The following is a 140,579-nucleotide window of genomic DNA, read 5'->3' as shown; positions in this document are numbered from 1 at the left end:
TTTTCAACTTCCCCAGAGGTTTCTTGACCACTGAATATTCAGCTCCCGTGTCAACAAGAAAATCCATGGGGATCCCCTCCACTCTCAGGGTTACCCTAGGCTCGGGGAGGGGGACCAAGCCTCGACCCCCCTAATCTTCATTTTCACCAAGGGCCAGAACCTTGGGTCCCTTCTTCTTAGGACACTCTCTGGCCCAATGACCTTTTTCCTTGCAATAGGCACACTGGTCTTTGTCTAGGGTGTGGCTAGCTCTTCTGGGTCTCCTTGGCTCCTGCCTCCGGTATTCGCCCAGGTTCCCTACCTGTCTAGTTCCTCTAGTTCCCTGGAGCCTGCCCTCATCTACAACTGCGGCCAGAATCCTAGTCAAATTCTTTTCCTGCCTTCTCTGTCTTTTATCTTCTTCCTTACTCCTTTCTTTCTTCTCTCTCTCTCTCTGCCTTTTCTTCTTCAGTCTCCCTCTTATGGTATACTTTCTCTGCTTCTTTAATCACGTCCCTAATTGTATAATCCTGTAATCCTTCAATGCGTTGTAACTTCTTCCTAATACCTGGAGCAGATTGTCCAATGAAGGACATAATAACGGAAGCCTTCTGTCCCTCTGAGGCGGGGTCGAAGGGAGTGTATCTACGATATGCCTCAATGAGGCGCTCTAAGAAGACTGAAGGGGCTTCCGTGGGTCCCTGCATAACCTCTCTTACCTTGGCCAAATTGGTGGGGCGTCTCGCTGCTCCCCCAGAGGCCCGCCACAAGAGCCCGGTGGTAGATGGACAGTCACTCCCTACCTGAGGCCGAGTTATGGTCCCATTGGGGTCGGTTGAGGGGAAAGGCTTCATCGATCTCTGCTGGAGTCTGCAAGAGTTGACCCGCGGCATTCCGAATATTTTTCCAGGCCTCTAGGGAAATTCTCTCTCCCTCCTCTGTTGTGAAGAGGGTTTGGAGGAGCTGCTGGCAATAATCCCAGGTGGGCTGGTGTGAGTACATCACAGACTCCACCAGCCCAGTCAGGGACGCGGGGTTCTCTGAAAAAGAAGGGTGGTTAATTTTCCACTTATATAGATCAGAGGAAGAAAAAGGCCAATATTGTAGGAACTGCACTGCATTCGGTTCAGTGGGAGCCGGCCCGTAGCTCGGAGAGGCAAGGAAACGGTGGAATCCATATTTCAGGGCTTAGACCTCTCCAACTCTGAGTGCCGGCTGCCGGTTCCCCTTCTCCTGCTCCCTGAGGTTCCAAGCTCGGAGCCAGTGCCGGGGGAGCCTGTGGTGAAGGTGGTCGGTGGTAGGGGGGTAGGAGCGGGTTTGCCCACTCAGGTGGCTCCTCAATCTCAGGATAGACCTTAGGCGGAGCCAAGGGTTTGGTTTCTAGGGCCGTTTTTGGTTTCAGTTTGGGCCCTGTACTGAGAGCCAGGACTCGGGAGCCTGGCTTCTCTTTTATCCATGGTTTCACCCAAAGAGGGGGGTTTTTGACCAGGTCCTGCCAAACCACGATGTATGGCTGTTGATCGGGATGCACCACGGTCCTTACTGGAAAATAATAGCCTTAACGGCAAAGATAGTAGACAGATCAAAAGTCCCCTCAGGTGGCCATCCCACATCAAAGGTAGGCCATTCTGAGGTAAAGAAAGTCTGCCATGGTCCCTTCTTGATGTTAACTGATAGCTCATGACCTCTGTCCTTCACTTCTGCCCAATGATTTAATGTCAGGCTTAAGGGAGTTACCACAGACTGAGTCTGCCCCATTGCAACAAATAACACGAAACACAGACAAAAGAAGCACACACAAAGACTAACAAGAATCCGTCTCAAACGTGAAAGCCAACACCAGTTCAGAAAGACAGACGGCCGGGAGGTCTCTTGTGCCCTTTCCTCTAAAAGGACCAACGTGTCCTCCCCAGCCTCCAGACAGCCACCAACAACTTAGAAGCCAAACAACTTAGACAAACCTAGACAAAACGGCACACGGGAAATCAGATGATTTAGACAACCCAGCACAAGAAAAACCAGGCAATTTAGACAAAAGGTCACACAACAACCAGACAGAGAACTACTTTTCTCAGACTTTTCTGTTGAGGAATAAAAATTTTTGTAGATCCTGGGCGAGACTGTAGTAATGGAGTCCCCTCACAAGGAGGTGAATCTGGTGCCTCTTTGGGCACCTAAGGCCCTTCTTCTTTCATCTGCTAATGTTTCTTTAAGCACATTCCAAATAGCAAATGCTGTAAGGGGCATACCTTTTCCTCCATTCTCTGAAAACCAGTTTTTAATATCTAAACCTACCTTCTCCCATGTATCCACATCTAGACTTTCCCTTTCTAGGAACCAGGGACTGACTGTACAAGCTAAAGAAAGTCAGTCAGCTGACTAGTGCTAACCTTAATGCCCTTTTTCTTAAGAGTATGTTAAATAACATCTGTAAAGAACTCTCTGTCTGTAGACTCACTTTGTCCCATCCTGAAAGATACCCACAAAACTCATACAACCCAGAATCAATGGCTCCTGACCTAAGATGGGTGCTGATAGCTTCTAACAAAACAGCTAGGCATTGATGCCACCTACTATCCGCCTCTTCTGATGGCAGTAGGCAATTTAAAGCCAGAGCTGATGGCTCCTGGCCTAATCCAGGTACTGATGGTACCCGACCAGGTGCTGATGGCACCTACTGATGGCACCTACTATCCACCTCTGCTGATGACAGTAGGCAATTTAAAGCCAGAGCTGATGGCTCCTGGCCTAATCCAGGTACTGATGGTACCCGACCAGGTGCTGATGGCACCTACTGATGGCACCTACTATCCACCTCTGCTGATGACAGTAGGCAATTTAAAGCCAGAGCTGATGGCTCCTGGCCTAATCCAGGTACTGATGGTACCCAACCAGGTGCTGATGGCACCTACTGATGGCACCGCCTCTGCTGATGGCAGTAGGCAATTAAACTATTTCTCCCCCTCCATAACCATGCGCTGTTGGCCAAGGTGTATGCAAGACCCGGTTGTGAGTCCTATCTGTGTCCATTTACCTTTTTCAAAGTCTCGGTTCAGAGGCACCAAAAATGCTGGGGGCCAGCCCAGGCTTGGGTGTGAGGGAGAGATGCAGCTGCTTCTTCTTTCTTCTCCTCCTCCATCTGTTTCTTCTCCAGGCAGCCCCTATGCTACTGTAGCTGACCTACAGTCAGCATCCTGGCCCTAAGACCAGCAAGGGGTCAAGTAAATAGCCTTGTATTATCCTCAAATTTTCTTCTGAGGGTAAGAGACTGCAGGCTAGGGTGATTAACACCTGTAGCCTAACAGCAGAGGATTAGGCAACATGGCCTTGGTTCTATCTCAGCAGGAACTGCTGGAATCTAACCTGCAGGCTGGGTCACAGGAAGAAAAGACACTTAGAAAAGTTGCTATAGAGCTTATTAAGTGTAAAAAGTATCCTATGGAAGCTATCTGAGGGGAAAGGCTTGGAAAGGTCCTGAGTGGGGAAGAAGAAAAGATTCTAACAAAGTAAAAATTCTAAGGGAGAAAAATTCTAGGCAGAGGGAAAGGAAAGGGCGACAGGGTCTTAACTAACTAACTGATCCACTCACTCACTAACTAACGAATGAACTAACTGATGAACTCTATTCTAACTAACTCTATTCTAACTAACTCCTTTGTCTTTGTCTTCAGTATTTATACACCATTCAGAGTACATGATCACATGTTACAAAGTTCATCACAAGTTCACACCAAAATTCAAATCATAAATTGAAATAGAAGTTTACAACACAGAATGTTTACATGAATATCCATTAGGAGTAATTATCTAGCTAGACATTCATCACCTGTCTAGCTCCACAGGTTCGCAGAAGGTTTGAAACTATAACTTAAGAAATTAGTGAAGTTTTGTATAGATAAACCCAGGCAATATTTTCTCTTCTGTCCTGGTACCTATAATAAATCGTGGATTTCCTTTAATGACCTAGGTTAATTTTATTATGACCTCTTGGAATGTGCTTTAAGCAGGAGAAGCTCTTGTTACTATCTTTCTCAGGGCAATTAACTGATAACACTAGGGAGACTGGCAGAGTTTTCATTGCAGTTCCCACTATGCCTGAGGGACTTAATAGCAGTCCTGTTATAAAAGAGCTTAGGGGGCTGGAGAGATGGCTCAGCAGCTAAGAGCACTGCTTGTTCTTCCAGAGGTCCTGAGTTCAATTCCCAGCAACCACATGGTGGCTCACAACCATCTGTAATGGGATCTGGCGCCCTCTTCTGGTGTGTCTGAAGACAGCTACAGTGTATTCATCATATATATAAAATAAATAAATAAAATGTTTAAAAAAAAAGAGCTTAGGAATCATTGATATAATTTTAGGGATTCTTATAGGATCATCATTAAGACTTAAGAAGTCATATATTTGTCTATATAGTATCACGACAAGACAGTACATCTTCGTGTATCTGCAGAGATCTGCTACAAAGGGGTGTGCTATTGATTAGTGATAGTTGCATATGTGTAATAATAATAACAACAGGAAAAGCATATTAATAGCAGGAATCTTTCCTAAGATCACGACCACCACAGCCTTGCTAATGGGACACACTCATGGCAGATTATATAATAATCCGAGGCAAGCATTTCAGGATGATCATCTGCCAATTATTAGCTTGTCCCATTATGGCTCCTGACAAGTGAGACCAAGATTGGCCTCCAGAGTTACTAGCAGAGGGGGAAATGAAGAATCCAAGTCAAATGGCTAGTACCAGCCTCAGCGCTTCCCCCATAGCCCCAGCTCACACAGAAGCCCCCCATTCCTTCCCGCCACCTGCCTATCCCAAAAGACACAGCTGAAGCCAAAGTTCCACAAATCCTCCTTCCAATAGCACTCCCATCCTGGGAATGATGGTATCAGCCTGAGAACAGATAAACAAATGCAGCCTTCAGTGTCCATGCCAACTGTGAAAGGTCCAGGTCTCCCCAGAAGGGGAGTCCACTCAAGTCACAGAATAGGATGCACCCAAAGGACACACGAGAGACCATCTTGATGTAAGCACATGAGGTGGTTTATTAAATCAGAGCTCTGGGCCAGTCCATATCTCCATATCTTACATAGGGGATAGAGGGACTGACACCCTCCCTGCCTCAGGGGTCTATCGCTTATATATGGGCGGGGTGGGGAAAAAGTGAACTTTTGCACGGGTGCACACAATTGGTTGTTTTACTTTTTGGAACACTAACAGGCTGTACCATGGGGGCAGGGTGTAGTTCCTCCCTTGGCCAATCAGTTTGGGATGTTCTTAACAGGCCTTTGTCTTGTAACTCCACGTCCTCTGTAACTAATTAACTGGGCCCAAACCTGCTGACAGGCACTTTTAACTATTTAGGTTAGGGAAAAGGAATGGAATCAGGGCCCTGTTATTTTTATTAGTTTGGGACTATTTCAAAATTCTCTTTCACATGAAGCTGGCACCCTCTCTGATGGATGGTCAAACACTCCCCAACACAGGTGGCTTATGGCCTTGGGAAAAACAAAATCCATACATCCTTAGAGAGAAATTATGCCAATTAAGTTTTCTCAGGCAGCTGTAACTGGTTTGGAAAAACATTATACCTTCCCTCATCTGCCACTTCCCTGCCCCACGTAATCTGCTTGTATATATTCTCTACACTCCTAGACATGGGTTGCAACTTTGCTCCGTGAAATATGCTGTCCAAACTTGGGTTTGAAATAAAAGGCTCTTGTGTTTCTCTACAATGGGTATGGCAACTATTTGAGATCTCTTGGAGACCCCAAGACCTGGGCATAATAGCTCCAGAAATGGTGTTAGCCATGGGAATGGACAGAGATCGGGAAGAGGGAATGGGTAGCAGATGTCTCCCAGACACTCATCAGCATTCAGAGGAAGGGATGGATAAGGTGAGGAGGAAGGACAGCCTAGGAGAGATTTTTAGCCTGGCCAGGACCATGACTCCATCCTAAGAATCTACCTTCCTTTTCTATAATACCAAAAGCTGTGTGTGTGTGTGTGTGTGTGTGTGTGTGGTTGACTTGTGGATAGAAGAGCCATTCCCAAGCACAACTCCAAAGTGCTGAGGTCACTTTAGGGGAGAAATAGCTGAACACATGGAGTGGTATTAACAGAAAGGCAAACTGGGACCACACATTAGACCTAGAGAGGAGTTTAAATGTCAGGTGCTGTGTCTTAAACAAAAGCAGCTGTATCCCTTGATTCCTAGAAGTTCCCAACCACTAAAGGGCCCTAATTTCATCTGCCTTGCAGGGTCTCTAGAAAAGGAAAATTAAACATCATTTTCAGGATTTCACAGTGGCCATCCATGAATGTCTTCTCTTAATGTGTCCCCTCATTCCACCCATACTCCCAATGACCTCTTGCATGGAAAACTTCTCAGAGCCTCTGCAAGTTCTTATGAAACACAATCTGTTCTCTGCACCTCTTTAAGTCTCAGGATCAAAGAGGAGTTCCTGAGAGGTCCCTTCAACTCCTTTCCCATCCACAAAACATAGACATCACACAAGTTTGCATCAAACAAAAAGCTTTATTAGGCTATGACCATGAGAGGGTAGGGGAGACAGATGGGGACCAGGCAAAGAAATCAGGGTTCTGCCACAAGCCTCCAGGGTAAGAGGCCCTGTGGGTCAGGAAACTCTGGGAAAAAAAGATTAGTTTCTGGAACTCTTGCTTTGGCTCTGGCTGAAGCTGCTTGAGCCTTGCTCCTTCAGGATGGACCTGGGCTGGCGGGAGGATGAGGAGAAGACTGAAAAAGAGAAAGAAAAAGGTGAGGTGGATTCTGGCAGCTAAGCAACCTGCCAAGTAGGAGAAGGGAGTTCCAGGACTCTGGGAAGAGGGCCTTAGCCCTGACTCTACAGAGTCAAGCTATTGGTCCCAGGAGCCTTACCTTCTCAAGAAGAAGAGGACTGCCCAGAGGAGTGATGTGAGGAGGAGCTTCTGGGATTGGGGGAGAAGACACAGGAGCATTAGATGTGCAGGGAGCAGCAGAGGTAGAAGTACTGGGAGCAGGGACTAAGGGCCAACTCACTGGAAACCCTCGCCATCCAGCAGACATCGGTAAGTGGCGATCTCCTGCTCCAGCCTTGTCTTCACATCCAACAAGATGTTGTACTCCTGGCTCTGCTGCTCCATCTCACAGCGCAGCTGAGCCAGCTGCTCCTCCACGCTGCTGATCAAACCCTGGATCTGGGACAGCTGCATGCAGTATCTGCCTTTGGTCTCTTCTAGGCTGTTCTCCAAGGATGCTTTCTGTGAAGGAACAGAAGAATGGTGAAGAACAATGGTGATGGTCACCACTGTCTCTGAAGACACCTGGGAATATTACTGAGATAGGTACATGGGTCTTGTCCCCAGATGGACCAGCAATTAGAAGAGACATATAGGAAACATGTTTCCCCAACATTCTGCCTTTAATTTCTCAGTCTCTAGAAAGGACACCACCAGGGGTTCCAGTCTCATTCCCTGGTGGCCCCTGAGTGATGGGGACTACTGGACAGCACTAGGGCCAGATGCTTCATACCATGCTGAGCTGGGACTGCAGTTCGATCTCCAGGCCCTGGAACACCCTGCGGAGCTCAGACACCTCACTGCGGCCACTCTGTAATAGCTCACTGTTAGAAGCCACCTCTTTGTTCAGCTCCTCAGTCTGAGACAGAAGAGAGGAAAAAGTGTGAGACTCTCCAAAGCCTCCCTGGCTAGGAGTCATGGAGGACTAGGGAGGAAGCAGGTCACAACCTTGCTCAGGAACCAAGCCTCCACATCTCTGCGGTTCTTCTCTGCCATCTGCTCATACTGGTCCCTCATCTCATTCAGAATGCGACTCAGGTCCACACCAGGGGCCGCGTCCATCTCCACGTTGACGTCCCCACCAGTCTGGCCCCTCAAGGCAATCATCTCCTAGGAAAGATCACAAGGGAGTGGTCACCTCTCTTGGGAACCTCACCACACCTTCCTTCCATCCCCAAACTCTTCAGCAGCTCCACCTCCTCGTGGTTCCTCATAAGGGAGGCCAGGTCCTCCATGAGGTTCTGAATCACCATCTCCAGGTCATCTCTGGACAGGCCCAGGTCATCGAGCACCTTGCTCAAGTTTTGGATATCTGACTCCACGGACTGCCGCAGGAACAACTCATTATCAAACCTGGGAGGAAAGAGGTCAAAGATGAAAATAGAAAAACCTACTCTATTGTCCCTGCTCTCTCCCCTCTCCCCTCTCCCCTCTCCCCTCTCCCCTCTCCCCTCTCCCCTCTCCCCTCTCCCCTCTTCCCTCTCCCCTCTCACGTCTGCCCTCTGCCCTCTGCCCTCTGCCCTCTGCCCTCTGCCCTCTGCCCTCTGCCCTCTGCCCTCTGCCCTCTGCCCTCTGCCCTCTGTCAAGCATACTGGCTGCTCACTTGAGCCTGAACTCATCAGCTGTCAGCCTGGCATTGTCGATCTGCAGACTGGTCTGTGCATTCTCCTGTGTGCCAGCAACAATCTAGACGTGAAATGAAAAGATATTAAGTCTGATCACCCAGAGACCCTACTACTCAAGGGAGATGCACAGAGAGGATAAAAAGGAGCCACCCCAGGCCCGGTGGTCACCTGACTAGCAGGTAAGCTCCTTCAGCTTCTGACAACTGATTACTTAGTTATCTAAACACACATGTTATATGGGGGTGAACTTATGTCTACCAACAACCCGTTCCTAGGCCCAGACTTAAGGAGCTGAGCATGCAGCATAATATAACCTCAAGGGGATTAAGAGTCAGGTCCCAGTTCTATCTGAGGCATGGATGTTCTAAATGGACCCTCAACCACTCCTCTGGATAACCGTGACCATTAACCTCCAAAGGTTAACCTCTTTAGTCTTCTTGCCTATGTATTAGACTCTCTAGAAGTGTGTTTCCTAAAGGCCACTGCAGTTCTGACCTCTTTTCCAACAGAGCCACCCACCTGGCTATTCAGGTCCTCGATGGTCTTTAAGTAGGGGGAGTAGTCTTTGATCTCCGTGGGCCACTGCCTCTCATACCAGTCACGGATCTTCACCTCTAGGTCACTGTTGGCCTCTTCCAGGGCACGCACCTTGTCCAGGTAGGTGGCCAATCGGTCGTTGAGGTTCTGCATGGTCACTTTCTCACTGACCACCAGGAGGTCATCACCAAGGCCGCCAGCAAATCCACCACCAACTCCTCCACCAAAACTGCTGCTGCTGAAGCCACCGCCATAGCCACCTCCGATCCCACAGGCTCCCCCAGAGGAGAAGCGAGAGGAGGAAACCGACATGCCCCCATAGGTGCTGGGAACCCGGCAGGATCCTCCAGCTAGAATGGAGGAGATGCGGCTAGAGCCACCACCGATGCCACAGGAGCCCTTCATGGAGCTGGAAGAGGAGAACTGCCGGCTGCAGGAGGTCATGCTGAGGAACATGAGAGTGTGGGCAAGTGAGCAGGGAGAAGACAGAACTGCACACTGGAGGCTGAAGATGCTGAGGGTGCCTCAGACACCAGGTTCTTTTATATGCACCAGGGAAGGCAGGGCCCTCCAACTGCTGACTCAAGAGTTCACTGTAAATTTAGTCAGTCAATCCCTACTCTAGTTTGTTCAGCACAGGGTGTTCTCTCTCTCTCTCTCTCTCTCTCTCTCTCTCTCTCTCTCTCTCTCTCTCTCTCTTTTCCACTGCTGGCTGAGAGTTCCTGCCCAGCTCTGGTTGTGTGGCCAGAACTGACTCAGGTTGTGTGGCCAGAAATGAGCTTCTCAACCTGGAGCCTGAAGGGACAGCAACAGGGACACCTAGGTGCAGACAACCTTATGGCAGGCATGTCCACAGGCAGTAAATCCAACAGTCCCTGCCCCACAGTGAGAACCCTAGGCAGCAGGAGTAAGTGCACTAATGCCGTGCCAAAGTGTCTTGCAATACTGTTCCATAAGTCCTTCATACACATTGTAGAACGACGTTCACCATTGATCATGACGCCCTTCACCTCCCCTATCTGTACCTGTTCTCCCTCCACAGGGAGGAGTCTGGGCTGGGTAGCTGCAGTCCTTTCTAGTTCTAAAATATTAAAGGATTTCCATTCCAATGCATTATTATTTGGATTTGGAAGCTGCCTTTCAGACACCAGGATGTCCACAGTGGTACACCCAAGCATCCACACCCTATGACAACACAGGCCCACCCTGCCTCTCACTCATGGCCCAGTACAGAAGGATCTTGTCATTTCTCTGGGCCTCAGTTCTTTCTTGACATGTAAGAGTCACAAGAAGCATGCCTGGAGACCCTAACCCTGTGGTCAGCCTCTTCATCCTCCCTCTGCAGCCTTGCTGCCTTTCTCACACACCTCCATATCCTGACCCCTAACATGAGATCTCCACACTTAGAGAGCATCCACCCACGGCTCCTCCATGCCACCTCCTGCTCAGGGGCACCCCTGGAAGCCCAGGCATGGAGAATACTGCTGGGGTCAAGGCCAGAGGAGAATGTCAACCACAGCAGAGTATTTTAACATCTAGTTGGGTGGCCAACTGGCCAGAATGATACCTGGTAGCAATAAACAAACTTTCCTCCTCCAGAATAACTGAGGCAAGACTCTTTGGGCTCCTGTCACATCAAGAGAAGAATCTAAAGTCAAGAACAGAGTCCAGTACCATGAGCCTTGCCCATGGTATCAAGACACTGTGTTAGGGCCCAGTCTCCATCCTTCCTCTCAGGCCAATGCTATGTATGGACAGGTTTTCAATGTTATTCAAATAGTAAATAGCTAAGAGTCATCAAGCTTTAGCAGTTCAGATATACTATATAAAAATAGTCTTCAAAAGCATCAGAGATCCACAGAATATGATACTTAAAAGCATTTCATTATTAATAGATCTTTTGACTAGGATCCATGTCTGCTTCTGACAGTACCTCCTTCACACTTCAAAGAAAAGTTTTAAAATCATTACCTCCATATGAAGTGTCTTTAACTGTAGCAAGGTAGCCACTGGGCAAGAATTTCCGTAATGCATTTGCAGACAAAATATACCGTACAAGAAAGGACACAAAATGCATAATAGTCAACAGCTTAGCTCTGCCAGGCAAGGTAAGCTAGTCCTTCACATTTCCTGCTTCACTTAAGGTCTGTCAGATGCTTCTGAGCCAGAAGGCTGAAGACAGATGTTCCAACAATGTTATGAGGAATATAGGGGACTGTCTAAGCAATCAGATGTCTCTACAAATTGTTTAAATTTTGGAAGCTACATTTTTGTGCTTCTTATATATTCAAGTAATGTTTAATTCCTTATTTGGATCTCTGACAGGTTTGAAGACTAGTTATATTCTTTTTTTTTTTTTTTTTTTGGTTTTTCGAGACAGGGTTTCTCTGTTTAGTCCTGGCTGTCCTGGAACTCACTCTGTAGACCAGGCTGGCCTCGAATTCAGAAATCCGCCTGTCTCTGCCTCCCAAGTGCTGGGATTAAAGGCGTGCGCCACCACCGCCCGGCCAAGTTATATTCTCATAACCAAACAAATTGTTCAGCATTAAGGAAGATGCTTTAGATTTAAACAGATGGTTTTCAGAGGGTAATGCAAGTTAAAATCAAAACATAATTCATAAATAGAATTGAAATCTCTTTAAGTTAGGATAGATGATAGACTAATTTATCTAAACTGGCAAATATGATAGACTAGATGTTATAAGTGTACATCATACCTTATAATTTGCTAATAGTTATAATTTTTTAAAGATTTATTCATTTATTTATTTATTTATTTATTTATTTATTATGAGTACACTGTAGCTGTCTTCAGACACACCAGAGGAGGGCATCAGATCTCATTACAGATGGTTGTGAGCCACCATGTGGTTGCTGTGATTTGAACTCAGGACCTCTGGAAGTGCAGTCAGTGCTCTTAACCACTATGCCATCTCTCCAGCCCGCTAATCGTTATAATTGTGCCCAATTTATATGTGAAAGTAAAGAGTCTTTGTAACTGGACAAAAAGGAAAAATGTGGTGTCTTCGGTCAAATGCTGCTTGTATTATTTTAATTTGGGTACCCAAAACTTCATGAGGACCCACACATCTACATATAAGACACTGAGGGTCCCTGCCCCCAGTTGGTTTTGATTAGTAAATAAAGTTGCAGCAGCCAATGGTTGGCAGGCAGAGAGAGGCAGGAATTTTAGACTTCCTGAGCAATAAACTGAAGAAGGAAGAAAAAAGAAAGAAATCTGACATGCAGGGAGTAGGTGAGGAAAGCCAACATGTCTGAGAAGGTATGGGAGAGACAACATAGCCACCATGTAGAAGCCAGGAGATTGTGGCCCAAGAGGGCGCCTGACTGGATCCCGGGACACAAAGAGGGAATATAGATTTTAGTAAGTAATAACTTGGGAATATGAGAGGGAGGTGGATTAGCCATGTGAAGGTGAGGAAGTAACTCAGCCATTGACCTGTTCAAGGCTTTATATCAAAATATAAAGGCTGTGTGTATTTCATTCAGGAACCCAGAATATTGAGGCAGGTAGAAAGCCCCTGCTGCTGCTGCTGCTGCTGCTGCTGCTGCTGGGATCAATTTGAGCAATTAATTAGGTCCTGCTACTTGGAACCAGTCTGTTGATGTATGGATGGGTCTGGAATTCATGTCCAAACACAGATCCATCACCCAGAGGATTGGAAATGGTCATCCTGATCACCAAAAGCCACCAAACCCCAACTACAGAAAGTGAAAGGTTTTCCCAAGATTGAACAGCATGAAAGGAAACAGAGACTAAAACCCAGCTCCAATTGGCAAATTAAGGTTCATATCAACAAAAATGCACATACACACACACACACATATGCACACAGATACAAACACATCATCATCATACACAAACACAGGCACACATACACACATGCAAACCAACACATACACACACCATCTCATAACAAAACATACCATATACACACTCATAATGATACACACAAAAAGACACACACACACATTACACTACTATATTTACATAACCCTTTTTACCTTTTAAATTCTGGAAGGAGACCAGGAAAGAGGAACAGAGCCTGAGAGGTGTGGACCATGCAATTAGGCAAGAAGAGTTGACTCATGGGAGCAGCATAGAGAAAGGCCAAGTGGGAAATGAAAAGAGAACCGTCACAGGCCCACAAATATGGGGTTGCTGATCTACATTTCTCTTACTTTGACCATCCTCTTGTGACAAGGGTCATCTGGTAGAAACTGGGAATGGGAGAGACAGATGGAAAGAGATATGTGTACACCGATTCAGGTAAGGAAAATAAAGGCTCTGAAGATGCCAAGCCAAGCAACTAGCACAGGCCTCAGCACTTTCCCAGAAGCCTAGGGGCTGGTGCTCACCTCAGCACTTCCCCCTCAGCCCCAACTCACACAGAAGCCCCCCATTCCTTCCCACCACCTGACTCTCCCAAAAGACACAGCTGGCACCAAAGGCCCAAAAATCCTCATTCCAATAGCACTCCCATGCTGGGAATGATGGTATCAGCCTGAGAACAGGTAAACAAAGGCAGTCTTCAGTCTCCATGCCACCTGAAGCTGGCACCCTCTCTGATGGATGGCCAAACATTCCCCAACACAGGTGGCTTATAGCCTTGGGAAAAACAAAAACCATACATCCTTAGAGAGAAATCGAGCCAATTGAGCGTTCCCAGGCAGCTGTGACTGGTTTGGAAAAACATTATAACTTCCCTCACCCGCCGCCCCGCCCCCATGTAATCTGCTTGTATATATACTCTCCTCCCCTATACCCGGGGCTGCATCTTTGCTCTGTGCAATGTGCAGTTCAAACTTGGGTTTGAAATAAAAGGCTCTTATGTTTCTCTACAGTGGATATGGCAATTCTTTGAGATCTCTTGGAAACCCCGAGACCTGGGCACAACATTTGAGGGGCTCGTCCCATCTGGGATTCTCCAATAGACCTCTAGAATCTGCAGTCAGAAGAGTCTACTGCCAGCAAGTGGTTGGTCTTCTGTTATACAGGACTGTGATGGACACAATGGGACAGGTTGACTCACAAACCATTCCTTCTCATCCACTTAAAGTCATTCTAGCTCATTTTAAGGAAGTGAGGGCCAGAGCCACAATCTCTAGGTCGATGTAAACAAGAAAAAGATGCACACATACTGCAACTCAGAGTGGCCCACCTTCGGGGTTGGGTGGCCATTGGAAGGAAGTTTTCATCTCCCCACGGAGCTGGCGGTGGAAGACAAAGTGTTTCAAAAGGCACAAGGACACCCGGAACAGGTCCCACATATTGTGGTTTGGAAAGATCTGGTTGCCAATCCTCCTCCATGGGTAGAGTCTTTTCTTCCACTGCCCCCAACTAACACTTCTTCATCTGCAGGAACAATGCCTGCCCTAGGAGAAAAACGAAGGCGAGAGCAAGAAGCCTCCAAACCTCCAAAATCCCCTTATCCCATTTTACAAGATAGTGCTCCAGAAGAAGTCATATTCCCACCACCTTATGTTCAGACGCAGACTGAGATGGCAACCCCGGCTTTAGTTGGGACACTGCCTGCAACTACCTCTCAGCTCTTACCTCCTGAGTCTACACCTGCCCTTTCTTTCAGGGGACCAGCGCACGTACCCCCTCTATGGGTTCTGCCTGCAGGACCTGCAACCCCATTTGGGGAATCTATCCATGCACATGGGGCACCAGGACAACCACACATGCTCCCACCTGAGCAGGTTCTGCCTGGAGGACGAGCGTTTCTGGTGGTAGAGCCTGGGCACAAATATCCACCAGCACATGCATTGGCCCCCATGCCTCCATTCGGAAATCCACCTCTGGGAGCAGCCCTTCCGCCCGCATTTACAGGACCTATGCCCATGCTCCCACCCGGATTCCCCTGGCAGAGCTGGTGGTTCCAACACCCACTCCATCCCCACCATCAGACCCAATGGGAAGGGGCCCCCAGAGTCTAATAGTGTCATCTTCAGAGATGGAGGGGTGCCCTGCACATGGGACTTGAAGTAGGCATGCAGCAGTGGCACCCCAAGCTGTAAAACCAGAGGCAGACTTCATTATTTTACTCCTGAGGGCAGCCAGGCCAGTGGATGAGCAGGGAAACCAACCCCACCATTTCTGGCCTTTCGCTACTGCTGATCTTTACAATTGGAGAAAAGACCATGCTAGATATTCTGATAACCCTAAAGAACTCAGTGGTCTCTTAGATACCATCCTTTTTACCCATAAGCCCACTTGGGATGATTGTCAGCAGTTGTTACAGAATCTTTTCACAACAGAAGAGGGAGAACTCATCATCCTAGTGGCCCGGAAGAAGGTCCTGGGGGCCAATGGAACCCCAACCCAGGACCCAGCGGACATAGATGAGAGATTCCCTTTTAGGAGACCAGCTTGGGATTATAACACGGGTAAAGAAGGGAGAACCTCCAGATTTATCGCCGGAGTCTAATGTTGGGTCTCAGGGCAGCTACAAAAGGGCCCACGAATCAGGCTAAGGTTTATGAAGTCAGGCAGAGAGATGAGAGCCCAGCAGAGCTCCTGGAGTGGATCATGGATGTTTTCCATCTCTATACACACTTAAATCCTGAGGACAGGGAGAATTCCAACACAGTGGCACTGGCATTTATAAGTCAGTCAGCACCAGACATTAAGAGGAAGTTACAGAAGTTAGAAAGACTAGGAGATACTGCTGGGGAATTTGAGAGCAGGGAGGCAGAAATGGGAGGATGGTAGGAGCACACCCTAATAGAAACTCCTAGAATTATATGGATTAGACATGACAGAGGCAGGCTGTCAGAAGATAGATTCCAGAATTCAAACAAAAAATTATCTTGATACTAAAATTTGTTTTGAGAATTGCTCCAACGTTTTGTAGTATATGGACTGTCCGGGTGTTCAGCAGTCTCTATAAATTGGCTAAGTTTTAGAAGTTATGCTTTGTGCTTCCCATAATTTCAGTTAACTCAGTCATTCTTGATTTCTGATGGGTTGAAGACTTATAGTCTCATAGCCAATCCTGGCTATTTACTTTGAGAGAAAAGATTTGAGAGGATGGTTTTCAGCTGACATTCATTCTAAAGCCAAGAAAAAAGCCAGGTTCAGAACTAAGTGTTTTCGTTAGGAGAGATGATAGAGGTTCTGGTTAGTCAACAAAATGATGGACTTGTACCTTACTAACACAAATTGGTATAGTTATGCTCTAATTGAACTTTAAGAGAAAAGAGGGGGTTTTGGGGGTTTTTTTTGGGGGGGGGTTGAGACAGGGTTTCTCTGTGTAGCCCTGGCTGTCCTGGAACTCACTCTGTAGACCAGGCTGGCCTCAAACACAGAAATCCACCTGCCTCTGCCTCCCAAGTGCTGGGATTAAAGGCATGCACCACCACCGCCTAGCCGAGAGAAAAGTTTTATTTGAAGAGAAAAGGTGATATGTAGAAGGAGCTAACTTGGGAGGAATGTGGAGAGGAAGAGGAGAAGGAGAGGGGACCTAGGTGACTAGAGAAAGAAAGAGGGGGGGGGGGAACATGGAGGCAGATGTTCAAGTGTCTCTGCCAGTTAGAGATAGTTGATATATCTAGGTTAGGTATTGGGTTACACTTCTGAATGTATGGGCATCTTGATATTGAGCATTACCAAACTTATAAAGCCTTTGATTAATATTTTAAAAAATTGTATAAAAGCAAAAAAAGAGAAGGGGGCATGGGATACGGATTTTCTGGGGAGGGGAAGTGGGGCAAGGGAATGGCATCTGAAATGTAAATAATATATACAATAAAAAATAAATAAATAAAACAACAAAAAAAACAAACAAACAAAAAGACTTGCAGAAAAGTCATTGAGAGATTTAATAGAGGTTGTGGAGAAAGTGTTCCATAACAGAGAAACTAAAGATGAAAAAGGATTAAAACAAGAAAGATATAAACAGGGATCTGGCCAAGGCCCTGCTAGCCAATGGTAACCCAGACGAGAAAGAGAGAAAGCAGCAACTCTGGAACATTGCAGAAGGGAAGGAGCCCAGAGAAGGGCATTGGCTGTAGCCGTCTAGGCCACAGATGAACTGGATTCACCTAAAAGGGGGGATAAAATGAAGAGAGGGGATGGAGAGGTGAGAAAAGAATGAAGCTAAGACAATGTTTAATACTCAGCTCTTCTAATTTAAAGGAAGAGCCCCACCAAACCCATTCTTCTTTCAGCCAGAGATGGGTATGGGAACCCATCTTTTGTCACAGCCAAAGATTTCTCAAGACAAGCTAAGCAGACAGTTATTCTTCTATGTTCCTATAGCAGGTTGTATGTGCAGCCAAGGTGAGTAACTCGACCTAGTTCCTATTATTTCGTCTCTTGTGGTAAACAGGATCTTTCAGGCCTGCTCAAGGCTGGGAGTAGGGCACAATTCGCCCTTATTAGTTTTCTAAAAATGAGCAGTGCCAACAGCTGGACGGGGCACAAGATTTCATCCTGACTAGGGTAAAGAGTATCCAGGAGACCATGCCTGCCTTAGGTTGGTGTCTATATTGCTCCTTATTGCACGTCATGGAGAACATACATAGCACTATTGATATATGCCTCTGTCTTAGGTCTATAGTAGTTCAAGAACACTCTTACCTGTCTTTGACTACCAGCCATCTATGGCACCCTCTTTCCCATACAGACCAAAGTCACATTCAGACCAAAGGACCTGTGAACATGCACTCAATGCAATTCTTCATAGTGATGGATAACTGCCATAGTGAATAGCTGAGCTTGCTGAGAGCGATCCTGTGTGAAGGCAACCAATCTGTTTGAGATACAAGGTTCAAAGGTTAAAAGCAACAGGATTATCCAAGCAGTGTAGGAAATAAAGTTATAAGCGGGACTGTTCCAGTTATCTAATCCAGCTGCTAATTGGCAGAAATCAGACACAAAGTCTGGCTGTTGAGGCCTGAGCTGCCCAACATTTGGGGGCCAAATGTTTTTGGACCGCTCTATCAGTGTTGGAACCTGCACTGCCAAAAGCCTTGAGGCTAAATTGTTAGAGCCCCCACTGCCCCAAGCTGCTCTGGTCCACAGGTCGGGGTTCAGCAAGAGAATGAGTGATGACAGACTCAAGGAATGCAGACCAGACAGAGTATGATTCAATCTCGTTTATTCTTCAGTCTCTCTTCTTCTCTCCAAGTCCCTAGTTCCTAGTACTAAATCTTAGGTCCTAATCCTAATTCCAGTTGCTAGTCTCTTTCCCAGTTCCAAGTTCTCTTCCAAGTGCTAAGTGCCTAACTCTCTGTTGCTTTCTTCTGTCTGCCTTTCGCCTTTTATATGTCTCACTTCTAAGCCATGCTTCTAAGTCATGCCCTTAGGTCTTATCTCTAAATCATACCTTTAAGTCTCACACATCCAAGGAAGATCCTAAGTATCTGAAACAAGATGTTATCATGTTGGGAGCTGCAGTGATTTGCCATTCCAAGATGGCATGGACATCCTGTCCTCCCACTTGTAAACAACTGACTGCGCAGTTGCAAAAGGCAAAAGGCACGCCAAAGTCACTGGCCAATCCCGAGGCATAATATTGGGTGGTGAGCGAACAGCCAATCAGAAGTGAATACGTCACTCTAGCCTGTATTTAAGCTAGGCCCCTTCCGCGTCTCAGCCTTTCCGTGTCTTTCCACTTTATCGTGACAAGAAGTAAAGTTCTCGTTTGCAGTATACCCGATTATTGCCTCTGTGTCCTGATTCGCGGGCGAAAAGGGATTTGGGAGGTGCGCGGAACATTATCAGAGTGTGCTCAGCTGTTATAGGCTGTTGTAAGCAAGTCTCTTGACAGGGTATATAGCTAAAGGTGGCTGCATAGATGTTAACCGCCTTCTGTCGGCTCCCCACATCTGGCCACCAGGTATATAGTGGGTGGTTTTAAGCAATGATAATAAACACTTACTCTCCAGTAAGAGTGGAGACTATATGCCAGGTTAACTCAACTGGTTGATAGGGATTCTGAGCCATCTTCATCATTAGAATCATAATCATTAGGCTCAGGGCCTGTGTCCACTTGATGGACAAATCTTTCAGGCAGCCATTGGCTCCATTTTCTTTTTGTGAAAAAACACAGTCCAAACCACAACCTCAAATTAAAACAGGGTCAGGAACATTCTATGTATTGGTTAGGGGATCTCTCCATTTGACCCTAACAAATGAGCTAGAAGTGACTGGATGCCACTGGCAATCTGCTGCAGACTGACATTTAGCATCAGTTTGCAAAAAAATTTAAAACATATAAGACAAAAACAAGGTGTGCTTTTGGTGACCTTGGAGGCTATAATTACCATCTTTAGTTTTTAAAAGCCAATTTTTCAGACTGCAGTGCACACATTCAACAATCCCTTGTCCCATTGGGTTATAAGGAATTCCAGTTTATGTGCAATACCAAATTTATTACAAAATAATGTAAAGTTATTTCCAGTATAAGCTGGCCCATTGTCTGTCTTCATGACTTTAGGTAATCCCATAGCATTAAAGGCTTGTAACCAATGATCAATTACATTTCTAGAGGTTTCTCCCATACGTAGAGAGGCAAAAAGGAACCCTGAGAAAGTGTCAATACAGACATGTATGTATTTCAATTTTCCAAATTCTGCATAATGAGTTACATCCATTTGAAAAAATATGACTGGGCATAAGGCTTCTTGGATTAATACCTAAATGAGGGACTGAAGATAAATTAAGACAGTTAGGGCATTGTTTTACAATCATTCTAGACTGTTCCTTAGAGATCTTATGTCGGAGCCTTAAAGTGTGACTAGAGAAATAAAATTTATTATGATCACCATATGCAACAGGATCCAAAATTAAGGCTTCTATTAAAGCTCTGTCAATGCATTCATTGCCTGCAGCTAAAATGGCTACTGGAGATGGAAGCCCAGGTTGTAAATCTCCCATAGCTACCATGGTTTCATTAACCTTTCTTACATCTTGTAACAATCATCATTTCCCAGATTTTATTCTAATAACAAATATTGGATGGTTCCAAGGTGACTGAGATTCTACTATGTGCCCTGCCTCTAATTGATCCTGCACAAGCGATGAGGCAGCTTCTATTCTTTCTTTAGATAAAGACCACTGATCAACCCACACTGGGACATTATAAGGCCATTGAATTTTATCAGCATGGGATGCAGGCAAGACAGTAGCCATTATAGAAAATACTGCAAACCTCTAGTGTTAAAATGAGGCTTGGGCCTTTCAAAAGTTGTAATACCTTGTCCTTCTTTTCCCAGTCCTTGGCCAGGCAAAAAATCCTTTTCTTAGCATCTGTTTAATCACTACTTCATTAGGGCTGCACATCATAGGACCCATCTGTGACAAGAGATCTCTTCCCCGGAGGGTTGTAGGCAAATGTGGCATGACATAAGGTTGAATTTGTTCTGAATTGCCCTCTTTGTCTCTCCAAGTTAGAAGTTTACAACTCTGTTTCAGGGTATTGGCATAACCAGTCCCCTGAAGGTGAGTGAGAGTATCAGATCAAGCTCAAGCTGAAGGCCAATCTTGTCTTCTAATAATTGTTACATCAGCCTCAGTTTCTATTTATCCTTCAAAATATTTTCCTTCAGTTATTAAGATTTCCTTCAATTGGCTTAGATTAGGTCTCTTGCTAGTAATAGATTGAACCCAGTACACATCAGAGGAACCAAAGCCATCTTGTCCTCTCTCATTCTTAACAAATTTGGAAGGAAGCAGATGCAAAGGAACTAAAACCAATTGAGCAATTCTTTTGCCAGCAGGTACAGTTATAATGCCATGGGTGGAAGCAGCCATAATTTTAATTTCTCCCTCATAATTATTATAACACCAGGAGAGATTAATAATCCTTTTACAATACTGCTGCTTTGGCCCAGAAGTAATCCCCATATCCCTGGAGGCAAAAGCCCAAAAACTCCTGTAGGCAGCATTTGAACTCCCATTTCTGAGGTCAGTACCATGTAGGTGGAGGAACTGAGGTCCAGTCCTGTACTTCCTGGGGTTGTTGGGATAAGTTCAGAAATAAAATTCCCTGACTTGGCAACAGCTTCATGGCCCCATAAGCTGTTGGATGTGAAGTCCTAGGGGCCTGAGGCTGACCCCTCCACTCATTTACTAACAAGGAGCGGCCCTGATTATCTGTTTTAGATTTGCATTCCCTGGCCCAAGGATAACTCCTCTTGCAACGAGGGAAAAGTTCTGACATGATTCCTGATTGTTTCATTGTGCCTTTATTTCTGGAACACTCATTTTTAAAATGACCTAAATCTCCACATTTAAAACATCTTTTATCTTCAAAGTTCTGTAAAATCATTGCTTGCACAGTGGTCCCTTGTAAGGGAAGGGACCTCATTGTATGAGGGCCGAGTTTCAGTGCAAAGATGAATGTATCCATGCAAGTCTGTCTTTGCTTTGTATGGCTGGATAGCTGCCAGGCGGGCCACATTAGCATTCTCATAAGTAAATTGTGTAACAAAAGGAACTCCTGCTTGGAGATCTCCAAAAATTCTACCTGCTGCTTTCAGCAGCTTGTTCACAAATTCCTGAAACGATTCATCAGGGCCTTGTTTAATACCAGGTAAAGTCCCACTGAGATACCCTTTAGTAGGTAATTGACTCCAAGCATGGCGGGCATCCATTGAAATCTGTGCATGCACTCCTGAAAGTAGCCTGACATGATTAGCATTACCTTTATATTGACCTTCTACCAGAAGCATGTTGATATCCAAATCTGCATTGCCAGCCTGCACATTCATCATGGTGGTTCTCTTACTTGTATCACAACATTCCGAGCTCCAAAGAAAGTAATCTCCTCCTGACAAAGTAGCCTTACATATAGTTTTTCAATCTTGGGGGGTTAAACTTGCTTCTATCACAGCATCCAATAAAGCTTGTGTAAAGGGGACAGTAGGCCCATATTGTGCCACAGCTGTTTTTAATTCTTTTATCACTTTAAACTCCAATGCCTGATATTGTCTGACACTTTTGTTCTGCTGGAAGGGCATTGGGAAAAAGAATGCCAATGTAAAAATTACACAAAGAAGACTATGGTCACTGAGGAAGAAGACTGCTTAGGAAGTCTGGGCTCATATCCCATCCCCAAGCCCAGGGTAACCCTTAGAGGGGGGAAGCCCTTAGATTTCCTGGTAGATACAGGAGCTCACCATTCAGTGCTTTTGAAGGCTGAAGGACCACTGTCTAGTAAAAAAAATTCCTGTATTCAAGCTGCCACTGATGCCAAACAATATTCATGGACCTCTCGAAGGACAGTGGATTAGGGAATGGGAAACGTAGCCCATTCATTCATTGTCATTACTGAATGCCCTTACTCCTTACTAGAGAGAGACTTGCTAGCCAAGATGAGAACTCAGATTCATTTTAATCCTGGGGAAATCCAGCTGGCAGAACAGAATAGTAACCCAATACAAGTGCTAACAATTGACCTAGCCTCTGAGACTGAATATAGACTATACGAGCCACCAGCAACCCATGAACAAGATCTGGAGGTTTGGCTCGCAAAGTTTCTCCAGGTGTAGGCAGAAACAGGAGGTATGGGGCTGACAAAACATCAACCCCCTGTGTTTGTAGAACTCAATCCAGGAGCAGACCCTGTAAGAGTCTGCTAATACCGCATATCACAGGAGGCACTGGAGATTACTCCACAGATCTGGAAATTACTGGCCTTGAGAGTCCTTAGGCCATGCCAGTCAACCTGGAACACCCTATTATTACCCATGAAAAAGCCAAAGTCAAATGACTACTGTCTTGTTCAGGACCTATGGGAGGTCAACTACAGAGTGATGGACATACACACTACAGTGCCTAATCCTTATACTCTATTAAGCTCTCTGTCCCCAGATCAGAAATGGTATTATGTCATAGACCTGAAAGATGCTTTCTTCAGCTTACCTCTGGCCCCCAAAAGCCAAAAGTACTTTGCCTTTGAATGACATGATCCTGAGAAAGACATTCATGGACAACTCACATGGACCCATCTGCCTCAAGACTACAAAAATTCCCCCACTATCTTTGATGGAGCTCTAGAGGAAGACTTGGGTGAGTACAGAGTTAATAACCCAGGCATAACTCTGGTACAGTACATAGACGACCTTCTGGTTGCAGCAGAAATGAAAGAGGGGTGCCAGAAAGAGACCCAGAATCTCTTACAGGACCTCGGGGGGGGGGTCACATGGGGTATCGGGCATCTGCCAAGAAAGCCTATCTTTCCATGACTGAAGTCACCTATCTCAGCCATATCTTGAAGGAAGGCCAACAGTAGCTGTCCACTCCAAGAAAAGAGATGGTTCTCAACATCCCCACCTCCTAGAGCTCACGACGGGTAAGAGAACGTCTGGGGCCCACAGGCTTTTGCAGACTATGGATTCCAGGCTTCGCTGAAATAGCCAAACCTTTATATGAAGCCACCAGAGAAACCATGGACTTTGTTTGGACTCAAGATCATCAGAGGGCTTTTGAGTAAATAAACCAGGCCCTGCTGTCAGCTCCTGCTGTGGGGTGCCAGATATCAGCAAGCCATTTCACTTACACATAGATGAATGTAAGGGAATAGCCAAAGGGGTCCTGACTCAAAATTGGGGCCATGGAAATGGCCTGTGGCTTACCTGTCAAAGAAATTGGACCCAGTGGTGTAGCGCACAGCCTCGCCGATAAGGAGAACGCCACACTCAGGATTCTTCTGACAGCAGTTATTGAACAGCTCTTCAAGATGGTGAGGTGAAGGGAAGGACGACGAGCTCAGAAAGCCCGCTGCTTAAATAGAGCTTTGGGAGACGTGCAGATCCCTTATTGGCTCAAATCTTTCATCCAATTGTCATACTCGGTTTTCGCGCCATGCGCAGGCGCATTCTCAAGTAAAGCTTCCGTGAAGAACCAGGAAGCAGAAGCCTGCGCCATCTTTTAATGGCGAATGCGGCTCCTCACATCTCCCCCTTCCTTATTAAACTGCAACAACAATTAAGGGCTGTTAGATTGCCGATCTAGCCCACCGTTCTACCGATAGGCGTTCAAGGCAGTTAAACAGTACAAGACCCTCCACACCTTTTATCCCGTGCAATGGGAACCTGAGCCCCAGGAAGTGTGGAGGACCACCACTAGGATACCTGGTGCAATGGGAACACGAGCCCTCAGGATATCCTGTTAAGTGATGGTGTCTCATTGTTTAAGCAGATTCAACCAGGCTTGAGGGGATGTTCCCTGCTCCACAGCAAGCAATGCTTGCATCATCACCACCTTATCCTTTTGATGTTGATGTTTGAATTTGTAGAGCAACCAGAGGGTAAGCAGCACTCCCCCAAAGATCATGCAGCCAAATAACCCTACCCCCACCCATTCCTTAAAGTAAGAAAAGACCAAAGAGATCCATGAGGAGAGTCCCTGGGTCAAGGAGAAATCCAAGCGAGTAGAATTGATCTGGACGATAGCAACCCGCAATCGTTACAGATAAAGACAGCCTAATATTAACCACCTCAGTCCCCAAGTCCAGGGAATTGGGGTGCCGACTTCTCATTAACTTCTTCAGGCTGAACATGGGCATTGACTTTTAGAAGAGGAATGAGGGGAAGGGTAAATTGATAAGCATCTGAAGTCTGTCTTAACTGCATCCAGCTGGAAGTCCAGGGCATCAGTGAACATGCAGGTGATAAGATTCATTCTCCAAAGCTGTGTATTCTGCAATATACAAATCTCAAAACAAGTTTTAGTATCTAGATAATTATTTTGTTTGACTCTCTGGAATCTAGTGTTCTGGAGGCCTACCTCTGTCATGTCTGATCCATATAATTCTGGAAGACATAACTACTACCTTAATGACCTCATCAGAAAACACATAGAAAAACTTTTTCCAAATCAGCCTTTCCTTAAGCCAGTAACCAGAAAAACCTTTACATTGAGTTTTTATCCAGAAAAATATAATTATATAACTCAGAATCACACCCATTTTGAAAGTTAAATCAATTAACATTATCATTCTGCTTAGCTCTCTGTCTAGAGCAGCCTTCTATTTATTCCTCGCATCTTTAAAGCCTTTTTCATCTGTTTTTACTCACTTATTTCTTGCCCCATTTTTGTTACTATACAATCACCTTTGTTTCACTTCCGAATTCAGCCAGCTCCTTCAGTTGACTAGTTCTCCAGCGCAGGAGTGAGGATGACCGCTTCCAATTCCCGTGGTGTCCTTCACTGTATCCCGCTTACTGGAGCTCTAACGTTGAGACTCTGTCAGTTCACTGGTTCTCCAGCGCAGGGTGTCTTCCACTGTATCCCGCTTACTGGAGTCCCTTGCAAAAAATCGTCTAGACTCTCCGTGCCATCAGTTCTGAATCCTCTGCGAGCCAACAGGGTCCTTCGTGACTGGTCAAAACCCCGAGATGTTCGGCTTCCTCCAGGATTTCGGTTCCACTTGCAACGCGCTACCTCGCCGATAAGGAGCACGCCACACTCAGGATTCTTCTGACAGCATTTATTGAACAGCTCTTCAAGATGGAGAAAAGGGGAAGGACACCGAGCTCAGAAAGCCCACTGCTTAAATAGAGCTTTGGGAAACGTGCAGATCCCTCATTGGCTCAAATCTTTCATCCAATTGTCATACTCGGTTTTCATGCCATGCGCAGGCGCATTCTCAAGTAAAGCTTCCGTGAAGAACCAGGAAGCAGAAGCCTGCGCCATCTTTTAATGGCGAATGCGGCTCCTCACACAGTGGCAGCGAGATGGCCACCTTGCTTGTGTATTATTGTAGCCACAACATTACTGGTCAAAGATGCAGACAAACTAACTTTAGGAGAAAATTTAGCTATGACTATCCCCCATGTAATCAAGGGAGTACTCAAACAACCGCCTGACTGATGGCTCAGTAATGCCAGCATGACACATTATCAGACTTTACTAATTAACCCTGGCCAAGTTACTTTCCAGCCGCCTACTTCCTTAAATCCTGCAACCCTCCTATCTGACCCTGATCACCCACTTCACCAATGCAGTCAAATTCTGGCTTGGGTGTGAGGGGGAGATGCAGCTGCTTCTTCTTTCTTCTCCTCCTCCATCCAGTTCTCCATCCAGGCAGCCCCTATGCTACTGTAGCTGACCTGCAGTCAGCATCCTGGCCCTAAGACCAGCAAGAGGTCAAGTAAATAGCCTTGTATTATCCTAAAAACTTCTTGTAGATGTGCCTGTATCTGTTCCCAGGACATTTCTGACCCATTGTAGGGCAGAGGAGTGACACAAATCCACTTAAAATTGGCATGACACGAGGTAGTTAAACGTGTTTTAATATTCTGAACCTGAGTTCCTATGTAAAGGATGGCTTCCTCTAAAGCATTGACTCTATCTGTTAAACCTCTATCAATCCTATCCTGGGTAATCAGTGCTAAAGAAATATTTTTGGTCAAGGAGTTAACATGATTAGCAGTGTGTACCTGTTTGACAAGGGAGACAGCAGAAGCTGCAACTGACCCTAAGATAGCAATTAGGGTGGTAATGCCTAAGATTGCTTCAGTTATAAATCTCTTAGGTAATGAAGGAAAATTAACAGGCAAACAAGGCAAATAAAGCATTACACCAAGGCTGTGAGAAGGTAATAGATGGCAAAACATGAGTTAGCTAGTATACAATGAGAAAAACCTTGTGACACATGGTGAAGTTATACAATTGGTCAAATAGCATTTTGGTAGGAAAATGACATATATAGATTTATATTTAACAATTTTATATCCCTATGTTTTCTGGGTATAGAATTAAAAGTCCAATCAGATTCAATCGGGAACCATGTCTTCAGTATCTTCTTTTGCTGAGGTCTCTGGCACGGGTGGAAAGTCTGCAGATGATGATGGCTGAAGCGGGCTTGAAGGAAGTGGCAGGTGTGGAAGTCTCTCCATAGAAGGGGCCTGGTACAATCAGCTGGTCTGGCATCTCTAGCATCCTGTAAATATATAAACAGAGCTTCTCCCGGAAAAACATCCACTCTTTTATTATCCAGTTGGTAGGCCTTTAATTTAGTAGAGGCTTGAAATGTATAGAAATGGACTTTTTCTTTTTATAAAGTATGGTAAGGAGATGAATAATTATGATTTCATTTTGTAATTTAGATGTCTATATTTTATAAGGTCTGATGAGTTCATTCCACAATTGCATGTCCCTGTGAACTATAGAGAGTGTCAGTGGAATATGAGAAACTAAGAGTCAAACACCAATTTTTAAATGCTTCTTGAATTTAAGCAAGGGCATTGTCTGATTTTAAGCCCTTGGTATTATAAACTAATGAAACAAATACAGTATCATATCTTTGAAAGTTTTTCTCAAGTTAGAAAAATACATACATAACAATGAGAATTCAGAGTCCATACATATAGGAATAAAGGCTACCTTTTCAAAGACAGGACATGTGTAACATTTCTGTTTTAAATCACAAGGACCCAGGGTAATCAGGGGTTAATTCCCAAGCTGAGCTAACAGCTCTGCAGGAATGCAGGAGCAGTTTCCCTGAGAGCAATGATGATTTGCAGTGTAAGATTTTGCTAAGTTACCTTTGTAGGAAAAACAACAGGCTTTTGTTAAGAAATTAAATTAATTTTTACCTAAGATTTAGGTAAGGCATAGGACCAGAAGGCATAGAATGAACTTGAGCATGTCCAATAAAGAAAATGCAATTTCTAAATTGAAGCAAGGCTTGTGATTCTGAAAGTTGGTGCTAAAATTGTAAAAACAGCTGTAAAACAGTTACAGTTTTTTTTAAAGAGGGCTTGTCCTTAGTATTTAAAAGACAATGGCTGTTTTCACAAGGTCCGTTGGTATGCAAAAGTTTCTTGTGGGGGTAAAATTTCTTTTAAGATCTTAATAATTAAGGTAACCTGTTTGAGAAGAAGTCATAAGTGAATGTTTTTGGGGAGGCTTTCAGTCCTGTGCTACCTGTGTATAGTTCTTTGACAAATGTGTTGGTCACCTGAGGCTGTTGTATTACCTCTAATGTTTGAGGGGCCTGAGGTAGCCCCTCACCCAGTTTCCCTGCTTAGATAAGATTCCAGTATTGTTAGGGACTACAATGGCACCAGGTAAGGGAGTGCCAGTCTTATGAAATCAAGGTCTACATTCATTTTTCCAATGAAAGCTTTTCTGACAATGGGGACACACTGGAAAACATCTGTTTAGGTTTCTGTTCTAAGCAGAGTTAGGAGCATGGAAATTAATAGCACCTCCTGCTCTATTAGAACATTGAGAAAATGTCCAGGCTGATCACAAGAATAACATTTTTGGGCTATGCCTGTCTGGTTAGGTTTTCCTTTTCCTTGATTATTTAGAAATTGAGTAGTAGTCTGACCCTGTAAAGCTGCTGCAATGGCCACACCTTGAAGATATGAGGGAGTAACTTCAGTACAGGCTTTAATAAAGTCAGAAATATTCCCAGATTTTTCAATGGTTTTTAGAAGAGATTGACAAGTAGGTGTAGCATTCTCAAAAACCAGCTGTTTTAAAACAGTATCTTAAGCCTCAGAGCTAAGGACCATCCTCTCTACTGCCTCTGTTAGCCAGGCTACAAATTCCTCAAAAGGTTCCTCTGGTTTTTGCTTTATATTAGCAAGTCCTTGGGTATTTGCACTTCCTACTGGCAAATGCTTCCATGCCCCCATTGCTGCAGTTGTTACTTTAGATAAAGCTTGCCTGGTCATTTTTAACTGGGCTGATGTCTCTACCCATTCCCCCAAACCCATGAGCGTATCACATGTCAGTGTTTCTCTTCTCTTTCTTCCAGATGTCTGAGATATCTGTGATAATTCTTTACGAACTAACTCCTCATATTCGACTTTCCACAGCAAAAAATGTCCTCCACCTAAACAGGCCTTGGCCACTTGGAACCAATCCTAAGGGGTCATCCACTGCAAGGTTAGCCTTTCCACAAGAGTAAGAGTGTATGGGGAAGTAGGCCCATATGTGGATGTAGCCTGTTTCATTTCTTTGATTAATTTAAATGGCAGAGGCATCCATACAAGATTCTCACCATCTCCATCATCCTGCATGATCACTGGGAAACAGCTCAGAGGCTCTCCCTGCCTCTGAGCTTCACTTGCTGCTGCAGCAAACCCCACAGGCCCCTTTGCTTTCTTTTTAGGCTTTCCAGGGGGTCTTGTGGAATGACTTATGTTTAAATGCTGCCGGGTAGGCCACTTATGTTTGTAATATTTTGTTACTTTCTTTTTAAAGTCAGATTCCTCCTCTGAGGTTGGTCTTTCCTCTTCTGATTCACCACTACTCTCTCCTGAACTACTTTTCTCAGACTTTTCTGTCGAGGAATAAAATTTTTTCTTAGATCCTGGGCAAGACTGTAGTAATGGAGTCCCCTCACAAGGAGGTGAATCTGGTGCCTCTGGGCACCTAAGGCCCTTCTTTCATCTGCTAATGTTTCTTTAAGCACATTCCAAATAGCAAATGCTGTAAGGGGCATACCTTTTCCTCCATTCTCTGAAAACCAGTTTTTAATATCTAAACCTACCTTCTCCCATGTATCCACATCTAGACTTCCCCTTTCTAGGAACCAGGGACTGACTGTACAAGCTGAAGAAAGTCAGTCAGCTGGCTAGTGCTAACCTTAATGCCCTTTTTCTTAAGAGTATGTTAAATAACATCTGTAAAGAACTCTGTCTGTAGACTCACTTTGTCCCATCCTGAAAGATACCCACAAAACTCATACAACCCAGAACCGATGGCTCCTAACCTAAGATGGGTGCTGATAGCTTCTAACAAAACAGCTAGGCATTGATGGCACCTAGTATCTGCCTCTGCTGATGGCAGTAGGCAATTTAAAGCCAGAGCTGATGGCTCCTGGCTTAATCACAGGTACTGATGGTACCCAACCAGGTGCTGATGGCACCTACTATTCACCTCTGCTGATGGCAGTAGGCAATTAAACTATTTCTCCCCCTCCATAACCATGCGCTCTTGGCCAAGGGGTATGCAAGACCCGGTTGTGAGTCCGATCTGTGTCCACTTACTTTTTTCAAAGTCCCTGTTCAGAGGCGCCAGAAATGCTGGGGGCCAGCCCTGTCTTAGGTGTGAGGGGGAGATGCAGCTGCTTCTTCTTTCTTCTCCTCCTCCATCTGGTTCTTCTCCAGGCAGCCCCTATGCTACTGTAGCTGACCTACAGTCAGCATCCTGGCCCTAAGACCAGCAAGGGGTCAAGTAAATAGCCTTGTATTATCCTAAAAACTTCTGAAGGTAAGACACTGCAGGCTAGGGTGATTAACACTTGTAGCCTAACAGCAGAGGATTAGGCAACATGGCCTTTTTTCTATCTCAGCAGGAACTGCTGGAATCTAACCTGCAGGCTGGGTCACAGGAAGACACTTAGAAAAGTTGCTATAGAGCTTATTAAGTGTAAAAAGTATCCTATGGAAGCTATCTGAGAGGAAAGGCTTGGAAAGGTCCTGAGTGGGGAGGAAGAAAAGATTCTAACAAAGTAAAAATTCTAAGGGAGAAAAATTCTAGGCAGAGGGAAAAGAAAGGGCAACAGGGTCTTAACTAACTGATTCATTCACTCACTAACTAACTAACGAACTAACTAACTAACTGACTAACCCTATTCTAACTAACTCCTTTGTCTTTGTCTTCAGTATTTATACACCATTCAGAGTACATGATCACATGTTACAAAGTTCATCACAAGTTCACACCAAAATTCAAATCATAAATTGAAATAGAAGTTTACAACACAGAATGTTTACATGAATACCCACTAGGAGTAATTATCTAGCTAGACATTCATCACCTGTCTAGCTCCACAGGTTCGCAGAAAGTTTGAAACTATAACTTAAGAAATTAGTGAAGTTTTGTATAGATAAACCCAGGCAATATTTTCTCTTCTGTCCTGGTACCTATAATAAATCGTGGATTTCCTTTAGTGACCTAGGTTAATCGTATTATGACCTCTTGGAATGTGCTCTAAGCAGGAGAAGCTCTTGTTACTATCTTTCTCAGGGCAATTAACTGATAACACTCGGGAGACTGGCAGAGTTCTCATTGCAGTTCCCACTATGCCTGAGGGACTTAATAGCAGTCCTGTTATAAAAGAGCTTAGGAATCATTGATATAATTTTAGGGATTCTTATAGGATCATCATTAAGACTTAAGAAGTCATCTATTTGTCTATATAGTATCACCACAAGACAGTACATCTTCGTGTATCTGCAGAGATCTGCTACAAAGGGGTGTGCTATTGATTAGTGATAGTTGCATATGTGTAATAATAATAACAACAGGAAAAGCATATTAATAGCAGGAATCTTTCCTAAGATCAGGACCACCACAGCCTTGCTAATGGGACACACTCATGGCAGATTATATAATAATCCGAGGCAAGCATTTCAGGATGATCACCTGCCAATTATTAGCTTGTCCCATTATGGCTCCTGACAAGTGAGACCAAGATTGGCCTCCAGAGTTACTAGCAGAGGGGGAAGTGAAGAATCCAAGCCTAGTGGCTAGCACCGGCCTCAGCACTTCCCCCTCAGCCCCAGCTCACACAGAAGCCCCCCATTCCTTCCCACCACCTGACTCTCCCAAAAGACACAGCTGGCACCAAAGACCCACAAATCCTCCTTCCAATAGCACTCCCATCCTGGGAATGATGGCATCAGCCTGAAAACAGATAAACAAATGCAGCCTTCAGTCTCCATGCCACCTGAAGCTGGCACCCTCTCTGATGGATGGCCAAACACTCCCCAACACAGGTGGCTTATGGCCTTGGGAAAAACAAAAAAACATACATCCTTAGAGATAAATTATGCCAATTAAGCATTCCCAGGCAGCTGTGAATGGTTTGGAAAAACATTATAGCTTCCCTCATCTGCCACTTCCCTGCGCCCATGTAATCTGCTTGTATATATTCTCTACACTCCTAGACATGGGTGGCAACTTTGCTCCGTGCAATGTGCGGACCAAACTTGGATTTGAAATAAAAGGCTCTTATGTTTTTCTACAGTGGATATGGCAACTATTTGTGATCTCTTGGAGAATCCCAAGACCTGGGCATAATAGCTCCAGAAATGGTGTTAGCCATGGGAATGGACAGAGATCGGGAAGAGGGAATGGGTAGCAGATGTCTCCCAGGCACTCATCAGCATTCAGAGGAAGGAATGAGTAAGGTGAGGAGGAAGGACAGCCTAGGAGAGATTTTTAGCCTGGCCAGGACCATGACTCCATCCTAAGAATCTACCTTCCTTTTCTATAATACCAAAAGCTGTGTGTGTGTGTGTGTGTGTGTGTGTGTGTGTGTGTGTGTGTGTGTGTGATGTTGACTTATGGATAGAAGAGCCATTCCCAAGCACAACTCCAAAGTGCTGAGGACAAACGTAGGAGTCCTTAGGGGAGAAATATCTGAATGCATAGAAAGGCATTAACAGAAAGGCAAACTGGAACCACACAGTAGACCTAGAGAAGAGTTTCAAATCTCAGGTGCTGTGTCTTAAACAAAAGCACCTTTATCCCTTGATTCCTAGAAGTTCCCAACCACTAAAGGGCCCTAATTTCATCTGCCTTGCAGGGTCTCTAGAAAAGGAAAGAAACATCGTTTTTAGGATTTCACACTGGCCATCCACACACATGAATGTCTTCTCTTAATGTGTCCCCTCATTCCACCCATACTCCCAATGACCTCTTGCATGGAAAACTTCTCAAAGCCTCTGCAAGCTCCTCTGAAACAGAGTCAGTTCTCTGCACCTCTTTAAGTCTCAGAATCCAGAGGAGTTCCTGGGAGGTCCCTTCAACTCCTCTCACGTCCCCTACACATAGACATCACACAAGTTTGCATCAACCAGAAAGCTTTATTAGCCTACAACCATGAGAGTTAGGGGAGACAGATGGGGACCACACTAAGAAAAGAGGGTTCTGTCCCAAGCCTCAAGGATGAGAGGCCCTGTGGGTCAGGAAGCTCAGCGCAAAACAGATTAGTTCCTGGAACGCTCACTTTGGCTCTGGCTGAAGCTGCTTGAGCCTTGCTCCTTCAGGATGGACCTGGGCTGGCGGGAGGATGAGGAGAAGACTGAAAAAGAGAAAGAAAAAAGGTGAGGTGGATTCTGGCAGCTAAGCAAGCTGCCAAGCAGGAGAAGGGAGTTCCAGGACTCTGGGAAGAGGGCCTTAGCCCTGACTCTACAGAGTCAAGCTATTGGTCCCAGGAGCCTTACCTTCTCGAGAAGAAGAGGACTGCCCAGAGGAGTGATGTGAGGAGGAGCTTCTGGGATTGGGGGAGAAGACACAGGAGCATTAGATGTGCAGGGAGCAGCAGAGGTAGAAGTACTGTGAGCAGGGACTAAGGGCCAACTCACTGGAAACCCTCGCCATCCAGCAGACGTCGGTAAGTGGCAATCTCCTGCTCCAGCCTTGTCTTCACATCCAACAAGATGTTGTACTCCTGGCTCTGCTGCTCCATCTCACAGCGCAGCTGAGCCAGCTGCTCCTCCACGCTGCTGATCAAACCCTGGATCTGGGACAGCTGCATGCAGTATCTGCCTTTGGTCTCTTCTAGGCTGTTCTCCAAGGATGCTTTCTGTGAGGGAACAGAAGAGTGATGAAGAACAATGGTGGTGGTCACCACTGTCTCTGAAGACACCTGGGAATATTACTCAGATAGGTTCATGGGTCTTGTCCCCAGATGGACCAGCAATTAGAAGAGACATATAGGAAACATATTTCCCCAACATTCTGCCTTTAATTTCTCAGTCTCTATAATGGATACCACAGTGGTTCCAGTCTCATTCCCCGGTGGCCCCTGAGTGATGGGGACTACTGGACAGCACTAGGGCCAGATGCTTCATACCATGCTGAGCTGGGACTGCAGTTCGATCTCCAGGCCCTGGAACACCCTGCGGAGCTCAGACACCTCGCTGCGGCCACTCTGTATTAGCTCACTGTTAGAAGCCACCTCTTTGTTCAGCTCCTCAGTCTGAGACAGAAGAGAGGAAAAGGTGTGAGACTCTCCAAAGCCTCCCTGGCTAGGAGTCATGGAGGACTAGGGAGGAAGCAGGTCACAACCTTGCTCAGGAACCAGGCCTCCACATCTCTGCGGTTCTTCTCTGCCATCTGCTCATACTGGTCCCTCATCTCATTCAGAATGCGACTCAGGTCCACACCAGGGGCTGCGTCCATCTCCACGTTGACGTCCCCACCAGTCTGGCCCCTCAAGGCAATCATCTCCTAGGAAAGATCACAAGGGAGTGGTCACCTCTCCTGGGAACCTCACCACACCTGCCTTTCATCCCCAAACCCTTCAGCAGCTCCACCTCCTCGTGGTTCTTCTTCAGGAAGGCCAACTCCTCCTTGAGTGTCTCAACCTGCATCTCCAGGTCGGCTCTGGTCATAGTCAGGTCATCTAGCACCCGGCGCAGGTTATTGATTTCATTCTCCACACCTTGACGCAAGGACAACTCATTCTCATACCTGGGAGGAGAGAGATCAAACTGAAGATGAACAAGGCTACTCTATTGTCCTTGCCCTCTGTCCTCTGTCCTCTGCCCTCTGCTCCCTGCCCTCAGCCCAGCATGCCAGCTGCTCACTTGACCCTGAAGTCATCAGCTGCCAGCCTGGCATTGTCAATCTGCAGAGTGGTCTGTGCATTCCCCTGCGTGGCCGCAAAGATCTAGAAGTGAAATAAAAAGATATGGACTCTGATCACCTACTTCTCAAGGGAGAAGAACAGAAAGGGGCAAAGGGAGCCACCCCAGGCCCAGTGATCGATCACATGGCTAGCAGGTGAGCTTCTACAGCTTCTGACAACTGATTACTTACTTCTTTACACAGCTCAGTTCATATGGGGGTGCACTTATGTCTACCATCAACCCTTTCCTAGGCCCAGACTTAAGGAGCTGAGCATGCAGCGTAATGTAACCTCAAGGGAATTAAGAGTCAGGTCCCAGTTCTATCCGAGGCATGGATGTTCTAAATGGACCCTCAACCACTTCTCTGGATAACCGTGACCATTAACCTCCAAAGGTTAACCTCTTTAGTCTTCTTGCCTATGTATTAGACTCTCTAGAAGTGTGTTTCCTAAAGGCCACTGCAGTTCTGACCTCTCTTCCACCAGAGCCACCCACCTGGCTCTTCAGGTCCTCGATGGTCTTGAAGTAGGGGGAATAGTCTTTGATCTCTGTGGGCCGCTGCCTCTGGTACCAGTCATGGATCTTCACCTCCAGGTCTCTGTTGGCCTCTTCCAGGGCACGTACCTTGTCCAGGTAAGTGGCCAAGCGATCATTAAGGTTCTGCATGGTCACTTTCTCACTGCCCACCAGGAGCCCATCACCAAGGCCACCAGCAAATCCACCACCAAGGCCACCACCAAATCCACCACCAAAACTGCTGCTGCTGAAGCCACCGCCATAGCCACCTCTGATCCCACAGGCTCCCCCAGAGGAGAAGCGAGAGGAGGAAACCGACATGCCCCCATAGGTGCTGGGAGCCCGGCAGGATCCTCCAGCCAGGACCGAGGAGATGCGGCTAGAGCCACCACCGATGCCACAGGAGCCCTTCATGGAGCTGGAGGAGGAGAACTGCCGGCTGCAGGAGGTCATGCTGAGGAACGTGAGAGTGTGGGCAAGTGAGCAGAGAGAAGACAGAACTGCACACTGGAGGCTGGAGATGCTGAGGGTGCCTCAGACACCAGGTTCTTTTATATGCACCAGGGAAGGCGGGGCCCTCCAACTGCTGACTCCAGGTTCCCCTGTGGATTTAGTCAGTCAGTCCTGTGCAACTCCCCACTCTGGATTGTTCAGCCCAGGGTGGACTCTCTTTCTCTTTCTCTCTCTCTCTCTCTCTCTCTCTCTCTCCTGTAGCTGGCTCAGAGTCCCTGCCCAGCTCTGTGGGTGTGGCTCCAATAGAAAAACATACAAATTCAAGTCAGTACTGACTCAGGTTGTGTAGCCTGAAATGGGCTTCTGTTCCTGGAGCCTGAGGGCAGAACAACAATGAGGCCTAGGTGCAGGCAACCTCTGGCAGGCGCGTCCTCGGGCCGTGAGTCAACCAGTCCCTGCCCCACAGTGAGAACCTTAGGTAGCAGAAGTCTCATTGATGCCATACCAAACTGTCACTGGATACTGTTGCATGATTCCACATACCACATGGTAGAGCTAGGTTGCTCCCCATAGATACTGAATCCCTCGACCTCCCCCTCTCTATGCTTGCTCTCCCTGAACAGACAGGGACAAGTCTGGGCTAGGTAGCTGCAGTCCTTTCTAGTTCTAAAATATTAAAGGATTTCCATTCCAATGCATTATCATTTGGATTTGGAAGCTACCTTTGAGACACCAGGATGTCCTGAGTGGTACACCAAATATCCACACCCTATGGCGACACAGGCCCACCCTGCCTCTCACTCATGGCCCAGTACAGAAGGATCTTGTCATTCCTCTGGGCCTCAGTTCTTTCTCGACACATAAGAGTCACAAGAAGCATGCCTGGAGACCCTAACCCTGTGGTCAGCCTCTTCATCCTCCCTCTGCAGCCTTGCTGCCTTTCTCACACACCTCCATATCCTGACCCCTAACATGAGATCTCCACACTTAGAGCATCCACCCACGGCTCCTCCATGCCACCTCCTGCCCTCACCTACTCAGGGACACCCCCTGTAGCCTGTACTGTACTAGGTAGGTGGGAATTCTATCCTGCTCCTAATACTATCTGTGTGCCACCAGCCCTACCTCCACTCTGCTACTCCACAGGCCTTAGAGTCCCCATGTGGAAACCATCTTGCCCAGGAAATGCCCAGGCTGGGCTTGGTGGCTTTGTTCATCCAGTGTGCACAGGGCTTTGCACTGGTAAGTAATACCTGCCATGCTTGCTACACAGTTCTGAGAAGCAGGCCCACGGTGGGTGTCATTCCCAACACCAATTTACAGGTGACAGGCTCAGTAGGCTCCCGGAACATCCGACTCTTCACCATCCTGAATCTCTCTCTGCCCCTCTCAATCTCACATCATTTCTTGATCTTTAATTAACCTTGTAGGTGAGAAGAACCGAGGCAGGACAAGAGAAGGCTGGGAGTCAACCGGTGCCACAAAGCTTATTGCCACAATTCCAGATCTCTCCAGGCTCAATGATGCCTTGCAGACAGGAACTAGGTAAGTCCCATTCTCACCTACCTGCCCAGACATAACATTGGCCTGAGAGAAAGGATGGAGTCTGGGCCCCAAGACAGTCTCTTGGATACCAAGGGCAAGGCTCATGGCACTGGACTCTGTTTTTGACCTATGGTTCCTCACTTGATGTGACAGGAGCCCAGAGAGTCTTGCCTGAGTTATTCTGGGGCAGAAAAGTTTGTTTATTGCTACCATACGTCATTCTGGCCAGTTGACCATTCAATTAGATGTTAAAATACTCTGCTGTGGTCTCCATTCTCCTCTGGCCTTGACCCCAGCAGTAGTCTCCAGGTCTGGGCTTCTGGAAAAGAAGACTTCAGATGGCATGTGTTAGTTGATCAAGCACTGGGTGGTTTAGTTAGAACAAGCAAGGAAGCAGGAGGAGGGTGCTGAGCTCAACAACAGAGGCCTCTACCCTGACAGGCATGGGGTTAAATTCTCTCCTCCCCATGTCATCTGTCATTTGCCTCTCTCAGTTTACACACTTCTAGAGAAGGGGTGTGCTTTTCTTAGAAGCCCACTTTGCTCAGAATTTGGTCTTTTACAAGTCAATATACAAGACAAAAGAATGTGCTGAACATGTACGCACTCCTAAGGTGCTTCAGACTTATGAAGGAAAAGTACAACAGACTGGGCCTCAGCACATGTTCTCTTGAAAGCTAAGTCTTTCTGTTTGGTTTTGGTGTTTCTGTTTGGTTTTGCCTTTTTTCATTTCATTTCATTTCAACTCATTTCATTTTTTGAGACAGCATTTCTCTATGTAGCCCTGGCTGTCCTGAAACTCACTCTGTAGACCAGGCTAGCCTCCAACTCAGAGAACCATCTACCTCTGCCTCCTGGGTGCTGGGATTAAAGTCATGCACCATTACTACCCATCCTGCAAACTATTTTTAAAATGCTTTGATATGATCTAAATAGCAGGGCCCACTATCACTCATTGTCTCTTATATCTGTTTTGGGAGACGTGAGCTAACTCATCTGCAGTCAACCACCACCAGTATCTTTATATTCTTTCAGGGCCTTGAGCTGGCCCACATATGTTCCTTCTGTGCCAGCAGCCAATGGCTCGGCAGGCAGACAGAGGTAGGACTTTTAGACTAAAGAAGGAGGAGAGAAGGAGATCCGCCACGCTGGGGCAGAGGAGGAAAGACAGCATACCTGAGAAGGTGTGGCACAGAGAGCATAACTGCCATGTAGAAGCAGAGAGATCGTGTCCCAAGAGGGCTGCCTGACTAGGTCCTGGGCCGCAAAGATGGAATGTAGATTTTAGTACGTAATAACTTGCGAATATCAGAGGAAGGTGGATTAGTCACATGGAGGTTAGTAAGTAGCCCAGCCATTGAGCTGTTTAAGGCTTTATATGCAAATATAAAGGCTGTGTATGTGTATTTCATTCAGGAACCCAGAATACTGGGGCAGGTAGTGAGCTGCTGCTGTTGCCGCTGCCGCCGCCACCGCTGCTGCCGGGATTGATCTGGGTAATTAATTGGGTCCTGCTACATGGAACCAGTCTGTTGATGTATGGATGGGCCTGGAATTCATGTCCAAACACAGATCCATCTCCCCTAGGGTTGGAAATGGTCATCCTGATCACCAAAGGCCACCAAACCCCAACTACCAGAAGTGAAATGTTTGCCCAAAGTTTAACAGCATGAAAGGAGACAGAGACTCAAACCCAGCTCCAATTGCCAGGCTAAGGTTCATAGCAACACACACACACACCACATGTGTCCATTCTGGAGGTCTAAAGACAATACCAAGGCCTAGCACAGAAGATCTTAGAGTCTGCTTAGACTGAGCAGTACTCAACCAACACACACACACACACACACACACACACACACACACACACACACACTGTTCCCAACTCTCAGAGGTTAGGGAATATGAAACAATCAGTCTTTTGACCCTAGAGAAAAGCCCACAGTCAGGAACACAGGCACTCTGGTGGTATGAAGTCCTGTGATGTTTGATTCCCCATACCCACCACCGGAGACACCTGAAGAAGTGTGACCTCCCCTGGGACCCAACTATAAAGGAGAAGGCTGACCCTCTGAAGGATCCTGGCAGGGCAAGGTTGTGTCTGGGCCTCAGATGGTCCAAGAGAGCAGAGAAGTGGGGGACACTTCCTGTGTGCTAGCAATGCATATTTATCCCAAAGTTGTCAGAACCATTAAGCTACAGGGCACAGGCACTGAGTCCAGTCAAGCTGGCAGACTTCCAGGCAATAAACTCCTCCCCCATCTCTGCCCTTCGCCCCACCCCTTCTCGAGTATGAAGTCATGTCTCTGTCACGTTTGAATTGGTCAATGCCACACCTCAACTGACAGCAGTTCCCAAATCCGACAGGATCATCAGAATCTACACAGACTCCTTGCCTGCCCCAACCCCTGCTTCAGCATTATCTAGGGCAAGCCTGGTCTTGGGGATCTTTTACAAGCTCCCCAGGGGATTCCCAGACTGGAGAAGTGGGAGGCAGCTCTGGGAGCTGTGAGATGAGGGGGATTCAGAGAGGCCCCTGGTGGCCATGACAGAGCAACCTGGAGTCAAGCAGGGGTGAGCTGTTCAATATCCGGGAACCTGTTTTCTTCTCTGGGTTGTGGGACTAATACTGCTGTCTCACGGGCACGTGGGAGTAAAGACTAAATAAAGCAAGTGCCTGGTAGACCACTAAACATCACTGCAGTTATTCAAGGGGGTCTAGAAAGAACCCACTATGTGCCAGACCCTGAGTCAAAGAACAAGAACGAGAAGTCCTCCAAAATGTACAGTGAGAGAATTCTGTAAGGACAATTCCAGTGCTGTGTGTTTGGGTCTTGGTAGAATACAACCCTGTGAGGAGACAGAGCAAAGTTCTCAGGGATGAACAAATATCCATTCCAGACCCTGTTCTGTGACTAGTCCTGAGTCAGTAGAAATCCGCATAGGTCAGGCCCTTCCTATGTATCTATGTATATACACAGTCCTCTCCTTCCTGCATGTCTGATGTCCTCCACTGAGATCAAGGCTGCCACAGGCCCTCACACCGGTCTCAAACAAGGAGCTCTCTCTAGCTGGCATATGGCCTTGTCCAGTGCCTAGAGGCAGAAGCACACTGGTTCTGGTACCTCTGTTCCCCTCAACTCCCCAAGAGGCCCACACTGCATGAGGGTTGAAGTATATTGGCCCACGGCTCCCTTGAAGTCCCCTGAGTCCTTGCAGGCCACTGTCCCTTATTCCCCTAGATTCAGTGCTGAGCTGGGCATATGTGTATGTCAGACAGTGCTGTTCACCACAGTCATCTCTCTGAAGAAACCTACCAGGAGCTAGTGTGATGGAAGAAGAGTCTCAGGCCCGGCTATTGGTGGCATGGGGCTGTGTCTGTCACAAGAAAGGGGAACCTGGAGCAGTCACATGCCTGTAGCTTCTACCAGACTGATGGGAGTTGGTGGTGTAGGCAGACTGTGTATAGATGAACAGTGAACCCTCCACAGTCTCAACATGCTGCTCCAAAACAGGCTTATGCCCAGTAGCTAAGATGTCCTGGGACAAATCCAATAAAGTTCTCTACACAGTCTCCTAGGGAACTACTCAATGTGCCTGTCTGACCTCATGCCGTGGACCCTTCCACGGGGGTCCCCCACAGAACACACCAAACACATACCACCTACTCACTCAGGAGAAGTCCAAACCAGAAGCGTCTCCCCCACCCCACCCCACCCCAGCCAACACTGACAGTAATGGCAGTAAGAGTAAATCCCCATAGTCTCCAGAATGGAAGAAGCCCTTCCTGCCTAACAGCTGAGGAGAGGTAAGAGGTGGAGCTATGGCCTCTTCCCAGAAGAGAGTAGGGCTTCACTCCCACCTTCCCCTGCTCCACCCCAACCTGATATGTCAGGCTTTGGGAGAATAGCTGAGTCATGGCTTGTCAGAGCCTCGGTGTCCCCATCCACTCAATGGAGCACCTCTCCCCAGATTTTCCCTGCTTCCTAAGACTGTGGTTCAGACAAATGAGCTCATGTCCCCAGAGTGAGACATCCTGGCCCAGGCTGGTTCTTCTGGTTATGGCCTGATGCACATCAGGGGCTCGGGGAGCAAGCTTCTCTCCTGCCCCCATCCAAGATGTACCCGCTGAGAGGCACCAGCTTGATGATGCAGAGCTGGTGCAGCTTTGGGTCTCTTGGATGCTGCTGCAGCCCAAGGAAGAACTCACATCCCCACATCAGCATCTCCGCTGCTCTCTCTCTCTCTCTCTCTCTCTCTCTCTCTCTCTCTCTCTCTCTCTCGGAAAATTCTGTCCTCCAAGATCTAGGAAGAACCTGTGACCCACCCAAAGTCCTCACACTCCAGTGGCTGGGGCTCATCCCTCTGCCCTGAGCTGGTCTATGTCAGCCTCCCCTGATCTCAAGCTCCCACTGCATCAGGCCTCTGGGGTTCTGACTCCTCCCGTGCCTTTGCACTTAGATTCCACTCTCGCTGTCTGGCACTGAGAGAGAGAGATGGTATCTCTAGGTACTGGCTCAAGATTACCCCTCATTCCCAAATCCCTGCATTGAATTTAGACAGAGAACCCCTTCTTAACTTCTGCCCAGCCCCCCACCCCCACCCCCACCCCAGTCCTCGGATAAACCCAGGAAGGCAGCTGCCTTTCCCAGTGGCTTCCAGATGTTACTCAAACTAGGTGCCCTTCACTCTGTCCTTCACAGCTGCTATCAGAGTGAGTCTGGCATTCAGAGGGCCCTAGGTACAGCTGGAGCAGGAACTAACTGTTCCTCCTCTGTTTACTCAGGACTCAGTTTCCCTCCCTCACCTTTCCTGTCCGTGAGGAATCAAGAGAACCAGCCATCAGGGAGAAGGTCCCTGCTCCCTGTCATGGCCCTACATGGGGCCCCAGATCACCCCTGTCCTTAGCTGACTGATCACGTGAGGAGATCCGGAAAGAAAGATTCCATTCTTCCTCCCATCCCCAGTAGGAACCTGTCTTTTCCAAGAAGCACAGGCCTCCCAGTCATTGCCAAACTATGACCATGAAAGCCCTTCTTGTGGGTTCAAGAGACTCCCATAGGAACCTCGACCCACCCACTTTACTGCAGGCCAATCCCCATCCTGGTCCACCTCCTCTCTCAGGGAGGATTCAGAGATTGGATGAGTCACCCCTGGAGAATCAGGCTTCTGCACCTGAGATCTTCCCATCCATTTATGGGTGACAAATGAAATTGCTCGGAAGGAAGAGCCTGTGACTGCCTGAGGTCATGGGGCTGCATACAGGACAAGAAAAGGCTACCTAGGGCCACCCCTGATGCTCTGATTCTACTCCAAGAGTGGTTTGGCCTGAACTACCCATCCCCATCAGGGGGAGATGTCTTCTGGGGATCCAAAGCAGGCTAAGCTCTCTTTACCTAAGCTAACCCATTATCTTCATCTACAAGAATAATGGCGGGTATCCACAGAACGCTTCCCCTGTACCCTACACACACACACACACACACACACACACACACACCAGTCCACCTTATTGTCACCATTGTCATTTATCTCAGTGTTCAGAACAAAGGACACAGTTCACTTCAGATCAGCAAGCTTTAATGTCATTAAGCAGGGGGATGCCGGGAAGACGCTGAAGCAGGAGACTGTTGCTGTGGAGGCTACAGGCTACTATGCCAAGAGGGAAGCTGCCTCTCTGCAGCCTCGGGGAACTGGCCAGAAGGAGCTGAGTTTTTAGCGGGTGGTCTGGTGGACCTGCTCCCGGGATGAGATGACCTTGCCATCCTGAACCTCTTCCACAATGGTGCGCACTTGGCGGGTGGTCACAGCTGCAAGAGAAACAGACACTCGGGCTGTGGGCAGGTGAAAAAGCCACTCTCAGCCCAAGCCAGCCTGCCCTGACCCTGGTCCTCTCCTGATGGATGCTACAAAGTCTTCGCTCACCTCTCAACACCACACTGTGTGTATATCTCTCTCTTCGCCTGCCTTCTTTCCACCCTGCATGCTGCTGCAACCTTTGTGTGAACTGTGGTCCCCTGGACAGGCTACTTGGTTCTAACCCACTTTGTCCTTCCGTGTAGACTGAGTGCTGAATGAAATAAGTCTTATATCCACTCCTTTGCAGTCTGCAGGACTTGGACTGTTTCTATCTCCTCTACCACATGGAGATACCCAAGACAAAACTCTAGATTCTCATCATCTCTGTTCAACTAGAAGCCCCAAAATTAAGACCATGTAACCTCCAGCTCCACAAAGACTGAGATCTAGAGGCCAGGGACCATGACCCTACCTCCCACTAGGCTCAAATCCCCAGAGACAAAACTGCTCTGACCCATCCATAGGGAACTGGGAACAAAGGCTCTCCGGATCAGATGAGGGCTACTCCTTGCACCATCATCTCCATGGTAACCAGCCCTCTCCCCATGCCTCATCAGACCAGTCTTTCTCCTTTGACCTTTCCTCTGGGCACCAATTCTGAACCCTAACAGGTCCATTCCTCCTATGCTTACTGAAGATTAGCCAACATACCCTGAATCTCCTTAGGGACCCTCGCCCAGCAATCTGCTAGGCGATTCCTGCCTCACGCATCCCTCTACCCAGCCCTCAGTTACCAAGATCCTTACGTTCTTTTGGCTTGTACTGAGTCAGGCTGAAAAAAAAAATATTGGAGAGATTAGATGAGGTCTGAGAGTGCCTTCCTCGCCCCCTAATTCCCTAATCCCTGTGGGCCTCTACTCACTGGGCATCCTCGCCCTCCAGCAGACGGCGGTAAGTGGCGATCTCCTGCTCCAGCCGTGTCTTCACATCCAACAGGATCTTGTACTCCTGATTCTGCTGCTCCATCTCGCACCGCAGCTGAGCCAGCTGCTCCTCCACGCTGCCAATCAAACCCTGGATCTGGGACAGCTGCACACAGTAGCGGTTCTCTGTCTCGGCCAGGCTGCCCTCCAGGGATGCTTTCTGTGGGAGAGCAGGTGGTAGTCAGTGAGAGTGGCAGAGCTGCCTCCCAGGTGCTGGACCCATCCCTGTGTGCATAGCAGCATCCCTACCAGGCTGAGCTGGGACTGCAGCTCGATCTCCAGGGCCTGCATGGTGCGCCGGAGCTCAGAGATCTCGCTCTTGCCGCTCTGCACCAGCTCGCTGTTGGTGGCCACCTCGCGGTTCAGCTCCTCGGTCTACAAACAGGACACAGGATGGGAAGCGTGAGCCTGGACCCAAAGTCAGATGCTCCATGGCTCCCATGACCCAGAGCTCAGACAGGTACCTTGGATCTATGCATACCCTATCCCTTTGCTGTAACCACCTTACTGACCTCCCCTGAGCCTCGATCAGACTTGTCCCCAAGCTCCCTACTTCCCAAGCCCTGAAACATACTCATCTAAATGTTATAGTTAATCTCTACAAGTAGCAGGCAATAGAACAGAAACTTTAAGAACCAGCCAGGACATGTAGCCCAGCCTCTGATGCTGATTCCTGGCTTCTTAAAGAAAGGTGGAAATTCCCAGGGTTTTTACCCACAGTGTTGATTCCACAGAGCACCTCCCACTCATCCCCCAGATGACTGACTGGCCAACACCAGCTCCATTGACACAATGAGCAATCCTGACTCTATAGAGTCCACTTGGACAAGGTAGAGCATCACTGAGATGACAGGTTTCTGTCAGGGCTTAGGACCCTGAGGCCTGTCTGGACTGCAGCTGCTCTCACCTTGCTGAAGAACCAATCTTCCGCATCCTTGCGGTTCTTCTCGGCCATCTTCTCATACTGATCGCGCATCTCTGACAGGATGCGGCTCAGGTCCACACCGGGAGCTGCGTCCATCTCCACATTGATTTCACCGCCCACCTGGCCTCGCAGGGCATTCATCTCCTGTGAGAAGAGGGAATGAAGATGTGACCTTCTGGGCCAGTGCTGGCCCTACAGACCCAAGACTTCCCTAGCCTACATTTAGGTCTAATCCTCTTCCTAAAGACCTTTTGATCTACCCAGCCTCTTCCCTCTGACCCTCCTATGGAGTTTGTCTGCCTGTTTGTTTGTTTGTTTGTTCTGTATGGACTCAGTGCCCACCTTCACACTGTGCCTCCCTCATTAGTCAGGAGGGTTCTCCAGAGACATCTGATACTAGGTCTTTGCCCCTAAAACTTTTCCTTCCAATCTCCAAATGCCTTTGGGGATTTCAGGTTTAAGAGTTGGAACTAAAACAAGCGTTTGAGCATCTCCCTCCTCCTCTGACACTGTGTGAAGCAGGGAAAGGAGAGAAGGCCTCTATGAGGCCCAGCAGGTTCCTAAGATGCAGGGATGCAGGGATGCAGGGATGCAGGGATGCATGGAAGCTCTGGACCACAGGAACGAAGACTCTACAGAAAGGGCAGCCCTATAGGATGACTAAACTCAACAAGCCCTCTCTCCCACGCCCTCAAGTGCAGCCCAACCCCAGGGCTCTGCCACCTACTCCTCATCTCCTTTGACCTGCTGACCCTGCCCCCTTACCTCCTCGTGGTTCTTTTTCAGGTAGGCCAGCTCCTCCTTGAGGTTCTCAATCTGCATCTCCAGGTCAGCTCTGGACAGGGTCAGCTCATCCAGCACCCGGCGCAGGCCATTGATGTCAGCCTCCACGCTCATGCGCAGGGCCTGCTCCGTCTCAAACCTGCAATGAAAACCAGAGACCTCAGGCCACTATGCTCTAACACATAGGTCTCTGTCCTGGTGTCATCTCTGCCCTCCCTTTGCCAAAGCCAGAACAACTGAGAGAGAATCAGAGGGTGGAGTGGAAGCTGCAATCCTGAGCCCAGGAACAACCACAAGGCAAGACCCCATGCCTGCTGGCTTCCGAACTTGATCCTCTGCTTCCTCCCCCCTTAACTAGCTTCAAAGGTAGCTGTTTTTGCTCATCCAACTAAGGACTCAGCTCGTAACTCCCAGGCCCTCTCTCTCTCCTGTCTTCTGGGAAGTCATAAGGTGAGGAAAGTTGCCCCAGGATGTCCCCTCAGCTTGTAACCCTCTGGGACTCACTTGGTACGGAAGTCGTCAGCTGCCAGACGGGCATTGTCAATCTGGAGCAGGATGCTGGCATTGTCCACAGTGGCCACAAGGATCTGGAGAGATGACAAGTCAATAGGTCATTGAGTTTAGGGTGGCTCAACCCAGGCCCATGTTCTGAGCCAGGCTTCCTGGCTGGAGGCTGGGATTCACTGCTTTCAGAGAAAACCCTTCTTCCTGCCAGCCATTCCCTCTGCAACGTTGCCCTTGTTGGCAGAGATGGGCAAATGGGGAGTCCAATGAGATGAAACTTAGCACTGCCTGCTCATGTAAACCCTCCTCATGCCAGTCTCAGCCTCAGGCTGGGAGGCAGAAGGAGTTAGATCATGTTGGAATATCCTTAGGGACAAAAGAAAAGCCAAGGAAGCCAGAAAAGAAAAATCCCCTAAAACATTCCCATGGGAGTCTGCTGCCCTACCCTCTCCTGCTTCCTCTATTAGGATGCTATGGAGCACACTCTCAGAGCCCCTCACCCAAACCCCTTCTTCCAAATTCAGCTCCACTCTATGGAACCAGCCCTCCTCCCAGACCATGATGTCTAATGGTCTAGACATCAATGACATGAACACTGCTCCAGGAGGAAACAGCACTGGAAGGAGCCTCCCAATGCCCAAGCTTGTTCCTGGCCCAGCCAGTTGCCCCCTCAAAGGGAGATGGGTCAAACTAGAGCCTAGATACCCTGTGGCAGCCCCTGTTGACTCCAGGCCTTGATGAGGGCAGGTGGTGGGTGGTTTATGCCCCTCCCGCCAGCAATCCTACCTTGTTCTTCAAATCCTCAATGGTATGGTAGTAAGCGCTGTAGTCACGGGCTGGCCCGGGGGCCTGCTTCTGGTACCAGTCTCGGATCTTCACCTCCAGCTCTGTGTTGGCCTCCTCCAGGGCACGCACTTTGTCCAGGTAGGAGGCCAGCCGGTCGTTGAGGTTCTGCATGGTGGCCTTCTCTCCTCCAGCCAGCAGCCCATCAACACTCCCAAAGTTGCCTCCATAACCACTGCCAGTACCAAAGCTGTAGCAGCTGGAGTAACTATTGCTCCCAAGAGCACTGCCCAGGCCACTAGCTGACCCCAGCCTGCAGGAGCCTGAACCCAGGCTGCCAGACAGTCGGCAGGAGGTTCGAGATGAGCCGCCACCCAGGCCAGAGGAGCCCTTGATGGAGCTGGAGGAGGTGAACTGGCGGATGGTGGTGGTCATGGTGGCAGCCGGCAACGGATGTGGAGCTGGAGGGCTTGGGAGGTAGAGAGGCGCCAAGGTGCGTGCTGCGCCAGGGCTCGCCCGTTTCCTTTATAGGGCAGCCAGTGGGCGTAGCGATTACAACAGGCTCTCTGCTGTTTCCATTCCCCTGGGCTTTCATCACCACTGGACACCCGCCAGCTCCCAGGTGGCTATGGGCCCCCTCCCCTCCCACCTCTGGGGCTCTGCCTCATTTCACCAAACCCTGCACTGGGTGTCATGATGGTGTGTGTGTGTGTGTGTGTGTGTGTGTGTGTGTGTGTGTGTGTGCATCTGTCTGTCTGTCTCTGGTCTCTGGCCTGTCACCTGTGATTCAGGCAGGCCCTCCAGCTACGCTTTCCCATGACCTAATACGGACAAGAGGAGCTGGCGACGTCACCTCCACCCAGTCCTCTCAGGCAGTTACCTCCCCAGCTTGATGGGAAATGAGGTGGGGAGTTAGGCACCCCACACACCTGAGGTGGCTTTCCTTCTCATCATGCCACTCCCCGCGTGTGAAAAGCCTGCATCTGGGGACTGGGGAATCAGAAAGACCGTGTACACACCCTGACTGGAGAGCTAGGCCCACCACCCAACACAGAAACTACCTCAAAGCCTCCAGTTGCCAACCTAGGCAGGAAATCAGAGCTTAGCAACGAATGTGATGTCCAAACAGGCCCAGTTCACTCAAGCCATGGGCTGGCATAGTACACCCTTACACGTCACTCAGCTACAACATCCCTGACCCAGGAGTCACCCCTCCCCTCTGAGCAGTCCCAACACCCAGGCACACATCCTGGGATGAGGCTCCTCATCCAGTTTTCTGAAACTGCCCCCAACCCTTAGGAAGCCCAGACTTCCCTTCTAGATGTTTCCCTACTTCCTTCCGACAGTACAGCTTCCAGGGCCAGGTGGGCAGGCACGAGCTCAGCTAAAGCTCAGAGGGAAAGAGAGCTACATTTAGGAGGGGTGCCTTATGAAAGGAAGTCTGTGGGGACCATGAACGGGTTGTCTCTTTTCACATCCCTTACCCTTTTCTGCATCCTGATAGACCTAAGAGAACAGAACAGCTCAGGTCCCAACCAGGAAAAAAACTAAACGATATCCCTTAACACTCTTACCCCACCCCACTCATGCCAGATTCCCCAAGACAAAGACCACAGCATGGTTCCCCAGGGTGGGCCACAGGCCCCACCCCCTGGCTCCACCTAGCCCCACCCACCATCCTAAGCCCAGCCCTAGGTCCCAGGGTCCTGGGAGGCCTGCTGGGTGGAATTTGGTCGTGTTTCAGACTGCCAGTGGGTTCCTCCTCCCAGACAGGTCTAGACAGCCCCCATCGGCAGCTGGGAGAGGTTTCCCCAATAGCCCAGGAGCTGCCAAGCCACCAAAGCAAACAGGACGCCCCCCACACTCACAAACACGGCCGCCCCACCCCACACACACCCCCGGGGAGCCAGGTAGAGCCGGTCTGGCTTCTTGGGCTGAGACTGCCAGGCTGCCACCCCCTCATCCATCAAGGTCCTAGACCACTCCAAGTTGTCATTCCCAGCCAGACCCCTGTGCCTTTGTTTTAATACAGTTGTTCTCTAACAGGTGTGGTACCCAGAAAGCTTGCAGGCCACCCAGGGACCAGCACCAGAAGCCAGCCCCAGAGGCAGATTCTTAGAAAACAGGATGTTCCATACCTCCACCCTCAATCCTTCCATCTCCTTCCCTCTTGACTTCCAAGACAACCCCAGCCTGGATGGAGTGGGCAGAACAAGTGGGCAGGTGACAAGCGATACCAGACGCTTAGGTGAACACTCCCCAGCCGCTCAGCCTACGCTGCCTGAACCGATGACCAGACAAATGATGAATTCAAGGACCAGACTTCTTCAAAGCTTTATTAGCGATTTCTGGGGTCAACCCAAGGGGCCTCTCTGTAAGGGGCAGCACAAACCAAACACAGAAGGCAACAGCTAGCTCATGGGAATTCAGGCATGGCAGTAGATGCAGGGACCAGCAGCGTAAGCCCCTGTGCCAGGGCTATTGTATGCAGAAAAGGACCTCAGTGGGTGGAACGGTGCACCTGCTCTCTGGAAGAGACCACCTTGCCATCCTGGACTTCTTCCACAATGGTGCGAACCTGGCGGCTGGTCACCGTGCCTACAGATAGCAGAGAAGGGGTCATAGGAAGGTTCAAGCAGGAGCCCCTACCCAACCTGCCAGCTAGGTTGTAGCACCGCTAATCTCCCCCTCCCCACCATGTCCCATACACAGGACAGGATAAGACTCTTACCTTCTCGGGAGGGCTGCGAAGCCAGGGATGAGGAGTACTGAGTAGCCAGGCTGCAGGGAGAGAGGGACCTGTCATCCCAGAGGTGTCACAAGCAAAGAGCCCCAGGGAGCACTTCTGGGAAGGATGGGCAGCTGAGGAGACCCCAAAAGAGTAAGAGAGATCCCACAAATTGGGAAATCACAGCTAAGAGTTCACAGAAAACAGCGTAAACCAAAACTCAAATCCTATAGGCTCCTCAAAACAGGAGGGAGAAAAGAAATAGCCAAGGGCATTTGTGGCTATGTTGTGGGCTACTAAACCAGGATTTACAAGGAGACACTGCACAAATGGATTTCCATATCCTGAAGGGCCCAATAAGACTCCTTTCTTTAAAGCAAGAGACACTGGTTAGACTGTAGACAAAATTCACCATTTTATAAAGCAAAGTCTAGAATTGTGGCTAAGCGTGGAGACCCCAGGACACTATTGACTTCCTATGGAGACCCCAGGACACTCTTGGCTCCCCATGGAAACTTTTATCAACATTCCCAACTCCAAATCAAAGTATCACTTGCCAGGCACCTTACCTTGTCCAGGCTAATGATGTCACTGGTCACACTAGACCAGTCATCCAAACCAGAAACCCAGGGTCATTGTTACCCACTCCTTCTCAGATTCCCTCAGCATTTATTGCATAGCAACTGTAAGCCATGTTCTCTCTCTTCTCTCCCTCCCTCCCTCCCTCTCTTCTCCCTCTCTCTCTCTTCCTCCCTCCCTCCCTCTCTTCTCCTTCCCTCTCTCTCTTTTCCTCCCTCCCTCCCTCTCTTCTCCTTCCCTCTCTCTCTCTTTTCCTCCCTCCCTCCCTCTCTTCTCCTTCCCTCTCTCTCTTTTCCTCCCTCCCTCCCTCCCTCTCTTCTCCCTCTCTCTCTTCCTCCCTCCCTCCCTCTCTTCTCCTTCCCTCTCTCTCTTTTCCTCCCTCCCTCCCTCCCTCTCTCTCTTCTCCTTCTCTCTCTCTCTCTCTCTCTCTCTCTCTCTCTCTCTCTCTCTGTCACACACACACACACACACACACACACACACACACACGCATGAATCCTGTCCTGCTGTTTTTAGGGAGACCTTTCTTCTGTCTACACAACCCCCCTCTGGAGATTCTGTCAGCTGACCAGACTCCCTGTTCCACAGCCTCCTGAAGCCACTCCTCTGCCCATCCACTTCCACTCAGGCCCATGTTTCCCTCAGTAGCCAAAGCAAATATTCCCAAAGACCCAGATGCCTGTCATTCTGCTCCATGTCACTCCATAGCTCCCCATGGCCCACAAGATCTAGTCTACATGCTTTCAGATGGTACTCATGACAACCTTCATGAGTCAGACCTGTGCCTTTTCTATCACTTCACCCCTGCACACCTCCACATTCACATGGAACTGTTGACATTTCTTGGACAAGGTAGTATCCAGCCCAACCTGGTAGGTGCCTAGACCACCACCCCCCCCCCCAACTCACTGGGCATCCTCTCCCTCCAGCAGGCGGCGGTAAGTGGCGATCTCCTGCTCCAGCCTGGTCTTTACATCCAGCAGCACCTGGTACTCATGATTCTGCCTTTCCATGTCACACCGCAGCTCACACAGCTGCTGTTCCACGCTGCTAATGAGGCCCTGAAGCTGCGCCAGCTGTGCCCCATAGCGCGCCTCTGTCTCTGCCAGGCTGTTCTCCAGGGATGCTTTCTGTGGCCCAAGGGACAGATTGACAGTGAGACAAGAGCTGGGCCCTTCCCCAGAGATGACACCCACCTGGGAGGGAGCGTAGTCCCAGCTGAGTGACATATAAACTGTAACTGGGGCAGAGAGAGACCCAGTGGGGTGGGCTAAACAGGTTGCTTCTGGTTCTCCAAGTGGGGGTTCTGTGTGTCAGAGCTCAACAAGAGTGACAAGCACCAGGCAGAACAGGGACAGGGACCCACCATGCTGAGCTGGGACTGCAGCTCGATCTCCAGGTTCTGCACAGAGCGACGGAGCTCTGTGATCTCCGTCCGGCTGCTCTGCAGGGCCTCCGTGTTGGTGGCCACTTCTCGGTTCAGCTCCTCTGTCTGGAAGGCAGGGTAACATTGAGACTAAAGGAGGCTTTCAGAGGGAACAGAGGATGGGGGCTGTCCCTAAGCCCTATCCTTCCAGAACTACCCCTCTCCAGCCTCAGAGAAGCTCATAGGCACCTGCATCCAGAGCCCCTCTGTGCCCACAGGGAACACATTCAATGTATCTAGAACTTGCAAGGGACCCTTGTTGAACTACAACACCTCAAAGCAGGCACTGGAGATTATTGGTGTGCTAGTGACTGCCCCCAAGCCCCACAAATGTTCGTTCAGTAGGTGTTTATCCACCACTACATATCCAAACACATGCAGTGAACACCTGTGGTGGGTGGAGCCAGGTTGGGTGGCCTGGATCAGTTCCCCAGGCCACAGCCATAGCTACAAGGGAAAGTCATGTGTGTCTGAGCTTCTCCGGGCCTCACAGTTACTTTAAAACCTGAGCACTGGTCTGAGTGCTTTCCAATGTGTCTGAGAGTGACCCCGGCCATGCCAGCGGGTAACACGCACAACCACACGTGAGCACACTTGCCGCCCACGGCCACCCACCTTAGTGAAGAACCATTCTTCCGCATCCTTGCGGTTCTTCTCTGCCATCTTCTCGTACTGGTCTCGCATCTCATTCAGGATACGGCTCAGGTCCACTCCGGGGGCTGCGTCCATCTCCACGTTGACATCCCCGCCCACCTGGCCACGAAGGGCATTCATTTCCTAGGCAGAGAGGACACCAGGAGATCACCCAAAGCCATTCTGGGAGGAATCCCTGGTCCTTGGGGAAGCAGGCAGACAGCCAGGCCATCAATTCCCATGTAAAGCTGCCACAAGGGTGGCAGACCTTGTACTCAGCAGGATGTGGCTTCCATCAGTCTCCCCCTAACAAACACCCTGACACACTCGTGCCTAGCACCTACATTCGAATTTGTGTAAAGTAAGAGAAAGCTGATAGTTCTCCAGTGAGGGGAAAGAGAAGAGAAGACAACCTCACCCTACTTCCTGACCCCTAGCCTTGTCCCTTAGCCATCAACCCTAGAGCATAAGCATGGGGTTAGTCACCCGATGGTGGCATCGGTCCAAGCCAGACCACAGTTATGCACTCAGCCTCAAAGTTAAGGGAAGCACCTTCTGGGTGTCCTGCACATGGGAATCAAGCTCCTGCAGCCCAGGACAGGCTGTGCTGAGCTGGGAAGGAAGCCACCAAGGCACGCTGCTTGGATCCTAAGCAGGGTCTTAGACCTCCATCCTTGGACTGCACTCCGAGTACATAAAACTCAAGTCTCTAAAAAAGGGAATCAGGGGATGGGGAGTTGCAGAGAGGTGGAGTCAGACCCTCATGTGGATGGATACAAGTCAGACAGGCACGAGGTCAAGTCACCGTGCAGCACTAGGTATGTCTCTAGCCCTCTCTGAGCCTCTATTTCTTTGCTTCCAAGAGAGAAGGGCAAGAGCCATTGTCAGTTATCAGTGGAAGTAACTGTCGTGAATCAGTTGTAAGGTTGGGCAAATGCACCTTATTACAATTAATTATAATAATTAGTACTGTGTGTTAGCCTGATTCACTCATTAGTGAGTTAACTGTTCCTGCACGGTCAGCCAAGCCTGCAGGGATGGGTGGAAGGAGGTCTCTGGAGGAACATCCCCTACATCCCTCGCCCCCTCCCAACCACCCCTCGCACCCCCTCCCACTTCACTCAAGGTTCACTGAGGGTCAGCACCAGGCCAGAAACCCACTAGTGATGAGGACTGGACCTAGTACATAAACCCAGCCTAACCCAGCCTGCAGATGTTCTGCGGACCCAGCTCCACAGAGGGCTTCTCCAGTGTCTCCTATGCTGGCCTCACCTCCTCATGGTTCTTTTTCAGGTAGGCCAGCTCCTCCTTGAGGCTCTCAATCTGCATCTCCAGGTCAGCTCTGGACAGGGTCAGCTCATCCAGCACCCGGCGCAGGCCATTGATGTCAGCCTCCACGCTCATACGCAGGTTCAACTCTGTCTCGTACCTGCAGGGTTGGAGGTAGAGAGCACGGTCACACCTCGTGTTTGTGCTGTGTGCAGCTCCACCAGCAGCTCCCCGGGGCAGCCCACAGGGATAGACTCACTTGGTGCGGAAGTCATCGGCTGCCAGGCGAGCATTGTCAATCTGTAGCACGATGCTGGCATTGTCAATTGTGGCTGCCAGGATCTGTGGGTGATGGTGAACTCCGTGAGCAAGTACCCACCACAGAGCCCCAGAAGGCTCTGCTGTACCTTGCTTGCATGCAGCCTTGCATAGGAGGGGTGACAGGCATCCCTTTGGTCTCATCCTCTAAACACCCAGCTGTGGTTTCAGGAACTGCCGAGCCCCCAAGGACTCACAGAGTGATGGGACATGACACCATGACATAGAGAAACAGGCTGTGTCATCTGTCATCTGTCATCTGTCATCATGGGGTCTAAGCTGCCTGAGCCTTATCCCCAACTAAATTCCCCTCCAGGCTCACCCCTACCTACTCCAGAAAGCTCTACCAATCCCCCACTCCCCCACCCCCCCGCATGCTGCTGCATCTCCCTCCCCCCCTCATCTCCCTGCTGTCTCCCTGGTAGCCCATGACCATCTCTGGGACAATCTTATCTCAGTTTCTTATCTCATCATTTTATCTCAGTTTCTACTACATGTGTGGTTATTTGGTTAGTTGCTGCTCCCCCACCCCCACCCCCTGGACTCAGAACAACATGGGAATGGAACGAGGCCATACCTGTCTGGTTCTCTTTGGACTCTCCAGACCTGGGCAAAGTGCCTAGCCCACAGTCAGCCCCCAGGGTGTATTTATCTAATTATGTGACCAATTAATTGATTAATGAGGTTATGACCGGCCCCTGCTCAAAGCCAGGGCAGAGCTCAAGAAGATACAAGAAGTCCATATTGTTGGAAATGCCCAAGGCTGGTCCCAAGCAAGAGTGTTAATGGGATTGGGGGAAGGGAGGAGTACTCACCCGGTGGCAGGAGCTCGGTGGAAATTGTTATGGTTTAAGGCTGACCCAGGAGGAAAATAGGAACCATCCTATGTCTAGGGCCTCCTCAACCCTCTCCAAGACCCTACTCCAGGCCCTAAGTTCCATGCAGTGACCTGGTCAGGCTGAGCCTAAGGGCTTCCCTTCTTCTTTACATCTGTAGCCTACAGAGACCTGGAAATTTCTGTGTACCCAGGTACTCGGTATACAGTGTGCCAGGAAGCCTAACCAGAATATTGAGGGTAGGGTATGAGAATCCAGGGAAGGGGGTGAACTTTGCTCTGAGAATGATGGCGAAGTATTGGCCAACCCCAAAATGCAGAGCACTGACTCACCAGGACTCCCCTGGGTTCCCCGCTGCCCCAACAAAGTCTGGTATCTGATCTGGCACAGCTAGGATCTCTGCTTCCAAGGAGATTGCAGGACTCCCCTGCCAGGTGGAGGACCCAGGCAGGAGCAGACAAAGCCCCTCACTAGACTGCCGTAGGGCTGGATCTCTGCCCCAAAGCCTGGGTCGACCTCACAGCTGCCTGGGACCAGTCTGTGGCTAGCCTGTCTCTCAATGATCCTCAACCTCTGCTTCCCATTGGGCTCAGTGCCCAGACCCTCCCAGAGTAGGTTTGTGCTAAGACCTGGATGGCCACATTTACAAATGCCAAAGCCATTTTCTTAGCGATCAAGAAAGTATGTAAGGGGCAGAGAGAGGGTCCTCCTCAGTCAGGCTAGCTTCCAGTCTGAGTTGAAAAACAGACCCCAAAAGAGTCATTGTAGAGGGAGGGAGACCCACAATTAACACAGCCTTGAGAGCATACAGACTCTGAAGTCAGCACAAGAAACAGAGCATAGGCTGACCATCAAAGTGTTGAAGGAATACCAGGATTCTGGGATAAAAGACAAGTGTCCTCCATCAAGGAAGGCTACCTGGAGAAGGGTGAGGCTACAGGGGGAAAAAAACGACCATACCTAGCCTGGTGTCGCACACAGCATCCATACGAGACACTGCCCACCTCCCACACCCTTTATCAGGCAATCCTCCATAGCCACAATGCTATAGCTTCAATGTCCTGAAGCTGTCCCATCCTTCCTCTATCACCCACCGCAGATAAGCTCCATGGGAAGAGATAAGTTCTCCTCCATCTTCTTGGGGAGTTCCCAAAGACCACACAGCCCAGGATACCCCCACAGACTCATTCCAGAGAATAACCACAGGGTTATTCCAGAGATGTGAGAGGGGGAGGGGTGAATGGCCAAATGGTGGTCTACGGTGGGGACGTCTTCCGCTCTGGGGATGGACCGTGGGCAGACAGCAGAAGGTAGGTAAGAAGCTCCCACCTTGTTCCTCAGGTCCTCTATGGTCTTGAAGTAGGGGCTGTAGTCACGAGCAGGTCCAGGGCCCTGCTTCTTGTACCACTCACGGATCTTCACCTCCAGGTCAGTGTTGGCCTCCTCCAGGGCACGCACCCTGTCTAAGTAGGTGGCCAGCCGGTCATTGAGGTTCTGCATGGTCTCCTTCTCACTGCCCCCTAGGAGGGCATCCGACACACCGAAACTGGAGCCAAAGCCCCCGCCCAGGCTGCAAGCGTAGCCACTACCATAGCCGCCTCCTAAGCCTGCGGAGAATCGGGAGGATGTGACCGACATATTGCCACAACTTCCACCTCCCAAGAGGCTGGGAGCCCGGCAGGCACCCCCAACACGGACAGAGGACATCCGGGAGAACCCCATGCCAGGAGCGCAAAGGCCCTTAACAGAGCTGGAGGTTGAAAACTGGCGGATGCTGGTAGTAGAAGCCATGTTATCCTCAGGTCAAGCAACAGGGTCTGGACTAGATGGAGACCCTGGGCTATCCTTTATAGCCAGACTGAAGGGAGACTGACCAAGCCCCTGATCCTTGAAGTCCAAGCCAAAACCCCAACCTTGTAATTTGCCTCTGTTACAGCCAGCCACCAGGCCTGAGGCTTGGGCTGGACTTGTGTAATTCATCCCTGTATCCTGAGGCCCCCTCCTGTGTCTGCCCAGCCTGGGCATGGGTGACCTCTTAGTGGTCCATTGTTCTGTTCCAAAAAACAAAGGTGGTATTGGAGCTGTAGCCCCGGGGCATGGTGATCTCTCATCCTCAGCCACAATTAGGCAGCTGAGCTCATTCTTGGGGGGGAGTCCGAAGAATTTAGCCCAGGAGCAGGGAAGGGCCTCAAACAAGGCTCCACAGGCCCAGGAAGCAGACCTGGTCCCTCCCTGGCATTCCAGGGTCTCAGGGAGAAAGACGTGGATATTCGCCCCTGGTACATGATGGTCTTGGTAGAGCCCCTCCATCTAAGTTGGGGGAGCCCTCAGCTCTCTTAGAACTATTCCAAGCTTTCAAGGTAAGATACAGCCTTAGACTTGTGGGTCCCTAACTAAGAAAGAAGAAATATGGCCATTAGCAAAAAGGGAGCTTTAGGTTCTCAAGAAGCCAATGAGTATGTATCTGTTTCTTCATCTATAAAAGGAAATCAGGGTAGACAAGATGGCCCCGCGGGTAAAGCACTTTCTGGACAAGCTTGATGACTTGAGTTTCATCCCCAGAACTCATGGTAAAGGCAGGAAGAACTGACTCCACAAAGTTGTCTTCTGACCTCCACGTACACACCACAGCATGCTACACACACACACACACTCACACACTAATAATAATTATTAAATAAAAGAGAAACCCACTGATATCTCTCAAGTCTTTTGATTCAGGCAAAGCTATGACAAGGTAGAAAGTGGGTGTGGAGGACGGAGACCGAGCCTGAGACCAGAGAAAAAGTGTGGCCCCTGCTCACTTGCCTCACAACTGAGGAAAGCAGACCCGGAGGGTTCCCAGAGATAGCACCAGGGGAGGGCGAGCCACAGAAAAGCAGGACTATTACCAGGGTTACCCCGAGTAGGAGTCAGGCCCCAAGGAAAAGCCACATCCCAGTCCTGGGAGTCAGCAGCCACCCCTGCAGGGGAGCGGTGAGATCCCACAGCCTGGCACCCGCTCCACCCAACAAGGAGATTAGCCGCCTAATCTCTGCGGCACTAATGATTTAGGTGCTGCCAGGACACTGGCGTCTGAGCAGAGCCTGTCTGAATGTGGAGCCTCCAGGGGTGGCCAGGGCCCGGGGCCCAGGCAGAAATGGGAGGCACACACGGGTGGCCTGGGCTTCTTGCCCACATTCAGGGACAGGGAAGCAGCTGGGTTTCCCATGTAGCCCAGAACTCCTAGGTTGCTGCATAGACCTCTTGCTTAGAAGCTTAGAAGTGGTGGCTCTCACGGGAAGCTGCTTCTCACCTGAGGCACGAGAGTAAGATCTGTGAGTAAGAACTCTCTGAGAGAGAAGGAAAGGGCACTGGCTTCAACCTATTTCCACCTGGCCTGTGATAAGGGAACCTCAGAGCCAAGATGAAAGAGAAATGTCCAGTGGCCACCACAAGCTTAGATATCAAGAAGGACTTTCTGCCAATCTAGACTGTCTTGGGGGTTGAAAAGGAAACCGGCAGAACCTGCATTCACCCGAGTGGACCAGAAACAAGTTCTACCCCAGCTACCCTCCCAGGGAAAGGCCTACTATGGAGGCCTACGCTCCTCATGCTGCCAGAGCTTCACTCCTAAGAAGCCCCTCTCCTCTAAGAGCTGACTGTCTTCTCTATACCAGCTGGTCTCTGGATTGCCCATCAGACCACTCCCTGCAGCCCCTCCCCCAGTCTCCCTGCTCCTCTGCTCTCCTCAACTGTGGGCCAGTGGGTAGAAGGTCACCCTATCCCTCTGACCTAGACTCCAGTCCCAAGCAAACCCTGCCTCCAGCTTTCTCAAAGCCTGGCTAAGGTTGTCATCTTTCCACATTCCCTCATGGGTAGGAATTATCCCTGGTGTCTACCTATAGTGACCCCAGACCTCAGCTTCCAGGGTCCAGTTAGAAATGCAGAGTCTGCTAGGCCTCTGTTTACTTCCAAAAGCCCCAGTAAATGTCTTACCACCACCACCACCACTACCACCACCACCACCCCAACTGCCATCTGGCCCCACAGCATTTCTTATCCCTGACAGCAAGCTTCAGGCCACTCTTTTCTAGGCCACCATATCTGTTTCTTGGTTTCTGTTCTAATACCACAGACCGTAGAGGCCTCACCCAATAAAGGACTGGCTAGCTAGCCTTCCTTACCCAGCCAAAAGGCAAACTCTAGACAGCACAAGCCAATGTGGAACACCAGACTGTGAGAAGCAAAGGCAGGAAAGAAACAAATGCATGGCCTACCCTAGGCTACAGGGTAAACAAGGTCAGTCTGGGTGACTTAGTGAGACTGTCTCAAAACAAAAAATAAAAAACAGAGGGCAAGAAAGATGGTTCTGTGGGTAGAGGCCTTTACCACCAAGCATAACGGCCTGGGTTCAGTTCCAAGGACCCACAAGGTAGGAGAGAGATGGCTCCTACTAGTTATCCTCTGACCTCCAGGCTCTGGAATAGGCTTGAAACACACACATAGACACACTCATACACACCCACATTCACACACATATACACATACACACTCCTTCACACACACAAATACATATACTCACACTTACACACAGCTACATTCACACATACACACAAACTCACATTCACACACACTCATACACACTCACAGTAACACACTAACACATACATATACTCACACATACACTCACACACACTAAAACTCACACACACATAAATCCACACACACACACATACACTCACACACAGAGATTATGCTCTTGGTGTTTTTGAGGGGGTTAGTTTTAGATTTTGCCTCTGTTTGTTGTTTCTGTGTGCAGGTTGTTTTTGTTTTGGGGGGTTCTTGTTGTTGTTGTTGCTGTTATCTTTGCCTTGCTTTGCTTTGCTTTGTTTGTTGGGACAGGGTTTCTCTGTGTAGCCCAGGCTGTCCTATAACTCACTATATAGACCAGGCTGGCCTCAAACTCACATAGATCCAACTGCCTCTGCCTCCCAAGTGTTGAGATTTAAAGGCTTGTACAGCATAGACGTAAGTTTTAAGAAATAAAAGGCTAGAAAGATGGCTCAGCAGTTTAAAGAACTTGTTGCTTTTGCAGGGGGCCCAAGTTCAATTCCCAGCACCTACACAATGGCTCAGGCCATCTGCGACTCTAGTCCCAGGGGATCCAATCCCTCTTTTGACCTCTGCAGGACACAGCCCAGCCTCACACATGATACACAGACATATAATCAAGGAAAATACTCACACAGATTTTTTTTAAATCTAAAAATTAAAAACTAAAATAAAAACTTGGTGGCTGTGGCACTCAGGGGGAGCAAAGGCAGGTGGAGCTCTGTGAGTTCAAGGCCAGCCTGTTCTACAGAGCGAGTTTCCAGGCAGCCAAGGCTACACAAAGAAACCCTGTCTCAAAAAATCAAAAATAAAATAAAGTAAAATTCAGTGGGGTCTGGCATGTGGCTCAGAAGAATAGCACTTGTCTAGCACGAATCAGGGCCTAGGTCCCATCCATATGGAGAAACAAAGACATAACACAGGATGGCTCTGGGTCCCAGGAAGTTCTCCACAGTCCTCTGCAATGCATGGCTGTCCCTGGCCAGGGGTAAGAAGACCTAGGCCTTCTTCCTCAGATCCTCACAACACTATGGGGAAACTGAAGTAGCAGAGTGGATCCATCAGGTCAGCCTGGCGAGAACATCAGCAGTTCAGCTTTCCCTGCTAGGGCAGGAGGCCCGTCCAGGCAACTGAGGGCCATAGAAGCCTTGTGGCCCAGCGAGTCTCCTGCCTGGGCTTGCCCTCCACCCAAACAGGGAGAGGCCCCTGCTACCCCCGCAGCTGTCAACAGCTGGGCCCACACTGAAACTGAGCAGGAAGGAGGATGAACTCCAAGGGTTCCTCCACACTAGAACCATGATCACTGGAACCAAACCCAGGTGAAAACAGAGGCAAGAGGAAGTCCTATGGGGAAATGGGACAGGGGGAGGGGGGGCATTTCTGGATGTTCTCCAGAAGAACCCTCCAAGCTAACTACCCTTCCCACCACCCCGCCAGGACTCCCAGCCTCATTCCAAAGATTGCTGAAAAGCCAGCAGGCTCCAGAGTGAACTGTAGCCAGGCCTGTCTGAGACCTGAGCAGAACAGGAGTCTGGGGAAGGCTGGCTCCTTACACTGGGCCTACCCACCTTCACTTCATTAATGAGGAGCTCTGGATACAGCTGGCATTTAACAAATGCATACTGATGTTGGCAGAAGTCATGCCACATCTGCCCAGCTGCTCCGCTCCTATGACCCCAAGGTTGGTCCTTGGAATGAGGCCTATCTTAAAGCAGATGAGTAAGTAGTAGTTACTGCTTCTAGGATTGTTAGGGTGACTGGGGTAGAGGGAACCTCCCAGCCAAGGATAAAGGTTAGAATTGAGTGATTGGAAGTAGAAAAAAGTTCTGTCTGGTTTGTCTCCTACTGGAACCTGACTTAGAAGACAAAAAAAAAAAAAAAAATACCCCAAAAGCTATCACTATCACTCCCAGGTCCTTGTACTAACACCCCCCCGCTCTTCCCAATGCAGCCCAGACACTGAGACCCTATCACCCGGAGGCACCTTGCCAGGGGTCAGATGAGCAGGGCCAGCCAGGTTCCCCACCCTCACCCACCCCAGATCAGGCATCCCTTAGAATACATCCTTCCAGCCAGCCAGCCACAACTGCCAGCCCCGCCCTCAAGCGGAATCCTCCTCTTCCTCCATTCTGTTTCCCAGCTCGGTGCGGAGGCCCAGCCCCACCCAGATCCACCCACTAATGATTTGTCTCCTGCTCCAGAGGCAACCGCACCCTCCACCTCCTTAGGGCCTACAACACCCCATGTGCCACGTGTCTCCTCCCAGTTAGGAGAGGCAGGGATGGTGAATACCCTAATTCCTCTGACCTTTCCAGAGAAACTGGGGGATCCCTCTGGGGGTCTGGGGGAGCTGGGGAATACCTCTGGAGGTTGAGGGCAGCCAACTCTGCCCCACCCCATCACCATCTCCTCTAATCAGTTTCCAGGTATTACCTTGAGTGGTCCAGATTTACCCAGATGACCCAGGGCCCCATATGTCCTTTTATTTTTTTGAGATTACAATATAGTTAGAGCCCTTTCCTTCCTCCAATTTCTCCCATTTATCCTCATTTCTCTCTTTTAAATTCATAGAGTCTACTTTTCATTAACTGGTGTTACACACACACACACACACACACACACTCACATATATTTCTTTTTTTTTTTTTTTTTTTTTTTTTTTTTTTTTTTTTTTTTTGATTTTTCGAGACAGGGTTTCTCTATGTAGTCCTGGCTGTCCTGGAACTCACTCTGTAGACCAGGCTGGCCTCGAACTCAGAAATCCACCTGCCTCTGCCTCCCAAGTGCTGGGATTAAAGGCGTGCGCCACCACTGCCCGGCCACACATATATTTCTAAATACATAAATACAACCTATTTGGTCTGTATGTCATTGCCTGTATGTATGTTTTTATGCCTAACCATTTGGTATTGGATAACCAATTGACGTGCTCTTCCAGGGGAAGACTATGCCTCCCACTCTTAGCATTCATGAGTTGCCTGTAACTGTAGTTCTTTGTGTAGGACTGAGGCTTCTTGGGCTCCCTCCCTGCACACACACACACACACACACACACACACACACACACACACATACATCAGCTCCCCATCAACACCAGCATTTCTATTGTTCAGCTCATGCTTAGGCAGCAACGTTAGTGAGCCATGTTTCTGGGTGTAGTTTCTGACATTCCTAGGAAACACAATCTTGTAGCAAGCTCCTTGTCTCTCTGGATCGTATAATACAGTTTTTCTGTCCCCTCTTCCACAATGTTCCCTGAGCCTTGGGTACGTAAGTTATGTGGTAGATGTGTCCGTTGGGACCGCACCCCGCAACTCTGCATTTTAATTGATTGTGGTTTCAGTAATGGTCTTCATCTGTGGCAAAGAGAAGCTTCCTTGATGATGGGTGAGCTTATTGGCTCTTTGGCCTCACGGTCAGGTTTCATCCAGGGCTGGTGTGTCGGGTGCTTCTCCCCCCAAGTGGATCCTGACTCAGGGTAGCAGCCGTTGGTCCACAGCTGACTCCCCAGCCCTCCTCACTGTGACTCGACGGCCTTACTGACAGGGAAAGCAGGCAAGGAGGGCTGGACTGATGCAAAGGACCCAGGAAGGGCATGAGGGGAAGACCTGGGAACAGAAGACAGAGAACCAAGGAAGACGGATCAGGAAAAGCACAGGACAGGCAAGTTGTAAACCCTGGTAGCACTGGCGTGAGGGGTATGAGGACGACTAGGGGAGAAAGCCATCCTGTTTGACTTAGGCCAGTGTGTCCAACAGTGGAGGTCAGCAAGCAGCTATATGCCAACGCTCTGCTGGTGGTGACTTGGGAACCAAATAGATATAGACAGTGAGAGCCCAAAGTTAGACTTTAGTCAGCACCTGCTCATTGCTCTCAGTGTGTGTCAGCTTCAGAGAAAGAGCAAGAAAGCCCAATGGGCCCACAGAAAACACACTTAGGCTTCGGCCAGTCTCCAAAAGAAAACATAGAAAAGGAGAAAAAAAAAGGAAAAGTCACATCTTTCTGAAGTAGTGCTCAGAGCTGCCTAGCCATATGGCCCACACGCCATTGCCTCATCATCCATTCTTCTAAAGATGGTGGCAAAGACAAGACATCCTTTTGCAGCATCCTTGGTTCACGTAAAACACTGCCTCCCTCACCCCCCTCCCCCAAGCCCCGCCCTTCAAGCCTTGAAGCCCTGCTGCCTTCCGGGGTTCTTCAGCTCAAAGCTCAGGGTCATCAGTGTGTCACAGGCATGTGTTTTCTGTAGCAAGGTTCTAAGGGACAGCAGCTGCCTCATGCCCCCAAGACCAGATATCGCCTGACCTATAACCCTGACTGCGTTCTGCGTGGAATAGGCTCAGAACCCCAAGTTGGAGATCCTAATGTCCAATCTGGGCTCAGTGTGACCTCCAGTAAGTCACTCTTCCCATTTCGGTCCCCCTCCTGTGCAGAACCAGAGAGCTAGGCTTATCTGGCCCGTTACGAGTAAGAACTTGACGAGCGTGTAAGAGTAGGCACTACATCGATCAGTTATCAGTGGCCCGAGAGCAACGAAAGGCAAGCATCCGTGTCTGCGAACCACAAACATGTACCTGCCCTGATCCTGGGGGCCTGGGGAGCTATACCTCATAAAGCAAAGGGGCCTCTGCAAATGGTACTCTAGATCATTGCTAGGGTCCTGGAGTTGGAGGCAGCGTCAGGCAGCGCAAATGCAGAAGCAGTTGTCAATGATTCAAGAGACTTGAGTGAAGAACCCCAGCAGCCCACTGCGGGGGTCCCCAGATGAAGACAGCCATCATGACAACTCAATTTGGGCTTCTATCTTCCAGTCATGAAAAGGGGTGTGTGTGTGTGTGTGTGTGTGTGTGTGTGTGTGTGTGTGTTTAAGCCCCTGGGGTAATCATTTGTTTTAGCAGCAAAAAGAAACTAATCCACTCCTCTAGCCCACTAGACCTTCTCACTTGTTCTAGATTTGTTAGGGAGATAAGTTCCTCTTCTTCTACACTGGCAATCCTTTACAGCCAAAACATGGCTTCTGGTCCCACTGTCTAGCACAGCACTCTGCACACGGTATGTGCTCTACCTGTCAACTGAATAGATACAGACAGTGAGAGCCCAAGGTTAGACTTCAGTCAGCACTCATTCCTTGTGCTCAGTGTGTGGCAGACACTGGGCTGGGCTGGCTCAGAAACGTGGTCCTGAGTCAGCCCAGCCCTGCCCTTCACGAGAGCCAGCCGTGAGCAAAAGACAGACATGCGTTTCATGCGAATACAATAGCACTGTGCCCTGACAAAGGAATGTGTGGACAAGCACCTTGGCAGGGTGAGGAAGGAGCCAGTCACTCATACTGAGGCACTGAGCAGTTTCAGAGGGAGGGACTGAGAGGCTGGGTTTCAAAGCCAGGGAGGAAGCAATGAGCCAGGCAGAAGTGAATATATGCCAGGTGTGTTTGGGGAATACCTGAAGGCCGGAAGCTGGGTCAGCATCTTAGAATGATGCAATCAGTGTGCTGGGGAAAGGAGCCTGTTGGGAGATGCAGCTTCTCTTCTATTGGCTAAGTGTACACTCTGTGCTGGGTGCTGTCCCTGACAGTGGAAATAGGGTGGTGACGTAAGAGCCGGCTTTTCTACCCTAATGGAGCAATCCGTCTGCTGGAAAGGTTGGGTGAGATCAACAAATCAGAGAATAATGTGTTCTCCAAGTCTAGGGAGGTCCTCATCTACAGCTAAGGGGAGCTGAGGAAGGAACCAGCCACACACAAGGAAGATAACTACAGGTGCTCAGGCCCTTGGGCTGAGCTGCTCTTCAGAGAGCGGAAAGACAGGCTAAGGTTGGGGAGAGCGAGGCTGAGCCACCAGACAGAGGCTGAAACCCCTGATGTCCTAGAGTAGCAACTCTCAACCGTCCTGACACTGTGACCCTTTAACACCTCATGTTGTGGTGACCTCTCCCCGCAACCATAGAATTATTTCGTTGCTACTTCATAATTTTGTTACTGTTATGAATCATAATGTAAGTATTGGAAACGTAGGATAGCTGAAGTGTGACACACATCCAAAAAGGGGGTCATGACCCACAGGCCGCCCTAGAGCTTTCAGGGTGGAGCCTATGGGATGTCAGGCCTGAGAACAAGGATCTGCAGGCTCCTGGACCAGGCAGAATCTGCTGACAGCTTCAGCGTGCTTCTTCCACAGATGTCTACAGGACAAAGTGTTTCCCAGCCTCACTAGGACACAGACTGCTTCCAAGGAGAGCTTTGTGGAGAGAGAGCTTCCTGGAACCCCTTTGGGGAAATGTCTGGGCTTGCAGATTGTGTGGGACGGGACTGGAACAAAGGCTGAGAAGAAACCTGCAAGGAAGGGATACTGAGGGGTTCAGATTTTATTCAGGATTGCTGTGCTTGGATTTGTTCATTTGTCCCCTAACTTGCCTGCTTGTTGCTTGTTGTGTTGGAGACCAAAGCCAGGGCCTGGTACATGCTAAGCATAGATTCCCCTCCTTAACCACATCCCCAACCTTTTCGTATTCTTAATGTGTCTACATGTATAGATGTTTTAAGAAAGGCAGGTTCTGGGCTGGAGAGATGGCTGAGCAGTTAAGACACTGACTATTCTTCCAGAGGTCCTGATTTCAATTCCCAGCAACCACATGGTGGCTCACAACCATCTGTCATGGGATCTGATGCCCTCTTCTGGTGTGTCTGAAGACAATAACTACAATGTACTCATATACATAAAATAAAATAAATAATTCTTTAAAAAGAAAGAAAGAAAGGCAAGGTCTCATATAGCCCGGGATGGCTTCAAACTTTCTATGTATAGAAGGACAGCCTTGAACTCCTGTCCTTCTGCCTCCCCAGTGCTGAGATTTCAGCCACTGGCTTATATGGGAGTCAAACCTGGATCATTGTCCAGGCTAGATAAGCACTCTACCAATTGTAATACATCCCTAGACTTTATAGATTTTTAATTGCACAGAAGGAAACCCTATCCATCTCTCAAGGCCTGTCTCCCAGGCAACAGTATCTCTGAAACAGTAGACTCTTTCCATCCACTCCTTCACTGCCAAGCATCTGGACTCCAATGTTTTTTGTTTACACAAAATAACATCGTATACATCCCTGAACATACAGTGATATGAACTTTGCCAACACAATCTTAGGGGAAATTTTGGTAATGGGATTACTGGGTTAATAGGTAATGTTTGATTTTTGGTTGAGACAGTGTCCTGCTGTGCTGCCAAGGCTAGCCTTGAACTCCTGGGCTTACACGACCCACCTGCCCCCAAGGAATATAGACATTCACCTGGCTGGCTAATACTTTTTTACTTTTTTTCTCATTTTTTTATTTATTTTAATTATTATGTATGTATGCATGCAAGTGCATGCAAGAGATATGTATGTATGCATACATGTGTGTACATGTCCCCACCAAGGCCAGAGGGTATCAGATCCTCTGGAACTGGAGTTACTGGTGGGTGTAAGCCACTCAGCCTGGGTGATGGAAGCAAACGTGGGTCCTCTGCAAGAGCAACAAGTGCTCTTAACCACGGAGCCATCTCTCCAGCCCTTTAGACTGTTTTGTTTTTGAGACGGGTTATCATTGTTGCAGCCCTGGCTGTCCTCCTGTTCTCACTCCCCAGCCATGAATGAGAACAAGCTTCTCCACTAACTTGTAGCAGCCCTGGAAACCAGTGAGATCTAGCTGATCCGGGTGCTTCGGGGTCTACGGTTACCTTTCCCAATGTAAAGAGGCTCCTCGGTCACTCAGTTTTCACTCCTGACTCCTGGGTGACACGAAGCATCCTTCCTGGGTTTGTTAGGATTTTCATTGTTATGATGGAATACCATGACCAAAGCAATCTGGGAGAGAAGGGTTTATTCGGCTTTCACTTCCACAGAACTGTTCACCACTGAAGGCAGTCAGGACAGGAACTCGCAGGGCCGGAACCCGGAGGCAGGAGCTGATGCAGAGGCCGTGGAGGAGAGTTACTTACCAGCTTACTCCTCATGGCTTACTCCTCATGGCTTGCCCAGCCTACTTTCTTACAGAACGCAGGACCACCAGCCCAAGAACAGCACCACCTACAACGGCCTGAGCTCTCCCTCATCAATTACTAGTTAAGAAAATTTTTTACAGTTGGATCCAATGGAAACATTTTCTCCATTGAGGTCCCCTCCTTTCGGATAACTGTAGCTCATATCAAGTTGACATAAAACCATCCAGAATCTCTTCTTGGGTTTCTACTGACCCCTATAAGCTGGCCTCTCCTGACCTCTGCCTGTCTTCTCCTTGCCAGCTGGTGAAGCGCCTCACAAACTCGGCTCAGCCTCCGCACATGTGCTGTGTGAGTGGTTTCCCCAGGTTGTCTGTGGGTCTTTTCCATATGGACAGTCCCTTCGGGTCACATTCATTCATTGTTTCTTTGTTGCAACCCCATCTCCTCCCAGCTCCCAGAGTTTGAGAAAAAGACCTTACTTACTGGGAGGGAATGTAACACCAGGAAGTGGCCAGAACCCACCTCAGGCTGAGGTGACAGCCTGGGAACAGATATGAAGACAGACACAGGGCTGGGTGGTCAGTGGGACACAGGCCAGGGCAAGTTGAAAGCTGGGGGATGGCTTTCTGGGTTGAACAGGTGAGCAGGGATGCCGGTAGCTCTGTATTGCAGACATAATCCAGGAGAAGGGAAGCTGAGGAACAGCTCCCACAACACAGCCCTCCTGAGGATCCTCACCTGTTTCCTGGCGAGGGGACCCTGCCACCTCCATCTCTGTCCCCAAAAATGGACAAGCCAAATGATGCTTGTCAAATAAATGATCAAATGAGTGGCGGAGTCACCAGAGTTGGGAATTGAAGAGCCTTCCTCCATAACCTCCATCCCCCCTCAGCCGTTGAGGAACAGCCCCCGAGCCTCAAGCTCAGCTAGGAAGAGAGCTGTGCCCACCAACCAGCCCCATGGAAGCCTCTAGACCTTTGTGGCAGGAGCAAGAACTCTGTCTGGTCCTAAGAACTCCAGCTTCCGACAGACAAGGAATCTCTCCTCCTACAGGCCTTCCAGGGAAGTAAGAGAGTCGGGTGGAACCCTGGATTATAACACCCAGGAGCTTTCTAAAATGACTGGCTGATTCTCAACAGACTCTAGAGCCTAGAAGAAAACCTCCAGGGCAGACCAGAGGGGTCTTCACGTTTCTGGAGGTTGTTTCAAAGTCACCACGAGACCCGAGAGAATAGAAGCTGAAAAGACAAGTATCTGACCAGGAAGCTGAGGGGACACTGTAGAGTCCCACCCCACCTCAGTGTGGTTCTCTTCTCCCAAGGTCCTCTTGCCCTAAAAGAGAAGCCATGTGGTCTCAGTGTAAGGGTTCTAGGCTCCAGCTTCTTTCTATTCTTGGAAAGAACTCGCTGCAGAGCGTAACCTCAGCTTCAATCCTGTGGGTAGAGCACCCTCTGCTGGTCACTTAGGGTCCTGCATCCTTGCACACAGAGAGGACACTGGAGGAGAAATTCAGGAGGATGCTGGACCACCGACCTGCCAACTGACTCTTCAGACCCCTTCCCTGGAGTCTGGTCTGCTCACCTACCTTAGTATACCTTAGTATACTACTCTCTAGTATGCCCCCCACTCTCCCACTACACCAAGCCCCGATGTGTCTGTTGCCCCACACATATCACTCCTTCCTTCCTTACCCCTTAGGTCCCTCCGTGAAACTGCGCACCCCAAGGCCAGCTTCTTCCCCTGCCATGAGTTTGGGGGTCCCTGGGTCAGTCCCTATTCTTCAGGAGGAATACCCTCTTCTTGCTGAGAATTCTTTAACAACAGCAGCTGCTATCGGTGCGCATCCTACACAGGGTATGACCCCCCCGACTGCGAACCGGATACAAACCAATGGAAGAAGCGGCTGTGTGCACACCTATTTGAATACCCTACATGCAAATCCAAGCATGTTCTGCATGTGTGGGTGAACAGCAAGAGGGTCTCACCGAGTGAGCCAGATAGGCTCCTCCCAGGCTGGAGCTGAGAGGCACGAAACCCTGACCCTGCGCCTGCAGAGGGCAGCACTGAGCTGCTCTGGGCTACCTGAACAGACATTGCAGTTGTTTTGCCTGTAGACTTGGGAATGGCTCTGGAAGTCCGACTCCTGGGAATCCAACACGTCTAGCCTCTGTGGGCACTTGTATTCACGTGCACATTCCCACACAAAGACAGACAGACAGACACACACACACATTCATATAATTTCAAATTAAATTAATTTTTTTAAGTTGAGTGTCTAATATCACATAGTAGATTCTATATCTTTAGTCTTTACTGGGGATATGAGACTATAAGGTATGTGTCTGTGTGTCATATGTAAGGTATGCACATACATTTCAGAATATGTGCTAGTACAAGGTCATATGATTCTCTCTTAAATCCTTCACACATTTTGTCAGTGTTATTTTGACTCTCTTCCAAGTTACTTTTTTAAAAAGAAAGAAACCATGAGTGAAAGGCCTCCAGGTTCTCACTAGAATGTGGAAACAACCCTTGCGGGTGAGGGTGAGCCTGCAGTTCCCTGGAATTTCCCAGAATTCATAGAAAGACTCTGGGTTTCACATACGTTGACTGTGGCCTTAGGGGATGGAGGGCCTGAGTTCAAGTTCAGCACTTCCCCAATGCAAATTCACACGCGTACACACAACTCACACAACTCACATTCACAGAGCTTACACACATTTGCACACCTACACAGCTCACACATACATTTGCACACAGTTCCCATGTGGACTCACACATTCAACTTCACTTAAGTATAATTGCATGCCCTTGCACTAGCGCGTATTCAGAAATATCCATGCACACCACACATGTGACACACAGACACATACTTCACTGTCCCACATCCTGTGGTCCACACACAGCCACACTCAATAGCTTAGAGGCAGGTACTCATACACTCACATGTGATCACACTAACACACACACAGCCACACTCAATAGCTTAGAGACAGGTACTCATATGCCCACACGTGATTGTACATGCACGCACAGCTCCACACTGACACACACAGTCACACTAGTCTCACACGTGCACACTTTTGCACTGCACACTGGCCCGTGTTTTCAGTCCTACAGCCTTTTGTCACATTACACACTCGTTCACACTCACACAAAGCTGCCAATGCCACTATAGTCAAAAAAAAAAAAAAAAAAAAAAAAAAAAAAAAAAACACCTTACAGTCTCATAGGGCTACCCTTGTACAAGCCTGAACTGTCCACGATCCCAGGAGAGATTTCTAGAATCTTCCCAGGAGATACCAAACCCAAGGTAGAATGATGTCCCCCACATTCACAGTCTAGAGTGAGCAGAATCAGGACCAGGAGTGTTGACACCACATACAAGTCACCAGGCCCTGGAGGGACCCTTCGTCCTTCAGTTCTCTTTCAGTTAAGTCATCTTTGAACTGTTGGAAGTGAAGCCTAGGCAGGAAACCTAACAGGGGCACTTGGGTGCTATAACTATGGGGAGACACTTACCCATATGAGGCACACCAAAGGCCTGAGCAGGTTAAACTATGGTGGCATCTAAGCACCCTGGGCCAGCCAAGAGGCAGGACAGGTACAGAGACTCAGCACAAACAGGAGTCACAGTAGACACTGCCTGTCACACAGGTAAGGCTGTCATATGTAAAGGCCAGTGGCACACAAGGACCTCACACTCTCTGGGAAGAGTGTGAGACAAGCCCGAGGAGGAGATACGGAGACGGATGCTGAGCCTAGAGAGGCAGGTGGAGGCCAGCCTGCCAGAGACCCTAGTAGGGAAAGCGGCCTGGGTTCTAAAACTTATAGGTACAAGATAGGGAAAAGCATGCTTCCCTCACAGAGGTTGGCAAACAGCGACCCAAAATCTACAGGGCTGACCATGGTCCTCAACAGCCACCTGGGGAGCGGGGCTGACCTAGAAATCCACCCACTAGTCCTCCCACAGGCCGTGTCCTTCTCTAACTCCTCAGAATGAGGTCCCCCGTGAGTGACAAAAGCTTTGTCTGTACAAAGGACTAATGGTTTCCCAGCATCAAGACTCTGAGAAGCTTCTAAAGGTTCCAGAAAGGTCTTCCCCAAAGCCTTTCCTAGATGGATCAATTGGTTATAGCCCAACAAAAAGCAAGGGGGTATAGAGTGCCTTCTAGGAGCAAGCAGGAAGGGGTGCTTGATGGCAGAGCTGGGGACAGCTAGAGGAAGGACTAAGTGCTGGCTTTACCAAGAGGGCCCAACCCTGATTGAGGGAGGGTGGAGTGAACCAGGCCTGCACATTCCAGTAGCTGCCACTCCCTTCCAGCCTGTCTTCTCCTGTTCCCACAATTTCCCAGACTGCCCTGGACCTGGCTCTCAAGGACAGTCCCCAGAATCCTTTGCAGTCCAGACCCAAACTATGGAGATCACAGTCTGAATGCACAGTAGCCCTCCTGCCCTCCCCCCACCCCCACTGCACACACACTCACATGAATATACACATGCAGGCATGCTCACACACATGCTCAACCAGCCTCAGCATCAGGACATCAGGACAGGACGCTGAACACGAGGCTGTCAGAGCTGTGGCACTCCAGGACAGATGATCTTCCTCCCTCCACCCCAGCTAGGCACAGGACAAGAGAGAGGGAAGGAAGCCAGTCCCTAGAGTTGTCCCAGGACCAAGGCCACTCTAGAATGCCACTTGAAGTTCGACCAAAGAAACTCTGGGGAAGGAATGTTGTCCTTCAAAGTTGCTGAGGGCTGTGTGCAGATTGGGGCATCTCAGGCTAGTCCTGTTCCCAAGCCCAGCAATGGACTGGGTGGGCCCAGGAGTAGTACCTACTCTGCTTCCCCACCCCGACCCAGGCCCAGCCAGGCAGCCTACAAGTCCTTACAACAAAGGCTGTGCCAGACCTCAGAGGCCCAATGTCCCCTTGCGCCATCCCACCTCTCTCCCCACCCCATACCCTACAGTCACCTTTCCTGACCTCTAGTGCAGGACAGAATTCCCACGCCCACCCTTGGCCCAGGGCCAGCCCTGTCAGTTCCCACCAAGACCTGAGAAGTGTTTTTCTGTAGCCCAAGTTATCCTGGGCCTGACCAGGGCCCACGGGGTTCCCAAGAAATGGCTCGAATGAGTCTAATGGAGGGATCCAGCACAGATCAAACAAGTTGTGACCCAAACTGCTGAGGCCTAGGAAAGGGATGTCAGCAAAGTGAGGGGGACGTCCTACGGCCAGAAACAGACTGAAATGTGGGCTCCAGCAAAGTCATCAAGTTTCCTGCCCAGTCCCACTTGGGAGTCTGGGTGAGGTGGTCTCAGTACATCCCATCAGGTCCCAAACACACCTTTGGTTAAAGATCACATTCTGGGCTGGGAATGTCATTCAATAGCACACTCGCCTAAGACTAGATAGGCCCTGGGTTCTGTTCATAGCATCATGGGAAATGGGGGGGTGGGGTGGGAATCACATTCTACCCAATGACATTAGCAAGGTAAAGGGCTCCTATACTCATTCTATACGAAAGGAAATAAGACCCAGAAAGAAGAAGTGGATTGTGGGAGACTCTACCATCAATGAGAGCCAACTTGACCTATGCCCTATGCAGACCCCTTCCCAGTCCCAGCTGGAGGAGCAGGGCCAGGGTGGTGGATGTTGGTAACAATCCCCAGAACTGGGTATCTACAAGGGAAAAGGATCCCACTCCAGCTCTCTGCCCCAGGACCCCACCTGGCACCCCGAGCTGCCAGCTGATTCAAACAAAGAGTTCCAAATAGTAGGACAGCAAGCATAATGTGACTCCCTGCTGCTTCCCAGCCTCTGCAGGGCCCACCACTATACCACTACACCACTATCACAGGACACCCAGCCTTCTGCCCCCACTGCCTCAGCCACCAGCAAGGGCAAAGCCCCCAACCATGCTGTGTTGACCCTCAAACTCCACGCCTCCAACTGCAGAGACAAAAGGGGTGGGCAGGGACTGAAATCTCACCCCCACCCCTCTGCCATTGTCCTGGCTACTGTGGGAACTGGGGCTCCAGCACCCCACCCAACAAGGACATGCAAGGCAAGCAGTTCCCACACCCAGTTCTAGGCAGCTGCCAGGTGAGTCCCTAACAAAGCCTGAGCGCTGAGCTGGCTCAGGTGCGGGTGGCAGGCGAGGCTGGGAGAGGCACAACACACCTGGCTCTGCCAAGCCCAGACGCTCTGCAGGGGAGGAATGCAGACTCGCCCAGGCTGGCCCTGGGAAAGCTGCCACCCCCCTGGCTCCCGCCAGCGAGCTGACTCAGCCTGGGTGGGGTGGGTCTGTAAAGCTGCAACCTCAGCAGTTCAAGTCTCTCCCACCACACCCTGCCCGAAGTTCCTCAGAGCCAGGCAGGGGACTGGGCCTGAGATTGGAGCTAAGGGCCCTCAGCACCCACCCAGCCCAAGAGCCTGGGAAAGATGCAGAGACATTGTCCAGTGTACCCTTCTGTACTGTACTGGGCTGTATATGCACACACATGCACACACACACACACACACACACACCAATGTTAGCAGACCTAAAGGCCCCGGAGAGACAGTCACTGAGCCCTTACTCCCCATCCTGAGCCTTCTCCGAGCCTAGGACCCTTGCTTTTTGGACAGGGAACTGGGAAGCATTTTTGCCCATGGTGTCTTTCATACGGAACTGAGCTATGTAACCCAGGAAGCCGAGACTTAACCTAGAATCTTTTAACAGGCAGCTGCAAACCGCAGATGAGTTTGAGTGAGCCTGGAAACTTAGAGGAGAGCCTGGGGCCCTGCCCGTCAGGAGTTCAGAAGACTGACTCTTAGCCTAGTACAAACGCTGTCATCTGTAATCCCAGATTCAGGAGGCTGAGGCAGGAGGATCACCCCAAATTTGAAGCTAGCAGGGAGCTACACAGTGAATTCCATAACAGTCATGGCAGAGAAAGAGAGAGAGAAAGAGAGAGAGAGAGAGAGACTGAGACAGAGAGAGACAGAGAGACAGACAGAGAGACAGAAAGAGACAGAGAGAGACAGAGAGAGACAGAAAGAGAGAGAAAGGATAGAAAGAAGGAAGGAAGGAAGGAAGGAAGGAAGGAGAAAAAGAATTTTAAAATCACAAAAAAGGTCCTGTCTCTCAACCCCTCCTTAAAAACTGAAATATTAGGTTGAGCTTGGTGGCGCACGCCTTTAATCCCAGCACTCAGGAGGCAGAGGCAGGCAGATCTGTGAGTTTGAAACCAGCCTGGTCTGCAAAAGCGAGTCCAGGATAGCCAGGGCTTGTTACGCAGGGAAATTCTTTCTCAAAACAAAATGGAGGTACTGGCCAAGTCCTGCAAGTCCTTCTTAACCCCCCGCTGCAGACAGGGCCCCATGAGATCCTCCGTGGCTGTCTCCAGGACAGGAGCACTTGAGAGACAACTCATCCTCACTCCCTCAGTCCAAGTACAGCCTGGAAGCCAGGACTCGTGTTCTTTCTAGAACAGAGATAGATCCTCAGGAGGGAATGCCCCATCAGCCTTTCTCTCTCCCCACAACCCCAAGCCTTAGTATGTGAAAACCACAGGCCAGCGAAGTCCAGAAACACTGCCCTCTTCTCTGCGCCACCCCAGCCCCCTCCCAAGTACCACATCCCACCACCTTGCCCACCAAGCCAACCCGCAGTTCCAGGCTAGACCAGTCCTTTCTTCCCTAGGCACCAGACAGCACAGCCCTCCAGAGCTGAAGGAGCCAAGCTCCCTTCTGTCTCCTGCCTGTGGAGAGAAAGAGACCATGGCTTCCCTCCCTGAGCCCCTGCTGTGGCTCACTGGCTAAGGGACTTCTCTCTGGCCTCTGTTCTTCTGCTATGAATCACACTTGGACCCTCCACTCAGGCCCTTCTCCCTTCAGCTCTGCCAGGGATTCAGGGCTGGAGGCTGGGGTTGGAATAGGAGCCAAGCTGTTGAGACCACAGCCAGGTATTCTAAGCTCCTAGGGAGTGTGGTGGGAGGTGAGGGTCTCCAGGCCATGGACCTGGAGCAAGTCGTCCACTGCTTCCCTATCCCACCCTTAGCTAGGCCTCTTCCCCCAGCTGATTGAACTGCAGGCCTAGGTTGGTTGGGTGTGGCGTTGGCAAGACAAACAGTCTCCAGTGTTGAGTGTGTTACCAAGGCCAGAGGGTAAGGGCCTGGCTCCCTGGCTCCCTGACTCCCTGGCTCCCTGTCATGTTTGGGCCCCAGGCAGAAGTGTGGGTGGGGAGGGAAGGCAGAAGGATTTGGGGTGTGGAGCTCACATCCCCGCTCCCTGAGCCGCGGGGCAGGGAGGGCCAGCTGGGACTCGAAGCTCCCAGGGCCGATTCAGACTTGCTCCTAGCCTTGATTGGCTCTGGGGAGAGCCTGGCTGGGTCAAGTGCTGGGGGAAGGGCAGCTCTCTGCTGCTGGGGTGGGCTGGAGGGGTCCAGAGAGATCTGGAGGGACTGGGCCTCTGAAATGTACGTCCCCACTCCAGGACTGACTGACTTCGTACCTCAGTCTAAGTTCATACCTAGGACCCAGTTCCTGGATATAGGTGAGCCCGAGACACCAGATCTGGACTGACCAGTAGTAACTTTAGGCAGATCACTGTCCCTACTTAGGCCTCAGTTTCCCCACCTGCGAAGTATCAGGAGCTGGACTAGACAGTTCTTGAGGGAATTTTCTTGCTCCGTTCTCCTGTCGTAAGCTGGACGAGTCTGTGCGAAGGGATGGCAGGATGAAGTTCCAGACATGGAACTGTGATCAGCCTTGAAGCCCCTGGCGGTAAAGGCCAGTTCCCTGTCTCTGGGCTCAGCTGGGATGAATGGGATGTGATAAAGTTGTGGGCAAGGGGCCAGGGCTATAGTCAGAAAGACTAATAGGGTATTAGAGGGGAGGGGTCTTCTACTCCACTGACCCTGAAGGCACCCTTTCTCCCCAACCCAGCGATAACCCAGAGTAGCCCACCAGGTCTCTGTCACAGCCTGAGCCATTCTAGGCAAAAGCCAACCTGCAATCACGCTGGTGCTGAGCCACAAGCCAGCTAGAGGTAGGAGTATCGAGAGAGGTTCTGTCTGGCATCTGAGCACACACAACCTGGTGCACACAAGAGGCCACTGGCCAACAGACAGCACAGAGCCACCCCCGCACTGATGGGGCAGGAATGGTCTGGGGGGTTGGGGAGAAGCCACAGTTTAAATCAAAGGGGTCAAAGGAAGTAAGGAATTCAGGTTGTGGCCAAGCAGTGCCATCGGCGTGGGCATTCTACAGGTAAGATGGACAGCCTCCTGGACCCTGCAAGCAACCTGAGACACTGTGAATGGTGGTCACCACAGCAGGGAGGGCAAGAGAGGTCCCTCCTCCAACTCAAGCATGTATCCTCCCCACCCCCCTGCACCCCATCCCCCAGGAAATACCAAGACCCAATCCTCTGCTTTGAGTAAACACATGAGCTCACTCCAGTCTGATTCAGACCTGCCCTGCCAAAGCCTCCTGTTGGCAAAACAAAAGAGAGATGAGAGGCCGGGCATGCACACCAAATGGGCTCAGAGGGCCTTACATGGGGCTGATCCTGGGCCCAAGTGCAAGCAGCCAGAAGCCAAGAGTCCCGGATAGGAACAGGGCCCAGGCTGGGGAGAGACCAGCAAGGACATACTCTAGTGCCCCTGAAGACAGAGGCCTAGAAAAAGAAATGAAGGTCCCTGGCCCTGGCAGCTAGCTGGGACTCCAGAGTTATAGGATGTGCATGCAAGAGCTAAAAGGGGGGACTTGCAGAAGCTGTTCTCTAATATTTAGAACCTTAGCCAAAAGCAATGCCCGTGCTTGCCCAACAACGTCGAGTATAGGTTCTGGTCTCCGTTTATGAGGCAGGGGGAATCTCCTAACCCAAGAGGCCCCTTTTCCAAAGTGTGAACCACTGCTGGGGAATGTAACTCAGTCCTGTGGGAAGAATTCACTGACAAGAGGGTAAACTGAGGCAAGGTGGAGCAACAGGCCTGCATCAGGTTAGAATCCAGTTGGCCAAAGCTTAGGCTCTGAGCTCTCCCCGGCCCTTCCCAGCATTTCCAGCTGCCTCCCAGGGGAACCTGGGGACAGAGCTTTAGGAGACATTGCCACCAAACACCTGTCAGCTAAAAGTGACAGCCTGCTGGTCCCCACTAACCATACCTCTCAGGCAGGCCCTAAGGTCCCCCGTGGAGACACCCCCCACCCTCCCAGCTTGTCTGGCCCCACAACTGCCTAAATTTTTCTCCTACTCACAAAACAGTGACACAGAGGCCAGAGACCAGTGCTCCAGTGACTGTAAGTCTCGGGGTCAGAGAGGGGCTCTATGCCTGTTGACAGGCCCCTGCAGCCAGGAAGCCCTGACGCTCAGGGCAAGCAGTGACAGGGATAAGTTGGGCCCAGGCAAACAAGTTCAAAACAGCCAGGCCCCTGTCTCCTCCTCCCCAGGTATGAACACAGGGCTCTCTGTAAGAAGGCAGGCTTCTGGGAAACCCACAGTCCCCAGGAAGTACCACCCTCAGTAAACAAGAAAAGGAGGCCAGGGTATCAACACAGCAAGGAGCAGCCTTCTGAGGACCTAGATATGGATACCCCCCATCCAGGCAACCCCAAGTTAGCTTTCCCTCCTCGGAATCTGTGGTCCCATCCTTTAGTTCACTTCTGGCCTTCCAAAGCTGGGTTTGGGTCCTGACCTTCAGAGGACAGGAGAGTGTGTCTTCCTCTAGGTAGGTGAAGTACCCCAGAGATGTTGCGGAGTCTCTGTGTTCAGATCCCATGCCAAAGAACACAAGGGCAACACAGTCCTTGGCCGCTTCACAATCCAGCTGGCAAAGAGAGTAGATACAGAAGAAACTCACAGGAACTCTCAAGAGTGGAGTGGCCAAGGTCAAGGGTGAGTGGGAGACAGTGGGAACTTCTAGAACACATTCCTAGCACACATGGAATGCCTGCCTGTTGAAGGTTGTTGGAGGGTTTTATTTTATACGTATGAGTGTTTTGCCTCCAGGTATGTGTAGACACCACAGGCCTGGTACCCGGGTGGCTCAGAAGAGAACATCACATCCTCTGAGACTGGAGTTACAGATGGTTGTGAGCCACCACGTGGGTGCTGGGAACGGGATCTTGGTCCCTAGTAAGAGCAGCCAGCACTCTTAACCGCTGAGCCATCTCTCCAGCTTATTCTTGTTTTATTTTAAGTGTGTGTCTGTGTTTGCCACATGTGTGAGTGTGCTCACAGAAGGCAGGAGAGGACATCAGATCTCCCAGAGTTCCTGTTGTGAGAAATCTCATGGGTTTGCTGGGAACTGAACTCAGGACCTCTGGAAAATCAGTTCCTAATTGCTGAGCCATCTCTCCAGACTCTGTAGTTTCTTAATTTTTGTGCAGAAAAATACTTACGGAACCACTGTCCAACTCAATGGACTTTCAGAATAAACCCATTCGTGTCACTAGCCAGAAGAGGACAAAGAATGTGAGTGGTCCAAGGAGCCCACTGTGCCTTATGCTAGACCCTAGCCCCGAAGGGGCCGTGACTATTTTTTAAAGATTTATTTATTTTTTATATACAAGTATAATATCGCTATCTTCAGACACACCGAAGAGGGCATCAGATCCCGTTACAGATGGGAATTGAACTCAGGACCTCTGGAAGAGCAATCGGTGATCTTAACCACTGAGCCATCTCTCCAGCCCCATGACCCTGGCTTCTAGCTGTTAGCCTAGGCTCACGGCTCCTGCTTTTGTGCTTTGTGGAAGCAGATTCATACACAGTGGGCTCTCATATCTTCGAAGTCAACATTTTGCCTCATTGTTATAGATATCCTACTGCAGGAACAGCTGTGTGTGGCATACTAATGGGGGTACAGGGGAAAGGGGGAGCCCTGAGGAACACACCTCAGCAAGAGGGACCAGCCCAGAGCCAGCCAAGCTGCCCCAGCCAGCCCTGGGCTGGGAGAGTCACCCAGAAAGGAAAGTGCTGAACACCAGCTTAGCTCCCAGGATGGAGAGCTATGGCCCAGGGCATTCCCAGTGCCCCATCCTGGGCCCTGTCAGTCTCCCCCCAGATCCAGCCTGCTCTTCTGGGTGCCTAGAGAAGAGGAGTCTTGAAGGTAATAGTAAACACATGCAAATGTATGCAAATGAGTCCAGGCTCCTAGAGTCTATTTGGGCAGAAGCCATCACAATGAATGGAGGACTAGACTCCACAAGTTTAAACCACCCGCCTCTGGCCCCTTCTTCCCACAAGCTCCTTTTTCCCTTCCCAAAAAAGCTTCGGTCTCCCATTGTTCTCCCTGCTTCTATGAATCCATCTTTGGCTCTCCTGGGGCAGAAAGATGGAGACACTAAAGAGGATACTGGAGACTTAGCTCCCGCCTTCCAGAAGCCCTCAGATCATCAGGGAAGGAGAAAGCACAGCCACCACTCAGGGAAGAGACAAGGCAAGCCAGCGCTGCTCTGCTCGCTGCTCGGTCTCTGCCTGTGGCTGAATCTGGGACTGCATTTCTGGCCAGCAAAGCAGGAGATGCTGAGGAGGCTGCAGTCTCAGTCCACATCTGGAGTGGCTGGGAGCTGAGCAAGTGTTGGGGGAAGAGACACAAGAGAACGGAGACAGGCAGAACAAGACAGGGCTGAAGCAAAGCAGCTGGAACCAGGGGCCAGGATCCAGCCCCAGAGCAGCTCTTACTTCTTTTGTCAGTTTCCATCCCACAGATGACAGAGTGCAGCCTCACCAAGTGCCCACCTGCCCCACTTCACCGAGGTCCCTAAGCAACACTGACACAGATTTGTCCAGGGCTCCCCTGGGACCGGCACACTGCACATGTTTTACCTCTGAGAGATTTTGTTTGGGTTTCATTTGTATTCTTCATCAAGACTGACGGTGTTCTCTGTCTGGGCTATAGTGACGATTCCCTGGGTGTGAACATTCATCAAAACTCATGAACTCGGCCTGGGGATGTAGCTCAGTTGGTAACCAACTGCCGGCCATCCCGAAGCCCTGGGTTGGCTCCCCAAGACCACCTAAACCATTGCATGAGGACACATCTGTCTTCACTGTACTTGGAAGGTGAAGGCAGAAGAATCAGAAGTTCAAGGTCATCCTTGGCTACATAGTAAGTTCAAGGCCAGCCTGCACTGTATGTATAGTATCTCAAAAAAAAAAAATCTAAATAAAAATCAAATACTTCACGAACTCTATAGTCAATAGTAAGTGCCTTTTGTTTTATGCATTTTTAGGAAGAGATGAGAGTGGACCTCTCTCGATGGTGAAAACAGGGGTTCCCTATGAGGGAAGAGCGGCTAAGGCAGAGCACAAGGTGTGGAGATGCAGCCAACAGTCATGGCTCTAACATTTGTAGCTTGAGTCCCACAGGTTGAGCAGAGCAGGGCCCAAAGATCTCCTGATTTTGAGAACAGCAACCTGATCACCACAGGCACAGGGGGTCGTACTGGGGGGTCTGGGACAATCAGCACTGCCTAGTTGAGTGTCTACAGTGTGGGCAGCCCTGGTTTCAGTCTTCAAGGAGCTAAGGTCACCCTACAGCTAAAAATGACTTTTGCAGAGCTAGAGAGATAGTTCAGCAGTTAAGAAAAGCACTGTCTGCTCTTCCAGAGGACCTAGGGTTCTATTCCCAGTACCTACTTAGCAGCTTACAACTGTCTATAACACCAGTTCCAGGGGATCTGACACACTCTTCTGGCCTCCAAGGGCACCAGTATACACGCAGGCAAAACATCCACACACATAAAAATAAATGAATAAAACAAAATGATTTTTTTAAAAGATTTATTTATTTTGTGTATATGAGTACACTGTCACTGTCTTCAGACACAACAGAAGAGGGCATCAGATCTCATTACAGATGGTTGTGAGCCACCACGTGGTTACTAGGAATTGAACTCAGGACCTCTGGAAGAGCAGAGGGTACTCTTAACCACTGAGCCATCTCTCCAGCCCACAAAATGATTTTTTTATATTTTAGATGGTTTATCTTTTAAAAGGGAATGGGGGTCTTTGCTGTAGTATCCAGGCTGGCCTCAAATTCAGGAGATCTTTCTGGTTCAGCTAAGCCTCTCAAGTCCTACCAGCTACAGGAAATTACCAATAAGCCCAGCTCTTCTGTTTGAGGGTTTTCTTTTGTTGTTGTTTTGAGAACAAGGCATTTTGTAGCCCTGAGCTAGCCCTGAACATCCTACCTCCTTGCTCCATCCCCTGAACACAGATACCACCTTGATACTCCAACACCAGATATGGTCATTCTCTTAAAACGTCAATGGAACAATATTTTCCGATTCGGGGACATTTGTTTCTGTTTTTGTTATGCTCAGGCCTTTCGCATGCTAGGTAAGTGATCCACCACCGAGCTACATCCTGAGCTCAAGATATTTTTATGACTTGGGAAAATTGTATGGAATTCAAATGTAGGTGCCCCTTAGCAAAGCCTTATTAGGCCACAGCCTCACAGTTCATCCCTTCACAGACGTCTTGTGAGGCCTATAAAGCAGGATTCACCACTCTCTGCGAGTAAGGGATCACCCAGCCTTCTCACCCAACTGCCTGGCAAAAGAAACTCAACCTTCCCTTGTCCTGAGTTCCTGTGAGTCCCACAGCACGTTCCCTAGGTTCTCAGCGTCTGAAAGGCAATAGCGCACCCTGCCGGCAGACAGAGCATCTGGTCTGATCGCCGACTCGGCCTCTGCTGCCTCCTGGTGGTCATTTCAGAAAGCGCCTCTAGGAGCTCAGTCCTTGGTGGAACATCCCCTTACGGGTCCACAGAAGCTGACACAGACAGGCCACTCTGATAGAGGCAACTCCTCAACTGAGGCTCTTTCTTCCCAGGTGAGTCAAGGTGGCAACTAAGATTAGCCACCCCACACCACTTGGCCTTCCAAGCACTTGGGAGAGCACTTGGGAGTCAGACTCTGGGTGTGAATCTTGCTTGCTATGAGACCTTGGGTTTACCACTTAACTTCTCTGAACCTCCATTCTCTCCCCTGTAGAGCAAAAGCGGAAAGGTGATGTGGAGCGATCACTTGAAATCCCAAAGCCGAGAAGGTCAAGATGGGTGGACCCCTCAGGTTCGATGGCCAGCCAGCCCACTCCACGAGTCACAGGCCAATGAGTAACCTTACTTCAAGAAAAAAGGCAGACATCACCTGAGAAAAAAACAGATGGGGCTGTCCTCTGACCTCCACACACACGGGCTGGCGCACATGTAAGCGTATGTGTGCACGCACACACACACAGTCAAGCAAGAGTTCTATGGATCTCGGTGCTGCGCACGGGAGAGAGACTGGGCCGGAAGTACTCAGCATTAGCAGATACTAGGAGAGGTTATACCGATGGACACTTTCCTGTCCAGCTCCTAGGAGTCTGTGTCCTGCATTTTAAAATATGAACCACCAAGAACTGAGAATTCAGTCTGGAAGAGTGAACTCCCCTTCCTCAGTTTTCCCATCTGATAAGTGGTTTCCACTGATCCAGGTGCAGTCAAATCCTACTCTCTGACCTGCTCAGGACGTATAAGATGACACCCGCCCGCGCCCACGCCCGTGCCCCTGCCCCTGCCCCGACCAAGGAGCTTTGCTCTTCATAATGGAAAGAAACTATCCTCATTTTCTCCTCTCCACTGCCCCACACTTCCCCTGACTCAGCTGGGGCTCAGAGCATCCTTTGCCTTCCTGCTGTGCTGCCCCACACCAACCCTCTCTCCCTCCGATCACCTGGACTCTGGCAGATGCCCTCAGCTCCCACCGCACTTCTGTCTAGTCTCTGCTCGGAGGGACAGGAGTGTTCCTCCTTCCCACCCAGCCCAGTGACCTTCACAGAGGGGACACGATGCCTTCCGGCACTTGGAGCTGAGCTCCTAGGACCTTGCTCATTCCAGGTCTGGTATGTACCCACCCCTTTACACACACACACACACACACACACACACACACACACTGTCTGCAGTATGTTAGTCCTAGATTCTGAGCAGTCTCCACATGCCCCACACCAGTGCCTGAGGAGAAGAGTCTTATGGATCTCTTGTTCATTTCAGCTCCCATACAGCCCCGCCACCCCAGGCTCCCCATGCCTTCCTGGTTGTCAACTTACCTTCCCCCTCCCATGAACTCTCTCAGAGCCCTGTCTAACCCCTGTCACCTGGATCTACAACCATGGAACGGGACATGCACCTGTTAACAGCTTTGTTCCCAGCGCAGTGCCTGACACTTGACAGGTGCTTAAACACTAAATGAGTGAAGGAATGACTACATGTAAACCCACAATCACCACCCAGAACACTGGCCATCGGTTGCAAACTGTGTCAACACCCACGGATGCTACCCACTACATCCCAGTCGAACCTGCAGAGATCCATTCAGGCTAAGACTGGAGAACCCAATGCCAGGTCCAGAGAGCACAGCACCCCCTGCTGGCCCTGAGGCATAACTGCTTCCCAACTTCAGGTAGGAGGTCACTCTATCAACGCTGGAGCAGTCAGGGCCTCAGAAGTAACAGCCACGAGATGCTGGCAGCTGCAGGGCCATCTGTCACTTGAGCAATGCCGGACAACCATCATCAAGTGGAGTGACTCCCTCCCTGCACAGGTGGGAAGCTGCCCCCAGAGGCACAAAATGCTTATCCTAGGTCACTCAACAAGAAATTTTCCTACATTTTCATTATAGTATGCACGTGTGTGCACGTGCATGTATGTGTGTGTGCGCGCATGCCTGTGCATGTGCATGTGCGCGTGTGCACACACCCTTGTAGAGATCAGAGGGTAGCTTACAGAAGTCATTTGTTCTTTTTCATCATGTTCGTCATCGGACTCGAACTCAGATCCACAAGCTTGATACCAAGCATCCTCACCTGCTGAGCAAGAATTGCTAAACTGAATTGTTTACTGATGAGGGAAAGGGAAAAGGGGGGCCTTAGATGGGAGCGGGGCCATCTGAGACTCGGGGCATCCTCCTGTCCCATGCTCAGCCACAGAATTTTAGAGAGGAAGAGAATGTGCGTGGATCTGGAATCATCATACATAATACACACACCCACACATACATACACACACCCACACATACATACACACGCCCACACATACATACATGGGAAAACCACAGGGAGTGGGAAAGACAGTACAAGCATTATTTGTGCATGTTTGTCTCATGTCCATGGTTGGCCCATTTCTGGTCGGTCCACAGACACACAGCCCCATACTTGAGGGCCCTGGGCCAGCCCTAAAGTCCCCAGCCTTAGAGGATTGTGTCACATTCCTCTGGAGCCCCAGTAATTATCAACTGAACACTAGGTTCAGGCATTAGGTGTCCAGTCTCCAAACCCAGTCTGTGCTGCCATCGTGTGGCCGCCTCTGGAAGTGCACCTGTTCTATGACTCCACTTAGACCCTGTTTTTTTTTTTTTTTTTTAATTTTACTTTATATATTTGAGTACACTGTTGCTCTCTTCAGACACACCAGAAGAGGGCATCAGATCTCATTACAGATGGTTGTGAGCTACCATGTGGTTGCTGGGAATTGAACTCAGGACCTCTGGAAGAGCAGTCAGTGCTCTTAACCACTGAACCATCTCTCCAGCCCCAACCCTGAACTTCTAAATGCCTCTTGGGTTGAACTAAACAGGTTACAGCTGGAGTTCCAGGGTGTACAGAAAGGAAGGGGCATAAGGGTGGCCTCCAAACTGAACTTGGAGTCAGGTTACCCCCCCAGAATAAAAGGCCATAGCAATTCAGGAGATACCAAATCTAGGTCACAAGGGAAAGTCACTTGAGAATTCAAGTGTGAGTCCTTGAGGTTTTGGCCCAGGACGTGTGACCTCAGTCCTTAGGTGAAGAGGAGAGCATGTGAGACAGGATATGAGATGGCAGGACACTCTACCACTGTCTCAGAGTCACAGCGTGTGAGGACGGTGATGTCATCAGCTGACTGGAGAGCCTGTGAGCAGGGAGACCAGGAACATGCCTGGGACAAAGTCTTTGAGACAACTAGAAGTAAGAAATGAATAAAATCTAAAATTGCTACCCACACATGGATACTGGGGTATTTATCTCATATCCTGTCTCACATGCTCTCCTCTTCACCTAAGGACTGAGGTCACACGTCCTGGGCCAAAACCTCAAGGACTCACACTTGAATTCTCAAGTGACTTTCCCTAAACAATGCTCTTTAAGTCACACGTGTGCCGGGCGGTGGTGGCGGTGGCGCACGCCTTTAATCCCAGCACCTGGGAGGCAGAGGCAGGTGAATTTCTGAGTTCGAGGCCAGCCTGGTCTACAGAGTGAGTTCCAGGACAGCCAGGGCTACACAGAGAAACCTGTCTCGAAAAACCAAAAAAAAAAAAAAAAGACTGGGGGTGGATGGCTCCCCAGATAAGTGCTTAGCTCTTTCAGGGAACCCCAGTTGGGTTCCCAGCACACAATTCAAAGTACTCACAATCAGCTGTGACTCCAGATCCAGGGAAGCTGACGAGCTCCGTCCTCTGCAGGCACCTCCACACATGGCACAGGTAAACTCAGACACAAACACATACACATAAATACAAGTAAATATTTTTTTTAAGTTCAAAGTCATTGTCTTAGTTAGGGTTTCTATTGCTGTGATAGAATGCTATGACCAAAGCACCTTAGGGAGGAAACTATTTGACATTACTCGTCCATGTCATAGTTCATCATCAAAGGAAGTCAGGACAGAAACTCAAACTGAGCAGGAACCTAGAGGCAGGAGCTGATGCAGAGGCCATGGAGGGGTGCTGCTTACTGGTTTGCTCTCCCTGGCTTGCTCAGCCTGCTTTCTTATAGAACCCGGGACCACTGGGCAGTGGTGGCACGCTCCTTTAATCCCAGCACTTGGGAAGCAGAGGCAGGTAGATCTCTGAGTTTGAGACAGCCAGGACTACAGAGAGAAATCCTGTCTCAAAAAAAAAAAAAAAAAAAAAAAAAAAAAAAATGAAGCTGTGGCCCAAGAGCCTGGATTCAACCCCCAGTACCTATATGGTGGTTTACAACCACCTGTAATTCCCAGGGCTCTGGTGCCCTCTTGTGGCCTCTGGGGGTATTGTATGTGTGTGCTGCTCAGACATACATACATACAAATAAAACACCTGTACACATAAAATAATAAAATAAAATAATAATAAAAAAAAAATAAGAACTGAGAACCATCATCCCAGGAAGGGAAGCCACAATGGTCTGGGCCTTCCCTCATCAAACACTAGATAAGAAAATGGCTTACAGTCTCACCTACAGCCCGATCTTATGAAGGCATTTTCTTAATTGAGGTTCCCTTCTCTCGGATGACTTTAGTTTCTATCAAGTTGACATAAAACTACCCAGCACAACCAACCTCAGCTACATAGAAAGGTGGAGGCCGGAGGCTGGAGAGATGGCTCTGCAGCTAGAGGCTAGGCTCGCAGCGAACAGACAAAGAAAGATCTAAGCCTACCTGAACATCAGTAACACCGTGGGAGACGCCAGAGACGGGGCAGGGGAGTGAGCACGTTGGTCAGCAGCCTAAATAAATAAGGAAATTGTGTTTGTAAGGAGAGGGAAAGGATGGGGAGACAGAGAAGGGGGTGTGGATTGACAGGGGGAGGTTTGAAAAGCAGTTAAAATTGGATGATCAGACCATGCCCGGTGGCACACAACTTTGATGCCTGAACTTGGGAGGCAGAGGCAGGTAGAACTCTCTAAGTTCTAGGCCATCCTGGTCCTATATAGTGGGCACAGTCTCATAGATAGATAGATAGATAGATAGATAGATAGATAGATAGATAGATAGACAGACAGATAGATGATTGATAGATGATATATAGGAAAGGCCTCAGTGAAAAGGTAACTTTAACTTTTTAGCCGGGCAGTGGTGGCGCACACCTTTTAATCCCAGCACTTGGGAGGCAGAGGCAGGCGGATTTCTGAGTTTGAGGCCAGCCTGGTCTACAGAGTGAGTTCCAGGACAGCCAGGGCTACACAGAGAAACCCTGTCTCGAAAAACCAAAAAAAAAAAAAAAAGAAAGAAAAGAAAAAGAAAAGGTAACTTTAAGGAAAAACCTCAAGGTTTGAGAAAGAACCAAATATCTGTTCCATCCCAGGGTGAGGATGTTGCAGGAATGTTCTGGTGCCCAGGGTATAGGGGCAGAAGATGGAAATAAGCAGAGCCCAGAGCTGATGGACTACATCAAGAAAAGATATAACGGCTGGAGAGATAGATGGCTCTGCAGTTGGGAGCACTAGCTGCTCTTCCGGAGGATCAGGCTGCAGTTCCCAGAGCCCACATGGCAACTCATGGCTGTCTGTGGCTCCAGTTCCAGGGGATCCAACACCCTCACACACACACAAGCGTGCAGACGGAACACCAATGTCCAATAAATAAATAAATAAACTTTAAAAGAAAAGACAAAGACTGAATCCACAGGTATCCCACAGAACACGGTGAGGACTTTGGTTGTTATGGGAGAGTCAGATGCTGGAGAGCAGGGCTGGGAGCAGAGGAACACAGGAGACTGGAAAACTCTCCTGTAACCCCAGTGAGAGCCAGAAAACAGCCAGCCCAGAGCATTGTACAAGGGGAGTCCAGGGTATTCTTAACCCACTGGATTTGGGGTGGGAAGTGAGGGTCGAGGGTAGTGGTTCTCCACCTGTGGGTCTCCGACCCTTTGGGAATCAAATTCATAGGGGTCGCATATCAGATATCCTAGATATCAGATATTTAAAACATTACAATTCTTTTGGAGTGTGTGGTTTTGGGTTTTGTTTTGTTTTGGTTTTGGTTTTGGTTTTTTTTTTTTTTTTTTTTTTTTTTTTATACAGGGTTTCTCTGTGTAGCCTGGGCTGTCGTAGAACTCACTCTGTAGACCAGGCTGGCCTCGAACTTAGATATCTACCTGCCTCTGCCTCCCAAGTGCTGGGATTAAAGGCTTAAAGGCATGTGCCACCACTGCCCGGCTTTTTTTTTTTTTTTTTTTTTTTTTTTTTTTTTTTTGTGTTTTTTTTTTTTTCGAGACAGGGTTTCTCTGTGTAGCCCTGGCTGTCCTGCAACTCACTCTGTAGACCAGGCTGGCCTCGAACTCAGAAATCTGCCTGCCTCTGCCTCCCAAGTGCTGGGACTAAAGGCGTGCGCCACCACCGCCCGGCAACATTACAATTCTTAACTGTAGCAAAATTACAGTTATAAAGTAGCAACAAAATAATTTTATGGTCTTAACTGTAGCAAAATTACAGTTATAAAGTAGCAACAAAATAATTTTATGGTTGGGTGGTCAAGGCAACATGAAGAACTGCACTAAAGGTTGAGAACCTCTGATCTAGGGTGTTGTCTCCAAGGTAACAGAGTTGCCATGGGTTGCAACAGTGACTCATGGGACCGGAAAGATGCTGGAGCATGTTGGATTTGAAACAAAAGTTTCACTCTGTGAGTATGTGGGCATGTATGCACTGTAAAGTACAACACAAAATTTGCCATGATAGGGCCGGAAAGATGGCTCAGCCGTTAAGAGCACTGACTGCTCTTCCAGAGGTTCTGAGTTCAGTTCCCAGCAACCACATGGTGGCTCACAACCATCTGTAATGGGTTCTGATGCCCTCTTCTGGTGTGTCTGAAGACAGCTACAGTGTACTGGTCATATATAATAAATAAATAAAATCTTTAAAAATAAATAAATAAATTGCCATGATAAAGTCTTTTAGTTTTGAACTTTGTTTATGTTTGGATTTTTTTGTTTGTTTTTTAAGGTTAATTTTTATTATTTTTAATTATAGATAGATAGATAGATAGATAGATAGAGATAGGATATTTGTGTGTGTGTGTGTGTGTGTGTGTGTGTGTGTTCCTCCACAGTGACATAGTTCTTCCTCCAAGGCCACACACTTCCTGATAGTTCCACTCCCTATGGTCAAGCATTCACATACATGAATGGGGCCATTCCTGTTCAAACCACCATACCCAAGATGGTTATGAGCCACCCAACGTGGGTACTAGGGTCCTCTGCAAAAGTGCTACATGTCCTAACTGAGATATTTCTCCAGCCCCAATGTTTTAGTTTTGGGAAAGAGGCCCACACTCTGTAACCCAGGCTAGCCTGTAACTCACTCTGCTGGTTAGCCTTGACTGTGTGGTCTTGACACAGCCTCTGGGACTCTGAAAGGAGGAATCTGTTGAGGAACTGCCTATGTCTGATTGGCCTGTAGGCATTTCAGTTGGAGCGAGGAATAGTCATGATGGTTCATTGATGTGGGATGACCCAGCCCACTATGGGCAGCACCATCCCCCTTGGCAGGTTGGCCCAGGATCTGTAAGAAAGCTAGTTAAGCATGAGCTTATAAGCAAGCCAGTAAGCAGAGTTCCTCAATAGGTAGTCCTTCAAGTTTGTGCTGGTATTTCTGCCAATCTCCCCCAGTGATGGACTGTGACCTAGAAGTGTTGGGGAAATTCTTTCCTCCCCTGACTGAGTTTTGATCATGACCTTGGTCACAGGAACAAAATAAAACAAGAATAGCCATCACATCCAAGTTATTTGGAGTTGTAGTTTTGGTGGGATTTTTTTTTTTAAGACAGGGTCTCCTGCCGAACAGTAGTGGCACACGCCTTTAATCCCAGCACTTGGGAGGCAGAGGCAGGCAGATTTCTGAGTTCGAGGCCAGCCTGGTCTACAGAGTGAGTTCCAGGACAGCCAGGGCTACACAGAGAAACCCTGTCTCGAAAAACCAAAACAAAAAACAGAAAAAGCAAAGACAGGGTCTCGCTAAGTATATTCGACTGACCTGGAACTCATAGACTTCCACCTGCCTGTCTCCCAAGAGCTGGGATTAAAGGCGTGTACCAGTATTCCCAACTTATTTTTGTCTTTTGAGACAATGGTTTTTTTTTTTTTTTTTTTGGTCCTGGCTTGAGGCTCATGGAAGTCCTCCTGCCTCAGCCTCCTGCGTGCTGGGACCATTTTTCCCCATTGTACTGGCTGGCTCTGTGTGTGTCAACTTGACAAAAGCTGGAGTTATCACAGAGAAAGGAGTCTCCCTTGAGGAAATGCTTCCATGAGACCCAGCTGTAAGGCATTTTCACTAATTAGAGATCAAGGGTGGGAGGGCCCATTGTGGGTGGTGCCATCCCTGGGCTGGTGGTCTTGGGTTCTATAAGAAAGCAAGCTGAGCCAGCCAGGGGAAGCAATCCAGTAAACAGCATCCCTCCATGGCCTCTGCATCAGCTCCTGTCTCCAGGTTCCTGCCTTGAGTTCCTGTCCTGACTTCCTTTGGTGATGAACTGCAATGTGGAAGTGTAAGCTGAATAAACCCTTTCCTCCTCAACTTGCTTCTTGGTCATGATGTTTTGTGCAGGAATAGAAACCCTGACTAAGACACTCATCATCATTACTTTCTTTTTTAGCAGCCAAACTGAACATTCTGGGTCTGGAAGACAGCACAATCAGTACAGTGCTTGCATGATACAGACCTGAGCTCAATTCTCAGAACCTATGGAAAAAGAGCTGGTGCAGGGCACATGTTTGTAATCTCACCACTTGGGATGCAGAAATGGTGGGTCCCTGGGGCTCATTGGCCAGCCAGTCTGGCCAAATAGACTAGGTTACCAAGAGATCCCTCTCAAAAAAAAAAAAAAAAAAAAAAAAAAAAAAAAAAAAAAAAAAAAAAAAAAAGGTAGGGAGACTATAGAAATGCCCTCAGTGGATAAAGGTGCTAAGTTGGACCACCAGAGTGCTTGTAAACTGTCTTCTCACACTCTATGGGGCTTTGAATGAGAATGACTCCCATTGGTTCATGTGTTTCATGCTTACTCTCCAGTTGGTGGAACTGTTTGGGAATGATTAGGGGATGTGGTCTTGTTGGAGGAGGTGTGTCACTGGGAGTCAGCTATGAGGTTTTGAAACACCAAACTCAGCCTCTCTCTCTCTCTCTCTCTCTCTCTCTCTCTGTGTGTGTGTGTGTGTGTGTGTGTGTGTGTGTGTGTGTCTCTCTCTCTCTTTCTCTCTGTGTCTCTCTGTCTCTGTCTCTGTCTCTCTGTGTGTGTGTGTGTGTGTGTCTCTCTCTCTCCTGTCCATGAATCAGAATGTAGTACTCTCAGCTACTTCCCCCAACACCATGCCTACATGCCACCACACTCCCCCAAATGATGATAATGTGCTAATCCTCAGAATCAGTGTAAGCTAGCCCCCAAGTTAATGCTTTCTTCTGAGTTGCCTTGGTCATGGTGTCTCTTTATAGCAACTGAACAGTAACACACACATGTACATCAGCATGTACATATACAGAGAGAGAGAGAAATCCTTGGCACTCTATAACCATTAAACGCTGACTCTCCCTTCCTCCCTCTCCTAGCTCTAGTAAGCATTACTTTACTTTCTCTATAGATGCACTTGACCACCCCACACACATAGATCAGTACATATCTTAGGCTTACTCTTGCTGTAGCAAAACACCATGACTAAAGCAACTTGGGCGGGAAAGGGTTTATTTGACTTACACTTCTACATCGTTGTTCATCATCAAAGGAAGTCAGGACAGGAACTCAAGCAGGGCTGGAACCTAGAGGCAGGCGCTGATGCAGAGGCCGTAGAGGGGTGCTACTCACCAGCTTACTCTTCATGGCTTGTTCAGTCTGCTTTCTTGTAGAACCCAGGACCACCGGCCCAGGGATAACACCATTCACAATGGGCTGGGCCATTCCCTGTCAATCACTAATTAAGAAAATGCCCTACAGGGTTGCATATAGCCTGATCCTATGGAGGCATTTTCTCAATTGAGCCTCCCTCCTCTCTGATGACTCCAGCTTGTGTCAAGTGACACAAAACTAGCCTGTCTTGGGGTTTTACTGCTGTGAACAGACACCATGACCAAGGCAACTCTAACAAGGACAACATGTAATTGGTGCTGGCTTAGAGGTTCAGAGGTTCTGTTCATTATTATCAAGGTGCTGGGCCAAGCATATTCAAACCACCACATTCCACTCCTTGGCCCCCATAGGCTTGTTCAAACATAGGAGTCTATGGGGACCATACCTAAACATAGCATAATGCAAAATATATTTAGTCCAACTTCCAGAGTCCCCATAGTCTATATATAGCAGTCTCAACAATGTTAAAAGTCCAAAGTTCAAAGTCTCTTCAGAGATTCATCCAACCACTTAACTGTAATCCCTGAGGCAAGACAAGAAACCAGCTGGGCAAACTCCAAACTCTGCATCTCCATTTCTGAGGTCAAAGTGTTCTTCAGATCTTTAACTCCTTTTTCATCTTTGTTGACTGCAACAAACTTTTTTTTCCTGGGCTGGTTCCACTCCCTGTTAGCAGCTTTCCTCGGCAGGTATCCCACAGATCTGGCATCTTAAACATCTTGGGGTCTCCAAGGCAACTTCAATGTTACAGCTTCTTGTTTCAATGTCTGGGATCCACACATGATCTTCTGGGCTCCTTTAAAGGGCTGGTGCCATTTCTCCAGCTCTGCCCTCAGTAGCACTCTAACCTCAAGTTGATCCACTCCACTGCTGCTGCTGTTCTTGGTGATCATCCCATGGAACTGGCATCTCCAATAGGCTGGGGTCTTTCGCTGCAACTAGACTTCACCAATAGCCTCTCTTCATGGTGCCAAACCTCCAGCCTCTTTGCATAACCCCTTCAGTCCTGGGCTGTCAACTACAACTGAGGCTGCACCTTTTCACCAATGGCCTTGCCTGGTCTCTCACAGTGTCAAGCTGCTCTCCATAATTCCTTCATACCTTCAAAACCAGTACCACCCAGGTGACTCTTACACGTTACCAAATTAAGCTGCAGCATGAGGTACAATCTTGGCCATCTCTGGAACACGGCTTCTTTGTGATCTCAGAAAAACACTGCCCAGAAGATGAGATGATTTTTTACCTCAGTAATGCTGCGCTCTCTCTCTCTCTCTCTCTCTCTCTCTCTCTCTCTCTCTCTCTCTCTCTCTTTTTCTTTTTGGTTTTTCGAGACAGGGTTTCTCTGTTTATCTCTGGCTGTCCTGGAACTCACTCTGTAGACCAGGTTGGCCTCAAACTCAGAAATCCACCTGCCTCTGTGAGAACAAAATTTGAAAGCAGCATTGTAACAATAACAAAAATTCATGGTCAGCAAAGACCACCAACAATTTGTTAAATATAGTCATAATAAAAATATTAAGCTCCTGCAGGGGCAGGGTGACAAAAAAATAAAGGCATGCAAGGGCGTGCCCAGACAAGTCCAAACAAGCCCAACTGAGTAATGGGCTATCTGGTGTTTACTTCTCTCTCCCTCCCTTTTCTGGGAGGTCCAAGTTTCTACAAGTTCTGCCAGTTCTGCAAGTTGCTGATGTTTGAAATATCCAATCATGTGTAAGCGCGCGAAAATGCCTTCCTCCCCCCACCCCATGCTATAAAAGACCCTTTAACCCACCACACGGGGCCAAAAACCCTGCTCTTGGAGCTAAAGAGCATGTCGTTTTTGACCGCCGGCTCCTCCCCTAATAAACCTCTGCTGATTGCATCCAGGTATGGTTTCTTGTGATTTTGGGGGGGTCGCGATTCCGGAGGCTTGAGGAAGGGTCTCCCGAGTATGGGGCTCTTCATTTGGGGGCTCGTCCGGGATATGCGACCACCTTAATCCAAGAACCACGCTGGGAGGTAAAGGGACACCGCGGTTTTTTTCTGTCTAGTTGTTGTGTGACCTTTTGTCCAAATCGTCTACTTTCTCGTGTGATAGGGTTGCCTAAATTGCGTGCTGTTTTGTCTAGGTTTGTTTAAGTTATTTGATTTCTAAGTTGTTTGTGCCCGTCTGTCTAGATTATTTGGTTTCTGAAAAGTGCACTTCGGTTTGGACTGGCAGCTGTTTCTGTCTCGTGAGGGGCAGTAAACCATTCGTTTCGAGAGGAGACAATGAGTAGAGTGTGTCTGAGTGCAGCGCTGCTGTCTATGTCTCTGTGTTTTGGTTTCTGTGTCTGTGGACCCGCGGACAGGCTACAACCCTAGGGGACGCCCTAGAAGAGCTGGGAGAGCCAGCTAGGTCAAGGGATTTGACCATCTGACGGTCGAGGGATTCGGCCGGGCGGTTGAGAGATTCAACTGTTGAGTTTCTGAATCTGGGAGACGGAGTCTCCATCTGGAGGAGAAGACGTGGTGTGCTTCTCCGTCTGAGGTCGCGTTTGGCCGACGTGGCCGGGTGTGTTTGTCTGTGTTTTCTGTGCCACCCGTGGCAGGGGTGCGATATCTGTGTTGTTTATGCCACCCGTGGCAGGGGTGAGCTATCTGTGTTTTCTGTGCCGCCCGTGGCAGGGGTGAGTAATCTGTGTTATTTAGTTTATATGTTCTTAGACTCTGACTGACGATCGTCGTTTCTTTTCTTTCCTTCTGGACTGAAATTACTGTATAAAACATCCTAAGTTAAAAAGAGATAGAGCAGCTGGTGAGTGCTGCTGCAGAGCAGTAAGACAAGCAGGTCCTGTCTCACAGCTTATAGCCAAGAAAAGATTCTGTTTCTCTGCTGTTAGCGGAGGCTACGGAGGAGATAGGATACAACAGCTACCTAATTGAGTGTGTGTGTGGCTATGCAGGGGACCCCAAGGTCGCTGCTGTAACAAATTGGCAGCTTTCCATCTGCTGCCTATAAAAATAGGTAGAGCCCAGATGATAAAAAAACCTGGCGGAGGAGACAGACATCTTCCTTGAGCCATGCTGGATAAAACAGCCGCAGCAAGATTATTCACCTGAAAATTATAATTGTTTTAAAAAAAAAAAAAAAAAAAAAACTGGTTAAAACTGCTTACTTAATTTTAGTTTAAAACTTACTTGTGAGACAGTCTTCTTTTACACAAAAAAACTGATAATTTGCCCTGCTTTGTGGCTAGGAGAAGGGCACCAGCAGAAAGCAGAAAAAAAAAAAAAAAAAAAAAAGAAAGGGGGGGGCAACAGTTTTTTTAGCTTCTATAATAAAAAAGTTGACAATGATTTTTTCCCAGTTTAATAAAAAAAAAAAAAAGTTTTGTTTTTTTTTCTAAAATTACAGCTTAAAAGTTACAGGCTGTCCTGAGTCAATGTATATATATATATATATATATATATATATATATATATGCTTCAGTTTTGATAAATTTTCTAGCCATTACTGTTTGAGACAAATTTCATTATTTATATGAGATTTTTATTAAGATTTGATTCAAAGATGAGAGTTTTGACAAGATAAAATTAAAAAGTGGTAAAGACTTGTGCTCTTATGTTAGACATAAAAATGTTTACTTTGTTGTTCTTATTATATATCACTTCTACCAAAGTTTCTATTTTGTTAAAAGTTAAATTCAAATAAATGTCAAATGTAACTCAAATTGCTTTTTAAAAAAAATGTTAATACTGTGTAAACCTTTAAACATCGTAATAGTCCTTACTGTGAAATGCTATAGATAAGGCTATTCGTTCTGATTTGATTTCTTTCTTAGAGCTTCAGAGGTGAGCTCACATTACACCTGTGGACAAGGTACTGTTTACAGACTAAATTAGGTTGTGGTCTCTAATATAATGTAAACAGCAGTCATGCAGCCTCACAGATACATTAGTTTGTACAGAGTCCTAAAAGACTATTTACTGCTTTTACAGGTAATTAAAATAATAAATAAGATAAGAGCCTTTCTTCCACAAGACCCTTATAGGTTCTGGCCTTCAGGAATAGAAAACAAGAGAAGACACCGAAAAAAATGTTCCCTCAGACATGGGGACCCCATCAATTGATCAGGCTGTGGTCAACAGTGGGTTACAGAAGGTAAGAGACACCCAAAGGCCCACGCCAGATTCCATTGACAGATCTTGAGAGAGCTAGAGACATTCTGTCAGTGTAGACAAGGCTTCAGAGGCTAGAGAGACTACAAAATGAGTCATTGAAAGATTTAGGAAGTATACTATACTATATCAGGGAAAAAGAAAAAGAGTAAAAGAAAAAAAAAGATAAGATAGATGGGATCATAGACAGGGTTAAAATTATTGGTGGTAATAGTAAGTCAGAGAAGGTTAAGGAGTAGAGAAAAGTTGCTGGGAAAGTCTAAAAGAAAAAAATAGAGAAGAGATTAAAAAATAAAAGGTTTACTATAAGTTGCTGTGAAAGTCTAGAGGAAAAGAGTGAAAAAGATAGTCTAGAGAAAAAAAAAAAAAAAAAAAAAAACCAGTGTGCACATTACAAGTGAAGGAGCCAGCTTCGGGTCCAAGAGTGCCCTAACAAATAAAAGCCAGGGCCAAGAAATCCCAGGCCTTAAAAAACATCCCAGATGGTGAAAATATTAGCTCTGTGTGAAGACAGCGATTAAGATAGACAGGGTCCTCCTCCAGGCCAATGGGCCAAAATATATTTATGGACTACCCGAAAATGGTGGACTAAGAGATGGGCTGGGTATCCCATTCATTTATGGTCATCCTAGACTGTTCCTACCCTCTGTTGGGTTGAGACTTACTCCCCAGGATTGGGGCCCAGACAGGCTGCAACTAACTGACAAGAACTCACGGATAGAAGAAAGGCTTCACCTACTGACTCCAGCCGGGAGCCGAGGTAACGTGTTTTACAGACGGGAGCAGTTTTCTCCATGCTGGTCAGAGGCAAGCCAGCACTACTGTGGTGGACACAAATGTCATCTGGACTGACTCCCTACCCCTGAGATCATCAGTGCAGAGAACAACCTTGGAACTTGGGGCTGACAAAAAGACCAACATCGGCATGGACAACAGGTATGCTTTTATTGCCACAGCACATGTCTGCAGGACTACATACCAAGAGAGAAAACCCTGATGAAGCCAGCAACTGTGAGTACTCGTTGCCCAGGACACCAAAAGGGAGGAGACTCAGTGGCCTGAGACAATAACTGGACAAATCAAGTGTCTTGATATGAGAGCCTGTTCCAGTTGTGGGCCTAAGAGATGGCCTCACTTAAAGCACAGAATAAGAGAAAGAACTCAGACTGCTAGCCATCCTGCCAAATACTATCTAGAGAAAAAAGAGATAATAGTGCACACAAGAAGGAAGAACTATACTCCCCAGAAAGCAAAGGATTTACCAGGCTAAATACACAGATGGACTCTTATAAATATGAGTACAACCAAGTAGCCGAGAGACTTAAAGCGTATAAGGGACCTTAGGTTCTGAGCCAGAGAAATAATAAGACTTAGAATAAACAAGAAATACCTAGGAGAAAACAGCCTAGAATAGGGACCTTCCCGAGGTTTCAAGTGTCCTAGGTAATTAAATCAGAGAGCAGTTTTAAGATAAGACAGGAATTATAGATCCACTGTTTATATTGTCTCCAAAGCTCAGGACAGGTAGAGAAAATATACAGGACCCTAAAATTAAACTACCCTTGGGAACTGGCGCTGGCTAGAGTGTCCCTTGTCCTTGCTCCATACCCAGAATGCCCATTTGTGTGAGAAATGATTTTTCAGGGTACTAAAAGACTGTTCCTGGTGCTGTGGACCATCCGACCTCCTTAAAGTTCACCATCACCACCTGTGACTGATGCCAACTGGAGAAGATCCAGATGCCTGAACAACCCCCTACTCTTTAGCTCCAGGTCTTCTGCTATTCTACAAGGCTAAAGAAGCAGCAGGCCTTGACTCCTGAGACCACCCCAGAGGCACAGGGAAAATCCTGCCTTGGAGGGTGGGACTTAGTGTGTGTACACCCAAGGTTAAATGACAGCTTGTGATTACAAGATTGAAGTTGAAATGTGAATCTAGAGTTATATAGATTTGTTCCTTTTGCAATTTCTCTTTATTATATATGTGATTTTATATATATATAGACAGCTATGTGCCACAAAATGTGAAAAAGTCAGAAGACAACTTTAAAAGTGTGTTACAAAGAAAAAAAAAAGGTGTTTTGAGACCCCTAGTCAGTAAAATAGAGCCCAAGGAGTCCTGATAACAGATACTTAGTGCCTAAAAATGATAAATGGTGAATTTACAGTCCAAGATTAACCCTTTATATATCTACTTCTGTCTTTGATGAGGTCAAAGATTATTGTGTACTTGTCTAGCTAGTCTCCTAGGTTTATTACCACCCTAAAGGCATTTTTAAATGTGAGTTTGAGATACGCCCTAGACACTTCTACAGAGAGCCTATTTCTTTGACCCTAGCTATCATACTGAGACTTGGAGTGGCCGCAGAAATGAAAACAGGTACTACTACACTAATACAGACACCCTGTTATTTCCAATAGCTAAGAGCTGCCATTGATATAGATTTGAGAGCCTTAGAACAATCAGTACTTCCCTTTCAGATATTGTTCTGCAGAACAGAAAAAGATTAGACTTGCTGTTTCTTAAAGATAGAGGACTATATGCAGCCCTCAAAGAAGATTGTTGTTTTTATGCTGATCACACTGGGGTAGTCTAAGACTCAATGCAGAGACTTAGAAAAAGATTAGACCAGAGACAGATAGAGAGACACAACAAAGTTAGTTCAATAAGTGCCCTTGAGGTTGATGACCCTACTCTCTGTTGTGGCCGGTCTCTTGATAATAATTATTTTTTTACTTTTAGATTTAGGCCCATGTGTCATAAATAGATTGCTAGCTTTTGTTAAAACTAAAATAGATACTGTTCAATTAATGATATTAAGACAAAGAGATGAGATTATAAGAGACAAGATAGAAGATACTGATCGTTAACTTTAAAATTAAAGTTATTCCAAACTAAAGGAGTAGGGAATGTGAGAACAAAATTTGAAAGCAGCATTGTAACAATAACAAAAATTCATGGTCAGCAAAGACCACCAACAATTTGTTAAATATAGTCATAATAAAAATATTAAGCTCCTGCAGGGGCAGGGTGACAAAAAAATAAAGGCATGCAAGGGCGTGCCCAGACAAGTCCAAACAAGCCCAACTGAGTAATGGGCTATCTGGTGTTTACTTCTCTCTCCCTCCCTTTTCTGGGAGGTCCGAGTTTCTACAAGTTCTGCCAGTTCTGCAAGTTGCTGATGTTTGAAATATCCAATCATGTGTAAGCGCGCGAAAATGCCTTCCTCCCCCCACCCCATGCTATAAAAGACCCTTTAACCCACCACACGGGGCCAAAAACCCTGCTCTTGGAGCTAAAGAGCATGTCGTTTTTGACCGCCGGCTCCTCCCCTAATAAACCTCTGCTGATTGCATCCAGGTATGGTTTCTTGTGATTTTGGGGGGGTCGCGATTCCGGAGGCTTGAGGAAGGGTCTCCCGAGTATGGGGTTCTTCACCTCTGCCTCCCAAGTGCTGGGATTAAAGGTGTGCGCCACCACTGCCCAGCCTGCTGGTCTCTTCTTAATCAACACTAATTTCTTAGCTCCGGCTAACCAGCATCAATCGTCCCAGTAGTCCCTTCTATTTTTGTCTCTAGAGCCAGAGCCTCATGCCTGAAGCTACTAAATTCTGCTGCTTTCTGGGGTTGAAACCTGGGCCCCTTGTTGTATTACACTATCACCAGCTTTCTGTTTTCCAAGTCGTTCAGTGCTTAAGCTTGGCTGTCCGGGAACTTGTTTTGTAGATTGACCTTGAACTCAGTGATCTGCATGGCTCTGTCTCCTAAATGCTGGGATCAAAGGCGTGAACGTAAGCTTTTCTGGACTTAAGCTTTTCTCTACTTGGAACGTGCTGAAACTTTGGTGTCCCTCTCTATAAAATGGTGGCAAGAAGCGGTTAAGTGTGAGAAACTACAGGAAACCCCCAGCAGGGATCAGAGTAAGGATCTCAGAAGCCAAGGGACAGAAGTTTGAGAAGTCACTGGAAGAGGAAAGGCTCTCGTCTCCTAAGCTGCCGGAGGGAATATGAGTCACTGTCCTACAGAATAATGTGGAAGGTACTTAAAGAAGCCTTTATCTGGGAAACCTGCTTGGAGCTATTCACCTGGAGAAAAGCCGAGGGACCCACCGGTCCCTCACACACCCTGGAGGGTAAAATCCGGAAATGGTGATAAGCATAATAAAGGGTTGAAAAAAAAAAGGCTGGCTACACTATCTCAGCATCCAGAAAAAGAAAAAAACATGTAGCCAGAAAAAAAGCAGCCACACCCTCATTGTAGGGTTATGTTGAAGAGTCTTAGGACAAATTTGTCTACCTTTGTTATCTGCACCAAAGGAGGAAGCATGGAGCTGCCATGTACTCACTCATCCCTGGATACTAACAAAGCCTAGCATGTAACATGGTGGCACACACATCCAGCCTCACAATCCCAGCCCCCAGGCTGAGGAAAGAAGAACCATGAGTTCAGGGCCAGCCTGGACTACAGAATAAGACCTCACCTTTTTAAAAAAAAAAAAAAAAAAAAAAAAAATCCTTTTAAAAAACAAGTGGAGGCCTGGAAATGGTTCAGCAGTTAAGGGGTTAAGGGCACTGGGCTGCTTTTCTAGAGGAAGCTTCCTTTCCCAGCACCCAAATGGTGGTACACAACTGTCTTTATAATTCCAGTTCTGTGTGTCTGTGTGAGTCACACACTCTTAACCACTGTTAAAAATATCTGAGAGAAACAACTGGATGTTTTTTCAGTTCAAGGTATTTCTTTTTTAGGCATGGTATTTGTTAGATTTTTATTTCTTTAGTTATGTGTCTGTGACTAGGTATGTGCACACGCATGCAGGTGCCCAAGGAGGCCAGAGGTGTGAAATCGTCGTGAAACTGGAGTCACGGCTGGTTGTGCATCCCCTGGCATGGGTACTAGGAATTAAATCCAGATCCACTAAAATGCAGAATGTGTTCTCAACCACTGAGCCACCTCTCCAGGGCCTCAGGTTGTTTATTCTTTTTCTTTTTGAGACAGGCTCCCTCTATGAAGCACTGTCTCTAAGTAGTCCTGGAACCCTGCAGACTAGGCTGGTCTCCAACTCCCAAAGATCCTCCTGCCTCTGTCACCTGAGTGCTAGGATTAAATGCCTGTATGACCAACCACAAAGCTCAGGCTTTGGGGTGGGGGTTGGTTTGGTTTTTGGGTTAGGGGACTTTTCTTGTGGGAAACAGTCTTAAAGGAGAAGAGATTTATTTTGACTGGCGATTTGAGAAAAGTCTGTTAACTGCCTCCACTGCAACGGCCTGAAGCCAGGCTCAGCCTGCGGGACCAGGAGATAGACAAAACAGCTGGCCTCAGAACAGCCAGGAACAGAGATGTGAGGACCGGATGGATAGAGGGACAGACAGACAAGGAAAGAGGAGAGAAGAGGGAGGGTGGGGAGAGAGAGAATGTAACAGAGGCACACGCCATTACCCACCGGCTCCATCCAGGACCTATCTTGTAGCTTCACCACCATTGTGCTAGGAAGTGTTTGTGAACCCCAAAAGTCCACCAAGGAGCCGTTTCCAATGCAATTGCATTAGGGTCTCCTTTAACCCAACCCTGACACAGTAGGACAGGAAGGAGGAGCAGCCTCGAACCCTCAGCAGGACAAGGTTCTATAGGAAATGGGAGCTAGTGAGGGGGTGTCTAGCCTGGCAAGCATCTAATAGAATAACTATTATAAGTCGACAGGTGGGTGTTCTGCAGCAAGACCGTGAACAATCACAAATGGTCTGAACGTACATCTGAAACAATCAGACTCATCTTTGATTAACTGTTGCCAGGAAGTAGCTAGGGAGTAACTCTGGGTTATGGGCCAAGGACAAGCCGTGGGGTCCTTCCTGGTATTTGGGTGTAGTTTGGGTTCAGCTGTAGGCTGAGTTTTCAGACTTTTTTTTCTTTTAAGACAGAGGCTGGGGGGGTGGTGGCACACACCTTTAATTCCAGCACTTGGGAGGCAGAGGCAGGCGAATTTCTTAGTTCGAGGCCAGCCTGGTCTACAGAGTGAGTTCCAGGACACCCAGGGCTACACAGAGAAACCCTGTCTCAAAAAAAAAAAAAAAAAAAAAAGAAGAAGAAGAAGACGGAGGGCGGTCTCAAGATGGAGTAGGTTTGGTCTCTCACTACCATCTCCTAAAAATGATGTCAAATTCCACCAAAATGATTATGAAGTCAGAGCTCTCAGGACCCCAACACTTCCCAAAAGCTCACTGCTGCAAACAAGTTCCCCAGTACAGGAGGGGATATGTCCTATTCAAACCATAACAATATCACTTAATCTAGCTTAGTAAACATGTTGGAGAAACTTTAGATGGTTTTAGTGTTTTACTTTTTCTTGTTTTCAGAGCTGGGAATTGAACCCAGGGCTTTGTCCATGCTGGGTAATACTCATGCTTAGTCACTAAGCTACATAACCAGACCTAGAAAACAGCTTTCAAGATTTTTTTTTCCTGAGCTGGACAGTGGTGGTGCATGCCTTTAACTCCAGCACTCAGGAGACAGAGGCAGGCTGATCTCTGAGTTCGAGGCCAGTCTAGTCTACAGAGCATGTTACCAGGTCATGTTTGTCTACTCAACATCCAAAGGCCTACAATTAGGAACTGGACACTTAAACTGGGCAGTGGTGGTGCACACCTTTAATCCCAACACTTGGGATGCAGAGGCAGGTAAATTTCTGAGTTCAAGGCCAGGCTGGTCTACAGAGTGAGTTCCAGGACAGCCAGGGCTATACAAAGAAACCCTGTCTCAGGAAAAAAAAAAAAAAAAAAGCTGAACACTTGTGGGAAGGCTATCTCATTTATTCCCAGGCTAGTCCTGAGAAGATAGATGGAGGGTGGCTATTGACCCCAGGTTCTGTCTTCAGAAACTCGGGTTTACAGCTTGGCTTTAATGGGGAGGAAAGAGAAATGTACTGGGACAGTTAGGGAGGGGATACGTGTTGAATGGGGTCTTCATCAACCAGAGGATATGTCTTTTTTTTTTTAATATTTTATTGCTGGGCTGTGGTGGCACACGCCTTTAATTCCAGCACTTGGGAGGCAGAGACAGGCAGATTTCTGAGTTTGAGGTCAGCCTGGTCTACAGAGTGAGTTCCAGGACAGCCAGGGCTATACAGAGAAACCCTGTCTTGAAAAACCAAGAGAGAGAGAGAGAGAGAGAGAGAGAGAGAGAGAGAGAGAGAGAGAGAACAGAGCTGAATTCCCATGTGAGTAGGCAGAGGTGAGTCCCTGACAAGGGCAGAGAAAGGAATACAGGGGAGAATTTATCTGGGTTGCAGGAAAGGGGAGGGAAGGAATAAATTATAGCATGCACACAAGCCCTCTCTGCCACTAGTATCCACTTGATGTTTCACCTGACTCCAGGAGAGCCTGCTACAGCCTTCAAGGTTCCCTCTGTCCCTTACCGACTCGGTTGGAAAAGTCCCAAGTGGCATTCAGCTCTTGCTGACTGGGGCGGGAATGCAGCAGGCCTGGGTTTCCCTCCTTTTCCAAGAGGCAAGAATAGCAACATTCATTCTCTGGGCCCTTCTGAGTGGGTGAGGAATGGAGGGAACTATTCCAGTCATTTATGTCCGTGGGCAGGAGGTCCCACATAAGACATTCAAGACACATTTCAGGAATTAGATTTTTCTCTAAGTCAAGTCACCTTTGCCAATGAGAAACCCAAATGTGGGTATAAAGGGGTTCCAGTCTCCTCCGGATTCTCTCAATCACGGTGGTTTCTGCAACAGTAGCAGAACTCAGGGAGGTCCCTTGGATCACATCATCCATCTTCTCTGGTTACCATGGAGATACTTATTTTCCCCAGAGAATGCTTCCCGCTTCCTGGCAGGAGACTCTGCTACTCAGGTGCTACATTTAAGGCCCTGTGGAATTTTATCAAGGCTACAGATGCCAAGGTATCCTCCCAAAAGGATCACAGTGAAGAGGAGACCACCTCAGCTCCATCCCCACGTGTGTGAGATGCTCCTGTCCCACCCTGCTCTCAGAGGCTCGCTCCCTGGGAAACTGACAGAATCTATTTAGTGATTTCAAAACTTTACATTTGTATCCTTATACTGGCATTCTACTACATTAATCCCTTCAATATGAGCCTAAAAGAAGGATGTCACTGGGACTGACAGGTACCAGACAGGCAAGAGGTGGCCTACCTAATGCTCAGATTCCTTAGTGTCTCCATGGACTCCTACCCTGCCTTCAGCTGCCCAGTAGCTATAAAGAAGCCAAGACCAAGGTCACTTTCAGAGAAATCAGTCCAGATCCATAATAATGCCACAAGTTCATAGAGCAGGGACAAGCCCAGGCCCTGGAAGGTGGACTTCAAAAGACTTTCCATGGAAATGATACTGATAGCACAGAGCTTGGACTTCAGACCTGACTACACACCACCCAGTTGTGCTACAGGGAATAGAAGCAGAGTTCAGATAAGAGAACTAGAAAGCTGGTGGAAAGTACTGAGTCTGAGGCAGAATAAGCATAAGTTTGACACAACCCTGGAATGCAAAACGACAACACATGGATAGATAGATGGATGGATAGATAGATAGATAGATAGATAGATAGATAGATAGATAGAAGAGTCAGGCAGTGGTAGCAGATGCATTTAATCCCAGAACTCAGGAGGCAGAGGCAGGCAGATCTCCATGAGTTCAAGGTCAACCTGATCTACAGAATAAGTTCCAGGACAGCCAGGGCTACACAGAGAAACTTGTCTCAAAAAGCCAAACATAGTGGTTCATACATATAATTCTATAAAACCCAAGCATAGTAGTTCATGTATATAATTCTATAATTCTAGCACTCAGGAAATACAGGCTAGAGGTTGCACATAAGTCAGCCTGAATTATGTGAGACCATATCTCAAAAACATAAAAATCAGTCTGGCTATGGTCGCACATACCTTTAATCTCAGCACTTGGGAGGCAGAGACTAGTTGGGTCTCTGTGAGTTCTAGGCTAGCCTAGTCTACAATAATTAAAAAATAAGATGAAAATAGAAAAATCGTTTCTCAAGCAGGGCATGGTTGACACATTGCCTGTAATCTCAATACTTTTAGAAGTGAAGTCCTCAGCCTCTTAGGAGTTCAAAGCCAGCCTAGGAGACTTAGGAATTTGTCAAAAACAGAGCGAGTATGATGGCATACCCTCTTTAACCCAGCACCCTCGAGGCAGAGGCAGTTGGATCTCTGTTTTAGGCTAGTGAAGGCAGCTCTATTCTCAGCTTGGCTCCGCTATGAAGAACACAGGCTTAATAGTCTAAGGGCCATCGTGCAAAGTCTGTTTCCCTGGCTGCAGTCAGTTGCCCTTCGTCTGGTGGAGGTCAAGTTGACTGTGACCTCTGACTATTACCTCTGGACTGGTTATGCAGGGCTCGACTGAGGCTATTTAGAGAGCATTTCTGCCCTTTGTTGTAAAGGATTCATCAGTCAGGCCCGGGTTCCTGGGATCCCAGATGAATGAAGAGTATTGATATTAAGAACAGCCTAGTCACAAAGGCATGTTAGGCCTTGAGGTTTAGGGCAATGGCTGGCAAATTCTCATGGCTACTCTGGGGATCTGGATTGTTGAAAATGCTAAGATGTAGCCAGATGCAACATGAAGCCAAGGATGTCAGGCTTCACACACACACACACACACACACACACACACACACCAGGTTTCTTCATGTAGCTACTTGTCTTGGCACTCACTCTGTGGATCATGCTGGCTTTGAACTCACAGAGCTTCACCTGTCTCTGCCTCCTGAATGCTGGGACTAAAGGCGTGCACCATCACCGCCTGGCCTTTTATCCGGTTTTTAATTACCCATCAGACTTCTACAGGGCCAAAGAGTTAGCGCTTTTCAGCAAAAGCAGTTTCTAACTTCCTGTCACCTGCCCTCTCACCTGTATCCCACCTAGGGCAAAGTGTATGTGTGGCAATAACTGTTTACAAGCAAGGAGGCCAGATCTGGAAGCACACACTAGCATACCAGGCGTGCACTGGCCAAGCGCCTACAACAAGAGTTGGGAAAGTGGCTGAGGGAGGGCCGACCTCCTTTCTCTGCATCAGGCCAGGCCCAGAGCTCCCTTTGAGATCCAGACCTACTGAGAGTTATTCTCCTCACTCCTGTCCTCCCAGACTCTGGGATTGACCCTGTAGCCGGGGGTTGGCCATTCCTACTGAGCGTCTACAATGAAATGGATGCCAACACATCCACTCACCGCCTTCAATACAGAGTAGAACACACAAAACTGTTCTGTTCTTTAAACTTACAGCCTAGCAGGGATACAAGGGAAGAGGCAGAGCCAGATTCGAGGGCATGTGACCTGTGTAAATTACAATACCCCTCACTCACAGGGCTCTTGATCTATGCCCTTGCTGTCCCTGTCTTGAACCTTTTAACTGCTTTTGAACCAAGGCCTTCATGTTTTCATTTTGACAGTGAGGCTAGCGAATTATGTAGCGAGTCCTAAATACAGATAAACACAATGCAGCGAGATAAGTACCATTACGCCAGGCGTGGTGAGGCATGTCTACAAGGCCAGCACTTTCAAGGTAGATGCAAGAGCATCAGGAGTTCGAGACCAGCCTAGTTTACATGAGACCCTGTCTCATAACGTTGAAATAAATAATACCAGAATGGAGGACACGCAGGCAGTCTTCTCAGAGCAAGGGCATCTCAGGTGAGCCTGGAAAACACAGAGGAGGGAGGACCGCATTCCAAGGAAGGGAGGAGCAGATGCAAACACCAGCTCTCATCTTAGATGAGCTTTCTCCAGTGAGAAGGCTGGGGAGCTTCCTGAAATGGCTGTGGTGGAGGATGAGGGTCACCAACACCCAGGAGAATTCGAAAGAACGGGACAAAAGTACGGTTCAGGGACAGGCAGGCCAAGGGAGAGGAACACACAGGTATGTGTGCAGAGTGACTAGAAAAGGCCTGTGAGGGTGAACTTGACTCAAAAAACACCACTGAAACAATTGCTTTGTATATGGAGGGAGGGGACTAGAACTTGGTCCCACACAACACAGAGAACTGAACTCTGGGTAGATCCCTCTAGTAGAGCCATATCCATAAGCGTAAAGGGTCCCAGGCTGGCAGGCTGGGGCCTCAGGTCTTCAAGTTGGGTGAATAGTATTGAGATGCACATGACATATATACATACATATACACATCACATACACATTCACACACACATCACATACACATTCACACACTCATCACATACACATTCACACACTCATCACATACACATTCACACACACATCACATACACATTCACACACACATCACATACACATTCACACACATCACACACACATTCACACACATTATCACATACACATACATTTCCCTTTCCTGACATCTAGGGAGCTAAGTTATTTAAATCTAAATATTGTTTAGAGCCCTTGCTCTGGGGCACATCCTATATGTGGGAAACAGAGTCAGAGAATGAGTTAAGAGCCAGCCAAGGCTGTGTGACACCCTGCCTCAAAGAGAGAGAGAGAGACAGAGACAGAGACAGAGAGAGAGAGAGAGAGAGAGAGAGAGAGAGAGAGAGAGAGAGAGAGAGAAGAAGAAGAAGAAGAAGAAGAAGAAGAAGAAGAAGAAGAAGAAGAAGAAGAAGAAGAAGAAGAAGAAGAAGAAGAAAATAAAGAAAGGAAGGAAGGAAGAAAAGGGATTGGGGGATGTCAATCATTTACTAAATGAGAAAACAAATATTTAGGGGTGCTTGAGAGGTGGCCCAGCAGTTAACAGCACTTACTGTTTTTACAGAGGACTCGGGTTCCATTCCCAGCACTCTCTTCTGGCCTCTGAAGGCCTCAGACCCGCACATGCAGGAAAACATTCATACACACTCATCTTAATTTCTTACTTTTATTTTTGGGTGTACAGGTGTTTTTCCTGTGTGTGTGTCTGCACGTCACATGCATACAGTGCAGGCCAGAAGAATGTTAGACCTCCTGGGTCCAGAGTTACATATCACTGTGAGTCACCATGTGAGGCATGGGATTAGAACTCAGGTTCTCTCAAAGAGCAGCCAGAGCTCTTAACCACTGAGTCATCTGTCCATCTGTCCAGAAAACGAGTACAAAAAAAAAAAAAAAAAAAAAAAAACCCAAGAAACCCCTCTCAGGACTAGAGTACTTGCCTAGCATGAGCAAGACCTTGGCCTCAATCCCCAGAACCCACAAAATAAAACTCTTTCATGTCCAACTTTCTTCCCTGGGGAATGTTCTGTCTGGTGAGTCCCCATCCTGCTCCACAGCTTCTCTAAAATTCAGGCCATGATGCCACGGCCACGCCAGCCTTATCTGCCCACCAGTGAGTCGGCCTTATCTAACCAGCCCATCTGAAGGAGGAGCCTGGGCCTGTGGCGCCCAGCCACACCAGCCCAGTTCTTTCCTCAGCACCTCTCTGAATCTGGTACTATTAGTCTGTTTATTTTCTGTCTGTCCCACCAGACTTTACCTTCAGGACAGGGAGACTGGTGACCTGGGCATAAACTGATAGCTCACAAGGTCAGCCAGCACACAGGTTTTTTGTTGTTGCTGTTTTAGTTTGGTTTGGTTTGCTTAGTTTAAGAGACAGTGTTTCTTTGTGGTAACAAGCAGCCCTGGCTGTCCTGGGACTTGTTCTGTAAACTAGGCTGGCCTTGAACTCACAGAGATCTGCCTACCTCTGCCCCCTGAGTGCTGGTACTAAAGGCACGGGCCAACAGGCCTGGGTTTTTGTTGGGATTGTATGGTGCTATTTTTCTTTTTTTAGTTTTTCGAGACAGGGTTTCTCTGTATAGCCCTGGCTGTCCTGGAACTCACTCTGTAGACCAGGCTGGCCTCAAACTTAGAAATCCGCCTGCCTCTGCCTCCCAAGTGCTGGGATTAAAGGTGTGCACCACCACCGCCCAGCAATTTTTCAAGATTCAATTATTGGCAATTTTTCCTCTGTTTTGTTTATTTTGGTTTGGGCTTTTTGTTGTTGTTGTTTTGTTTTTTGTTTTTTGTTTTTTTTCGAGACAGGGTTTCTCTGTGTAGTTCTGGCTGTCCTGGAACTCACTCTGTAGGCCAGGCTGGCCTCGAACTCAGAAATCTGCCTGCCTCTGCCTCCCAAGTGCTGGGATTAAAGGCGTGTGCCACCACCGCCCGGCGGTTTGGGCTTTTTATTGGCTTTTTTTTTTTTTTTTTTGAAAGACGGTTTCTCTGTAGAGCCATGGTTGTCCTGGAACTCACTTTGTAGACCAGGCTAGCCTCCAACTCACCTGCCTCTGTCTCCAGAGACCTGGGATTAAAGGCTTGCACCATCACCCAGCAGTTTGTTTTGAGTCTCTTCGTACAGAGCTGGTGGGTCTCAAACTTACAGGCATCTATCTGCCTGCCTCTGCCTCACAAGTGCTAAGATCAAAGGCAAGCACCGCCATACCTGGCCTATTTTTCTGGGTCTTTTGAGACAGTAGCCAGTCTAGCATTGAATTCACCTGACCTTGGACTTTATCCTCTGGTTTCCTTCTCCTAAGAGCTGAGATGCACCATCATACCAAGCAGTTGGCAGTATTTTTAAGTTAAGAAATTTTATGCAGGGCAGTGGTGGCACACGCCTTTAATCCCAGCACTCGGGAGGCAGAGGCAGGCGGATTTCTGAGTTCGAGGCCAGCCTGGTCTACAGAGTGAGTTCCAGGTCAGCCAGGGATACACAGAAAAACTCTGTCTCCAAAAAACAAAACAAAAAATATTTTTATATAAAACATCCACCCTTTGGGGAGCATTTGGATAAAGTCTGGCACAGTAGTCAGCCTCTGGTTCTCCTATTAGCCCCCACAAACCCAGTTACATCACACTTAGCTGTCTCTTCTTGAATTCCCCCAGCTCTTGAGGGCCTCTGGATCTAAAATCCCTAATTTCTACTCACCATCTCCCCTATTACGAAGAATGTTTCAATCAACAAGTGGACTGTAGTCCAGTGGTAGAAAGCTTGTCTAGCTAGCTCTATCCGCCATCTCAAGCACTGCAGAAAATTTAAATTTTAAAATAAGTTGAAAGGTTAACTGCTAGTCAGGGTGGTGGTGGCACCTACCTTTAATACTAGCACTCATGGGGCAAAAGCAGGCAGATTTCTGAGTTTGTGGCCAGCCTGGTCTACAGAATTCCAGTACAGCCAGAAACCCTGTCTCGAAAAACCAAAAAAGGTTAACTGCTTTGAAAGAAATATTTCACCTCGACTCTACAAAGGCTTTACCTCACACACAGGCTTGTAGGAGAAAAGGCACCCTGTAGTGCCTGGACATTTTTTCTGGGGTCCCCACTCCTACCTAAGGGACTATTTTCCTTAGAAGAATTGATCTAAATAACAACTTTTGGTTACCAATTTTAAAACATGCTTATCCAAATGATACTCTATAAAAGGTTCAGATTTTGATCACGTTATTTTGTGCTGACTAAATGACTAAGTCTGTGAATGAGTGCAAAGAAGAGTGGGCTGATGGGTGGCTGGATCAGCCGAATTTTGGAGGACCGGCAAGTCATTAAAGAAAGCCAATCGATCCTTACCCTTAGCCCCATCTTAGAGCTAGTACCAGCAGCTCAACAGGGTCAGGACGGTAGAACGTGCGATAGGCGCAGGCGCGCTCGAAACCTCCGCCAGTTTCGCGGCCGCTCAGACACCTACCATCCCCACTGCGCAAGCGTGCCGGAGGACCAAGCTTTCCCTCCCCCCCCCTCGCCCCTCCTGGAGTCAACAGAATACCCTTTCCATGCCAAACCCAGTGCGCACGCGTCGAGCCTTGACTCCGCCTCCCGACCAATAGGAAGCCGCGGTGTACGGGCGCCCGGGAGCTTGACGCCATGGGTGGGGCCGAGACGTGAGGGCAGCGCGCTGGCGTCACAGGGGCGGCTATATAAGTGAATACAGGCGCCGCCCCTCCGCCCCAGTCACTGAGCCGCCGCCGAGGACTCAGCTGCCTCCCCCTCGAGCCCCCTCGCTTCCCGACGCTCCGTCCCCCCCGCCCGCCTTCTCCCGCAGCCGCCTTCCGCAGGCCGTTTCCACCGAGGAAAAGGAATCGTATCGTATGTCCGCTATCCAGAACCTCCACTCTTTCGGTAAGCCTGGGGAAGGTCGCGGGCCCGAGTGGGGGTGGCGGGGACGGAGCTCGGCGAGCCCCTTGTTAGCTCGGGCTGGAGGGGTGGTGGTGCCCGTGGGACAGAGACCTGCGCCCAGGGTCGACCTCCGAGGGTCCCCGGAAGAAACGGGTGGGAGGTGAGCCCCAGGGCGGGCCCCTGCGTCTCGGGTGGCGCATTTACTAATGGCTCCTGCCTCTCGGCGAGCCACACCCGCCCCCTCCCGCCACCCCTGCGTCACGTCCTCTACGTCACCGTCGTTGTCACGGAGCAGGGAGGGCAGGCCCCGCCTCGAGAGCCCGGCTTCCGGTCGGTTGCATCAGCCGGGTGGGGCTCAGCCTGCCCACTAGGTCCTCTCCATCACGTGATCAGCTGCAGAGGGAGGGCGGGCCTAGAGCAGAAAGCCCATACTCGGTCTAGCTCTAGTACTGACCTGTTCCCGGAGGGACAACTAAGGACACCTCTGGATTTTAGTGCCGATATCTCCACAGCCAAAAAAGAAAAAAAATCAGGAGAGGGGAATCGACAAATGGTATACAACGCTTCCTAACAAAAATTATTTCTTCACAGACCCCTTTGCTGATGCAAGTAAGGGTGATGACCTGCTTCCTGCTGGCACTGAGGATTATATCCATATAAGAATTCAACAGAGAAACGGCAGGAAGACCCTTACAACTGTCCAAGGGATCGCTGATGATTACGATAAAAAGAAACTAGTGAAGGCGTTTAAGAAGGTGGGTCTGCTGTGGAGAGACCACATTTTATTGTCTACAAGGGAAGAGGGTGCAAACTAAAAAAGGGGTTACGTGCTGATGCATGGCCTCACACGTGCTACATTTTTTTGTTCTTGCAGAAATTTGCCTGCAATGGTACTGTAATTGAGCATCCAGAATATGGAGAAGTAATTCAGCTACAGGGTGACCAGCGCAAGAACATATGCCAGTTCCTGATAGAGGTAAGTTCAGGCCTTCCTCAACACTCTTGGCCTTTAAGTTAGGGGCTTCCTAAGTTTCTCTAATCTTAAGAGTTGGGCTCTTAAGATGCATGTGGCTCCCAACCTTCAAACAGTATTTGGGGGCCCGTGTCAGAAGGGACATTTTGTCTACTGGAATTGGCTCAAATATTCTTTACTGGGACTCCTTGCAGGGTGTAGTGGGAGGACCTGTGACTGTCGTTTCACAGACTTGATTTAACCTGTCCCTCTCCTTTGTCCTCTTTGCAGATTGGACTGGCTAAGGACGATCAGCTGAAGGTTCATGGGTTTTAAGTGCTTGTGGCTCTCGGAAGCTTAAGTGAGGATTTCCTTGCAATGAGTAGAATTTCCCTTCTGTCCCTTGTCACAAGTTTAAAAACCTCACAGCTTGTATAATGTAATCATTTGGGGTCCGCTTTTAACTTGGACTAGTGTAACTCCTTCATGCAATAAACTGAAAAGAGCCATGCTGTGTAGTCTTGAAGTCCCTCATTTAAACAGGTTAAGCAGTAAGCCCTGGCAGTGTCCACCCTGAAACAAAGCAATAACAAAGTTTCAGCCAAGAACCCCAAGATCACAGGAGGCTATGTCTGACCAGAGGTTCCTTGGGGCTCCCTCCACAGAGTCCCCTGCCCTAGGAGAGTGTCATCACTTGAACAGCCCAGGTGACCGAGAGTATGGGTAACACTGCCCCAGCTATGTCACTAGAGGGAGTTTCTGGCCATAAAAAGAACTCCTGGTGTCTGACCAGGTAGGCAGAATTCAGAAAAGGCCACCTTTCCAAGAGAAGTTATGGACGTCTAGCTCACCACCGGGGTGGTCTTTTTAAAGCAGATCTATCCTACCTAGCCAAGGGATGTTGAAATATGAAGGGTAAGACCAGCCTGGTATCAGTTAAACTTAGGACAAGGGAACAAATGCCAAGCTGGTGCCATTGGTCGTGTGGCTAGCTGTAGAAGCTTCAACTCAATATGAGCCGCTGCCCAGTGCCATGTGAAGGAACAAACTGGTCTTTTGGTTTTCTTTTCCCTTCCAGTTTTAATGTTATGTAATGTATTTAAAACCTTATTTAAATAAAGCTTGTTTTCAGAAATACCTGATGTCCAGATTCTACTTCATACTAAGTCAAGCTTAAACAGGAATCTCAAAGATGGGCTCAGCTGGATAGCATCTAGCCAAAGCTGTGCCTCTTATCAACATTGAGGTGTTCATTCTATAGCTGACATGATTGGCCAAAGCAGTTGGAGTCCTGCAGCTGTTGGACTATCTTAGCCACCAGTGGGGGAGAGCTGCTTGGTAACACTAGAATGTGCTCAGAGATCTTAAATTCTAGGACAGGGTTAAAGCAGCCATGTTGAGCTGGTTTTTGTAATGAATCCTGGGGACCAGTATGGTATAAAGAGAGCTGGTTTAAAAGATTGCCTCCTGCCCCGTGGTGGCACACACCTTTAATCCCAGGCAGAGGCAGGCGGATTTCTGAGTTCCAGGACAGCCTGGTTTACAGAGGGCATCCTGGGTCAGCATTTGGGAAGTATAAAACTATTGTAGTCCTGGCTGTCCTGCAGCTCTTACATACCAGATGGGTCTCAAACTCAGATCCATCTGCCCCTGCCGCCGGAGTTCTGAGATGAAAGCTGTGTGTGCACTACCACATGGCTGAGACAGCTCAAAATGCTGACAAAAGATGTCTCCAGTTCTGTTGAAAAGGCAAAGTACAGACAGACCTAGCACGTGGGAAAATAAAGCTAACAGTGTCTACTGCTAGTTCCTTCTATACTTAAAAATCAGGTCTGGTGGCACACCTATGATTCCAGTTCCTCAGATGGCTGAAGCAAGGAGGGATTTACTTTGTAGCCTGTCTGGGCTACAAAGTAACTGCAAAATGTAAAAGATCAAAAGGACAGGCAGTATCTGGTAGTAATAGGGCACTTGCCTAGCATTCCTGAAGCCCTAGGTTTTAATACCCAGCAAAAATAAAACAAGAAAAAAAGCCAACTTAAATTGTACAGGTCCACAAAAATGACTAAAAGCTAATTCAAACAGCTTCATGGGCAGATCAGAGGTCCTAATCTAAGAACTCAATTGGCCACCTTGCTTGGCAGTGCCCTCTTGTGGCGTTAGTATAAAATACAATTTATCATACACAAGCCTTTGTCACTTGAATTCTTTTTAATGGGTTTCTGTGTTGCCCAGGCTAACCTTGAATTCCTGAGCTACAAGGGTTCTTCTAAATTGTACTATAGGTACACAAGAGGGTCACAAGCCCTCTTGATAACTTTAGGAGATACATATAACCTCAAAACTTAGTTCATTCTACAAGGCTTTAGTTATACCTCGTGCATACTCTTAATGGCTCTTTTAAGTATAGACTTCATTTTCTTAAAGATCTGGTCACAAATTGGGATTCTAGACCTTCCCCCAAACAGTTTGGTTCCATGGGTATTAGCTAGACAATGCCCAGTCCCATGGGCCTTTGAGGGTAGATGAACTTGAAGGTTCATCACCAAAATATGAACCCCAAAACCCTAGAAAACAGAAATAAGTATTTGTTTTCAGACTGGATCTTACTATGTAGCCCTGGCTACCCTAGAACTTGCTCTGTGGACTAGGGCTGAACTCAAAAGAGAAATACAATCAAGAGAATCAGGAGTTCAAGATCAGCCTGGGGTACATGAGACTCCATCTTAAAAACAACAATAGAGGCTGTTGAGATGGCTCAGCAGTTAAGATCACTGACTAGTCTTTTTCAGAAGACTTAGGTTCAGTTCCCACTAATAACCATCTATAATTAGCTCCAGAGGAACTGAAGCCAACTTCTTGACTCAAGAGTACTGTATACACATGGTGCACAAAAGCAAAACAACCACATATAAGTGAATAGTGTGTGGTGGGGCTATAGTTCAGTGGTAGGGTACTTACTGGACCATCACGTCTAGAACCTGAGCTTAATTCTCAGTACCACTCCCCCATCAAAAACAAGTGTGTATTGAGCGAGAGGACTTCACAATGTGGCCCAAATCCCACTTCCCTTCTCCTTGGATACTGTTGCCAATCCATTCACCCAGCCACGGCAGGCTCGGTCACAGCAGGTTACATTGTCTTTAATCATTTTTACATGGTTAATTTGTACCCATCACGGACAATTGGTTAAAAACAGGAAGATGTTGAAAAATTAAAAGTTAAGATGGGACATACATGTGACAGCCACTCTGTGTATCAAGCCATTGATTCTTGGTTTCTGTGAGATGAGAGGAAGCAAGCAGCAGAAAAGGCTGCACGACGAGCGAGCTGATGACGTAGGATAGCTCCCGGTTCACCTTGGAGACAGCATTTTAGAGCTCAGCCTCAGGCAGCTTGTTAGAACCACAGACCTTCAAGCCCCACCCGGCCCCACTGAATCAATGTTATCAATGTTTATTTAATAAAGCTTTTGACACCTGTTTAGACCATACGATTAGCAGACCACCTGCTGTCATCTGCAAGCTGAGTTTTTTGTTGTTGTTCTTTTGTTTTGTTTTTAAGGCACTAGCTGAGTACAGTAATGCAGGTCTGTAGTCCCAGCACTGAGGAGGCCAAGGCCATAGAGGAGTTTAGTGCCATTTTGAGCAGTATAGTAGGACCCTGTCTCTAAAGTTTTTCTTTTAACTTTTTTTTAAGATTCATTTATTTGTGTATGTACACTGTCACTCTCAAATCACAATCAAATAAATAATAAATATATATTATATAAATAAATAATAAATCAAATCACAATAATGTTGATTTATTATGTATGCAATGTTCTATTTGCATGTCTGTCTGCACACCAGAAGAGGGCACCAGGCCTCATTACAGATGGTTTTGAGACATCATGAGGTTGCAGGGAATTGAACTCAGGACCTACAGAAGAGCAGTCAGTATTCATAACCACTGAGCCATCTCTCCAGCCTGTCTCTAAAGTTTTTCAAGAAAAGGTTTCTCTGTGTAGGCCTGGCTGCCCTGGAATTCATTCTGTAGACTAGGCTGGTCTTGAACTCAGAGATCTGCCTGGCTCTTCCCGAGTGCTGGGATTAAAGGTGAGCGCCGCCACAGCCCAGCTTTAAGTGGGGTTTTTAGTTCTTCAGATCCGCAGTAAAATGAGAACAGTAAGTAAGAATGAATGTGCATTGAGTGATTGTGTCTAGATGAGACCAGAATCACTGGAGGTGGCCCAGCCAACCATCACACTCCATCAATCTCCACTGAGGCTCTAGGGCTGACCATAAAGGCTCATTCATTCAATCACATCGCTAGAAGGCTGAGGTGGGATTATCAGGTGTGCAGGGCCAACCTGGGTCATACGGTGAGGCCCTGTCTCAAAAAATTTTTAAATCCTGGGACTGAGGAGGTCATTCGGTTGGTTGAGTGCTTAGTATGTGTGAAGTCCTGGGCAGCCAATCCCCAGCCATATCAACCAAGTGTGGGGACACAGATCTGTACTCCCAGCACTCAGGGGGATAAAGGAAAACCAGAAAATTCCAGACCATCCTTGACAACACAGCAAGTTCAAAGCCACATGAATGAGACAAAGTCTCACTCTTGATAGACTGGGGAAGTGACTCAGTAAAATGCCTGCCACACAAACATGAAGACCTGAGTTCAAATTCCCCAGTACACACATAAAAGCTGGGCATAGCACATGTAACCCCGTGTCTGAGGGATGGCCAGCCAATCTGGCAGAATCAGAAAACTCCTGGTTCAGTGAGAAACCCTGTCTCAAAAAATGAAGTGGAGATCTGGAGATCAACTGAGGTAAACAATGCCAAACTCTGGTCTCCATACACACACACACACACACACACACACACAGAGAGAGAGAGAGAGAGAGAGAGAGAGAGAGAGAGAGAGAGAGAGAGAGACAGAGACAGAGACAGAGACAGAGACAGAGACAGAGACTCTAGAGCCAAGTATGATCCAAGCATTCAGAAAGCTAGAGTAGTGAGATCAAGAGTTGAAGCCAGGCATAGTGATACACACCCTTAATCCTACCCTAGGGAGGCAGAGGCAGGCAGATCTCAAGGCCAGTCTGCCTACACTGAGAGTTCCAGAACAAAACAAAAAACAAAACAAAAAACATTGGGCCCATTGTATGGCACCTAGAACTTGATATGTAGATTAGATTAACCTGAAAAACTAACTCTCTCTCTCTCTCTCTGTACAGAATCTCATGTAGTCCAGGCTGGCCTTGAACTTTCTATGTAATGGAAAATGACCTTGAATTTAGGATCCTGCCTTCACCTTCTCAGTGCTGGCATTTTTTTTTTTTAATTTTATTTTATTTATTTATTTATTTATTTATTTATTTATTTATTTATTTGGTTTTTCGAGACAGGGTTTCTCTGTATAGCCCTGGCTATCCTGGAACTCACTCTGTAGACCAGGCTGGCCTCGAACTCAGAAATCCGCCTGCCTTTTGCCTCTGCAAGTGCTGGGATTAAAGGCGTGTGCCACCACCGCCTGGCTCAGTGCTGGCATTATAGTGGCTCACTACCACTCCAGACCAGTTGCTCTGGAATAAAATACCTGGGCTCAAGTCTCCCCTGTGTGGCTGTGGGCTGTGTTTAATTTGGGACTAGTTGGGTGGAATTTTTTATTTCACCCACATTATAAGCCAATCAGTTAGCTTACTACTCTTTCACTAATGCTGACAGAAGATACAAGACTCCTGGGCCTGGGGTTGAAGATACAGCTCAGTTGGTAGAATGCTTTCTTAGCATACCAGAAATCCTGAATTCGTAATCCCAGCATATAGGAACTGGAAGCAGGAATATCATAAGTTCAAAGTCATCCTTGGCTACATAGTGAGTTTGAGGCCAGCCTGGACTAGGTGAGACCCTGTCTCAAAAATAAAAATAGGGCTAAAGATGAGCTGGAGAGAGGGCTCAGATAGTGTTATAGCCAGCAATGGTGGCATAGCCCATAATCCTGGCACTTGAAAAGGTACAAACAGAGGCTGGAGAGATGGCTCAGTAGTTAAGAGCACTGACTGCTCTTCCAGAAGTCCTGAGTTCAATTCCCAGCAACCACATGGTGGCTCACAACTATCTGTAATGGGATCTTATGCCCTCTTCTGGTATATAGCTGAAGACAGCTATAATGTATTTATATACATAAAATAAATAAATAAATCTTTAAAAAAAAAAGGTACAAACAGAAAGAGCAGGAGTTCAAGGTCATCCTCAGATACATACTACCAAGTTCAAAGTCAGCCTAGACCACATGGGATGATAATAATAATAATAATAATAATAATAATAATAATAATAAGAAGAAGAAGAAGAAGAAGAAGAAGAAGAAGAAGAAGAAGAAGAAGAAGAAAGAACAACATAAACTCCATTTGTCTCCATTTAAGGACCAGGCCTGATCTTGAAAAGAAGGTACCAATTCCAGGAACAGACCATAAACTCCAGAAACAAGGTCATAAAACCCCCTCCCAAAGAACAGCCTGGGGATAACCACAAAAATGGAGAAATATCTTACCTCAGAATGGGCCATCTGCACTGAACAGTCCCATTTCATCTTACAGTTAAACGTCCATGGCATAAGTATGCAGACCACTGACCACCTGTGACCCCCTAGCACCCACCAATGCAATTTTAGATTACTTAATCCTTCTAGAGAGTTCCCCCAGTTTCCTGTAAGAAGGCCTTCCCACCTTTGTCTGGGGTTGCCATTTTGAAGAATGGTTGACCCCGCATGCTGGTTATTTCTGCAGAATAAACGCTCTTTGTCTTTGCATACTATCTGAGTCTGGAGTCTTCCTTCTGTGATTTTCTGACCCTTACAATAATAAAAATAATGTTGAATAAATGCAAGAGCACAGGAATGACAGTGAAGGCACACGGCCTCTAAGCCAGCAGGAAAGTCTGAGACAAAGGGTCCTGAAGAGCTGCTGACCTTGAGCAAGGTGACAGTCTGCTCAGTGACAAGGAAAGAAGAGGTCAGAACGTGGTCTCAGACATCAGTGTTAGCAATGGAGAGACAGGCGCCGATGACCTTGGGAGTGAAGAGAAGCCGATTCACTTATGTTGCCAGGCAACAATCCAGTGGCAGATAATTTGAGTAGAATAGAGTGGCCACTTCTGGAACTTTCTCTGACTGGGTTTTAAAGGGAGGGGGGGACAGGAGCTGGAGAAGGGGTGGTGGGGGCCTCTGCCAGTCGGCCAGGTTCTGAGCTGCACAAGTACATCCCACCTAGTGAATAGCCCGTAAGCTGAGAGCCAGAGAGGTGGAGGAACCGGGGATCACAGCAGAGATGGACTAGAGAGGGAATGGAAGAAGGGGCTGAGAGCCAAGAGAGACAGCCAGCCACCCCTGAACTCCGAGAAGACCCAGTGGGTTTGCAGCTCAGCTCCCTTGCCTCTCACCTGTGGTGTCTAAACCTGGTTAAGCCTCACTTCCTCATCCATCTCTGAACTGCTCTGAGAAAGGATTCTGCAGCCTCAGAGACACCTTTCAATTCGTTTTCCCACTTATGCATTAAAATTATTATCTTCAAGACAATGACTCATTGTAAAGACCAGGCTGGCCTGGGACTCAGAGTTCTTGCTGCCTCTGACTCCTGAGTGCTAGAATAATATATGTGTGCCACCACACCCCACTAAAAATTTGTATTAGTATATAATATATATTAATTATATGTAATAAAAATGTTTCACTGTGGCTTTGTGGGTGTGTGTGTGTGTGTGTGTGTGTCTGTGTGTGTGTTTGTGATAGAGTTTCTCTGTGTGCACCTGGCTGTCCGAGAACTTGCTCTGTAAACCAGTCTGGCTTCAAAATCACAGAGATCCACCTGCCTCTGCTTCCCCAGTGCTGGGACTAAGCCACCACAGCCGGCTTGCCCTCAATTTCTCTTCTATGTTTGAATTTTTTGTTTTATTTTTTGATAATATGTAGGTAGGGGGGCACAACATGTATGTGCATATGAGGTGGCCACAGAGGCTAGAGATGGCTGGATTCCAAGTGCTGCCAGACATGCGTGCAGAAATCCAACTCAGATCCTCAGCAAGAGTAGCAGGTAATCTTAAACACTGAGCCGTTTCTCCACACCACTCCTTAACACACACCTTTTTGAAAGATGGGATATTGCACTGGGCATAGCGGTGCATGTCTTTAATCCCAGCACTTGAGAGACAATGGGAGGCTCTGTGATTTAGGGACAGCCAGGGTTACGTAATGAGACGCTGTCTCAAAAAAACAAGACAGAGAGAGCAGAATCTTGATAGGTAGCTCAGGCAGGCCTCAATCTCGCAAACAGCCTTGATCACATATATAAAGCACTATACCTGGCACTTATACTATGTTAGATTTCATATGTGCACTAAAGATGCATTCATTATACAGCAAAGCTGAACATGGCGGACCCCACCTTTAATCCCAGCACTTCAGGAGTGGAGGCAAAAGGGTCAGGAGTTCAAGGTCATGTTCATCTTAATAGAGAGTTTGAGACTAGCCTGAGCTACATAAAACCTTGCCTCGTAGGACTAGTGTGGTGGTACATGTCTTTAATATTGGCGCTCAGAAGGCTGAGGCCAGCCTGATCTACATAGCAAGTTCCTGGACAATCAGGGTTACATGGCCTGCCAGGGTCACACGCAGTGAAACCCTATCTCAAAATAAAACAAAGAGTCTGGGCCTAGAGAGATGGCTCAACAGTGAAGAGTGCTGGATGTTCTTCAGAGGCCTCAGGTTTGCTCCCTGGCTCCCACAAGGCAGTCCATAACTGTAACTCCAACTTGAGGACATCTGATGCCTTCTTCTGGCCACCACAGCACCAGGTATAGTGATGGTACACAGATACACGTGTAGGCAAAGCAGTCGTATACATAAAAATAAATAAATAATTTTCCAAGGCTTGGTGAGATGGTTCACTAGCTAAAGGCTCTTGTTGCCAAGCCTGACGATCTGAACTCAATCCCCAGGACCTAAAAGGTGAAAGGAGAGAGGTGACTGCAAGTTGCCCTTTGACCTCCACTCTTACACTTCGGGCACAAATGGCCACACACATGCAAATAAAAAAAATTCAAAAAATGTAGTAAAAAATAGATTTTAAAGAAAAAGTAATTTAATGAACAAAAATAAGGGCTGGAGAGATGGCTCAGCAGTTAAGAGCACTGACTGCTCTCCCAGAGGTCCTGAGTTCAATTCCCAGCAACCAGATGGTGGCTCATAACCATCTGTTATGGGATCCGATACCCTCTTCTGGTGTGTCTGAAGACAGCTACAGTGTACTCATACACATAAAATAAATAAATCTTTAATAAAAAAGAAACAAAACTAATAAAAGAAAAATAAGGTATGTGCCAGGATGTGTTTAAATTAAAGGCAAACACTGCACCATTTTAGATAAGGTGCTTCGGCATCCTCAAGTCTGGATAACTGGGGATGCAAGGACAACCATGTATATGTCAGAAACAAGACCTGAGCCTGGAGTTCTAAAGCATCCTTTGCTGGGTCCCTTCTCTCACACAGATGCTCATTCTGCATGCAGACCCCTCCCTGTGCCTGTGTCTGGCCTCACCCCTGGGATCTGGTTTGAGGATTCCCCAAGCAACAAAAGTGTGAAGCCTTGCATGAGAAGCACATCTAAGAGACACACGGGTGGGTGAGAGGGGAGGGGGAGGGAGGCCAGGAGAGGCTAAGGAAGGGATGGGGCATCCATGCCCTCTCTGTATGCTGCTGGGCTTCTGAGAGTAGGCAGGAAGGTAGGCATCTCTAACTACCTGAGAGCAATGTCCCGGCTGCCATCCCTGCGCCCCTCCACTCCCACACAGCGGTTAAGATGCCCACATTAGCATGAACTCCTCACAGTGTCCCCTTAGTCCCATCACACCCTCCATGTCCCAGTTGCCTGGTGAAGCTGAGTCACCGCCAACCTCTCCCTTTTTCCGCTATTAAGAAGCAATTAGGGAGCTGAGGCACTGGCCTGTGTGACAGCGGTTTTTAGCTCATCAATAATGGTTCGGGTTGTGTGGGTGGGCAGGAGCGAAGCAGGTGTGCGGGGGCTGCAACTGGAGCCCTGTCTCCAGGGAACAGTCACCCTAATGGAGTACCCTCAAAATGATGGCTGTTTTGAACCAGCGGGCTCTCAAGTCACCCAGGCAATGACAATACTGTACATATCCATTTCTTATCCCAGAAGGGGCCTGTTACCCAGACCCTCACCCTAAGCTAGTGTTCCTTAGTGAGAATACATTTGGAATATTGGGATTTGGGTGGGTCAACTCTTGTTTTTGTGGTGCTAGGAATAAACCTGGGAGCGGGGTACGTGCTATGTTCCTACTGAGCTTCATTCCCAGTCAGATTTAAAATATTTGAAAAGTCAAGAACATTTCCCATGGGCTAGCAACAGGGGTAGGGTGCTTGCTGCCAATCCTGACTACGTGAGTTAAAGCCCCAGGACTCACAGGGCGGAAGGAGAGAACTGACTCCCACAAGTTGTCCTTTGACCTCCATTCACAAGCCATGGAGGGGCTGAAGAGATGGTTCAGCGGTTAAGAGCACTGGCTGCTCTTCCAGAGGTCCTGGGTTCAATTCCCAGCAACCACATGGTGGCTCATGACCATCTGGAATGGGATCTGATGCCCTCTTCTGGTGTGTCTGAAGACAGCTACAGTGTACTCACATGCATAAAATAAATAAATATTTGTTTTTAAAAAAGGAGGAGGAAGAGGAAGGAAGGAAGGAAGGAAGGAAGGAAGGAAGGAAGGAAGGAAGGAAGGGCACATCTCTCCAGAGAGATGAGATTAAAAGTACTTACAGCTCTTGCAGAGGACACAGGTTTGATTCCTAGCATCCACATTTGGCTCACATCAAAAATACCCCCAAGATAATTTGGCTTGGATTTGCAAACTTTTTTTGAGACTAACTCTCTCTATGTAATCTTAGTTGTAGACCAGGGTAGTTTAGACTCAAGAAATCTGCCTGCCTCTGCCTCCTGAGTGCTGGAATTAAAGGCCTGAGACTGCCAGGCTGGTTTATTATTTGCAACATTTTAATTCTCCTTTAACCTCCAAATTCAGTCACTTGGCCAGCAGCAGCCTCGGGTGGGATCCTCCTTCAGACTCCTGCACTCTCTGCTTTGTAAGACTGTGTGGTTAAACTGGGTCCAGTCAGATTGGTAATATATATTGAGTTTCTTATTTTTAGTGGCATTTTTGCAACGGCCTCTAAGGATTGGCACAGGGACTTATTCAGGGGAACCATCATTCTGCCTCTGGAGTCCCTCCTAAGGAGGAGCCCAGGCCCAGCTCCTCTTATGTGCATGAATACAAGCCGGGGAGAGTGCTCCCCCTACATGGGCCTCAGTTTCTTCACAATGACACTTACATCCTAGCATCATGGCAGACTACTGCGTTCATTCCCGCAGAGGGCTTTACTGGCCTGGCACACAGACTGTCATATTATGATGGTGGGGGCAGGGGTCATGGGGAGGGCATGAGACTAAGTCTCATGATCTGGTTTTTAACTTCACAAGCCCAGAAAGTGGACACTGACACCACCTAACAGCTCAGTGTTGGTTTCCAGCACTGGCCTCCTGCACAGTGGTAGGTAATGATGGCCTTCGGGAAGCTTGGCCTCCAGAGACTTCATTTTTGCTGCCTCCTCCAGTGGCCACTAAATGGGACTTGTTCTTGAGGGACAGAAAATCTTGGGGTCATAAAGTGATGCTTTGAAGGGAATTACCCAAATGTGCCAAGTTAGTGCGTGGGCTTTCTCCTGTTCCCTCTCCACCCCTGTCTTGTGAGGCAGGTATGAATGGATCCCATTTCACAGAGAAGGCTAACTGAGGTCCAGAGTAGGCAAAGGGGGAAAAGTGCAAAATGTATTAAATTTCCATGGGTGGCGTGCAGAATGCTTTGGATACTGCACTGTCCCAAGACCCACCCTCAAGTCATTTCCCCACAATGTTTGGATGAGAAGGCATCTCAACAACTAGAAAAGGGGAGAGCCAGGAAACCGTCCCTTCCTATCAAACCACAGGCCTTTGTGAACACAATATGCAGTGTGCACTCCTGAGGGAGAGGGCTATGCCTCTCATCTCTGAAGAGGATCCTTGTCATACGCACTTTGCAGTGCCTACAGTGACAGCCACCATTGGTGAATAGGAGGTAGTCTGCTGTTTATAATAATTGCCATCCTTCTAGCTGGAGGAAGAACAGCCAGGGGGCATAACCTGAACCACAGGCAGAAATCAACCTAGCTCTCTGGAAAGCTTGTAATTTCCGGTTACCATAGCAACACCAGCATCTCCATCCCCCAGGACATGAGAAGAGCTGCTCTCACCCTGTCCTTTCTCCCAACCCCCTCCAATACCTTCTATCTCTGAGATTTTTGTGATTCAATTAATTACTGTCAATGCTTGTACTGCATTTTGTCTTTTCTTCTTCTTCTTTTTTTTTCTTATTCCATCTGCTGAGTCACCATGTCCTGCTCTGGATTAGAGCGGTTATTCACTAGAACAGTTGGGTGCTGGTTGCCATGGTCACAGTGCAGCCTGCATCCTTCATCACCTGTTAATTCTCAGCAAGGCTGGCTGTGAGCGTGGGTACCACTGCCCTTATACAAGACCCAAGGGACATTAAAGCTTGTCGAGACAGGAAGCGAGGCCCAATGACACATGAATGAGAGTAGATGTCTCATCTCAGTTATGAAACAATAAAACACAGCCTAGAGATTGTTATAACCTTGCAAACCACATTCAGTCAGGAGTTTATCAAATAAACCAAGAAATGTATCATTTTTCTTTCCTGGTACATCTTTGAAAAAATGCCTTTGTTCGCTAACCATTTTAAGATGTATTTTTTTTGTTCTTGCAAAGTTATGAATTCTTAATGCAAATCACAATCTACCCCTGAAAGCAAAATGGAAGTCTTGAAATACAAGACCCTCAAGGAACTGGTTCCGGGTAAAGGGCTGACAAGGGGTCTGATTAAGCAGCAAACCCAAGGGGAGGGTACAAGAGTATTGGGCAGATCCAGTCCAACATAAAGAGCACAGACAGGAGATGCTGAGGGTTTTCCATGGTAACAGGAGCATAAAAGCATGTTGGTTCCAAGGCAACCAACATGACACTCTCAACAGAAAGAGCAAGCTTATTAGCCCACGGCCCATTGCTCCTGATAACTACGACATATCTTGTTTGCAAAGCCCAATGGAGGGGACAGGGATCAATAAGTCACTCTATACTCACACACTACCTATCCATCAAACATCAACATATGGGCTCCTCTGAATCTTAGGTCATTTGATTCCCATTCATTCTTCCTCTTCCCTCTCCTCTTAGCCCCTCCCCATGGGATGTAGTCCAATAGAGGGCTAGGAAGCCTGTGGCTCAAGGGATGCAGTAGAGTGGGCTGCTCTCCAAGGAGTCTATCTCCTGTCTGTCCCCTCCCCGTTTCAGCCCTTCCCTTTCCCCATATCCAGAATGAATAACTAATTGATTGATAGCTCTGTGACAGGGTGGGGCAGAGTGACAGGTTGTACCTACACCCCACGCCCATTACTCTTGCTGTGGGGAATCTGGTCTCACCTGGAAGGAGGGTTTGGGAGGAACCTCAAGGGTTTTATAAGACAGTCCTGGAGCAGCATGTAGAGCGGAGCTGACCCAGTGCCACAACAGCTCACCATCCCCAGCTCTGCAGGTGAGAAACTGGGAAGGGAAGGGAAGGGAAGGGAAGGGAAGGGAAGGGAAGGGAAGGGAAGGGAAGGGAAGGGAAGGGAAGGGAAGGGAAGGGAAAGGAAGGGAAGGACAAGCTCCTTCCTATAGAGGCTCCAGATCATAGTGTCTCCAGAGATGGGGCCCTTTGCTTAGCCTAGAGTGGAACTGATTTTCAGCTCTAAGGCCACACTATTGTCCTTGATTCCCATCTGTCTTTCTGCTTCACTCAGGATCCAGCCATGATCCTGGGGCTCCTGCCAGCCAGGGAGGTGAGCAAGCGAGGGTTTCCCCCACCCCATTGCTAAGATGAGAAAACAGAGGTCCAGAGGCTAGATATTATTAGACTTTAATAGGCAGCGCTAAGACTGGAACCCACAGCTCTGAATTCCATCTCAAACCCTTTCCTAGGCCAGTGCTACCTAAAAGAACTCTGAGATAAGGAGAATGCTTTAAATTAGAACTTTCCTGTATAGCAGCCATTAGCCACATGTGTACTTATCATCTGGCTAGTTCAAAGGTAGAAAACTGTATAGCAATTCATCCAGATTTCAGGAGCCACAGATAGCAAGTGACGGCCATATTTATCAAGCTGTGTGGCTCATATTGGACAGAACAGCTCTCTATAGCATTGATTTCTTTCCCTTTTCTTTTCAGTCATTCTTTCTTTTTGGTAGGGTATCACTCCTGCCCAGATTTGCCTAGCACTCACAGACCCTTAAACGTGAGGCAATCCTGCCTCAGCCTCCCAAGTACTGAGATAGAGACAGGAGCCAACGTATCCAGCTGCGATTCTTCAACATTTCTTTATTAGCCACAAATATTTCTCTCCCACAGAAAATCTAATCTGAGAATTTTGTCATAAAAAGCTAATATTTTTAAGGGGTTTTTGTTTGTTTGTTTGGTTAGTTGGTTTTGTTTCTCAAGACAGGGTTTCACTAGTACCACCCTGCCTGTTCTGGAACTAGCTCTCTATATAGACCAGGTTGGCCTTGAACTCAGAGATCTGCCTGCCTCTGGCTCCTGTGTGCTGAGATTAAAAGCATGTGCCACCACACCCAGCCTCTAATAGTTTTTAATACACATTTAACACAACAAAACAAAAACAAAACAAAACAAAAAAAACCTGGGGAAAGTTCTTTAAAAAAAAAAAAAAAAGCAAAAACAGAACAGAAAATATCAAGTCCAAAGAACAGGTAAGGTTTGGAGTTTGATGTTTGCTTGGGCATTTCACTTTAGGTCGAGCTGTAGTTCTGTCAGGCTATATTCACCCTCCTGCTTGGCTGCAAATGCCGGGTTTAATTTATTTTCCTTAGCTGCATAAGTACATTTGCAGGCTGTTCATCAGCTAAACACAGAGGAGCCTCTCCTCCAAGGTTGCCTAGCAACCGTGGGGCCCAGCCCCTAATGCACATGCTAGTGGTCTCCAAGTGGCAGTGTATGATCTATAACACGCTTTAGTGTGCGTGAATCTTTGTTCTTGCTATTTAAAATTTTGCTTTAAGCGCTAAGAGTCACCTAAGAGTCACTGGACCCAGCATCATCTGGTGGAGCAGTCTGGAAAACACTGTTCTATGGTCATTGTAGGTTTTTTTTTTTTTTTTTTTTCATTTGAAATTGTGTGTGTGTGCATGCATGTGCCTGTGTGCATGCACGCACACATTTGGGTAGCAATACCAGTGCCCATATGGACATCAGAGGAAGTCTATTATTCTACACCTTACTCCATTGAGACTGGGTCTCTCTCTCTCTCTCTCTCTCTCTCTCTCTCTCTCTCTCTCTCTCTCCCTCCCTCCCTCCCTCCCTCCTCCCTCCCTTTCTCCCTTTTGCTCCCTCTCCCTCTCCCTCTTCCTCTTCATCTCCCTCTCCTTCTCGCTCTCCTTCTCCCTCTCCCTCTCCATCTTTCTGTAGCCAAAAAGCTTAGAGCCCACCTGGTCTAGCCCTTTACCTCTGGGACTATGGAATAGCCCCATCTTGAAGCCCAGCTCTCTTCCCTTCTCAGACAAGATGCCTCGACGACTGTGTGTGTGCATGCTGGTCTTAGTGCTGGCTCTAGCTACCTTCTCGGAAGCTTCTTGGAAGCCCCGCTTCCAGCTACAGGATGCATCATCTGGACCAGGGACCAATGGGGGCCTAGAACAGCAGCAGCTGGACAAGCTGGGCTCAGCCCCTCACCATCGAAGGCAACTAGGGCCCCAGGGTCCTCAACACTTCATAGCAGGTAGTAGCTGCTGACCCAGCCAGATTTGGCCATGGTTCCCCCATACTGACCCTACAGTTCCTTGAGACTTGGCCTTCTTCTCTCCATTCTTTTCTCCTGTCATCTCCTCAGACCTGTCCAAGAAGCAGAGACCACTAATGGAGGAAGAAGAAGAGGCATACGGATGGATGGACTTCGGCCGCCGCAGTGCTGAAAAACACCAGTATAACTAGCAACACTCTTCCAGAGCCCAGTCCTCTCCAGCCACCTCCAGCTCAGTCCTTACAAAACATACTAACAATAAACTAGCTTCCAATATATCCCTGAGTCATGTCATGTGCTTGACTGGAGAGGGGTTGAGGCAGGAGGGAGAGCTGAGTACACCTTAGAGGCAGACCGGAGAGTAGCACTGATCAAGGGTCTACCTGGGCGCACCTGGATGGTCAGAGGTTAAGCAGTCAAGCTTCCTGAGCTTTCAGAGGATTCTGGTTCAGTTCCCAGCACCCATATCGGGTGGCTTACAGCTGCCTATAAGTCCAGTTACAGGGAATCCACCCTTCTTCTCACCTCCTTGGACATATGCACTCACATGTACCTAGACATATAACATCTAATATATATATATATATATATATATATATATATATATATATATATATATACTCATGTATATGTATACATATATTCATTATAAATGTGTCACTATTGGAAGGTTTAAACCTTCAATGAGGCCACATCTCCATTCTAAAGTTCTGTGCTAGCTCAGCTGCCTTCTTCCCACTCTGAGGAATTCAGTCTTTTCCTTCCCCTTCCTTTCCTCACACAGACACATCATGTTCTTTCCTGCTCCTTTGTCCTTGGTATTCCCAGCTCCTGGGATGTTCTCCTTTCTGCCCAAACATGGCAGGCTCCCCTTCCTCCTTGAGGTGCCCCTGGCAGACTTGCCCTTTCGGTTCCTCGTCCTTCAAACAAATTTCATATGTGTAGTTGGTTTCTTGCCCACTCACATCTGCCTTCTCATCCAGATGGAAAACCAAGCATGGGATGGGTACTGTACTGGCTGGTTTTGTGTGTCAACTTGACACAAGCTGGAGTTATCACAGAGAAAGGAGCCTCCCTTGAGGAAATGCCTCCATGAGATCCAGCTGTAAGACATTTTCTCAATTAGTAATCAAGGAAGGAGGGCCCCGCCCATTGAGTGTGGTGCCATCCCTGGGCTGGTGGTCCTGGGTTCTATAAGAAAGCAAGCTGAGCAAGCCTGGGAAAGCAAGACAGTAAGCAGCATCCTTCCATGGCCTCTGCATCAGCTCCTGCCTCTAAGTTCCTGCCCTGTGTGAGTTCCTGTCCTGACTTCCTTTGGTGATGAAACAGCAATGTGGAAGTGTAAACTGAATAAACCCTTTCCTCCTCAACTTGCTTCTTGATGTTTTGTGCAGAAATATAAACCCTGACTAAGACAGGCACCCAGAAGATAAGGGTGCTTACTGCCCTTTTAGAAGAACCTGGCTATAGACCATTGTTTTGGCCTAACTGGACAGAGATGAGTTGAAAGATAAGTTTCCGTGCCTCACACCCCTTGAAAGGACTCTAAGGCATGTCCTGCTGTCTCCCAGACTTCTCCAGCAGGGCTATTCAATTTCCACCGCAATAATTGGCTCAAGTAACAGTCTCTTTTGGCTTCCTCCTTCCAAATCTCAAATCCTCACACTTCTATTGGAATTCTTGTGGTTCTTAGGGACCACCCCCAGATAAAATGCCTGTAATCCTAGCTTCAAAGCAACATAATGGGCTGAAACAAGAACCCAAGCAAGTCTTCTCTACTAAAGTCCCAGGGGAAAGGAAGGGGGGCTGTGAAACTTCTGGTGGGATGCTGAGAGGCTAGCCTGTAACTGCCAGCCTTCTCTAGATCCTCTGGGCTAGAAGTCCCTCTACCCTCCTGGAGGTGAGCAACCTCCCTTGCACTAGAGACCTTGGGAAGTCCTCCCAGAGGCAGACTCTTCAGAAGATGATATGTCTTCACAAGGTCTGAACCTGCCTCCTTCAGGGCTTCTAAATCAGAATTAAGACCAAACCTGAGCATGTAGGGAAGCACTGTCCTGGATAGGGGAGAAAGACCCACTGACTACAAAATTTAGCAGAATCTGAGTAAACTAGAGAGATGCTCCAGGAGGAGCCGGGTGACCACACAGGGGAGTGGACTTCCGAGGTTGTAGACCACTGCAGCGGACCTAAGCAAGTAGATTGGATGAGGGCTCAAGACCTGGACAGCATAGCATCTTCATGTGACTTGAGATTTCATCCTCGCAAGGACACCTGAAGCCAGTACTCATGTCTTCCACTGCAGGTGTGAGCCACCATGCTCTGTAACCCCTCTCCAGTTCCTCTCCAATTTCTGTGCAGATCTAATCTCCAACAGCTCAGGATGTGGCTTTTTTGAATAGGGTCAATGCAACCTTCTTGTAGCCTGGACAAAACAATGCTCTACAGGAACTGCTCGCTCTCTCTCTCTCTCTCTCTCTCTCTCTCTCTCTTGTGTGTCTGTATGTTAGAGTTTACTAAAGATGCCAGTCACACAGATTACAGCACACACCCTAATGACTTTACCGTAATTAATTACATCTGCATTGACCCTATTCTAAAAGCCACATCCTGAGCTATTGGGGATTAGATCTGCACAGAAATTAGATCAGGGTTACAGAGCATGGTGGTTCACACCTGCAATCTCAACCCTCCAGAACATGAGGCAGGAGAATTGATTGCCCTGCATTCAAGGCCAGCCTAGGCTATAGCGTAGTAAGACCTTCTCAACACATTACATAAGTACCAGAGATGAATGAGCAGTTAAGAGTACAGACTGTTCTTCCAGAGAACCTGGGTTTGATTCCCAGGACTCACACCTTGGATCATGACTATCTGTAATTGCAGTTCTAGGGGATCTGACACTCTCTTCTGATTTCTGGTGGCACCACACACACACACACACACACACACACACACACACACACACACACATGGCATCCTTACATATGTGCAGATCAAACCCTCATACATATAAAATACATCTAAAAATCTTCAAAGACCTAGGCCCCGGTTAATGGGGGAGCTGCTACTGTAGGCCTGGCTGTGGTGATGGCAAGGGCACCAAATGGGCATGAAGCAGCAGCATTACCATCTCTAACAAGGTAGACTTTATTGTCACAGATAAAGCTAAACCAAAGCAGGCAAGCAGGGTTTCCAACTGCAGGCTTGACTATGCAGCTTCTACCATGGTGACTCAGTACATCAGAGATGAAGAACAGAGGAGCCGAAGGCCAACGCCAGCTGCTGAAATGGAAAACTGTAATCCTTTGCTTGGATTCCCAAAACAGCCACTGATTAGAGTGGGTGCACACTGGAGAAAGAGCCCCACCCAGAGTATCCAAGCTAAGCTATTGAACGCAGGGCCTGAGCCAACACTCACCCTAAAGACCGAGAAGGCCATGGTGTCAGAGTGGCACAGAGAATTGCCACAGGGAAGCCGGTAGAGCTCCACACCAGTGTCTCGCCACAGGTGCAGTGAGTCCTTAGGCATACCTTGTAATTTCTTAGTCTAGGGATGTATAATTTGGATAAATAAATATGACAGCTGGCGGAGCCTCCATCTTTTTTGTTTGTTTGTTTGTTTGTTTGTTTTTTGTTTTTTTCGAGACAGGGTTTCTCTGTGTAGTCCTGGCTGTCCTGGAACTCACTCTGTAGACCAGGCTGGCCTCAAACTCAGAAATCTGCCTGTCTCTGCCTCCCAAGTGCTGGGATTAAAGGCGTGTGCCACCACCGCCCGGCCTGGAGCCTCCATCTTAATTCCCTGTGGTGAGGAATAAGAATCATCATAGTAGAAAAACAAAGTGCAAGTCCCTGAAGTCGCCCTATTGCTCCCAATATCACATGTTAGGTGAAGTAGCAGATAGCAGAGACTCATCCTTAAAGACTAAAGGGGGACCCAGTGTTGGTAGGAGGCAGAGGCAGGCGAATCTTTGAGTTCAAGGCCAGTCTGGTCTACAGAGCAAGTTCCACTACAGCCAGGGCTGCACAGAGAAACCCTGTCTTGAAAAAAACACTTAAGAGAGACAGGAGTGAATTGCGCTATTATACAGCCCAGACCTGGGTTCTTCATAGACAAAGATGGACCATTGCCATCCTGGGAATTACTGCAAACAACAGCAAAAGCAGTCCTGGATACAGAAAGACATACTGACATTACCAGGGTATCACAACCTCTGATACATGCCGAGCTGATGAAACGCTTTTTCCATCTGTCAGAGAGTAGGATCAGAAAGAGTTCTCCAGCCCCAACAGACCGCAGTACAGGTTCAAACAGGACATGTCTGAAATCAGTGTCAAAGTACCTGTGCCAGACAGGGACGTCAGACTGTCTGCATGGTCCCGAGAGGAGATGTACAGGGAAATACCTGCCCCATGGCTGCTAACCTCTTTCTTATAGGGCAAAATAGAAAATAGTTTAGGCTTAGCAAGCTAAGAAGCAAAAAGTCAAGGAAGGAAGGGAAACTCTCAGATAAAAATTCTAGTTACTGATGGCCAGTGTCTGTAATCACAGCACTTGGGAGATTGTGAGAGTAAAAAGTTCAGACTGGGCTTCATGGTAGCACTTTACCACCTGAGCTACACCCTAGGCCCTTTTCTTTTTCTTTTCTTTCATGTCTTTCTTTTCTTTTCTTTTCTTTCTTTCTTTCTTTCTTTCTTTCCTTTTTTTTTTTTTTTTAATTGAGACAGGGTCTAACTCTGTGGCCAGCTAAATAGACCAAGTTAGTCTCAAACTCAAGACCATCCTCCTAACTCAGCCTCCTGAGTGCTGTAATTCTAGCAGGACAGACAGGGACCACCACATTTGACTGTAAGAACAGTTCATAAAGCCAGGAATTCTAGTGCCTGCAAGGTGGAGTCAGAAGACTCAGGAGTTCAGAACCACAACTGTTACACAGTGTGTTCAATGTCAGCCTGGGCAAATGAGATCCTATCTCAAAAGGAAAAGAAGAGAAGGCTGGGGAGATGGCTCTGAAGTTAAGAGCACTGGCTGTTCTTGCAAAAGACCCTGCTTCCATTCCCAGCATCCACATGGAAGCTTATAACTGTCTGTAACTCTAGTTCCCAGGGATCCAGTGACTTCTTCTGGTCTCTTTAGGGACCAGGCACACACATAGCATGAGGTGTTGTTGTTTTTCAAGACAGAGTTTCTCTATGTAGCAGCCCTGGCTGTTCTGGAACTTGCTCTCAAAAAAAAAAAATACACACACACACACACACACACACACACACACACACACATATATATATATATATATATATATATATATATATATATAGAGAGAGAGAGAGAGAGAGAGAGAGAGAGAGAGAGAAATTCACTCACTATTCTGGCCCTTGGAAGGCTGAGACAAGAGGGCTGAAAGTTCAGTGTTAGCCTAGACTACATATCAAGGCTCCATTCCCTAAAAAAAGAAGGAAATCAGAGACACAGACTTCTTGGGGAAAGGCCAGGCAGGTGGATTCAGAGAGAGAACACAGATCATATGGACCTCTATGACCCACAACAGTGTCCATCCAAGAGCGTTGCTGCAGAAAGGCTCTGAAGACCTTTCAGTGAATAGGATCTGAGGGAGGTCGGCCAGTTTCTAGCAGCTCAATCATTGTGTCATGGGGCCATGAATAGAGTGATCAAGACCATGGTGGTAGATACAGAGGTCATCATGGACCTGTAGTATAGTGATTTCCTCAAAGTTGATATAGCCCATCTTGGAGAGAAACAGAAGACTCAGAATGTCAATGGGCATGGTGGTGCACGCCTTTAATCTCAGCACATGGGAGGCAGAGGCAGGAGAATCTCTGTGAGTTTGAGGCCAGTCTGGTCTACAGAGCGAGTTCCAGGACAACAAGGGCTACATAGAGAAATGCTCTCTCTCTCAAAACAAAAACAAAAACAAAAACAAAAAACAAAAAACAAAAAACAAAAAACAAAAAACAAAACAAACAAAACAGGACTGGAGAGATGGCTCAGCAGTTAAGAGTATTGGCTGCTCTTCCAGAGGTCCTGAGTTTGATGCCCAGCAACCACGTGTAATGGGATCTGATACCCATTTCTGGTGTGTCTGAAGACAGCAACAGTTTACTCATACACATAAAATAAATAAATAAATCTTTAAAGAACAAAAAAAAAATAAAAAAAAAATAAAAAGCAAACAAAAAGACACGCCTTTAATCCTAGCACTTGGGAGTCAGAGGCAGGCAGATTTCTGAGTTGGAGGCCAGCCTGGTCTACAGAGGGAGTTCCAGGACAGCCAGGGCTACACAGAGAAACCCTGTCTCGAAAAACCAGAAGAAAAAGAAAGAAAGAAAGAAAGAAAGAAAGAGAGAAAGAAAGAAAGAAAGAAAGAAAGAAAGAAAGAAAGAAAGAAAGACAGACCAGAAAAAAAAAAAACCTCAGGAAGTAAGCAACTGATAAGCATCAGGAAGCTCCTGAAACTGACCAGATATACAAGGCCTCTCTAACCAGTTTGGACTTCTAAGGAGACACAGACCAGCTGAGGCTAGAAGAGGTTCCAGCTGTCCTGCTAAGCTGCCTAGAAGACCGCTCTGACCTGTTGAGCTGCCTCCAAGTTGTTCAGTAAATTTCAGGGTCCCAGTTCTCATGAGTCATCGTACTTGGATGGGTTTTCAGTGATGCAGCTACCCTGAGTCCTCTCTGTTTCTATAAGTAGCCCCTAATCTAAACTCTTATAAATAACCCCAGTAAACACATGGGTTCACTAAATCAGACTTCAGTGGTATTACCACTTTGTCCCTTGTCTGGAATGAATAGACATTGTGTCACATTTTTTTCTTAGAAAAAGTTAACTGAAACGGGGCAATGTAACTCAGTTGGTAGAGTGCTTACCTAATATGCACAGAGCCCTAGCTTCAGTCCCCACCAGCCCAAAGTGGACATAGTGGTATACACTTATAGTTCCGGCACTGGGAAGATAGAGGCATGAGAATCAAAAGTTGGAGGACATGTTTGACTATATATGGAGTTTGAATCTAGCCTGGGATATAAGAGACTCTGTGTCAAAAAAAAAAAAAAGTTGTTTTTTTTTTTTTAAGATTTATTTTTTATTTATATGAGTACATTGCAGCTGTCTTCAGACACACTAGAAGAGTGCATTCTATCCCATTATAGATGGCTGTGAGCCACCATGTACTTGCTGGGAATTGAACTCAGGACCTCTGGAAGAGCAGTCAGTGCTCTTAACCGCTGAGCCATCTCTCTAGCCCCCCCCCCCCCCCAAAAAAAATTACAGTGTTGGGAACAAGCAAAAGAAACTTATTCTAAGTACTGCCATTTCATTTTCAGAAACTAAATTCAAGGTCCCAAGCCCTAGGGAAGCCAGGGACTTCCCTATAGCTGAATAGCTTCTGTTATAAACAGTTGTCTGAGTCCAGCCATCTCAGAGACAACTTCCTCATCTTGCTGGCAGGGTCAAACAAGTTCATGTTCCCAGGCCTAGGAACAAACGCCTACCCCACACCTCCAAATGTTTTGTCTGTTAGCCAGTAAAGAATATAGAAATTGCTGTTATTTAAACTAGGGTGCATACATTATAATATATAACCAACTGCCTGTTGTGCCCTGTTTAACTATGTGGGGCTGGCCTTTATCCCCTATCACTCTGAGCTCTGGACCTAACATCTAGGAGAATGAATTAAGGACCTTGAAGCCAGGTGCCCTGGAGACAGCCCTGTCTCCAACAGGTACTGCCTTGATGAACCCATATTGTCAAAATACAATTGGATAACACCGCAGCACCCCCCAGCTCCCTCCTGGCTTTGTGTTCCCATTCTTTTAAAATGCAATACAGCTTCCCCTCAGGGTCACAGTTCAGATCCTCAACTGGTCACTCCCTGACTGCTCAGAAAATAAAGGTCTCATATTTAAGCTTCTGTATCTGAAGTGAGTTTTCTTGGCTTCTACCCTGAAGCCAACAATAGGACTAGGGGTGTAGCTCCATGCTTGGGCATTTTGTAAGCATGTGTGAGGTCCTGGGTCCAATCCCTAGCACCGCAGCTGCTTCTTGACCATGTTTGGGTCTTCCTATCTGCAGGCCAAAGAAAAAGTTAGTGACTACCAGAGGTTACTGAAGTGGAAATTTCTGATTTCTTTGGAAACTCAGTCGTGTCATGGGATGTTTTTCTGAAAGCTGTCTAGTGAGAGGGTGTTTTACTGAAACAGACACACGAGAGGATGTCTGGCTGCAGCAGATACTTGTGAGGGTGTGAGATGTTTGAACGAATGTAAGTAGAGCCACACAGATAGTGAAAGGATGCTCTTGCAGTGTTACGCCTTGCAATGCTTCGCTGGTCTTTGCTGGTCTCCATTTTGTAGAGAGAAAAGCACCAAAGAACTTCTCATACCTCACTGGCTGATAGTTGCCATTTCTGCTGACTCATACCCACTCTGCAGAACCTTGCAGTTTCTGCTGGATTGAGCTGCTGCTACTGATTCATGTTTGGTGTTTGCTATTGGACTGGACTGCTGTTGTCCTGACAACGAAGAGTAGAATCGCCCCAAAGAACTACTTCTAAACAGTTCCACAACCCCCATTTTCTATAAGCTTTCTTCTTTCCCTACCTCTGGTTAGTGGGCTAGAAGGGAGGTTGAAGCATTCTAGAACCCCAAATAAAGCAAGTTTAGAAAGAGCTAAGCCTACAGGTTACTGTTTCTGTTTTCCATGAGAGAAAGCTTCATGTTGGAGGTCAAAAGGGATCATGTCTAGGACTCAGAGACCTTTGGGGGTGGGGGACTCCATGCTCTCAGTCTCCTAAGTAGGGAATGCAAACCACCTGGCCTGACAAAGGAAGATGGTAGACCAAGATTCATTTTGCTCAGGAGAGAAGATTCAGGTTATCCCACCAGGAAGGTGGACCAGCCAGAGGGCTCTCAGGGAGAATGCAGAGTACTAGAAAAAAGACATCACAAGTATCATTTAGAGTTCTGGATTTACAAGCACAGCCTATGCCATTCTATACCATCTGTCCTCTGGTTACCTTTTTGTTTTTGTGTCTTTGTGGCAAAGTCTCATTGTATGGATCTGGCTGGCCTAGAACTTGTTATGGAGACCAGGCAGACCTCCACCTCAAGATCCTCCTGCCTCTGCCTCCCAAGTGGCGGGATTAAAGGCATTTACCTACCATACCCAACAAATAATTACACTTATTTATGTATACATATGTATACATATACAGGTGCATACACCCATCCATATGCTCAGAGGCCAGAGGAGGAATCTACGTGTCCTGATTTACAGTCTCTGCTTTATGCCTGTGAGACAGAGCCTCTCAGTAAACCTTGAACTAGGCTCCTAGCCCAAAAGCCCCAGCAAGCTTCCTGTTTCCACATTCCATGGTGCTGGGAATTCAAGTACTCAGGCTTACCCAGCAAGCACTCTTACCCACTGGACCATATCTCTGCTTGTCTTCTTTTGAGGTTGCTTTTTGCTTGAGATAATAAGATCTGGCTATAGAGACCAAACAGGCCTTGAACTCCGGATCACTGAACCTGTCTGAGTCTCTGTTTTACCACCTTCAAATGCATACATAGAATGTCACCTAACACCTCATAGTCATGGGTCATATGCATTTATACTTAATACAAAGTCATTGGCATGTCACCCAGTATCAATCAATCATCTCTCTGCAGCTCTGTCCCCAAACAGTACACACACACACACACACACACACACACACACACACACCACAATCCCTAAGGAACACAACTGAGACAGGGCAGGTATCTCACAAGTTCTTTATTTCCCACACTGTCACATACATCAATAGAAAGGCTGACGAGCTACAAGACTATAAAGCGCTGCAGAAGCAGGGCAGGCGCTGAGGCCATAGCTCTGTGCGAGCACAGATGTGGAGACCGGTAGAACTCTAGAAGGAAACTCACAGGTCACAGGCGACAGAGACAGCACTGGGCAGAGGGACACAACCCTCACTCAGATACACTTTACATTACACACAGTGATAGAAACAGAGAAAGGTAAAAAACATCAAAAAGGACCAGGTTCCAAAAGCCAACAAGGACTGGGGAAGTCCCTTTACATGAAAGGTTCAAGGGATAGAGAGGATTCCCCCCAGTAACTGCCTACCCTAGGGACATGCCCATTCATACCCATCTCAGAGCTGGGTCTAGTAGCCAGCCAATCTGCCCACAGGTTGCTTCCACTCCTGGGGCTCCAGGAGCCACAGCTTTGGCCCCAGTTTCAGAATGAGGGACCAGGGTTCTTTCAGCCTGTCCTACAAGAGGAGGCAGGTCTATGAGGACAGAGGAAAAACTTCTGGCAGACATGAGGGGAGTAATTTCAGAGGAAAGAAAGGAAGGCTGGTACTTGGCCAGGCAGTAAGTAGAAGGAGGGGTCTCAAGCTGTCCGTGAGGCTTCTTCAGGCTGCTGGGAAACAGCAAAGCCAGGAAGAGAAGGGGGTGGATGTGAACCAGGAGCCAGACCACATTCAAACCCAGTCATCCCTGTCAGGAGACGACAGAAAACCACCACTGGCCCTTACTCAGGTCTCCTGTGGTCAGCCACAGAAGTGCTGACTCAGCTCACAACCTGACTGATCTTACTGTGCTGCATCCAGTGATGTTCCACCCACTGGTGCCAAAAAAAAAAGGGGGGGGGGGAAGGGCATCAGCACGACACGAAGGAGGCTGCCAAAACTTCAGGTGGAGCACAGGAATGGGAGCAGGAGGTGTGGGCAGCAGTGAGACCAGGCCAGGGGTTCAGTACTCATAGACACCAGCTCAGATCTGCTCCTAGCTGTATGACCTTGGCCAAGTCATCTCAGATCTCTGAACTTCAGGTTCCTCTTCTAATAAATGGTGCACAATCACATCTACCCACCCACAGGGCCATGAAGACGAAAGGAGCTAACACAAAAAAAGATCAAATGCTAAATCATCTGATTTCACGGACTGCTCCTCATAGGGAGGGCCTAAAAGGCCTGCCCTCAGAGCACGTAACTCCCAAAAGCTGGGGTTTCTAGATAGGCAGAGGAGACCCTGAACCACCCCTACCACCCTGCAGGAGTCCCACACTCACCCGGGGCGGGGGATTGGTCCAACTGTGGCCCTTGCTGGAAGAGGCCTTTGTTCCAGGCCTAGGTGGCCCCAGAAGGCCCCTCTTCCTCCCTGGCACTGGAAGAATGACTGGCCCTGTCCTTCTCCAGCCTCTGAGAGTCCTGGGTTGGCACTCTGGGCTGCTGCTCCATGATCCCGCCCCCCATGTTTGTTTGCCGCTGCCGGGTTGGGGAGTCTTGGAGGTAGAGAAATTAAGGATGAAGGATAGGACAGAGATAGAAAGTTGAGGTACAGAGGGATGTATAGCCCAACCCTGATTCCCAGTTCAGCCCCCAAGGAAGAAGGTGGATGGACAGCAAATTTTGTATAAACAAACACTGAGGCAGCTGTTCTAGCCAAGGGGGACTAGAGGCAACTATGTAAATAGTATGCAAAGTCCATGCAAATCAGCACATTGAGTAGGACCAAGTTGAGGTAAGTGAGCGCTTGGGGGAGGGGGGGGGTCTCACCACTGTCACCTCTCATAGAGTTGATGACCGAAAGCTTGTCCCACTGGCAGGAGGGTGTCCTCTGCGGGCACACTCACCTTTCGGGGCCACCTTCTGCTTCTGCTGCCGCTTTGAATGGGCGTCCTGCCAGCTGGACAGTTGCTGGAGGACGGACTTCATGTCCAGGTGTGAAGGGCCCAGGCCACTGGCCTCCAGGGCAGAGACCACCACACTCATCCTTGTGGTCTCATCCACCTCCGGTTCCACCTCCTCCCAGGCCTCGGTCTCCTCAGATGCCTGCTCTGTCTCTTCTGCCAGCCCATCCTCAGCCGTCCCCACCTCTTCTATGGCCCCCAGCTCCTCCTCAGGAACCAGCTCCTCTGGAGCCTCAAAATCCTCGGGTGGCTTGAGATCTTGCGCCGGTGGGCGTGGCATCGCCCCCTGCTCCTTCTTTCGCTCCTCCCTGCACTGAGTGTCACATCTAGGCAAAGAGACGGTGAGGTCTTTCCACACATGCCACTCCACAGACCCAGACAGCACGTCCCCCGACCCCAGCTGTCCCAGCTAGGAGTGAGGGGAGAGAGAATCATCTTCAGGGTTTCCAAAACCCAGCCCATTCCCCCAGCATGAGGGTTATCAATACCAAAGAGGTTCCTTCTTCTCCACTTTCCACCCTCCAGTCAGAGAAGAGCAATTGGGATATTTCATCCCAAAGCCAGTTGTCATAGAAACAAATCCATTATAGTAAGGCTCAGATGGGTCAGATGACTTGCCCAAAGGACACAAAGGAGCCAAACTGGGACTGGGTCCCAGGTGTTCCTAACAGCTGGGCTGTTCACCTCTCAGATCAATCAGGTGAAGAAAAGAAAAGCCTTACACTCCATTAACATGGAGCAGGCGTAAACCAAATAGCCACCTAGGAGGCGAGATCTGAATGGAGAGGGCACAGCCATCCCCAAAACAGCGAGCAGACGAGCAGCCCCCAAGAACACAGATTTCTCAGAGTGTTCCAGTCACTGAACCAGCGACAAGTGGTTGTCCGGCTGCTGAAATGTGGAGACAGATGATGGGGAGCCCTTAGGTTACCCCAGGTTTGATGTCTCCCCCACAACCATCTTA

At 48.0% G+C, this 140,579-nt stretch overlaps 7 protein-coding genes across 14 annotated transcripts in view; 2 read left to right on the top strand and 5 right to left on the bottom strand.

Annotated features, from left to right (window-relative positions):
- Window positions 1–6,886: 6,886 nt before the first annotated feature.
- Window positions 6,887–9,388, bottom strand: LOC117711926 (keratin, type I cytoskeletal 16-like). 2 transcript variants are annotated; one of them, XM_034507875.1, is made up of 7 exons: window positions 8,927–9,388; window positions 8,386–8,468; window positions 7,979–8,135; window positions 7,731–7,892; window positions 7,516–7,641; window positions 7,024–7,244; window positions 6,887–6,932 (listed from the first exon to the last, which is right to left on the bottom strand). In XM_034507875.1, exons 1-7 carry the CDS (start codon window positions 9,386–9,388, stop codon window positions 6,887–6,889), a joined length of 1,257 nt encoding a protein of 418 aa, XP_034363766.1. The 2 variants fall into 2 exon arrangements, with proteins under 2 accessions (XP_034363766.1, XP_034363767.1); XM_034507876.1 differs by having other exon boundaries at window positions 6,887–6,929.
- Window positions 9,389–32,741: 23,353 nt separating this feature from the next.
- Window positions 32,742–35,574, bottom strand: LOC117711922 (keratin, type I cytoskeletal 16). The gene is made up of 8 exons (XM_034507868.2): window positions 35,021–35,574; window positions 34,484–34,566; window positions 34,211–34,367; window positions 33,963–34,124; window positions 33,748–33,873; window positions 33,257–33,477; window positions 33,116–33,165; window positions 32,742–32,973 (listed from the first exon to the last, which is right to left on the bottom strand). Exons 1-8 carry the CDS (start codon window positions 35,492–35,494, stop codon window positions 32,879–32,881), a joined length of 1,368 nt encoding a protein of 455 aa, XP_034363759.1. The 5' UTR covers window positions 35,495–35,574; the 3' UTR covers window positions 32,742–32,878.
- Window positions 35,575–42,602: 7,028 nt separating this feature from the next.
- LOC117711925 (keratin, type I cytoskeletal 17) lies at window positions 42,603–47,322 on the bottom strand. Of its 2 annotated transcripts, XM_076935812.1 has the most exons (9): window positions 46,974–47,201; window positions 46,820–46,929; window positions 46,034–46,116; window positions 45,512–45,668; window positions 44,729–44,890; window positions 44,071–44,196; window positions 43,761–43,981; window positions 43,645–43,670; window positions 42,603–42,849 (listed from the first exon to the last, which is right to left on the bottom strand). In XM_076935812.1, exons 1-9 carry the CDS (start codon window positions 47,044–47,046, stop codon window positions 42,755–42,757), a joined length of 1,053 nt encoding a protein of 350 aa, XP_076791927.1. In that variant the 5' UTR covers window positions 47,047–47,201; the 3' UTR covers window positions 42,603–42,754. The 2 variants fall into 2 exon arrangements, with proteins under 2 accessions (XP_076791927.1, XP_034363763.1); XM_034507872.2 differs by having other exon boundaries at window positions 46,820–47,322.
- Window positions 47,323–49,177: 1,855 nt separating this feature from the next.
- Window positions 49,178–76,538, bottom strand: LOC117711923 (keratin, type I cytoskeletal 42). Of its 3 annotated transcripts, none has more exons than XM_076935811.1 (8): window positions 75,802–76,538; window positions 53,711–53,793; window positions 53,455–53,611; window positions 52,165–52,326; window positions 51,490–51,615; window positions 51,033–51,253; window positions 49,548–49,597; window positions 49,178–49,414 (listed from the first exon to the last, which is right to left on the bottom strand). In XM_076935811.1, exons 3-8 carry the CDS (start codon window positions 53,584–53,586, stop codon window positions 49,317–49,319), a joined length of 789 nt encoding a protein of 262 aa, XP_076791926.1. In that variant the 5' UTR covers window positions 53,587–53,611; window positions 53,711–53,793; window positions 75,802–76,538; the 3' UTR covers window positions 49,178–49,316. The 3 variants fall into 3 exon arrangements, with proteins under 3 accessions (XP_076791926.1, XP_034363760.1, XP_076791925.1); XM_034507869.2 differs by lacking the exon at window positions 75,802–76,538 and adding an exon at window positions 55,935–56,396; XM_076935810.1 differs by lacking the exons at window positions 52,165–52,326; window positions 75,802–76,538 and adding an exon at window positions 55,935–56,396 and having other exon boundaries at window positions 51,490–51,606.
- Window positions 76,539–110,705: 34,167 nt separating this feature from the next.
- On the top strand, window positions 110,706–113,085 carry Eif1 (eukaryotic translation initiation factor 1). Its single transcript, XM_034507791.1, has 4 exons — window positions 110,706–110,999; window positions 111,588–111,751; window positions 111,871–111,972; window positions 112,240–113,085. Exons 1-4 carry the CDS (start codon window positions 110,969–110,971, stop codon window positions 112,282–112,284), a joined length of 342 nt encoding a protein of 113 aa, XP_034363682.1. The 5' UTR covers window positions 110,706–110,968; the 3' UTR covers window positions 112,285–113,085.
- A 12,410-nt stretch (window positions 113,086–125,495) lies between these two features.
- Window positions 125,496–128,185, top strand: Gast (gastrin). Its single transcript, XM_034507580.2, has 3 exons — window positions 125,496–125,651; window positions 127,668–127,886; window positions 127,998–128,185. The coding sequence occupies exons 2-3, from the start codon at window positions 127,673–127,675 to the stop codon at window positions 128,096–128,098; spliced, it is 315 nt and encodes a 104-aa protein (XP_034363471.1). The 5' UTR covers window positions 125,496–125,651; window positions 127,668–127,672; the 3' UTR covers window positions 128,099–128,185.
- A 9,492-nt stretch (window positions 128,186–137,677) lies between these two features.
- Window positions 137,678–140,579, bottom strand: part of Hap1 (huntingtin associated protein 1) — an 8,596-nt gene continuing 5,694 nt past the window's right edge. For 2 of the 4 annotated variants that reach the window (XM_034507667.2, XM_034507668.2), the window contains exons 11-12: window positions 139,559–139,941; window positions 138,907–139,207 (exon numbers count right to left, since the gene is read on the bottom strand). In XM_034507667.2, the coding sequence (XP_034363558.1) occupies window positions 139,053–139,207; window positions 139,559–139,941 (538 nt within the window). In that variant the 3' untranslated portion in view covers window positions 138,907–139,052. Of the gene's footprint in view, window positions 138,823–138,906; window positions 139,208–139,558; window positions 139,942–140,579 lie in introns of those variants that run through there. The other 2 variants (XR_004607154.2, XR_004607153.2) reach the window with 2 other exon arrangements.

This window comes from Arvicanthis niloticus, chromosome 6, assembly GCF_011762505.2.
Source record: "Arvicanthis niloticus isolate mArvNil1 chromosome 6, mArvNil1.pat.X, whole genome shotgun sequence".
NCBI lineage: Eukaryota > Metazoa > Chordata > Mammalia > Rodentia > Muridae > Arvicanthis > Arvicanthis niloticus.
Note: the sequence above shows the minus strand (reverse complement) of the source record. Positions and strands in the feature narration are given on the sequence as shown.

Excerpts from the sequence above, each read along its gene's own strand:
- LOC117711922 (XM_034507868.2), bottom strand. The coding sequence starts at position 35,494 with ATGACCTCCTGCAGCCGGCAGTTCTCCTCCTCCAGCTCCATGAAGGGC. Across the intron at positions 34,125-34,210 it reads TGAAGAAGAACCACGAGGAG|GAGATGATTGCCTTGAGGGG; the intron begins GTGGAGCTGCTG and ends GATCTTTCCTAG. Across the intron at positions 33,478-33,747 it reads TGCAGTCCCAGCTCAGCATG|AAAGCATCCTTGGAGAACAG; the intron begins GTATGAAGCATC and ends GTTCCCTCACAG.
- LOC117711923 (XM_034507869.2), bottom strand. The coding sequence starts at position 56,396 with ATGGCTTCTACTACCAGCATCCGCCAGTTTTCAACCTCCAGCTCTGTT. Across the intron at positions 53,794-55,934 it reads TAGAGGACCTGAGGAACAAG|ATCCTGGCAGCCACAATTGA; the intron begins GTGGGAGCTTCT and ends CATCACCCACAG. Across the intron at positions 52,327-53,454 it reads TGAAAAAGAACCATGAGGAG|GAAATGAATGCCCTTCGTGG; the intron begins GTGAGGCCAGCA and ends CTCTCTGCCTAG.
- Gast (XM_034507580.2), top strand. The coding sequence starts at position 127,673 with ATGCCTCGACGACTGTGTGTGTGCATGCTGGTCTTAGTGCTGGCTCTA. Across the intron at positions 127,887-127,997 it reads TCCTCAACACTTCATAGCAG|ACCTGTCCAAGAAGCAGAGA; the intron begins GTAGTAGCTGCT and ends TCATCTCCTCAG.
- Eif1 (XM_034507791.1), top strand. The coding sequence starts at position 110,969 with ATGTCCGCTATCCAGAACCTCCACTCTTTCG. Across the intron at positions 111,752-111,870 it reads TAGTGAAGGCGTTTAAGAAG|AAATTTGCCTGCAATGGTAC; the intron begins GTGGGTCTGCTG and ends TTGTTCTTGCAG. Across the intron at positions 111,973-112,239 it reads TATGCCAGTTCCTGATAGAG|ATTGGACTGGCTAAGGACGA; the intron begins GTAAGTTCAGGC and ends TCCTCTTTGCAG.
- LOC117711926 (XM_034507875.1), bottom strand. The coding sequence starts at position 9,388 with ATGACCTCCTGCAGCCGGCAGTTCTCCTCTTCCAGCTCCATGAAGGGC. Across the intron at positions 7,893-7,978 it reads TTATGAGGAACCACGAGGAG|GAGATGATTGCCTTGAGGGG; the intron begins GTGGAGCTGCTG and ends GATCTTTCCTAG. Across the intron at positions 6,933-7,023 it reads CTGGATGGCGAGGGTTTCCA|AAGCTCCTCCTCACATCACT; the intron begins GTGAGTTGGCCC and ends CCCCAATCCCAG.
- LOC117711925 (XM_034507872.2), bottom strand. The coding sequence starts at position 47,251 with ATGACCACCACCATCCGCCAGTTCACCTCCTCCAGCTCCATCAAGGGC. Across the intron at positions 45,669-46,033 it reads GCTGACGACTTCCGTACCAA|GTTTGAGACGGAGCAGGCCC; the intron begins GTGAGTCCCAGA and ends TTTTCATTGCAG. Across the intron at positions 44,891-45,511 it reads TGAAAAAGAACCACGAGGAG|GAGATGAATGCCCTGCGAGG; the intron begins GTAAGGGGGCAG and ends CTCTTCTCACAG.